Source organism: Neovison vison, chromosome 1 (genome assembly GCF_020171115.1).
Source record: "Neovison vison isolate M4711 chromosome 1, ASM_NN_V1, whole genome shotgun sequence".
Classification (NCBI taxonomy): Eukaryota; Metazoa; Chordata; class Mammalia; order Carnivora; family Mustelidae; genus Neogale; species Neogale vison.
Genome location: NC_058091.1, coordinates 315,048,483 through 315,192,661, shown reverse-complemented (window position 1 = coordinate 315,192,661; position 144,179 = coordinate 315,048,483). Strand labels below are relative to the sequence as shown.

Sequence of the window (144,179 nt, the reverse complement as noted above, 5' to 3'; positions counted from 1 at the left end):
TTGTCACGTCCTCAAATGTCTTTGTTTACAGACGTGAAACTTGATGGGGCCGCCTGGGTGGCTCAGTAGGCTGAGCGTCTGCCTTTGGCTCAGGTCATGATCTCAGGGTCTGGGATCGAGGCCCCGGTCAGGCGCTCTGCTCTCCCTCTCCGCCTGTTTGTGCTCCCTCGGTCGCTGTCTCTCTCTGTCAAATGAACAAACAAAATCTTTCAAAAATTAAATAAATGAAAATTGACAATAGACTGTATTCTCCACGTACGCTAGATTCAAGTCTCAACGCACAGTAAACGTCATGGCGTGACGGTAAAGCCTGTCCTTCCTAACGGCTCTCTGTCCCGTCTTCCACACTCAGCTCCTGAAAAATAAGTGATTTAAACTCCAGGACAATCAGCTGCAAGTTCATGAAGTGTTTTTCATTCACTGATTCTAGGCTAGATTTGCTGCGTCCGGCAGGTGCCTTCCTTTGGGAGTGGGGCAGGGGCATGGCTGGTGGGGAAGGACTTTCCACGCTCTGCCACGGGCCTTTGAGAGTAGCCCGCACTGTCTGGTGCATAAACTGAAAGCAATTTGAAGCACATTTTTGTGTAAAAGAAAGGACAAATATATACATAGATAGAAATTATGAATGACCTAAATTTTCAGTGAAAATAAGACCAAAGGACAATGTAGAGACCAAAGGACAATTAAGACGTTGCTAAAAATTCCCCCAAAATCAAAGTTTCACAGTAATTTCCCCTCTCAACCAAGCTGGGATCCTCAGAATATCTCACAATGTAAAAACATATTTTTAATGTACTTGGGAAACTGAATTCAAGGGAATATTCAAGGATCTCGGTGAAATGGGTCCTTCGTTTCTAGGCGATGGAGATGGGAGTTATGGATTCATTATCTTACAGGTGTGGGGGAGGCTTAGAACCGCGTGGTCGTTGGAACCCCCGCCCCAGCACGGCCCGTGGCCGGTTCGCATGAGAAGCGCTTCTTAAACAAACAAGTGCTACCAGGACGAGAGGGGGATTGTCCACAGCCTCTTTGAAAACTGGAGCATCAAAGTTGAATTTGAAACCTAGCTATTTCCCTCCTAGTCATTAGAACTGTAAAAGTGTGTACAAAGAGAAAATCTGGAAAACAACACGAGAAAAACAATTCGTCACACTCAAGGGAACAGTCATGTGATTCACGGCTGATTTCCCGTCAGAGGCAAAGGAGACCAGAAAGCAGAAGGACTATATGTGCAAAGTGTTTAAAGTCAAACAAATTTTAAAAATATCAAAGAGAAATTAATTATTCAGTAAAAGTATCCATCAAAAATGAAGGCAAATATTCTCAGATTAAGAAAGACTAAATGTTGCTATCAGATTTCTACGACAGAAATGCTAAAGCACATTCTGGACTTACTCTCTTTGTTGAAAGACATAGGTTATATAAAGAAATTATCATAGCACTGTACTATTGGGTTTATGATATAAATTCACATGCATATAGCTATATATAATATGCTGATATATAGAGAGAGATATCTATACGTACTGACACACACCTCGTATGTGGCCGTATAGATTGTATTATTACACTGTCATATGTGCCGTCCTATGTACCACATGACCGTAAGAGCTCAAAGGAAAAGAAAATCAATGAAGCTTTATTAGGGAAAATTTTCTAAATTTTACCATAATTAAATTAGTTTTAGTCTTAAGTAGATGTGATAATATTGTAATCTATACAGCAAACAAAATAATACATTTTTAAAATAGTCTCACTAAATTCTACTCCTGAAACTAATAATACTAATAGTCAGTGTGTGTTGACTAAATTGAATTTAAATAAAAAATAAAAAACAGTAAATCTCTAGAATTAAAATCTAAAACACTTTTCACAAAAAGGAAAGAAAGGACAAAGAAGTCAGGAAAAAAAAAAAAAAACAGGAGGCACATAGAAATGAAATAGCAAAATGACTGGTATAAATCCAATAGTAACCATGAATACACGGAATCCAGATTGCCGCCGTGGGTAAAAACCAGCTGTGGAGAGTGATACGCCTTCTATGAGACATCATTCTTTAGGTTCAAAGACACACATAGGTCTGAAAGTAAAATGACGGAATGAGCACATCATGCAACAGTGACCAAACAGCAATACCAAAAAATATTACCATAATATTTATATATTATATATAATGCCATATTACCAAAGAGAGACATTTCATAATGAAAGGGTCAATTAATCAACACAATCTTGGTAACTGAGAAGTCAATTAAACTGAATAAAAATAAAAAGGGAGTTAGAGGACTTGAACAGCAAGACTAGCCAACCGGGCCCACTGACATTTCTAGAACACTCCAGCAATAGAAGAACACACGTTCTTTTAAGGGACACAGGACACGTTCTCCAGGATGGACCACATGCTGGGCCAATAAACAAATCTCAACACGTTTGAAAGGATTTCAATCATACAAAGTATGTTCCCTGACCACAGCAAGGCCAGAGTTCAGCAATGGAGAGAAACTTGAGAAACTACCAAGTCTATGAAAATTAAGCAATGCTCTTTTAAATACCTGTGAGTTAAAGAAGAAATAAAATAGCAATTAGGAAATATTTTGAAATAAAGACAGAGCACAACATGGAAGCTGTGAAGCACTCCTGAAGAAGCATTTAGAGGGACGTCTGGAGAGCTACGGATTGTACTGCAGGAGGGTCTGAGGGCAGGAACCAAGACTTCTCTGTGGAACTTTAACAGACAGAGAGAACTAAGCCCAAATCAAGTAGAAGGAAGGGGAAAAAAGGATAGTAAAAGGTAATTAAAAAAAACCAAAAAAACAAAACCTCCAAAAAAACAATAGAGAAAATCTATGAATCTAAAAGATGTTTCTTTGAAAAGACTCACAAAATTCCTAATTTTCATGTGAGAGAGAATATACAAATCAAGATTAAAGAAGGGACATCCCTGGTGACTGCCCCGAAGTTAAAGACAGCATAAAGGAATATGATGGTGACTTTATGTCAAGATACTAGACCATGTAGATAATTACACAAATTCCTAGAAATACACAAATACCAAAACTGACTAAAGAAGGAATGGAAAATCTGAGTGGACTGTAATTGCTGAAGAAATTAAATCAGTAATAAAAAATCTTTCCACAAAAAAAATTCTAGGTGCTGATGGCTTCATAGATAATTCTATCAACATATAAAAAAGGAACAATACTAATTTTCACAAATTATCCCAGATAATTCAGAAGAAATTAACATTTGTTAATTCAATTGGTGAGGCCAGTAATAGTGATACCAAAGACACGTAAAGATACAAAAAGAAAAAGAAAAATGCTACAGCTCAATATCACTCATGAACATTGTCCAAAATACTTCACAAAGTCTTAATAAATCAATCTAACAGCTTTTAAAATATCCAGAAGTTTATGCTAGGATTGCTAAACTGGTTTAACACCCCAAAACAACACAATTACCATATTAAAAGGTCAGTGAACAAAAGCCACAAGATGTCTCAATGGGTGAAAAAAAGTTGACAAAATCTAATACCCATTCATAATTTTTTTTTCATCTGACAAAGGACTCTATAAAAATTCCATGTCATATTCAATAGTAGCAAATAAGTAATAAACACATGAAATGACGCTCACCATCATGAGTCATTAGGAAAATCCACATTATAACCAAGATAAGAAACCTCTGCTGCCTCACTGAGATGGACACAGTTGAAGAAACTAACCGTACCAAATAGTGCAAAAGGTGGGGAAACCAGAACCTTCAGGCATTTCTTTTGGAAAAGCAAAATGTACGACTACTTTTTAAAAGCTTGCAAGTTTTTCAAAAGTTCATAGAAACTTAAATTATGGTACAGAATATCAGCTTCTTAATTCAGATGCACAGGCCATTAATTTCTAGTTCTTCTTTTCTCTCTCTTTTTTTAAAGATTTTATTTATTTGACAGAGATCACAAGTAGGCAGAGAGGCAGGCAGAAAGCGGGGAAAGCAGGTTCCCCGCTGAGCAGAGAGCCTGACTCGGGGCTCAATCCTGGACCCTGAGATCATGACCTGAGCCGAAGGCAGAGGTTTTAACACCCTGAGCCCCCCAGGCGCCCCAAGTTCTTCTTTTCTTACATGTGCACTGTGGGCTCTGAATTTCTACATACAGCTTTAGCTACATTCTTCATATTTAAGTTTACTTATTGAATTTTAGTTAAAAATATTTCCAGGTTCCATTTTTTGACTCATGGGTTATTCAGAAATGTGTTATTCAGTTTCCAAATATTTAAAGATTTTATATTTATCTTCTTATATTAATCTATAACTTAATTTCACCATATGTACTCTTAATGATTTCTTAATGATTTCAGTTCTATAAAATGGTGAACATTTTGTATGTATTAGTAAAGAATGTGTATCTAAGGGCACCTGGGTGGCTCAGTCAGTTAAGCAGCTGCCTTTGGCTCAGGTCATAATCTCACGGCCTTGGGATCGAGCCCCATGTCGGGCTCTCTGCTCAGCAGTGAGCTTGTTTCTTCCTTTCCCTCTGTCTGCTCTCTGCCTACTTGTGTTCTGTCTGTGAAATAAATAAATAAAATCTTAAAAAAAAAAAAAAAAGGAATGTGTATCCTATTGTTCTTGGGTTTAGTTGATTTGGTCTACCAATTTTGTAAATCACCTAAACATTCTAAGCATCTAAATCTATACTGATTTCTCATTCTTCTAGTTCTACTAGTATATATCCAATACTATATACCATATACTATATACTATAAACTATATACAGTCTCAGACTTTCTGAATGACAGACTCTACAAAGAAACAACAACAGACAATCACAGTTTGGTGTTTAACATGATGGTCTCTGTATGATTAGAACAGGTTAGGTAATAACTCACTCATACTGTTGCATTAACTAATTTTCATTATGAAATGTCTTAATTTCTGGTTATACTTCTAGTCTTACAACCCATTTTATGTAATGTTAGAATATATATACCAGCTGTCATTGCCTTAATTGTTGCATGGTATATATCTTTCCAATCTTTGTTTTCAGATGTATGTACTTTTATATTTAGGATGTGTCTTTTATAATAGCATAGAGTTAGTTTCTTTTAAATCCAGTCTGATCTTTTTTTTTTTTTTATTGCAATATTGTAGTTTGTGAGGCCCTGAGCAGAGGATTTAGCTAACCTGTTCCTGAAATCCTGAGCACAGAAGCCATGGGATGATAAATGCGCACTATTTTAGATGCAAACTTTGTGGTGATTCACTAGGAAGCAATAGAAAACCAATATACACCACCAATTGCCAATGTCTAAAGGAACAGAGATGCAGGGAATTTAGGACCGACTTCAGTATATTCCTCTTCTTTCCAAGGTATTGGCCTCTGAGGTCCTGGCTTAAGTTGGGTATTTGCCTACACCTTTTTATTTTATTTTATTTTATTTTTCATTTACGCTTTTTTTTTTCAATTTATTTATTTTCAGAAAAACACTATTCATTATTTTTTCATCACACCCAGTGCTCCATGGAAGCCGGCATGCCCTCTATAATACCCACCACCTGGTACCCCAACCTCCCACCCCCCTGCCACTTCAAACCCCTCAGACTGTTTTTCAGAGTCCATAGTCTCTCATGGCTCACCTCCCCTTCCAATTTACCCAAATTCCCTTCTCCTCTCTAACGCCCCTTGTCCTCCATGCTATTGGTTATGCTCCACAAATGAGTGAAACCATATGATAATTGACTCTCTCTGCTTGACTGATTTCACTCAGCATAATCTCCTCCAGTCCCGTCCATGTTGCTACAAAAGTTGGATATTCGTCCTTTCTGATGGAGGCATAATACTCCATCGTGTATATGGACCACATCTTCCTTATCCATTCGTCCGTTGAAGGGCATCTTGGTTCTTTCCATAGTTTGGCGACTGAGGCCATTGCTGCTATAAACATTGGGGTACAGATGGCCCTTCTTTTCACAACATCTGTATCTTTAGGGTAAATACCCAGGAGTGCAATGGCAGGGTCATAGGGAAGCTCTATTTTTAATTTCTTGAGGAATCTCCACACTGTTCTCCAAAGAGGCTGCACCAACTTGCATTCCCACCAACAGTGTAAGAGGGTTCCCCTTTCTCCACATCCTCTCCAACACATGTTGTTTCCTGTTTTGTTAATTTTGGCCATTCTAACTGATGTAAGGTGATATCTCAATGTGGTTTTAATTTGAATCTCCCTGAGGGCTAATGATGATGAGCATTTTTTCATGTGTCTGATAGCCATTTGTATGTTTTGATTGGAGAAGTGTCTCTGCCTACACCTTTAAACGGATTTTCTTTTCTTTAGTTTTCCTTCCTTCCCTCCCTCCTTTCCTTCCTTCCTTTCCTTCCTGTCTTTCATTTGCTTCCTTTTTTCTTTATTTTATTCTTTTATTCCTTTTTTCTTACTTATTTAAGTGTGTATATATACATATATGCATATATATGCATACATATATGCACACACACACACACACACATATATATAAGAATCAGTATAAAGGCAGTCTAACGTAAGTTATTCCTTATTAGACAAATGAATCAGAAAGTTAAGAGAACAACTATCAAGTTAGTTAAACTTGACAATGTTGCCAGATATAAGATTAATATACAAAATTTCATTTTTATTTTATAAATAAATTATATTCATATACATATATTATCAAAAGACTTTTAAAATTATTAAATACATGAGAATAAATCTAACGAAATACATTCCCTGAAACTTAGAGAACATTCATGAAAACCTACATAAACAACAGTGTGCCATGTTTGTGGTTAGAAAATTCACTATTATAAAATTCATATATAAACTCAAAGGGCTTAAAATAAAGACACAAATCTTAAAGAATGACAAGGAGGGAGGAACCGTTTGAGCAGATATGAAAACGCATTCCAAGTGACAATAATTAAGGCCATAGGTATTATCAAGACGTGGATAAGAGAAAGAGAACAGAATGGAGGCTGAGCACTGACTTATGGCACAGGAGAAGCCCAAGAACAATGGTGTCAGAGTAAGACATCGGAATTTAACCCACACATCACAAACTAAACACAATCTATTTCAGATGAGTTGTTGATCTAAAAATAAGAGGCAAAACAATTAAACTTCTACAAGAAACGATAAGAGAATATCTTCAAGACCCCAAGGTAAGAAAAGTGTTCTTCAGTAGGATGCAAAATACACAAAGCAAAAAGGGGGGAAACTGATAAATGTGCTTTATTAAAATTAAGAATTTCTATTTACCAGAATCACTATTAAGGACCTGATACTACAAAGTAGGCTGAAGTATTTCTACCGTATGTGATGGACAAACGCTCCAAAATATAGAAAGAACGGCTAACTTGTAAACGAGGCAGCTCAACAGAAGAGAGAACCCGGGGAGACCTTAAACAGACCATTCACAACAGGGATCTCCAAATGCTCAAAAAATTAAAAAGACAGACAGACAGAAAGAAAGAAGGAAGGAAAGGGAGAAAAAAAGAGAGAAGAAAGGTTACAAAGCCTCTCGGGTCATCAGGAAACACAGAGAATGGTAAATGGAGGGAAGGCGTGAAGCCTACTTTGCCCTTGGGTGTGACGGGGTACTGTCGCTCTGTGCGTTTGTTCCCCGGTGGAGGACGAGCTGTCGCGTGGAGACAGCTGCAGCTCCACGAAACGATCTGCTCTCCCTAACGTAAGCGGACGGAAGAAGCTAGACCTAGCCCATGCCGTCAGACGCAAATCTCAGCACTAGAATGAAGACGGTGTGCGCCTCCGTCGGGGCAGGCGACCTCGGGGTTCGGAGGACAATGAACGGGCTCCTGGGGTCGGGAATAGTCTACTTCAGAACCCGGAAGGTCACGGGGCTGCGTATTTCGGTTTCGTGCCTGTTAGTGTGTGTGTGTTCAACTAGGTCCAAACAAAAAAGGTTTAAAGAAAATTGCTGTTTGTTTTACTAAGCAGAGACCGATTTTATTTATGTATTTTTTGCTGAGGGTTCCTGTGTAATGCTCAAATGTGCAAATTCAGGGAGACAGAAATAAAAACAAGAACAGATAGAAGGAGAGAGTGTCCACAGCCTCAGAAACGGTTTCTTCCTGGACGCCAGTGACCCTCTCTGCGGTGGCCAGGGTCCGCCCACTGCTCGGGGCGTTGCGGCGAATGCAGAGAGTCCTGGCCATAACTTTGTGGAAAGTTTTATTGTGGAACGAGTCAGGGCCTATTTGGAGTGGATCTTCGTTCCAGGCCCAGTGACACTGTCATTTGCTCTCTGCGGGCAGGAACTGCCTGTCCCAGCGTGCCCTGCCGCGTCACGCAGGCCAGCCTCCTGCCCTCTCCTCCGTGGCCGACATGGAGCAAAGCACCTCACGGCATCATTCATCTCATCTGGGCAGAAGCTCTCCTCAGGAAACCCCTGCCAGGACACACGCGTGAGTCACTGTGGTGGTGGCTGCTTCTGCTGCTGTGCTTGGGCTGGTTTTGCCCAATAGGGCCGGCCAAGAGAGGGAGGGTGGGGAGCCGCACCCAGAGCAAATCCCTACCCCACCGTGTCCACTGAAATACACGCGGACCCGCAGCAGAGGCCTCCTGGGAGGCTGAGGAGCCTGGTCTCCTCCCGGGTCTGATAGAGACGCGGCGAGGGGCTCTGGGTCTTTCCTGTTAGAAGCAACCGACTTCACCATCACAGAAGCTTTGTTAAATCAGATAGTCAAGTCATTATTAACACCCGATGTCAAACCTTGCATATAACGGGGTAGTTACCTCTAGGAGCTTCAATGATTAAACAAGAGAGAGTGTAGGCCCAGGGGTTTTCTTTGAAGGAGAGAAGTGACGGGCACAAAGGCCTTCAGCTTTCAGCTCAGCCGCGGAAAAGAGGCGTCCGCGCCGAACACCTCAAGCATTTTTCCAAAGACGAGAAAGGAGCGGAGAGCTCAATGATCTCCACGCGCAGGGCACCACTCCTGACCCTCAGGACACTATCGTCCCCACCCCTGTCTTGACACTGGCAGGTGTGCAAAACGAGAACCGTTCAAAAATTTGAGATTATTTAATGATTTCATCCCCTGCCCTGACTTCTATTTTCTATGTATGTAAAACATTTTAATCTTAAAGGCCAGAGACAGCATGGCCAAGATGACAGATGTCTCAGAGTGGAATGCCGGGGAACGTCCCGGCAAGGTCATTGTCCAAGGTCACCACGAGGCTTACACTCTGTGGGGTCTCACGTGTAGGGGTCTCTGGCCCGGGTGGAGTCCTGGAGCGGGGGCTACGAGCCCGGGACTCCAGAGCGGCTGTGTGGACAAGCCGTGATGAGTCGGGGCGCTGAGAGTTTCCTTCCTTCGTTCCCGTGAAGCTCTGAAGCTGTGTTTGAGGCCATGGGACGTATTTTTAAGGGAACGTCGCTCCTGGAGACTCGGAGTGATGCGTTGCGGCGGCTGGCCCTGACATGTCTGAGGGGCACGCCGCAGCCTCCATCCAAATGACAGTCACCTTTCGTCTTTGGACACGTTTTAATTTCAACGGATCCACAGACCTAGACATTTAAAATATTAATCAATGGAGACCATGCCAAGTAATCTGTTATTTATGAAGAAACTGCCCACTTACCCTGCGCCTGTTAGGCTATTTGACATAAAAATGCATCTTCTTTCCATTTCTGCAAATTATAACTCTGAGGACGAGCAGAGGTACGTGGTCAGCGAGGGAACGTCCCTCCTGGGGACTCGGGGGATGGATTCCAGCAGCTCGCCACGGCAGGTGAGGAGCCGCCGCGGCCGCCCCCGGAAACACTGTCCGCTCCGTCCCCGCCGTCGGCCGCGCGCTCTGGTGCGTGGCTGCAGGACCCGTGTTTCGGTGTCCGGATGAAACGTCACTGAAATGTCAGGTGTTGCAAGAACTTTGCCCAGGACGGCGCTCAGCGCAAGCCCGGCAAGCCGTGTCAAGACCAGGACACGAGACAGTCCATTGAAGCGCTGCCGCGGGATCAAGGAAGCCCTGGTTTCGGACGCCAGAGACGATGCTCAGCGAACAATTCTGATGGCCTCTCTTCTCAAGACCTCGTTTGCACCCAAATGTTTCCTCAGTATTGCCCGTGCGTGTGTATGCTGGACGTTTGTGAAAGGGAATCCAACACCGGGAGGCTAGTGTCATGCGGAAAACTTCGGGAAGTTAGCTGCTTCCTGAGAAGAACGCCCGCATGTGTCTCCTGTTTGGAATAGGTTGGGGGTCGGGGACGGACACCACTCCCTTTCCTTAGCGGCACCCCGCAGGTCCCTAAAGGCGGCAGCGTTGTCCCATCCCTGGCGGTTAGTAAGCGCGCAACACACATTAACACACATTCTGGGTTTCCCGATCTTTTTACGCACACATTATATTATCAATTACTTTTAATATTTCTGCATAAGGTTGCATTCTCTTTAACGATTTAACCTGGATGGCATTTGCTCCCGGATGGCCTAGCTGTACAGCGATCCCTTTGACTACAATGTATCACTTTGTAACCTGTGTTTTTGTTACTTGTTTGTAATTGAAAACGAGGAAACAAACCCATCCTGCATCACACAGGGAGAACGTGTGATGTTATAGCCAAGGACTTGAGACCACTAGACAAAACCAGACTGTGGAGCCCTGCCTTTGAAATATGATTTAAAACAGAATTTATAATGTCGCAGAATTACATAAAACTGTGTGAAATTGTGCAGATAATCATTTAAATCTCCCTACATGAAAAGATAATTGCTCCAGAAATTAACTGTACCTGGGGTTCATTCATTTGGTCATGGCTAGTTTCTTGTGTAGCGATGATTTGATATTAGAGCTAATTAAGATCAGGTCAGAGTTGCTGAAGGTCAGACATTAATGTGTGGGATCATTGAAATGATAATTATAAACAGATTAGGAAGCCACGGTCTTTCATGAGGGGTTATTGGATAATTGCTATGAGGGGAACGGCTTACTGTAATAATGCATTATCGACTACTTACAGCATTTTAAGGGTGAGACTGTATTACTTCCTCAAGGACTAAAGAATAATGTTGTCGAAACTCAGAGCTCAGTAAATTAGGAATGCTGGCGAGGCCCCTCTTCGCCTGGGAGTGCGTGGATTTGGGGGCGTGACCGACGGTGCCGGTATGCCCCGAGGGTGAAGACAGAAGGTCTCGGGAGGGGTAACGCAGGGAAGAGACACGGAGATTCCCCACCATCAGACCAGGCGAGCAGAGGGGCTTGGAAGGCTGCCCTCCCCTCTCTGGCCCGTCGGGTCAGGCTTTCCGGAGTACTGGAAATCCACAGCCGCGTACAGCGGACTGCCCTGTGGGGGCCGTTCCATGGCAGCACAGACAGCGTTTGGCTGAGGAGTGAGCTTCTCTGAACATCTCGACAGTCAAGTGAAGTGACATTTCAGTGAGGCAATGGGCACCGGGCCCTCCATAACCCGGGCTTCCACAAAAAATATCCGAGGTCCCCAAACTCCACCGCCGTGGTTGGCACTCGCCCGCGATGCCCTTGCCTCAGCTCGCTTCACAGAGGGGAACTTTCCAGAGACATGGGCTGTGAAGGAGGGAGAGAGACTCAGGGCTATTTTCACGGTTCTCAGATCGGAGTGCGCTCGAGTCTGAGACCCTCTCCTCTCGGCGCCGTTCCGGTGAAACGGCTGGACTTGCTTTCAGCCCTTCATCCTCTGGGAGCCCACCGCACCACATTCGACAGCCAGTGGTCCTGCCGTGGGTCGGGAAAGCCGGTGCAGACGGTCTGACGCCGCTCCGTTGAAGGAACGAGTCCTGAGACGTCCGCCAAGGCGGGGAAGACCTTGCGTCACCGTGCGTGCCGTGGTGTGGGCCGTGTCCCTGGACCATCAGAAGCAGCTGGCACCCGGTCGGCCGGCGCGTCATGGCGAGGCTCCCGGACGGTCGTCAGCCCGGGCCGTAACTGCTCTCTGGGAGCCTGACCTGTGTGCAGAGCCCAGAGCGCAGGTGTGTTCGGCCCAGACCCGGGGTCCCGGAGCTGCTGGAAAGGGTTTGGGCCTCATTGCCATCTGCAGTCTTAAAGACCAAACATTGGCTTCCGCACCAAACCGACAGAATCCAACATGACGGGAACCCAGGGCTGACTTGTCCCTGGAGTGAGGTCTGCACCTGGGAACAGAAAACGAGAGCGAGGACGGGGGCTGAGAAGGGAGACCGTCCAGGATTCCAGCCCGGACCTCCGGGGTCACCAGTGGGCCAGCGATGGAGGGCTGTTCCCACGACGAGACCCTTAGGGGCACCTCCGAGCCGGCCCACAGCATGTCTGGTCCTGGCGCCTTAATGAGTGGGTCCCGGTGCCTCCTGACCCATCCCTCCTCACCGCAAGCACGGCTCACCTCCCTCCTCGCGGAACCACGTCCACAGATGTTTCTCGGCAGAGTCGGACTCCCAGGTTTCAGCCCCGGGAATGCTCAGACCTTTCAGTAACCCACGGAGAGGGGCCTGCGTGACGCGCGGGCGGGCCATTTAGCTCTTCCTTCTTGAACAACATCTGGGTGGATGAACGGGGCCGTCCCTAGAAGGACAGGAGGTGTCGTCTGCCACTCGTGTCCTCCTGGGGCTCTGCGTCGGGCTCAGCTAGCCTGCCTCTCGAGGACGGATGGCATCTCCAGAGAAGGGGCCACGCAGGTGGCTTGAATGTAGCTCTAGTTGGTGATCTGGAAGCTCTCCCAGCAGAAGACACTCTTCCCTCTAGGAAGCATCATCAGAAACACACGTTGCTTGAAGCTTTGGTGTTACTGGGAGTCCCAAGGAAGGCGACTCAGAGGACTCGAACGCCAGTTCGCATGAGGGCAGGCCCCCACACCGCATGGCTGTCTCTGCTCCCAGAGCGGTCGGCGCTCCCTCGGCCCCGTGCACGCAAGACGAACACGCGAGGTCGGCACGTGGCGCCTGACGTCTGCTCTCCGGAGAGCACAGCAGAACCTCACGCCACGGCGGTCCAGGGCGAGAGCCAGCGCAGCCCTCGGGGGGCTCAGGACTCACTCCTTCCACAGAAGCACCTGAGTCCTGGGGCGTTGACACGGGGGCTCCTGGGTCCGGGGAAGCCGTCGTGGTGTATCCGTTTTGGACAGTCGCCCAGGTCGGAGGGGACCCTGACCCAAGACTGAGAGACGGCAGCATTTAGTGCTGACCTTCCCGCCTGTCAAGAGGGAGGAAGCCAGAGTGCAGAGGTCGGGTCCCTTTGCCTTGCGGGACCGACCCTCGCAGGGCCTCCAGAGAAAGAGAATGTCCCGTCAGAAGTGGCGGACGCAGGCTGAGGAACGGGAGCTGAGCATCTCCTGCGACCCGGACCTCTGCCAGAGCTCCTGGTGCCCCGGCCCCAGGCGCGAAGGTGGCACGCGGTCCCAGCAGGAGAGCAGGGATGCTGCATGCCCCTCGTCGTGGGCTCGGGCCGCCGGGAGACGCGGCAAGGCCTCTCTTCCGACACAACATCTGGAGGAGAGTCACCAGGTCCGCGTGGAAAGTGCGGACACAGCAGGAGAAGGGAGAACAGCAGGAGGCACGAAGCCGGTCGCTGGCTGTCTCGGGCCTGGGTCCAGCTGGGACCCTCAGAGTCTGCGGGGTCTGCTGAAGGGGACAGTGAGGCAGGCCGCAATCCGGCTGTGGCCATGCTCCAGGGAAAACTCCTGCCGTAGGAACTTCAGAACAGCCAGGAAGATTTCTGATTCCTTTTTTAAATGTTTATATTGGAGCTCCTGTCTTTCTTGCTAGAATCTCACTCACCCAAAACTCAGATGGGTTATTTTGTTACAGATGCACAACAGGCCAAGTATACAGAGGTATCGGTTGTCACCTTCAATTCCTGTAATTCTCCTCCTCCTACCGGTGACTTCCAACAGCCATGTTCCAGAGAGACAGGCAAGCCCCTGTGTCAACCAGGCATGTGTTAACTGACTTTGGGATTTCACTGTGTTTGCGGCTGCCCAGCCCGATGTCATGCTCTTCTTAACTCAGGACACACAGGTCCGGTTCCTTTAAACCCAGCATAAACCAAAACCCAGACTTCGATCGAGGCATGAACTCGAGCACTCTTGAGATATTCTGGGACACACAGAATCCATGCCCAAATAAGTCCGGGACGCACGACACACAGTATTTCTGTCTTAGAGACTCTGAGCACAGACCAGTCTGAGGTTGAAAATTCCAGTAGTAAATGAGCATAAGCCCCTTTGTACGGTGCCCATTGGTCAAACTCGAAGCACAGCAACCCTGCCAGTGTGAGACAGTGCGGCCATTCCACGAAACGGTGTGTTTCCAGAAAGCATCTTGGGCAATGCCTTTTATTTTCAGAGCCACTGAACGGGAAGAGCTGGGTTCCTGTCTGTTATTCGTAAGCTGGGCTCCTGTCTGAACGCAGGAATCTTACATGCGACGGTCTCTGTAATTTTGTAATTCTTCACGCAAAGTTTTCACAGTGGGAAATCGATCACCATCTTCTGCCAAGCGACTTTATGAAGCAGTTATTTGCGGTAGTTCTTAGGAATCTACTTCTGATTTTTGTTTAGAGACGTTTAAAGCACATGACTATAAGCTTTATCTTTCTACAAGAATCAACTCTTAAATATGGTGTGAAAGGCTTAACCCAGCCAGGGCTGAATTGGGACAGAGCTTTGAGGCGGACGAGGCAGACAGCTCCAGGGAGACCCGTCCCTTCTGTTGCAAACTGAGCAGCTCGAGTGTCCCGGAGGAGCGTGGCCCGAAGCCCGAGGCTCACACAGACCCAGAAAGACTTCCGGAGGCTGTGTCATCTGACGATCAAGGACGGTTTGGCTTCGGTTCAGAAGTGCTCCACGTTTCCGACTTAGTCTCACCAGACAGAATCCAAATGTTTTATCATGAGTTTAAAAATAAAAGTTTTAGGTGGTGGCGTACCCAGGATGCCTAAAATTCATTCCGCTTACTAAAGAGCTTACAACTGTCCACCCTAAATAGAAATCCAAGAAATACACCAACCAAAGTCCAAAAATTTCGCCATGTTGACTTTTCAGAATAAATAGACCCTGTCAAATCTCTTTCTCTCTCCCTTTTTTTAGAAGTAGCTGCAGCGTCCGTAACGCAGAGCCCCTCCAGAGTCGCACACGCCGCACAGTGTGCGAGACACTGCTTGCTCCGACCTCGTACCATCCAGGCTGACAGGGGACCCTCAGCCCCCAGCCCTACAGAGGTGCCCGGCATCAGGAAGACCGCTCAGCCTCGTCGTCCACGTTTCACCTACCGAAGACAAGGAGCAGGAGACCAGACGTGCCCCTGTCTCTGTCTGCGCGCTAGGTACATTCGTGTAGAAACTCATTTCTGAGCCGCGTTTGCTCATCTCCAATGTCAAGGCAGAGCTGAACTCCTGCCCAGAAGGGGCAAATGCGTGATTTGAGGGAGTCCCCATCTGAGTCAGTGAACTATACCGTGACTGAATACGTTTGATGAAATACATTAGACCAAAAGTGTGAATACTTGATGACCAGCTCTTAAAGTGTGATTTATCCCTCAAAGAAGAACGCACATACTCGAAGGCTTAGCATTTCCAGCGCAGTGCGCCAGCCGACCCCGAGACCCGGAGCAGTGCTCTCTGCTTCGGGTGAGCTCCTCCTTGTCTGGCGTAGTCCACGATAACAGAGAAGGCAGAGAACGTGCATCTCCAGCCACTGGAAATCCTGGCTTTCCATTCATTCTCAGCGCTACGGAGGAAACACTGAGGTTACTTTCCTATCACGGACTTCGGTCCATCATTTCTGACCCTTTATGCTCGACGGATGCATCTGGGGGCAGGATCTTCGGAAAGCCCCATGCCAGCCCTCGCAGCGTCCTTCTTCACTCCCCGCGGCTGCCATCCGCAAACCGCGTCCACTGCTAATGCGAGGTCATCAGAATCAAAGCCGTCCTCAAGGCTTCGCGAGAGCTTATCAGCAAACACTTTCTATGCTGACAGATTTCGGGAAGGGGCTCTTCTTTATTGCTTTAACTTTGATTTAAAAAATAAAGGGTCTTTAGGATCAGTTTGCTTCGTGCCCGAGATGTCCTTGCAGAGCAGCTCAGTCTGCACAGTATCCACGGAGGACCCGAACTTGGCACGTGAACGGGCCTGCAGGTCTTCGGGAGGCCTGGGTCAGGGGTCGGCAGAATCTGACCCATACGCACAGGGCTGCCGCCCTCCCCTGAGTGATCCTCATGTCTAGGAGGATGTGCTGGAATTCAGGAAGGTTCCAAAGTGCGTGAAAATCCCCCACCAGGCAAAATGTGCTGGAGGTAATAGCCAGACTCCACAGACCAGCGTTTTCCGACCTAGCACAGAAGGCTGGGGGGCCCCGTCTGACCACGCAGGTGTCCACGCTACATGTGGTTGCGAAGCGGTTATTTTCCTGTTGATTGGAAGCCCAAGGCCTGTGTGTGCGTGAAAATGTCTTTACTGTGCCCCTGTGTGGGACGTTCCTCATCTACTGAAATGCACTCTGGATTGATTGAAGCTAGACCCTGAGAGGAAGCTTACTAAAATAGATGGGTTCTTTGTCTTATAAAATATGACCTTTGTGCTTGATTGTTTATTGTTTTTGTTTTTATTTTGTTTTAGGAACTTGGTACTTGGAGACCTTTTTAGTCTTTGAATCATTTGACAGTGGTCATGAGCCCAGACTAGTGCAAGGAACAACACTGGTTTCAAAGGCTCACAAAATAATGACGATTCTTGTTTAATGTCCTAAGTTGTGAATGAGTCTATTAAATCTCCATATGGCATCATTCCAGGGTAAACACAGGTCATGAAGGAGACTCACACCTGGGCCAGGAAGAGAACCCGGGTGGCCCACTCCGGCCGCCCGTCCAGCGTCTCCATGACAGGACCGGGTGCCCCCAGCATGTGTTTGGGCTCAGGGATGGAAGGACAGTGCATTATCCAGCTCCCGGCACATAGTAGGTGTTCAATAAATACTTACTTGAATGATTGGGGGAAACTCAGCAGCCATTAGTTATTTTGGTGCATCTGAACCTCTCAGATGTCTTTGCTGAGTCTATTTGACAAAAACACATAAGGAAACCGATTGTGTCCTTCGATGTCCAATGAGGATTTTCTTTGTGCGAAGTGTTTGGTCGGTGATCAGTCTGACTGAAATCTGTTGGCCTATCCCCTCTCTTTGGATGCTCTACTGTGACCCTTCCAGTTGTGCACCCACAGGCCCCCCTTCCTCCTGGCTCCCTGCTTTCTCTCCCTGCCCCCACTCTGCTTTCACATGCATGTCTGAATCCCCACCCAACGCGGCCCAGGCAGTGTCCACGGTCGGCCAGAGGCATGACTGCGAATCAGCGTGGGTGAACAGTAACTCCCTGTCAGACACGGGGACAGCAGGGAGCCATGCCTGCCCCCACCAGTCAGCTGAGACTGTGAAACTGCCTCTGGCCCAGGCCCCACCCAGGGCCGACATGCGCCTGCCCTCGCTGCCGAGAAGCTCTGGGGACTCCCCCACCCGCCTGTGTCCATCAGATGTGCTGATGGGCATGAATGGGGCGGAGGGGGGAGTCCCTTGCCTGCTTGCACCTGTCAGCAGAGCTGATGGGCAAGGAAAGGTGGGGGAGGGCCCCTCCCGTGCTGTCAACCAGCTGACAGACAAGTGTGAGTGGGCAAGGCCCCTGGCCTCTCCTGGTCAGATGGGGAGTTGCTTGATTGGGGAGTGGATGGGGGTTCCGCTTGCCTGGCAGACTGAGGGGCTATAAGCGTTGGAGGCAGAAGGTCTACATAGACCAGGCTGAGAGGCAGGGCTGAGGCGCGCGTGTGTGTGAACTTCTTTTTGATGTGAAAGTGTGGCCCCACATGCACGCCGTGGCGCACTCACCGCGCACAGCCCTTGTCTTACAGTGCCTGGGGCAGGGGTAACCTTTTGTCCCCGGAATACGCTATGGACGGTATTTTCCCGCAAACATGCTCTCAGAAAGGAAGGAGGGAAGCAAGGACCATGTTTGCTGAGTTTGAGCTTCAAATTTGTAAGAAAAATATTTGAATAATATTTTTCATATTTTTAACCCAAACTGGTAAACTTGTCTCTTACCTCTTGGTAGGAAAAGAATGTGGATTCTAAAGCCTTCACCGCGTGGTTTCCATTTTGTTTCTTTCTTAGGTTAGAATCCCTTCACACCAGTGACATTTTAAGGCAAAGATCTGGTTGCAGGTCTCAGGCACGAAAATTTGTTTTTGATGAGAATGTTATGTACCACTCACTTCATTGGCATTTGGTGACCACATTGGTATGTTGAAACTTGCATGTGACTCGAGCTTTAGCCACATTTTCATGGACATTGAGGTCCTCCCGGAAGTGAGTCCCGTGGAGAAGGCTGGCGTTGGAACCCACCCCTTGGAAAGGAAGTTGCGCCGAGCGTTTTGTCACTGGTGCCCGACCGGCCCCACACAACCTGCAAAAACAACGGGAATGTTTTAGTGATTCATGAGGTAAACAGAACACTTTGTTTCATAGAAACTCAAAAAAGTCTGCAATTTGAAGGAAGGAATTTGGGATTTACTCCAATTCCATCTTGTTTCCATGTAATAAACAATGCAATGCCTAGTTTTGCATAGCTGGGGAATTAGGCGTCAGCAAGTCAAGAACAAGCTGTCAACACAGTGTTGCTTAGCGCAGAGCTCTGCGTTATTCTGAAGGTTAATTTGGAGGAAGGGGGCTTTTTAAAAAAAGTTTGATCACTTTCAAAACTTCCTGAGTATGGTCTCTTGAAATGGTTCCGTGAAATGATCCACACTCAACGGGCTCATGTTATCTCAGAGCTTTGTGTGGGTAGATCTTACAGAGAGTCAACGGTCTGAAGCCAACATCGGCCCGTTACTCAAGAGTCTGTACCTTCTCTCACCATGAGTGATGCTGGGAAGAGTGGACGCAAGCAGTTGAACCTGGGGATGGTAAATGCATCCCCTACACCTTGATATACACCCACTATTCCCACATTCCTAAGCCCTGATTTCATCATCTTGACTCATTAATGAATAAGATATTAAACCAGGCTCTCAAAAGATAGAGGATTTGCTGTTTTTCAGCTTCTTCTCACTTACTTTGAGGCATGCAGAGACAGTGTTTTTCTGGACTCATCTGTAGAGATTCTGTTTGTAGGGCAAATGTGCTGTGGTGACACAGAGCGTTGTTTATGGTCCTTTATTATTGACTTGGGCATTAATGGTTGGGTTAAAAAAATGCCTTCACTGGACAAGGAAAGAGAGGCTTTTATTTCTGTTCTATTTCCTTTTAATCCCTAGAAACTCGACCAGGTGAGCCGTACTAATGCGACAGGTACCCAGTGAAAGACAGCTCCTGTCTTTTCATCCGGAGCCATGGATTTATCCGTACACCTTAGTTCGGTCTTTGCTTCAAGCATAGAATCTAGAAAAAGAGAGGCGAGATCACTCTGTGAGTTCCTGGGCTGGTTTCCTTTTATGCTCTACAGTGGCCATTCCGTACCTGGAGTAGCACATCTGGTTTGAGAAGCCACATTTAGAAAAGAAGACTGAAGAAGACAATCATTAGAAGGGGCTCTCGCCATGGCAAAGGTCTTCGATGACACGGTATGAGGAATAGTTGAAAGTACTAGAGAAATTCAAGCCAGGAAGTAGAACGCTGAGCTGGGATCTTGAAGGATTGGAAAATACATGGGAAAGAGACATTACAGGTTGGCTCTGGTCACATTGGACACCTGCGCTAGGATCCCACGAAGAGTCCAGTTATAGTGAACTAGGCAGGGGCGAATTAACGACTCTGCTCAGGAGAGTCTCACGCGCAGTACTCAGTGAGCATCTGGGAGACATATCTCAGGAATGCCGGAGAGCAAAGTCCTTCCTCCGAGTGGGAGTTTGAAGTAAAAGCGTCCGAATGTTTCCTCCAAGTGTACGATTCAGTCACAAACTATTCAGAATACTTCGGCCAGGATGGAGCCAGGATTTCCCTCTTCATTATAGATCATTTGAGCTTTTTCAGACTTAACACCATGAAGGTTTGTTTTTAAACGTAATAGAATCGATTTATCAAGTTTTCTCCTATTAAGTCACACGTTGATTGCATATTCAGTTTGGGTGGCTATATGTCACCTTGGAGACAACCGGCTAATATGAAAGAAAAATGGAATGAGCCTCAAAATGGTAAATGTTGACTGCCTGATAAATAGACCCCAAAGATTCAATAATTCAGCACTTTGAGTTATTTATCTCTCTCAAAAGGTTTCTGAAATCACTCTTTACTGTTTCGCTTGATTAATTCTTTCATCTCCACGACGAAGATCACTTTATCTGTGGCCACTGCCCAGACGGAGTTATTAGACCAACAGCGAAGGGATCAACAAGATGCTGTTAATCAGGTAAAACTGTGAAGAGCCCGGGCAGGCGGGCTGCGGACGGCCACGTCACGACTAATCCCGGCACGGAGAGCCACAGCTGCCTGCGCCTGCGTATTCATAACGCAGAAGTGACTACTTTGCAAGCAAACTGGCCACTGGTCCAGTGCTATCTACGTGGTGAGGAGCAGGTCCCAGTCACTTGTGTGAAGCACCTACTTGAGTTTCTTTAGGGCAAACTGGTTGTCAGTCTTTTTATTGGGAGAGGAAATCTGTAGCGGCAGCTGGAGTTTTACCACTGCCCCTGAGTGAGAATCTGGGAATCACATAGATGCCCCGAGAATCACGGGTTCGGGAAGGTCGTCTTCCACTCCAGAGAAAGAGTGGATGCATACTTGCAAAGACTGAATTAATATCCGTGGTTCATTATTATTATTATTTACACATTATAGGAAACCCCGAGGTGAGCTGTAGCATCACTTTGTCCTCGACACTCCTCAGACATGGAGCCAGGACCCTAGTCATCATCATGGCTGGCTGATGAGAGGTGACAAAGGTGTGCAAGGGGTCAATGCACGCGAGCAAAGTGAGTCATAAACCTCCTTGAAGCTGCCTCTTCTCATAAATGGGTACAATAAGCTGATGACACTTTTCTAGGTAGAAGATGCTTCCTTTGGTGAAAAGATCAGATCCATGGTTAATATTTAAATATCTGAGCAAGGGGTTGACCCATGAAGCTGCTGTCCCTGTGCAGACTGGAGTTACCAGGGGTTGGGGGCCTCCAGGGCTGGGCAGCAGTGGAGGGCTGAGAGTGTCCACATTGGATTACAGGGAGACCTGCGTGTCCCCACTGCCTCCCCCAAAAGATAAAGCAACACAAGTTGGAGAACAAGGATAAGATATCAGATTTCTCATTTTATCTCGCCCAACCTCCCACCTTCCACGGTATCCTGTGTTGGCTCCAAAAGCTGCACATGATGGTTGTAGAAAGGACACTCAGCTTTATTCATCACACCACTTCCCAAATTACTGTAGATCGTTTTTCTGGAAAGAAGGAAAGAGGAGTACAGGGATGTCTTCATTATTAACTGCTACTGGGCAATCTGAACCAAGCCCAGTAGGTTTCCTGGGATTCTCAGGAGGCTTTGGTGTGCCAGCCTTATGCTCTGAGATGGACAGCACATAGGGCTTCCTCAACGTATTTGCCCGTGAAATCCTTTTTCATGGAATACTATTCATATCTCAGAACACAGTATGGAAAAGCCTGGTTTACTCTATTAATTTGCTTACTAAACCCTTTCTCCATGCATAAGGCAGCAGCAAATATGGTCCTTGGTCAAGTCTGAATTTGTAACAAATTCTAAATTGGCAAAGACAAATTGGTGACATTTTACCCTTGTGACATTTCTTTTTTAGGATGTGCACGAAGCAGCAGCTACCATGATACCCAAAGTGTGCTCAGTTTGCCTGTTCTGTGAAATGTCTTGAGAAAAAAGTCTTTAATGATCTAGTTCAAAATCTATTTGCTCTACCTGACGCCAAACTCATGTCATGGAGATTCCCCCAAATAATAATAGTAATAGTAATAATGATAATAATAATAACAAGAAGAAGAAGAAGAAGAAGAAGAGGCTGCATTACAGAAATAAATGAAAAAACAACAAAACCAAACCCAACCAAAATCTGCATACATGTTTTAACCTAGTATTTCACAAACATAAGTGACATCAAATTGTTTTTTGCAAAGTACAGAATCACCTCCCCACAAACTGGTCTTCTGACACGACCTTGCTGGCAAGCAGATGTCAGCTGGAAACATCTTGGAGAAGGCGCAGTGGTCATAGCCTCCTGCCCTCGCGATGCTTAGGAAAGCTTGAAGCGGGAACAAGGGAAGGGTGCTAACCATATCATGCCTGAAACTCTTCATGAAAGTAGAACAAAGCCGGAGATACAATTTAACTACATTGTTTTAAACTGAGCTGCTGTGAAGCCCTTTGTTTTATGACCCTGATAGGATGGGGGTGGGGGGGTCATGGCTGAGACACACCCGGTTCTCATTGAGCTCATTAACACTGTTCAACACTCGCCTTCCTCTGTACGCAAGAAGACACTGGATCTGGGTATGGATATTTCTAGGGTGTAGCTGTTCTATTTTACAACATAAACAAATCTGATCTCCGTCTGTTGTAGCAAACTGACTCGACCAGATACATGCGGCACTGCCATGGCCAAATTCTGAGCTTGTTCACATATTTAGGCTCTTAGACTTATTAGTAAAATAGTAAAAATTACTTGTAGTTTCATAGCATGTGAAGATTTCCTAAAAATAATCTCAAAAATCGTCTAGCTGGACGGCAATGCACAATGACTCCTTGCTTTAGCATGTTGTCCAGAGTTGACAGAGAATGCACAAGTCCTGCTCCAACGTGAGATCTTCCTTTAGATGAGTGCCCTGCAAGCCCACAGCTCTGTTCTTCCCCTCTTAGAGTCCAGCTTTTATCACCTTTTATAAGAGTGATAATCCCAAATACCAATATATCCTCTCCATGGTGTGATTAAATTTAATAGATAATGGCAGTGTGGTATATCTAACTGGCAGGTAGAATTCTTTTATAATATCAAAATTATTGTTAATGTTATCACCATCATCATTATTAATATTAAAACAAGTAGTATTTGCAACAACTCAGTAATTCCAACTGTATTAATGTAGATATTTTTGAAACTAATAACCTAAAATTATTAGGTTTGATTAAAAACTTTAAATAAGAAATAAACAGTTTTTGTCTTATTTTTTTGAAAGCCAACATGATATAAAATAATTGATAATCCTCATACATCTAATTATGCTCCCAGAAAAAAAATATATATATAATTACAAAGAAAATAGATTTACAAAAAAGGACATCGGACTGTGTACCAACCACGTACTGGGGATTTTCCAGCTGTTGTTTCTAACACGTATGAAGACCGAAGGTGTTTCCATACAAGGCACTGAGTCTTAGAGTAGGAACAGCCCATAAGGGTGACGCCAGGACTGCAGACTCTTCGGTAGCACTGGGCTCCTTGGCCGGCAGTCTCCTGGGTGACAAAGTGTTAAATGTACCTGAAAGAACCACGGTCACCAACAGAGCCACACTGGCTAAGGTCTTAGGCTTCAACTTAACCATATCCTTCGGTTGTGTCCGTTACACGAGAAGTACGCAGTCATTCCTACTTACGGTGCGATGAGGTTGCAAGGGGATGTTCTATGTCGTGGCAAGGCTGTCTGCTGCTCTGGTCGAATGCATATCTGATCGCTTTTGCTAAGAAATCATTAGGAAAGATGGCCGAGCACTTAGACCAGTGCTACACTCTCGTGACCTGTATCCTAGCCGCCGTGTACCGTTTGTCAGTGTCCCACAGCCGATCTAGAAACACGATGTCCACACCAGCGGAAGATCAAGAACGCCAACATATGCAGCATTTGGTGGCGTTTACCTGGTGCGTTTCTTCTGCTGTGACTGAAACAGGCTTGGCCTGTTTGTCCCGTTAGGTATCCTTCCTGACGGTTTCTGAAGATGACACATAAGAGGGCCATAACCATTGTCCCCAAACCCCTAGCCCTTCAAACCTGATGGAATTTTATCTCCCCAATGATTGTTCTTGTTAAATCTTATTTATTAATATAAAAAAAACTAAATAATACTTATTAGTACTAGTTTAAAAAAAGTGCAGATCAGTAATTTTTAAAAGTAAATATCTTTCCTCATCTTCTACCCATAGACTTGTTTCGGAGCTTAACCCATTAATAATTGTAGAATCCGTCCTTTCCTTGGTGTGGCCAGGTGGTGAATGAATCCAACAGCACCCATAGAGAGGGCTTTGTTGTCGTTGTCATTTAGCAATCATAGGGAAAAGATCATACTAGACCCATTACTCTATGATTCAGTTTTCTCAATACTGCATTATGGATATTTCTGTCAGTCAATAGCTATACAACCCATTCTTAGTAATCGTTGTATCAAACTTCAACATAGGGGTAGATACACTTTATTTACCCACTAGTGGATAATGATAGATATCCTTATGGATCTTGATTTTTTGATATCCCACAGAGCCATGTTGAGATATCCTTACATATTACTGCTGTTTGTATTTCTGTATTTTATATTCCCAAAAGAAAGACCGCCAGAACAAAGAAGATGCACTTCTTAATTTAATAAATGACTCTCTGATAGACTGTAAGAATTTAAATTCCTGGTAATTTGTGAAAATGAGTGTTTCTAAGTACTCTCATTCATACTGCTTATTACTGTGCTTTAAAACATTCAAGAATTGGTGAGGTTAAATAAAAATCTCCCACTGTTGCCTTAATTCACATTCCTGTAACAATGGGGTTCAGCATCTTTCCTTATGCGTACGGTCATATGGACTGCCTTTTCTGCAAGGCAACCCATCATTAAATCTTGCTTGTCTTTTTCTGGACGGTCTGAGGAATCCTGATGATAGTCAGTCTTTGCCGTGTGCATACACTGCAAGCATATTCCTGGTACATTGTTTGTCTTGGACAATGTCACCTTCCGCCACTTAAAAAAATGTGATCAGATAGGTTTTTCATTTCTGCATCTTTGTTTTTTAATAACACAAATATCTCCCAAAGTGTTCTCACACTTTCTACGTATTTTTTTAAAGATTTTATTTATTTAATTCACAGAGAGGTCACAAGTAGGCAGAGAGGCAGGCAGAGAGAGGGGGGGAAGCAGGCTCCCTGCTGAGCAGAGAGCCCGATGTGGGGCTCGATCCCAGGACCCTGAGATCATGACCTGAGCTGAAGGCAGAGGCTTAACCCCTGAGCCACCCAGGCACCCTTTCTATGTATTTTTTAAAAATTTTTAAAAAGATTTTCCTTAGTACATAGTATAAGTAGCGATTGAGTTTTGTTTCCCTCTAAATGAATAACTAGCTATGTTTAAACCATTTTTAGGTACCCCTTTATCACGATCCTGAATTGAAATGTCCCTTTTATCATACACTACTTCTGCTTGCACTCTCCATACACACCTTCTAATATGTTCTTTCATGCCAGTGTCAGGTTTCCTGTCATGAGAATGACCTTATGTACATTATGTACCTGAGAATGACCTTACGTATTAAAGCAAGTGTCTGCTAAGTATTCTGATATTTAAAATTCTACCTGGGCTCCTCGGTGGCTCAGTGGGTTAAGTGTCTGCGTTCAGCTCAGGTCATGATCCCAGGGTCCTGGAATTGAGCCCTCCTTTGGGCTCCGTGCCCATCAGGGAGCTTGTTTTTCCCTCTTCCTCTGCCAGCTTTCTTTCTCTGTCTGCTTTCTCTATCTTTCTGTCAAATAAATAAAAATGTTTAAAAAAGAAGAAGATAAAATTCTACCATCCATTCTAAAATATTTACTTTCCCCATATTGTTTCAGTCAGATTAGTCTAGACAAATAGGACAGAAATAATCCTGACGTTTTAATGCTTAACTCAAAACACAGGTGTATCTCATTCAAATCTCCGGTGGGGATGAGTTAATGCAACTCTTCTCCACTTGACTACTCCCATGGGATCCAAGCCTTCCAACTTGTGGAACCACCATTTTAAAGTGAAGCTTCTGAATTTGTCTTCACAAAAGAAGAGTTAATAGAAAACAACAACAATACACACTCAGTCGTAAGTACTCCACTGTCCAGACTGGTCATGTGGTCTCAAATCAGAGTAGAGAAGATTGTGATATGCTGATAAGCACATGGAATTTGGGTGAGCAGAACTGTCTCTGCCTCATACCTGGCCTTTTAACCCATTTTGCTCTGCTCAAAATAAACTTTTATTCTAAATAAAATTGCATCACATGTGCATGTTATATGGGAAAATTAAATTTGTTTTATGATTTTAAGATTTCCTACTCAGGAAAGTGACATTTGTAGAGAAATGTCTCCCTGGCCTGTTCTATATTCTTCAATAAAATTATGGTGCACATCTTTCTTCTTTATCACTCATCTTTTCCCTAAGTATTTTATTGTTTTAGTTCATTTATGAAAGATAAAATAATTTGTTTCTGGTTTTATTTCTAATTATTGACAATGTAAAGGAAAACTGTGCTTTTGTGTATTTAGCTTATATCCAGCCACCTTACCAGATTGTGATATAGTCTATAATTTTTATTAGCGTCTTTGTCTTTTTTCTGGAAAAACAATATCATCCTCAGAATCAATGCATTTCCTGCTCTGCACTGTAGTAAGCCAGTTATGTAGCATTTCTTCTTGTATGACCTCGACTCTCAGAAACAGTGTGTCACAGCTGCATTTCTTCTTTCATTGACGGTCCCTGACAGCCACAGTAGAAAACGCTGTACTCTTCCCTCCTTGCGATCTCCTCCGAAGCCCTCCTGTGATCCATCATTGAGTTTTGAGCTCTGTCTCTTCCTCTATATTCTTTCAGCTCAGACCATAGTTCCACCATTTTTACCAGATTATTAGAATAATCTTCTCATTGTCCTCTGGATGAAATCTAGTCTGCCCCTAGCACTGCATTTCCATACCAAAATCTAACAATGATACTCCTTTTGCTAAAATTCCAGTTGCTGACAGTCTTAAGAACAGGATTCTCAGCATTTACTCTCCACTCATGTCCATTCACATCGGGTACTTATCTAATTTGGGGCCATTATGTCTAATTTTTTGGTCAATATGCACTCAGAGTTCTGTCAGTCTATCACTGTGAGCATGCTTTGTCCTCAGCATAGAGGAGAAAATGCAGTTCATTTTAGGCCATATGGGCAAGTCCTTTTTTGTCATTACAATGACTTCTTTCTTGCAGGATTATGATGTTTTAACTGAAGTAACTTTCAAAAACCACTACAAAACCCTCTCCTCAGATTGTTAATGTTCCTCTCCTTTCTTATCATTGACATGATTCAGAATGCATAGGATGGGATCTGACCGACCACCAGATAAAGCTTTTATGAAGCACCAGGCTACTCAGTGCAACAGAGTAAGGTTTCTACATTACTCTACAGAGCTTGAAGTAGCTGCTCAAATCAAAAGGTTCAGAAAATGGCATATTACAAAAGAAAAGATTGTGGACTTTATGAAAAAGTAACTACTGTTACTTTTATAATATTTACAAAATATTATAAAATTTGAAATACAAAATTTACCTTTTCAAATTAGTTGTTGTTGTTCTTTCTAAAGGAGATAGAAGTGAAAACAAAACAAGACAAAAACCCCTCACAAGCTTAACATTATTAAGACCAGATATATAAATACACACAGGCTTCACTTCCATCCAGAAGCAGTGGAAAATATAATCAAGATGCAGTTTCATGAATTCAGATCTTTGTGTCTTTCTTACTCATGTACTGCTAAGCACTTTCTGCTTGCCCCAGAATATGGAGGCAACAATTCTTTTCCTTTTCAGCACTTTCACTCCTGGGAGGAGGAAGAAAAGCCCAGTCTCAAGCCAGTTGGCAAGGTAGCTACCGTCCATTCTGTGCCGTGTAACTCCTCTAACATCCCCCATGCTGTGCTTCTCCCAGTCCCCGGATACTCTGCCCTCTGAAAATTTCGAGTGACTATTTCAATATTGCTGTGATTCTGTTTTACAACAGGGCTATGAAATCTTGGCCACAGATTCATATCATCCAGTTTTTCATATGCGGAGCCTCCATGAGGATTCAAGTCCAGGGATGTCTTTCAGGAATGTACTCAGCAAGGCCCATGAGATTAAAGATACTACAAACATGACCTAACCCTTATTCTCATCTAGAGAAGGAAGCACCAAAAATAGGCCTAGTGGCTCCCTCCAAGAGTAAAGAAAACAGTGGTATAGCTTGTCAGTTGTCATTTAGTCTTTGTTTATAGAACTTCAAGGTCACAAGAGAACCACTGATCCCTGGAGAGCTATGTTCGACTTATTCCTCAGAAACTATGTTTGGATCCTTTAGTAGCAGCTGGCTTAAAACCAGTTTGCAAGACAGTCCCCGCCTGACTTTCCTCCCCGTCTTTTCCTCGTCTTCTTTCTTCCTTGATGTTGTCATGTTCAGTTCCCACAAAAGCACTAAATGATGGGCAGACTTGCAAGCATGACCCACAATGGAGGGTGAAAGGGTGGAGAGAGCAGGGCAGCCAGGCCTGTGTTCGCCAGGGCAGCCCCAGGCTCTGTGTGGATACCGGGCCCAAACCTTCTCCAGCAAGGTGTGAGCACCTGCCTACATTCCAGGAGGTCCATCTCGCCAGAAAACCCACAAGCTTAAATGTGATACTTTGCCACTTTATGGCTTAGGCTTCCGATTCCTTCCATCTTCCTGGAAGGGGAAGTCAGCCCCATGGGAGGGTCTGACTTGGCACATGTTCCATCCCTCTTTCTCAGACTTTGGTCAAAGTAGCTAGTGTTTCTGATCAATTTCCATAACTCCTCACTGTTGGGTCGATGAACAAGTAGAGACACAATATGCCTCTGCTGATCATTTTAATCTAAAATGATGCTTTCTTCATCATGGATTTTTATGTTGCTGTGGTTACTGCTGCTGTTTTCCTTTTGCCCTGTGATGTGATTTATCTTGCTTACCCTCTTCGGTCCCTTATTACATTTTGCGTCCGTGTTTAGTGTCTTACTCACCTTACCTCATGTGGGTCCCAGTCCTCAGATAAAGAGAAAGCCCAAGAAATGCTAAAAATGTCAACTGAATGGCCAGACTGGTTTCAAAATGTTTAAGAACAGTTAATTTTTACTTCTCATTCTTTGTTTTTATCTGCAAAAAAATAAAAATACCTTTATTTTAGGTGAGAGGAAGGAAAAAGGCCGAACAATGATCCCAGGTGGTTCCATACCCAGGCCAACACATCCAGGTAGTTTTTAAAATAAACAATAAGCTTCCCAAACAAGTATTTTGTCAGATGTGTGTTGAAAACAACTATGAAATTGATTTAGATTTTTATGGATCTCATCAAACTTGTGGTCTCTCACTGACGAGAAGGCACGTGGAAACCATCTTCAGTGGCCCCTGCTGTGGAGGTCTGCTTTCTTTCTGGAAAACAAGTTATCAGAAGAGCATATCATGGAATCGTAAAGAAGACAGTACAGATGCATTTCTTCTATGCGGGGACCATTTTCTTGAAAATGTAGAGTGGCTGAAATTGTACTCTATAAATGCTGTGATAAAAAACATTCTAAAGGTTTTTTTTTTTAAATACGGAAAATTGTTTAATTGTCTTTTGTCTACTAAGAAGTATCAAAATACAGATTGTGTGTGTGTTGAACAAGATTTTAGAACGCATGTGGCGCTGACCCATAACTTTACAGATGAGGAAACCAGGCTGAAAAGAAAGGGGCAATTTTTACCGGTTGAAGTTTTACACCTCATTAAGCAATTCCAGTTTATTCATGGAGAAGCTTAAATACCAGTGTTTTATGGCTTAAATAGTGAAGTCTTATTTCAGTTAGTTGATTGCTGGGAGATACTGAATATTTTACTTTTAATAGTAAATTTTCCCCTTAGAAATCTTGGGAGCCAAACCGTGAGAGACTGTGGACCCTGAGGAACAAACAGGGTTTCGGCGCGTTGGGAGAGCCTGGTGGTGGGTATCGAGGAGGGCACGGACTGCATGGAGCACCGGGTGTGGTGCATGAACCATGAATTCTGGGACATTGAAAAAAAATGAAAAAATAATTTTAAAAAAGACAAAGAAAGAAAGAAAGAACAAAAGAAAGAAGACAGGATGCTGGTCCTTCCCCATTACGGTGCCCCCCCCACGGAAGGGAGTGCCCCCCCCACGGAAGGGAGTGCCCCCCCCACGGAAGGGAGTGCCCCCCCCACGGAAGGGAGTGCCCCCCCCACGGAAGGGAGTGCCCCCCCCACGGAATGGAGTGCCCCCCCCACGGAAGGGAGTGCCCCCCCCACGGAAGGGAGTGCCCCCCCCACGGAAGGGAGTGCCCCCCCCACGGAATGGAGTGCTCCCCCCATGGAAGGGGGTGCCCCCCACGGAAGGGGGTGCCCCCAGCTTTATTTCCCTCCCTTGCATTAGACACTTTCTCCCCAAGTAATAAAGGCTTCATGACAGGATGGAAACAGATGAAGGATCCCATTATGCTTGTTTACTTTTTTTAGCTCCGCCAAAGTATTAGATAATGTCGCACAGTAACGCATCCACAGATGACCAACGGAGTGGGGCTAGCGTGTTGTCGGTCATTTCAATCTCTGCTCTAGCCATGCCATCAAAGAGACAGAAATGAGTGGACTCGCACTGGGGAGCGTGTTCCATAGGACCAGCCACCCTGAAGCCCCACGTTTCTTCACTTACTTTCTTCTTTTCTGATATACTTGTGAGTGATCAGCTGATGAGTATCTTTCAACATTCCTATTTTCTACATTTTAGCTCTTTCCCTCCTGAGCGTGGGTTCTTGAGCATATGTGTATGTGTAACATACTTAGTGCATATTTTGAAGAGACATCTATTAATATAAAATATTTTCACTCCGCACTTTCAGAATAAACATTTAGGAAGTATTGCTAAAAATATTCATAGCTATATGGGGTAGGGTTATGGACATTGGGGAGGGTATGTGCTTTTGGGTAAATTGGAAGGGGAGATGAACCATGAGAGACTATGGACTCTGAAAAACAGTCTGAGGGGTTTGAAGTGGCGGGGGGGTGGGAGGTTGGGGTACCAGGTGGTGGGTATTATAGAGGGCACGGCTGGCATGGAGCACTGGGTGTGGTGAAAAAATAATGAATAATGTTTTTCTGAAAATAAGTAAATTGAAAAAAAAAAGAAGTGAAAAAAATATTCATAGCTATAAGCCCCACTGAAGGTAGAATTTATGTCTTTTTCTGAAGACCTTCGAACAGTTGCTGGCACGTGGTAACTACTCCAGAAACCTTTAAGAATAAATGAATGAATATAGGATGAATAAATGAATATCACCGAAACTTCTTATCTCTGTGCTTTCAAGGGAGACCTTCAGTTACTTATAAAGCTAATAATTTCTGTAGATCAACGACATATTGTCACTTTATGTACCGTCTTTCACGGACTTTGAAAGGCAGACAATTTTAATTTGCATTTAGACAGATCAATGTCAGTAAAAATTAATAAAAATATAATTAATGTGAGAATTGTTACTGAAACGATGGATTCAAGCACACATTTTCCATACACTAAGCTTTGTTTTTTCTCTAAGGTTTATCAATGTAGAACTATCTAGATAACACAGATTTGAATAATTCCCTTTTTATCGATTTGTCTTTTAGAGTTCGGGAAGCATATTCTAAGGTTGTTGGACAGAGAGTACAAATGGGAAGGAAATCGATGCAAAGTATTCTTTTAACATTCTTGGTCCAAGCTGCCTCGCCACTGAGGAGGCGTCGGGATTCCAGGCTTGGGGCCGAGCTCTGCAGGAGCCAGGCCAGCCGCCTGACCCGTCCTGAGCCGCGCGGCCTTCCGGCCAAGTCTGCACTTGGTTCAGAATTAAGGAGACGCAAACGCGCTCCGTCATTGAGATCGTTAATATTTCAGCGCAATACTTTTAAAAAAATATTTTAAAATCACAGCTTTAAGTAAAGGCAGGCTCAATGGAAGAGCTGACGTTTCTGACTGTCCGTCCAGCCAGCAGAGAGGATTGTGCAAGCGGACGGCAAACCCTAGCTGAGCTGACCAGAGTCAAGGGTGGACGAGTCGGCCGCCTGCTGCGTTCCGAGCCTCCCCACGCCAGCAGGCCACCCCCCGCCCCCCCACTGAAAAACAATTTCCCACCCAGAAACTCTCATCTGGGGCATACGCTTATTTAAAAATAATGCACGTAGTATTTGTAAGCTTAGTCGAACAAATTTTGAAAATATCCTCTGTGGGGAAGGCTGTGTGAAGTATTTTAATACTTTGGCTTAAAAATGTCTTTAGAATATGAGATAAAAATATTAATTTTGTTCTACAGAATAACTCCGTCCTAACACAACCATTACTATGTGACTTTTGGTGCGCCAGGCATCTCACTGAGCGACTCCAGCAAAAGGGCAGCATCTAATAAAATACACAGCCGGCCCTGCCAGCCCACTGGCCGTTTCTAAGTCCGAACATAAATATTCGAAGAGCTACTAGGGCAGTAGGGTCTGCATTATTTCCAGCAGAAAATGCATCCATGGGACTGTCCCTATGCAGCCCGGGAGACAGTCTACTCTCTGCTCTGGTGAAAAGATGAAGTGCGTTGAATGAGAAACGTGTGCTGTGCGGTAGTGTGGGGGCCAAGGCCACAAACGGTGCCCGAGGAAGGAGCAGTTGTGTCTTGGTTGCTAAGATTCCGTGCACTTATGGGTTTTGGACACTAGGCTTCTTACAGACACGTCAGACAGAATAAAGCTGGTTGAAATGCTCATGTGTTGGTGCAGCCCATTCCCAGCTGCTTCTGGAAACTTCTGCAGTCTCCGCAGCCCTTCGGCAGCCCCCCGGGTGTCCTGCAGGGTGTCCCAGCTCCCTGGTCTAGGGGGCAGGTCCAGGAGGCCTCTGTGTGGCTCAGGGCTGCCGTCTGCACAGGCTGTTCTGGAAGAAGGCTACACTCTGAGGCCACGGTGACCAGCAGGCTTTGCCGGGCCGCCTGGGGACCTTGCTCTTGACGTACAAAGTTGGCAGCCCGGCCTCCTAAGCCGCTCCCTCCAGCAATGTCAGGTCTGTACTAAGAGCGTTAAACAAATTATAGCCCTGGGGGAAGTGCAGAGAGAAAGATGGAGCTCGGCCTTCCCCACGCTTTAGGTTAAAAAGAAAATGAAAACACAAGAAAGACTTGGTCCAACCAGCCACGTCTACAGAAACCTTTTCTTCCCCCAAGTCCACAAGCTTTGTTACTGAACTTGCAGACGAATTTGGTTCTGGGCGTCACACAGCCCCCCAGCCCGTGAAGCAGGCCTCTGGGCACACGGTGCTGCTCGACAGGGGTCCACCCCAACAGGCTTTGGCGGCTGCTTGTGCCCCGCACGCCCCACGGCCGTCGGACCCCTGGGGTCTGGCCTCAGTGACTGGGCGTGGCAGAGCCGTGCTGGGGAGGGTCTCTGCCATCCTTCCTCTGCAGCCGGCCGTAGAGGCCCAGCTGTGGCGGGAAGCCTGCGGCCTGGCCCCACACCCCGGGGTCCCTGCTACCTGCAGCGCAGCAGGCACAGGAGGGCCCCGGCCGGGCTCACCCCTGGCTGGGCTCTGCTGCTCCCCTGCGGCTGAGCGCGCCCAGCTCTGGACTGGGTCCGCCCCAGGGGCCCTGCGCTGCCGCGTCTGCTCTGACGTCCTCGGGCGTCTCCTGGAGTAGCCCGGGTGTCCGATTGCCTCCCCGGTCGTCCCCTGTTCGCTGGGGGCCCCTGAAGGCTTGTGCGATACTGCTTGGTAGCGTGAGCTCGGCGGGGCCCCCCGCAGCTTGCCAACCGCCGAGCCCGCCGCGGGTCCGCCTCGGACGGCCGCCCTGAGCAGGAGCCGGGGGCTGCGTCTGTTCCTTGGAGCCACAGGACCAGAGGACCAGAGCCCGGGGGCCCGACGTCCAACATCCTGTCGTCCCAGAGCCGAGCTCCCGCCGGAGGCTGTGAGGGAGGAGCCTTCCTGCGTCCTCCAGTGACGGTGGGTGCTGGGGTCCCTGACTCGGGGACCCCAGGAGGCATTCTCTGCCTCCGCCTTCACGTGGCCTCTGTCCGTGTCTCTGTGTCGCCATGTCCTCCCAGGGCCTCCTGACAGGGACACTAGACGCTGGATTCAGGCCGCACCGACTCCGGCAGGACTCGGCTGGGCGCGTCTGCGAACACCCTGCTTCCCAACGGGACCCCGCGCGGGTCCGGGGGGCGCTGCATGCCCTCGCGGGTGAGAGCTAAAAGCGCTTTTAAACCAGGCAGTGGCACTCGAGAAAAGGAATTGTGTTTTTACCCTCAGAAAATGTGAGACAATACGATTTAGAATTTGCCACTGTTTGGAGTTTTAAATACTTACCTAGTTGTTTTTTCTCTTTACTGATTAATTAATTATGTTTCCACAATCAGATTAAAGTATTTCGATGTCTAAGTATTTGCTAGGTACGTAGCAGTCTTAAAACTTCTTTAAATAGTGAGCGTTCGCTTGAGGTAAACTGACGAGGGAGGGAGCGGGGTCTCAGGGACTTTCCCAGCCCCGTACCCCTTCCTCCGAGATGCGCTTGTTCTCCTTAGAGCCTGGACAATCCCAATGGAATTCCATTCCTGGGAGAAGTCGGAGCGGGCTTTCTGCGCACATCCCTCCTCCCACTGGGAAGCAAAACCCCAGGAGACCCGGCGGAGAAGGAGTGTGAGTCCCACCGGCCGCAGCGTGCAGACCCCGCCCTCGAGCTCCCTGGGCTTTGGGGGCAGAAGGCTCGCTGACGTGTTTCAGTGCAATGACGTGAATTCCCCAGCCCATTCCTGTGCCTCCTGCCACGCGTCGAGAACCAGAAGGCGTGAGGACACCTGGACTAGAGGCCACGCAAGCAGAGCAGGTGTTCGCCGGCAGGCCTGTGACCGAGGCACACAGGGGCCAGTGGCTGGGGCTCGGGCATAAGTCGACTAATCTGTTTCCCAATCCTTGGCAATTTGGAGACCCCCCCAATAAAAACTAATCCAAACATGTCTTACTTTTGGACGCTTCACGGAGCGTACGAACGTGGTGCACGTTGGGGAGGGGTGAGTCTTAGGATGTCTGGGGAAGGGCTGGCGAAGGGCTCGTTTAATTCCCAGAAAGTGTGTCTGAGCTCTGGCTTTACGTTGTGACCACAGTTTTTCTTCCGCAGACCGTCTTGACTCAGACATACCACTGCGTTGGCCTCCCTCCCAATGCCTAGACGGCCGTCCTGAAGCCTCAAGTCTCCATGGGCGGTGGAACCCAGCAGGCCCTGCTGCTGCCCCACCCAGACAGCCCCCAACCCCAAGGTCTGGGAAAGCAAGACCCAGTTGAGGGTCCTCACAGTGATGCGTGAGGCTTTGCCTTGTCGCCAATCCAAAGTAATAAAAGTTGACAGCTGGGAGGGATCCTCTCCAGAGTGATAAAAAGCCAGAGGACAGTGAGCAGATCTTGAACCAGAATGTGTGGAAGGACAGTTGGAGCCACAGGACAGGAGAACAAGTTGGAAACACCGGGAGGGAGATGATGAGGAGGGCCAACAGGATGGCCCAGGAGTAGGAATGGGGTCCAGCGGTCGGGGGACCAGACCCCAGGGCTGTTGTAGTAGAGGTCGGAGGAGATGAGGAAGGCAGGGCTTGGGCTGTCTTCATTTCTTTCCTGGCCACATCTGGGTAAGGACAATGCAGAGAAGAGCTTTGGAGCCCACAGTGCTCCAGGACACTCCATGCACATCCTCAGGCAGGAGACCCCATCGTCTGGGGAAGCCATGGAAGTGGCATCACGTTGTGCCCAAGATGGGGATCTGCTCAGTGCCTTTGTGTCCCACAGGGCCTCTTCCTCCAGATGTCCTAACTCCCCGTCAGTAGCCTACAGCGCCCCTAAGAATGAGGCCTGGACATCTACCGGATAATTCTTTTGAATTGTTTTACACATTTCTGACCCAAGACTCAAAGGTGTTCCTTTGACCAGGTTAATCCACAAGTTCATGTCCTCCGTGTCCCACCTGCCTCCCCTTCTTCCTCTCTCCTGCCTGCGTTCCTCCCGCCCCCCTCCTTCCCTCCTGCCGGCCTCCCGAAATCCCCTCTCCCTTCTTTCCTTCCGTTTTGCCTCTCCTTCCTCACAGATATGTACTGAGTACCGACTTGGGCCCGGGCTCTGTTCTAGTAACGTGGAACTGCTGCCACATTGGCCACATCCACACCCGTTTGTGTCCTCCATGAAGTGAGCTCTAGGGCCTTGGCCAAACACCGCTAAACCTTAGTGTCCTGTAGGTTGGCAGCTAGACTACACACTCCCCAAGGGGTGTGGCTGTAACATTAAATTTAAATGAACCTGTCATGCACTGTCGTTTCTAACGCCTGGCCCGTAGGCCCCTGTCCTATCTAGTGCATGTGATTATAGGGGCGCAGTGTCCTCAAATCACTGAGCGGGTCCTGGGCTTCCCTTCCCCAGATGCCACCGTCCCTTAGTGCGATGCTCTGTCTTTTTTTTTTTTTTTTTTTTAAAGATTTTATTTATTTATTTATTTGTCAGAGACAGAGGGAGAGAGCGAGTGAGCACAGGCAGACAGAGCGGCAGGCAGAGTCAGAGGGAGAAGCAGGCTCCCTGCCGAGCAAGGAGCCTGATGTGGGACTCGATCCCAGGACCCTGGGATCACGACCCGAGCCGAAGGCAGCTGCTTAACCAACTGAGCCACCCAGGCGTCCTGCGATGCTCTGTCTTATTTCTCGACTTGACCGAGTTGCGGGGTCACGGGTGGCCCAGAGAGCCGGTTAAATGTTATTCTGAGGGTGTTGTAAGGGGTTTCTAGATGGGGTTAGCATTTAAATCAGTAGATGAGCAAGTATGGATGGTCCCCCTCAGGGTAGGAGGGCCTCGTTCCAGCTGTTGGAGACCTGGAAAGAACCACAGGTTGCGTGACGGAGACCGATCTCTCGGCATGACTGTCTTCAAGCTGGGACGTCAGCCTCCTCCTGCCTTCAGACCTGGGCTTGGGCTCGACCCGGGCTCTCCGCCTCTCTGCCCTGCGTGGTTGGATTGCAGAGAGGCCGGTGGCTCTCCTGGGCCTCCACCCTGCCAGGTGAAGACGCTGGACTCCTCCGTGGTTGTGGGAGCCAATGTGATGTGACCGAACCCTTTGTGTAAGGACAGACAGAGTCCGTACGTCGTTGCTTCTCTGGAGAGCAGTGACCCCCTACTCGGGTCACCGTGCTTTATAATCTCGGCACATGCACCCTTCCCTTGTTTCAGTTTTTCATCTTTTAAGTCGTTGTATAAATCATTTACAATGATAAGCAATTTCAATCACAAGAAAAGATTTCTTCACGATGCAGTTTCATAAGTCACCCTCGGATGTCTATAATGTCGTCCTTGGTACGTTCCCAAAACTGTGTCGGCATGGAAAGGGCGCCACACGATCCTGCTGGGTTTTTCTTCTATTAGGTTTTGAAGAGTTATTTTCCCAACACAAAAGAACGTTTTTCTCAATATATATAACAAAAAATGAAAACCTTATGTGTTTTGACTAGTAAATAGACACATTTTATTTTTTTATTTCCACATTTCACAAAAAGTTTACAAATAATGGTTTTTATTTTTATTTTGTTCAGCTTGAAAACATTGCCTTGGTGACCTCGTCTGATGTAATGCTGATGGCTTGTGGGGCTGTTGAAAGTCGGTCCTGAGACCGCGTCTCCCGCTGCCGTCTTGTCGACGTGAGGGAGCGCACAGTTTTGCACGTTTACCGTTATATGCGGCAAATACTGAGCCAAGGGATGGAGTAATCGTGGTTGTGCACAAACAGGAGTGACGGATTACTGGTAGACTGCAGGGTTTGCTGATCTCGCTTCCGTCTCTTGTCGTGTGCGCGTAGGGAAGTCACATGTAAAACTGTAAACTTTGCGACGCAGGGTCTTTACCTAAGAGGGCCAAAGCCCTGATATTGTTCCTGTGCTGTGAAGACAATTGTAGGAGTTCTGTTTTTCTGATATTAAAAGTTCCTTAATGCTTATTTCCATTCAAGAAAAAGAAGAATTTTCACGTAGCAAACTCACTTTTGATTCCATGTTTTCCAAGCTTCAAGGTCTATACGCGTGGAATGAGTAAACCGTCTGAGTGCACTCTCCGCTCCTACAGCGCCTGGTGCGGATCGGGGCTAAGACTTCCCCGCGGACACCGACCTCGGACTGTAAACCGTCCTCCGGCCCGTCCTCGCTTCCCGTCACCCGTTGCTCCGCCTGTTGTCGTTGTGTGGGACACGCCCTTCAAGCGGTTCCCTGGTTGTTTAGAAGTTGTCCGCAGCTCCGTGTTTTCAGAGTAGGAACCCCTCTTCTTTGCTCCCTCATGGCAAGTAATTTTGATTTTCTGTCTTACGGCCACTCATTGATAGGGTAAATCCGATGACTTTTTTCCATTTCCACATCCTCTATTTCCTTCCTGTCGTTTTGTCACTTGCCTACTTTTGCCGACTTGAGAACAGTGTTGAATGAATTTAGGACAAACACCCCGGCACCATCGCAGCAGCTGGGAAGACTCGGTCATGTGTCCGTTTTACAGGACAGGAAGCTGCAGGTCTGGTCCCTGCAGATCGTGGGATGGGGATTCTCCGCTGCCCCGGGGAGAGTCGCACGTCTCCTCCTCGTGCGCAGACACAGGACGTGTGACAGATCCTCAGCTCTAGCAACGCGGGGGCCTCTGCACCGGTTCTGAGGTCTCAGAGCTGGCGTCTGTGGCCCATCTCAAACAGACTGTTTGCAAAATAGACTCCCGTTTCAGTGCTCTTCTGTTTACCGCTTGGGGCAGAATCAGAAAAACTCCCAAGTATCCCGAGTCCTTCTCACGTCCCCGGAACGGTGGTCCAACAGTACGGGGACGCGAAAAGCCCAACGGATGTCGAGGTGAATGACGAGAAGTGGATTTCATCGTTTCTTATCCTTCGGGTGACCCCATCATCCCCGCGTTCTGATTGCATCGGGCGTCCTGAGCAGCGCCGGAGACCGTGAGGACGGACGGAATCGTGCCTGGAACGCTCAGATGGGGCAGGGCGTGCGGACACGGGGAGAGGGGCACTCGATCCCGGCTTTGGTTTCAGACTCGCGGAAGCGGACCCGTGGCCCAGACGGTAACGGGGAGGTAGAGCCGTCCCGCAGGGCCAACAGTGGCAGTAAGTGCTGTGATCACAGACAGTGAAGCTGTTTTTTTTTTTTTTTCCTTCAATTTATTTATTTTCAGAAAAACAGTATTCATTATTTTTTCACCACACCCAGTGCTCCATGCAAGCCGTGCCCTCTGTAATACCCACCACCTGGTACCCCAACCTCCCACCCCCCTGCCACTTCAAACCCCTCAGATTGTTTTTCAGAGTCCATAGTCTCTCATGGTTCACCTCCCCTTCCAATTTACCAAAAGCACATACCCTCCCCAATGCTGTTTTTAAATAAATGCATTTTCCTTTGTTCTGGAGGGACCTGTCACGACCCCCGGCACTCCCGGACAGGGAACTGCCCACGGAAACCCACTAACGGACTGTGGGTGCACGGACGCTGGGGGCCCTGTGGGATCTGAGCTCACGGCCCCCCAGGCCACTGTCCTGAGGGAAGCTGTGCTGGTTCCCATGTGAACTTTAACATGTGGAAAGCTGGGAATTGCTTGAAACGAAAGACGGCGACCACGGCCCAGGGCGTGAGGCGCTCACCAAGGGCGGCCAGAGGGGAAATCACCATCACCACTGAAAACACGGCCCGTGCGGCAGTCCCTCGGTGCTGCGCCCGGACACCAAGTCCTCCGTGACCGGTTTTCCCGCGACCTGAGCCCGGGGCCCCTGGCCTCCAGGCCCGCCTGTCCACCCCTGCAGGCAGGACAGCTACGCCTTGCAGGGAGCTGTGAGCGCAGACCAGAAACTCTAACACTCTGGGATGTATTTGGTCTTAGCTGCCTTGTTATTGAATCGAATGTCAGCTCCCTGATTAGAAGCTAAACTCTGAGACACCCACCATAGCAGCTCAAAGAGCCCTTCATTCAATTTCTAACTCAGGGAAGAAAGAAAGACAAAAGACTTCTTGCTGGTGACACATGTGGCTCCCTGGTCCCGGCGACCCCCAACAAGGATGAGCCAGTGACAGCGCGGGGGCAGACAGGGTTTCGGACGGGGCCAGATGGCATGGCACCGGCCTTTACAGCCCACAGGACCCCGGGCAGCGAGGAGGGGAAAGCAGAGCGGCCGCACGCAGCCTTGTGGGTCCCAGACCTCCGCGCCGCCTGCAGGTGCGCACCCGCTCTGGTATGACAGGGCCACGGCGAGCATGTACACAAGCAGTCTGGGGCGAGAAAATTGAGAATGTGACCCAGTTGTGCCAAAGAAATATTCTGGATGGGTCTCCCATTTGCTCCCATATAGCTCTGAGTTCTGTCTTGTCTGTGGGAGTGATGCCTCGGGGACAGCCACTCCAAGACATCGTGCGTTTAGCCTGAATTGCTTTTATGAAACAAGGAGCAAAAACCAGAGAGAGAGAGCGAGAGAGAGAGAGAGCTAACGTGTTGTTTTTTAAACTGAGTTTAAAGGAGCTTCTTTCAAAGATTCACGTTTACCCACGTAATATGGGGCATTAAGACCACCCTGCCAAATGGACCACCTCTGGAATTAGTATTCCTGGAGCAGAGGGCTTTAGCACCAGTGCGTCAGACTTTCTGGCAATGCAGTGCTACTGAAGGCTAAGTGTCTTTATTCTTTAGGGCAGGAGCAAAGAAAAGTGAGACGGGAGCCATGGGCACCCGTGGCTGGGCTCCAAGGGCACTTGCCGTGGTCGTCCTTGAAGCTGCGCTCCGCGTGCGGGAGACTGTCCCGGCAGCCCGGGTGATATCCACACTGGAATAAACACTGGCTTTATGTGGAATAAAATTGTGCGAACATTTTGGGCAATTAAAAGATAGGGGCGCCTGGGTGACTCAGTGGATTAAGCCGCTGCCTTCGGCTCAGGTCATGATCTCAGTGTCCTGGGATCGAGCCCCGCATCGGGCTCTTTGCTTGGCGGGAGCCTGCTTCTCTCTCTCTCTCTCTCTGCCTGACTCTCCGCCTGCTTGTGATCTTTCTCTCTGTCAAGTAAATAAATAAAATCTTTAAAAAAAAAAAAAAAAGATAAAACATGTGTGGCTTACTGGACTGAAAAGGATGACTTCTTGTTTCTTTTTTTCTTATTGAACATAAAAGCCGGTCCCCTCAAATCCAGGAGAAGCAAACGGGGCTGTTCGCTGGAAGGTCCCTCGCAGGACGTCGGGCTGTTGTTCTGGAGAACAGAGCCGGAGCCCCCGCGACGTCAGCGACCCTTGTCGCCCTCGCACACCCCGGCACCTCGCCCTCAACTGCCAGCTCCCACAGCCGTGAGGGGCTTCGTTCTGGTTCAGTGAACAAAACCTTCCTCTCAAAGTGATAATGCATACATTTGGTTTACGTGTAACTTATCTTTCTGATAAGCACAAACAGTCATATTACTTTAGTATTAAAATAACGATTGTTTTATGTGCCTTCAATTAATTTTTTTATAGCATAAGCCCACACTGAACAGTAGGGATGCTGAACTTCTATCCACACAAAGGGAACAGCCATTTACTTCTCTGGGCTTCTGCTGTTTCCTTCTGTGTGTGTGTGTGTGTGTGAGTCAGACGTTACCAAAAATGGACAAAACAGAACCACATAATTAAGTAACTTATCATCTTGTATAATAAAATAATAAACAGGTTTATTTAGCTGTATTAATCTTTCATTTGTTCTTAAATGTGGTGTTTATATTTAATTTCAACAAAACATATAGCGTGTAATTTCAACAAAACGTGTAACAGTAACATTTTAATTTATAAAATAAACTTTGTTGATTTTGTCTTTCTCCTGCCTGTTCTCTGGGTGCATATCTCTACCCATACCTAGATCGTGTATATGTATGTGCAGGTACATGTGTGTCTGTAGGGGTGTGTGTGTGTGTGTGTGTGTGTGTGTGTTATATGCAGATGGGTAGATAGACAGATGGACAGAAAGACAGACAGACCAACAGGCAGAAAGACAGACAGATAGATAAGCAGACAGACAGGTGAATGGGCAGACAGGTAGATAAGCCCCTACCCTCACCCGTATCGACACGGCCGTTCCTCCGAGAACCCTGTCAAGTGTTGAGCATCTACGCAGAAATTCCTCAGTTACCAGAGTTCCTGTGTTCGGCTCGGAGGCGTCATGAACAACCAAATACACTTTGCGTGCCTTTTCCAGGGTTTCAGAAGACTTGCGCTGGGTTCCTAATGGAAGCCACTGTTTGCTCAGATAAAGCAAATCACTCTGGGGCTTCCCAGTCCCCGCACAGGGCACGGTGCAGACGTTAAAAGATAAAAGAAAACGTGGGAGCTGTTGGCCGAGCATGTCAAGCATGATGCTGTGCAGATAAGGTCCGGTTCTCTATGGGGTCTGAAGCCAGCCTCGTGTGAGGAGCTGTAGCCGCCCCCCCAGCATCCCCCTGAGCCCCATCTCTCCGGAGCCCCGTGCGGTTGCCAGGCGACGTGCCTTGGCTCTCTAGTACTTGCCGGTTTTCCAGGCACCGCCGGGGCACTTTTACTGATCACACACTCGCTCCAAAAGCTCCTCCATTGAACCAACAAGCCCCTGGGGTGCGGCTTCACCTTATGTACACAGGCCGGCCCCGGCAGCTCACCGTGGTCTCCACCCGTCCCCGGTTGAGAGAGTCGGGTTCTGAACTCATGGACCCCAGGAGGGCAGGAGAAGTCAGCGAGCATTAGGTCCGGGTCTGTATCCATAGTGGGTCATGGTCACAGAGTCTACCGTACAAAGCTCCCGTCATAAAGCTGATGAGAACGAGGCTCAGGAGAACGTGGCTGTATCTGCCCACATGTCACTGGGGCCGTCCAGAGAAAAAAAAATTCTGTGTGAGGATAGTACCAGCTCCTGCCTGACCCGCCAGCCTGCAGGCCTGTCTGCCCTGTATGGTGCGAGCTGTCCAGGAAACCCTGGTCACCCAGAGGAGAAACGTGGTGTACCTACGGAAATGAAGTGGTCGCAAGTCAATGTACAACAGAATAATTTACATACAAGGAAACACAAGGAAAGTACCGACATCCCCGCCCCAGAACACATCCGTAGGCTTTCCCTATGGACTTCAGACTTGCTGGCTCCATCACCGTGAGAGCCAACTATTGAAAATGAACTTGTTTTTCTGATGAAATCATATAGACCCATACTGTCAGATCTGTGTGTATCTAGATATATAGAGAATACATAGAAATGTTTGACACATATAGATATAACTAAAGATACAGATACTGCATTGGTCCTATTTCCCTGGAGAACTTGCCTGATGGTCCTCCAAGGCTACGACTCCATCCCTGGTGGGAAAGAGGGTCCCAGAGGAGAAGTGGAGGTTCCTTACTGCTCCCAGACAGGTTCTGACCAGTTACCGTGCGAAGTAGCCTATGGACTTCATAGTGGTCAGTCGGGACTCAACGAGGCACAGGGAGAGCGATAAAGACCAAGATGACCCATCCTTCATGTCACCGCGGCTGTCGACCACGTGTTTTCATCAGACAGAGGCCTGTGAGGACAGAGAAAGTGTGAGCAGAGCACCGAGTGTCCCTTCCATCCTCACAGCCAAAACAGGAGGCCTGCAGTAATGTCCAGGAGCCTCCACACATCCCTCCCTCTTGAGCTGGGATGCCTCAGAGATGCCTTCACATAGGATGAACTTAAGGTTGACCAAAGGATGGTGTCTCTTTCCCCGTGTCCTCGTCAGGCTCAGCACCCCAGGAAAGGGGCGTCTTGCCGTGAGCACCAGGGTTAACCTCCGGACGCGCCTGGTTCACACAAGTCAGACGAGTCTGCCGTCTCAAGCCTGGGCTGGTCTTACCTCACACACCTGAGAGGAACTGCAAAGGTATGGGCGAGTTGTTTACTAAGAGCAAAACAGTCACAGTGACTCCAGTTTCTGTGGCCGCTGTCACAAATTAGCTCAGCCTGCATGTCTTAGAACAACAGAAGTTTTTGCTCCCACAGTTCTGGGGCCCAGCAGTTTGAAATGAAGACGTTGACAGGGCCACGCTCCGTCTGGAAGCTCTAGAGAAGAATTCCTCCTCCTTCCAGCTTCTGACGGCTGCTGCCATCCTTTGCACAGCTTGGCTTGTGGACGTGTCACCCAATTCCTGTCGCGGTCAGCACGTGGCTGTCTTTTCCCTGCATGTCGGTCTTTTCTTCTAAGGACATCACTGGACGAGGGCCACCCAAATGCACTACAACCTCATCGTAATGGGTCATAACAGGAAAGGCTCTGTTTCTAAATGACACCACATCCTCTGTTCCAGGTGGACATGACTTTGGGAGGGGGCGGGGACACTGCTCACGGCAGCCCGGAGAGCCACATGCAGTTTCCATAATCCCTGCAGTGAGCGTGTGAGCCCAGAGGAAACCTGAGCACTGGGGTTCCTGCTCAAGCAGAGCCCTCAGGAAGGGCGGCATGAGGGGCCGGTCGCCCAGTCTACCAGAAGTGAGGACTTCCCAGATCATGGACTTCCAGTGCTAACCTTACAACCTGAAAATCCCGTCACCTGCAGGGCCCTGCTTAAGCACCTGGCCACAGGTGAAGCCGCCATCCAGCCCGGCTCCGCCGTCCTGCTCTTCGGGAGAACGTGTGTCTCTCAGACTTGCTCTCTCCTCTTCTTGGGTCTCAGCTTTTCTCAGCCTTGGCTCTTCTCCGTCCACTGCCCGGAACTCTGCCACACTGTGCTTATTGGTTTTAGCATTTGATTTCTTCCCACAGAATTCGCTGCCACTGCTGGGTTTTCTCTGCCCTTCTATCATCCTACCAGGACGTTCTCTTTCTTCAGGTTTTCTTATTTCCTGAAGGAAACCGGACCCTAGAGTTTACAAACAATAGAGCTGGAACAGAACACAGTCTCTCAAGGTCTATACTTCAGTTTTTGCCTGTTCTTATGGACACTCCAGTCTCCGTCAATAACAAATTCCGTATTTCTCAGACATCTAATGTTTGGTGATTCTAGTATAGACCATGACCAAGACCTCATTTCGTAACTCATGGAGCTGGACCAGAGCACCAAGAACTCAATGAGCTCTTCTCATTTCCTAGAAGACCTTTCGAGAAGTCCTAATTTCTGACAGGTTCAACTTTCTGATGAAAGTGAGTTCCTACTGACCCTACTTACTCTTCTGTCGGGAGTCACGGCTCTGATTTCTTGACGTATCCACCTGACAGGGGTTCTGTAACAAGGCATGGCTATTTGGGGATCTTACCTCAACTCTGATCACTCTGATAACCCGAATGTGCCTTTGACTGAACAGGACTGCAGCGTTTACACACTCAGGTAACAAATTCAGAGCAACTTCGTGGAATCTCTGTAATGTACACAGCTAGGTTAGCAGAAGTCCTCATTGCTCCTTTGATATCACTGGGGTTTCACCAGAGGATAAAACAGTAACCTTGTGGCTCCGTATCAACATCCTAAGCAGACCCCACACACTCCAGTCACAGTGAAATCTAGATTCCTATTATAGGAAGGAAATAGCAAGGTGGGAGCCTACTTAGAAGGTGGCTTGTTCGGAGGAGTCTTTTCAGCTCTAGGAAAATTAAGTATACAGTAATCTACATGATGCAAATCAAGGGGCACGGACAACGGTTGACAGCAGCTTTGCTTGGTCCTTCAGTCGGTGGCTCCCTAACCAGCAAAATGCCTGGTCAACACGGTGTTTCCTGCCAGTAAAATCCTAAACCCTACCCTCGTGCCCAGAAGAAATGTTCCATCTCCTCTAGAGAACGAAGCACCTCTGTCCCGTGAGGCACTGGAAGGAGGAGAAAGTCAGATCACTCCTCCTGGGTAAGAGCCGCCTCACTTTCATAAGGAAGTCAGGCCTATCAGAAATGCGGTGTCTTCAAAGTGACTTCTAAGCTCCTTGGCAAGGGCTGCCAGAACCCACAAGAACGCAGTGCTGCTGTCCAAGGGTCTTTGGAACATTAGTCCTGCCACATCTTGCCTCTACAGCATCTTGAACACTTATAATTGTTGTCTTTGTGTTTTTCGTATTCCTACTAACACCAAGATTTTCAGGAGAACTGAGAGTTTGCAAACCTACAGGTATCGTGTCCCTGGTTCTCCTGATGCTTCCGTCCTCAGGGCCTACGTTAAGCACGAGGTAGACACAGCTGACATGTGAGACAGCTGGAAAGACAGACGGTAAGAAAGCCACTGCCTTGGTGGGAGAACGGCAGCCGGGCCAGAGGAGCTCGCTGGCGACCACTGTGCAGAAGTGGGGGCTCGGGGCACCCACGCTCCCAGGGGTGGACCCAGACTACATCCCAGCCAGAGAAGCCCGGGCACCGGCAGGTCAGGACAGAGGCCAGCTGTAAGCCCGGCTCACCTTGTCAAACCTTCCATGGTGGTGATTGGGGCATGGACAGTCCGAGCATGGAAAACAATAGTGTAGGGCCACAACGGGACTCTTGAACCGAGAAAGCTCAGGAAACCCACATCAGGAGGCCAGTGTCTTATCCATTAGGCCACTGGGGCCTCTGGAAACTGGCGTCAGAGCCAGGTTAACTGATGTCCTCATGGCCAGACTGCTGGGTCCCTTACTCTGCAGATCAGTGGTAGTAGTCTAGTTCCCCGAGAGGAGGCCGGGCTGCAATATGCTTTCCAAATGCCTTGGCCATGAAAGCTCTGCTGCACAGAATGTCCCCAAAGTGTGGGAAGCCTGCTACGGGAGAGATTTTCATCCCTGGGTCACAGGAACGTCTGGAAGAATGCTACAGCATTAGTATCTTTCTTGAGGGGACACACAGAGGCTGGTGGACACAGGGGACCAGGCTCCGGGCCTCCTTAGAGAAGCCATGTCCACCCCCAGACCCTAAGTTACCACATTTGAAAGGATGACATCGTCCATCTTTCTACACCAACCATTGTTGAGTGTGATTCATCCTTTTCTGTCTAAACGTGTGTGAGTCTGAGTGTGCGTGCCCAAACTCGTGTGTGCATAGAGACCAAAAGCTGAGCCTTTACACAAGACTGACCCTTGAACCTCAAAACAATAGTGATGAGAAAGTAGAAAGGACCGGACATGGTGAGTTCACCCCCACGGTTCACCCAGTACACTTACACACAGGGGGTTGGTGGGTATTTTGCACTTGACCCCTTGGTCTAAAGGTCAGAAGTCAGGCCTGCCCAGGCTCAGGAACAGACTCCCTCCCCCAGCCCTGATCTCCTACAGTCCTCCTGCTGTCAAAAGACTTGGCCAAATATATGCATTTTGTGCCTACTTTTCTGCATATAACTGCATTTTCTAAATTTAGACCAGCCTTCTGAGATTTAAAGACAGCTTTGACATTTTTATCTTACTTTTGTCTCATTTCTACTAAGTTGTGTAAAATATTACGGTGAAACACTGAGTGTCGCCGTTGAAGGGCTGGGTTGAATTGGCAGTTCTAGAAATGAGTTTGTCCTTTTGGGGAAAGTCTAATTATTGAGGATTAAATGCTCTGCTACTTTCTAAAAATACTAAGCAAGGATTCAGAAGGCAGATTCCCAGAGTAATATGACAACAGCTGACAGCGGAATCGGGCTCTCCCTGTGTTCTTCAAGGCGTGTTCTCATGACAGCGGGGCCTCGCGGCGGAGCGGGGCACAGACGCCCGGCACCGTGGTAGATGCGACTCAGCAGATCCTCACGAAAACAGAATATTCTATGGAGTTAAAAATCAATAGATTTTAGCCAGTCTTATGCTAATGAACTACTCAGTTTTCTTTATCAGTCTCTCGGGGGTTTGAGAAAATTATAACAGCAAACCTCCCCCGAAGTCGGGGTCAGCACTTTTGCCGGTGGGTTCTTTCTAATGCCCCCTTTCGAACATGTGCCGCGGCGGATAAAGCCTGGATGCTGTTATGCCGTATTGATTTAAAGACATATTTGTTCTCGTCTGTTCAGAAAGAATACCGAATCCAAATGCAGGATTCTTGTAATTGGATTCAGCATGTTTTGTATTAACTAATTAGGAGTTTTGCCTTTTTGAGCTTGCTCCTTTTTGTCCGCTCAGCTCTTTTAATCCTCTTTACTCTGTGAAGCTAGAACGTAAGATTCATTATTTTCTTTTTCAATATTTGACGATGCACTTTCAGCCAGATCGGGGTGACTGGGGATACATTAAAAGAAAAACTGATCTAATTCCTCCTTCCCTTTTGAATGTTCTTTTTGTAAACTTTCCTATAATGTTGCTGTCCCCTCCCCTGCCTCCGACACACGCACACGCACATGCAGCTCCTCCTGACCTCGGAGCTCACATGTGTGTGTCTAAAGGCTCCGATCAGATCTCTAACAGATAATCTTGTGTTCCATTAATACAATGCCCTGGATTGCAAGAGAGAAGGTGGCTGGCCCTTGGTGCAACTTGCTGGCTACACCAGCCTCAAATTAAACCCAGTTACTGAATGGCTGTATTTAACTTAGCATTCCAGAGGCATTTGATCTGAGTGAAGCAAATTTTCTGGAACCAAGAAATCCTGAGTCTGACTCTGCATCGCCTTTGTCCTGGCTGAGTTCCCCGAGCCCGGAGCGTCTATTGAAATCCATGGGAGCCCTGAGCCCGGGCCAGCTCTGCAGAGAAGGGCAGGGAGGGGCAAGGCTGGCCGTTGTGGGGGCCGTGGAAGAGGTGAAGGACCCCTGCGACCAGGTCACGCAAGCCAGGGCAGGGGAGCTGAGGTGGGGGAGCCGTGTGGGGGCAGATGGGGTCGAGCGGACTCAGCGCGCTTTGCCCGCCTGCTGGACTTTACCAACACGGAGGAAAGTAAGTCTTAAACCGCAGAAATTACGAAAGCGTTCCTCCCTGTAGGTTACATCCCGAAGTCCTTTCTGACAATTCTGACATGATGTGTTCATTTTAACTGAAATCTGATACGTGGTTCAATTTGGGGCGCCCTGTCAGCAACGAGCCAAGACGTGGCTTCCTGGCGCCCCGCGGCCCGTCTCTCTCCAGCAGCAGGACGCGGCTTCTCTCCGGGTGGGCTGAGTGGGCTGCAAGCACGGCTGTGTTTTCATTTTGGAAGTTCAAAATAATGCGCTTTTTAAATCAGACAGCGTCCATCACCACACCTCCGTGGATAATCGAGAACACGGGCCTGGGGCCGCGTCTGGGGTCCCTGGAGGTGGGAAGCAGGTTAAAGGTAGGCTCCTTGGGCCGGGTCTCCCCGCGCGGGAGGAGGACACAGCGGGCTGCCTTCAAAGGAGGGGCCCGGGGCCGTGCAGGCCTCGCTGTGCCCGCGGTGTCCCGTCCGCCAGGCTTCTCAGCTCACCCGAAGCTCGTACTCAAAGCACTTGGGACCAGACCCGCTCGGACGGCTGTGAGACACCGTGGTGTCCTCTGTCACCTGAGAAAGTGTCCTGGAGGACCAGCATGCCGGGGAGCCTGCTCAGCGCCTGTGCTGCCTCGTCTTCCGGAGCTTTCGAGGAACAGAAGCACCAGACACGTTTCTCTCACTTCCAAAAACCCACGCTGAGCGGCGTTTCGTTTGTCAGATACAAGTAAAGTCTCCCCTCATGGGAAGCCATCCCGTCTGCGGACGGCGCTCTTTGCCGGGCTTAGCTGCCAGCCGCCGGGCTCCAGGATTTCTCCTCTCGGCACAAGGTAGGTCGGAAACGGATTCGCTCCGTCCGGTTTGTCCGCTCGGTCTCCCTCCTGGGAGGCGCCGCTTGGATCTCGCAGGAGCGTCTGCGGCTCCGACCCCGAAGGCAGGGCCCTTCCCAGCCTCCCGGGAGGTCACCCTCGCTCTCTGGACCCCACTCATCTGGGACCCGCTGGGGTCGCCCTGTCCTGAGTGCACCTGTTCTGCTTCACTTTGAGCAAAACGACGCACGACCTCGCGGGGTCCCTCGAGCCCCGGGTCGCGTGAGATCCCAGGTCTGAGGAACCGTGTCGGCCGGCTGCTGGGCCGGAGCGAGGGAGGCATGGAGGCCGGGCCGGCCGTGTCCGTGTGCCGCGAGGACATCCGCGTGCCCCCCGCCCCGGGCGCCGCGCCAGGCTCTGCGCAGGGGTGTGAGAGTGGGTTGTGGCGACGAGCGTGCCTCCGCGCGGTCCACCGTGACGTCCTGCCGACGGACAGCTGAGAATCCTGCGGGCCGCTCTCCTTCTCCCGGGACCCTCCGTCCAGGGCGGAGCGCAGAGAGGCAACGATGCCGACTTGAGGACTCAGCTGCGCAGGCCCCAGGGAGAGAGCTAGCTCGGGCCAAAGACCTCCAACTCCTTGCTCCTCCTGGTCCCAAGTCCCTCCGCGGGGATCATAATGACATCCTTTGACCAGAGCTGCTGTGAAGGGCAAACGTGACAACGCGGCTAGATTTGCCCCGCGTGGTATCTCGCACAGAGCACACAGGCAGGAGATTTTGGCTATTACTGTCATTGCGCTAGAAGCTGACCTGCTTACCTCTGTTGTACTGGGAATCTTCTGGAATGGGAAGCGGGAGAGGCGCCCTCTTGGTGTTTTTAATGATGTTTCTTTCTGTCACCTGATTCTTCCCTATGTGGTCCTTCTCTTGTCCTGAGAACACAACATAAAGCATGTATAAAATGCTCATCCTCGTTATTCAGCCTGAGAGAAAAATAAAGAAAGGAAGGAAGGAAATCCTGTCCTTGGCAACAGCATGGATGGACATGGGGGACATTGTGCTGAGCAAAATAAGGCGGACAGACCAAGACCAGCACTGTGTGATCTTACGCACGCAGGGAGCTTACGAAGTTGAACTCAGAAGCACGGGGCAGAGCGGGGCAGTGGGGAGGGCTCGGACGAGGGTACAGTCTTCCGGGTGAGAGACGAGTCCTGCTCGGGATGAGTGTGCAGCGTGGCCGACGTAGTTAGCAAAGCTGCTGTCCGCCTGGAGCCGGCTGAGAGCACGGATCTAAGTGTTCTCCTCACACACGCACACGCACACACGCACGCCCTCGCGCACACTGGCGCACACACGCACACACTCATGCGCATGCACACACGCCGCGACCGAGCGAGCCGAAGGCTGTGTTGACCCCTGCGACTCTGGTGACTACCCCTCCTGTGTGCGCATGTGACGGTCATCACATCGCCCACCTCGAATATATGTGATTTTATTAAAACATAAGGGAAACTGATCACATTCCTTCTCAAACCCCGATGTCTAGGCCTATTTAACAAAATCCCAGGCAGGAGGTAAGAGAGGAGGAGGGAAGCAGAAGGTCCAGGTGGTGATGCGTGGCCTCCGGCAGCTGCCACAGCCTTTTGCCTTCTCGGGGCCCTGTGCTGGGGCGCACCCGGCTTGGCCTGTGGGCGGGTTCCCAGGCGGGGGGCCTGGAAAGGTGGCCTGCCTCCTGCTGTTCAGCTTCCGCTTTGGGAGGTAAACGCCACAAGGCAGAACCAGCGACTTTGTGTGCTTCACCTGGGACTGAAATCACGGAAGAATCAGATGAAAACAAAGTGCAGGGACAGGGCCGGCTGCCTCTGTAGTTCGTCTGTCTGCCAAGGAGGACGGCCTTTGCAGACCTCCGAAGGTCATGCTGCTGCCCCTCAGGGGCCTTCCTGTCCCCATCCTTGGAGGCCCTAAGTCCCCTCCCTGCATCTGGTGGCCCCGCTGGGGTCAGATGGGAAGAGCTCGCTGCCTTTGCGTCCCTCTGCTGCCTTCCTTCTCCCTCCCCACGTACATCCGCAGGCCAGCCCTGTGCACATGGCCACTTCTGTCCCCGCCTATGAGGCCCCCCATCTAGTGAAGGACACACACAGGGAAGTGTGTCCTCACGATGGCAACAGGATGCAGGTGACAATCCAGACGCAGGACCCAGGAGCGGAGGACGGATTCCCCCGCGGCGTTACAGTGAAGGTGCTTCCGACCCGACTGTAAGGAAGGAACAGTAGTTTGACCGTTAGGGGCAGGAGTAGGTGTGTGAAATGCCAGGGGATGAACCAGCACGACAGATGCAGGGGTACATGTGACCAAGTGTGTGCCTCGGGTGTGGCAGAGAACACAGAGCGAAATACAATACATGTCCACTTACCTACCAGCTGAAGTTACCATTCTGTGACAGTTCTCCAGGGAGAAGAAGGCCGATGAGATGTGTGGGCTGGGGTGTGCATAAATGAAAATCCCACGCTTCTCTGCTGAGAGTGTCCATGCATGAAGACCACTGAAGACAACCTGGCTGAGGCTCATGGAGTCAAGGGGTTCACCCAGCAACGTCCCTCTGGCACGTCCATCTCAGTGATCCTGGCGCAAATGCCCAGAAGCTCATGAAATAAGATGATAGGACTGGGTGAGGCTGGCCCAGGTGAGTGAAGGGAGCATCGTGCCAGGCAGGTGGAGGAGGTCGTAGGACTTGCCTAGCTCCTTGTCTGGGAGAGCTGGCAGTTTTCAGGAGGTGCATGGCTTGGTCACATTCTGTTTTTAGAAGATGTACCAGTCAGGCTGTGCCAAGGTCAGGTGTGGTGACAAACATCCCCAAAAGCTCAGAGTAGGACAGGATGGTGGGGAGGCTTGGAACATGCTGGATCTTCCAATGGAGTGTCCAAACTCTCTTTAATCACTCCTAAGTTCTGTGCAGATTTTCCATCTTCTTTGTTGTCTTTCCCGCACTCCCCTCCCTAGACATCCCGTAGTGCCCGAGGCAGAGCCGTCCCCTGGGAATTGACAGACCCTTGGGATCTGAGTTGTGAGAGGTGTAGGAAGGAGCGGGATAAGAAGGTTGGGCTCAGGGGTTACTAAACCTTCCTGATCCTCACACGCGAGATCCAGATTCTACTCAAGGTCTAGATATATATACCCATTCACTTTCGAAATGCACCTGAAGGAGTGATCTCACTGTGCTTTAAACCCAGCAAACAGGTAATAATGATGTCCTCTAGAAGTGAGTGTGACTCCAGGGAGAACCTTCCACATTTCATACTGATGTGTTTACAACGCAGACGACGCTCACAGGAGAGCCTCGCGCAGGTGTTGGAGCCGTGTGCTCCTGTGCCAGGAAGCGGCCATAATGTACCTATCTGGGAGACAGGGCAATTTTAAAGTTGATCCGAGGAGATCTTACTTTTGTGCAAAAAAAATGAATTAATGTCAGCATACACTGAATTAACATCAGACAGGGAAGCAGAGGTATTAATGCAAAACCAAACTGACTTCTCAAAGGCTCAAGAAAGCACATATATTTTTTTTAAAAAAAGGTTTTATTTAATTATTTTAGAGAGAGAGAGAGAGGGAGAGATTGAGAGAACCAGCGGGAGGAGGGGCACAGGGGGAAGCAGGCTCCCCGCTGAGCAGGAAGCCCGATGTGGGACTCCAACCCAGGACCCTGGGATCATGACCTGAGCCGAAGGCGGGTCCATTCTTCACCCCCATGAGTGCCATCACCTTCACCCAGTGTGTTTACCCACAGGTTTGCACTCCCACACGGAAGGGAGGAGCACGCCGGACGGCCTCAGGTGTCCTGGGGAGCACCACGCTCGGCAGGAGAGGGAGCTAATCACGCTGATTGACTCAGGTAAGGTCTTGAACAGGTGTGTCTACTGAAGTAGAGCCAAGATATTTATGCAAATTCTTAAAAGGTGTGAGATGCTTATCACTTCTAATCCACCAGATGAATCATTTAAATAAACTTTTCAGCACATCGAAGAAGAAACAGCTCAAATGACAGCCAAGATTCAATGTACTCAACAGATTTCCACCAAGTCAATCAACCAAGAGGAGAAAAATGTATTTACTCTGACAGAATGTCAGGAACGGATTTATGACGCGGCTGCTTCCTGCTCCGCACCCTTTCCACGACATTTGCATAGAGGGTTTGATGGTCGAGGAAATCATTTCACAGATTTCATCAAAAGTGATTATCTAATAACATCCAATACAACTAATGACTTTAAAGGGGGCCACATGTAAATGTATTAGCTAATACATTAGCTAATGTATTAGTTAATGTATTAGCTTAAATTAGTGAATTTAAGTTGAAATTTACTTAATATTATGTGCATATGTAAACATGAAGCCTCACTATTTTTTCATAATAAAGCTAAGACAACATGCATTGTCATGAAATCTGAATTAGAGAATACTTGGTGATAATTTTTTGTTTATTTTATACAAGAATGTGCTTCTTAGGGGCTTTGCTTTAATAAATATATAAGAATGATTAAGAATGTACGAATTAAGGTGAATGAACTAATATTTCTAAATTAAGGGACTCTAAGTTATTTATTTTATTAAGTGCTTCATAAACTCTCTCTGATCTTATGTGCATTAATAATTTGTTGAGTAAATTCCTCCTTTTGTTGTTGTTGAAGATGGAAAACCCACCCTCTGGCCAAACCACTCTTTGGTGGGCTCTCAGGAAGACGGGGGCTCGGGCGCCAGACTGCCCAGTGGGCGCATCCCTGGTGAGCTCCATGATGGCCAACCCTACTCTGGTGGCCAGCTTCTGGTGGTACAAGGACACTTCCTGGTCCCAGGACTGCAAGCCTTGGTCACTGTGGGAATTGCCCTTTTTCTATCACAAAATCAGATCACTTTCCACCTCAAGGTTCCACTTCACTTCAACTGAGGGAAGACGGCTTCAACTCCTTTATGGGTGTCCTACCTGTCCTCTTTGTCTGGGTGAAGGATCACAGCCCCAAGGCCTCCAAGCATCACAACATGAGCAAAGCACCTGGTGACCACCAGTTCTGAACTCTGGCTCCCTTTCAAGGCATGCCCCTGTGTCCCCCAAGCCTGCTTTCTGCTTCAGGGAGAGGGACAACTCTGAAAATCTCACCTCCATCTGGCCACCACTCAGTGCCCAGTGTCCCACCGAATGCTTCATCCTCCCCCTCTACCCACTCAACAGGGGGCAGTTCAGGGACCTCCACACCCTTGCTGGCAAGATCTTCCAGTCCTGGGAGGACCGAAATGGCTCATCATCATTTCCCCTGGGTCTGCTGGCTGGGGCAGGAGGGTGACCCCAACCCAACCCAATTATTGAGGATTTAGGCTGAAATCCAACAATGCAGAGAGCTTTATCTCTCACAGCTCTTATCACTGGCGCGAATCTCAGAAGCTTACTTCGGAACTCCTAAAGCCCCGCTTCATTATCCCTGAAGTGTAAGCCTGGAACGCCTCACCATCCGTGGTTACTTCTAATGGGGAAAAGGGCCAAGGGGTAAAATAAATTAGAGGGTATGAAACACCTTAATTCACACACTTATCTCTCACTTAATTTAACAACTTTGGCTTATTTCTGAAATTTTTGCCCTTAAGAGAAGAAACAACAGATTAAAAAGAAAAAGTTTTCATTAATTTCAGTGAGATTAATGATGATGTGTCCAAGCTTAACCCAAAAGACTCAAAACAATGTTCACAAAGAGGAAAAAAAAAGCACAGTTGAAGCACAGAAACAAGCTTATGTACATAGTAAACAACGATGCCGATGTAGATGCATCCAGTTTGCACATAAAATACGGTAGATAAATGTACACATTTTTCTTCTTTCTGCCCCACATTCTTTACCAATTTAAAAATCTTTTAAAACTCATGGTTATATTACATTCAACATGTGGTAAAAGCAAAGTGAGTGCAAAAAACCACGCGTAGGGGTCATAAACTGTCAACACAAGAGCAGCCTCACACCAGTGGACACAGGCAAGTGGGCCATGAACCCAGCAGCCTTCCAAGAGGGTCATCTTGGCCTCCCGCACCCGTAAGCGGAGCAGTGGTCCCGGACATGAGAAGGAAGGTGTCTCCGGCACATCTGTGTTAGGCGGCCCGAGCTGGAGAGCATGGTGCTCCCCAGAACACTTGTTTCTTCTCTGGAAACTCAAAGTCTTCGTGTCATCTTCCACGCGAGAACCCATGCAGCACCTGTTCCCCAGCCTTTCCTGTCCTGGGCAAAAGCATCCGTGCCTACCCCACGAAGACAAGCATTTGCTTCCTGAACAAGGCAGCCTTTGGTGGTCTGGATGAGGCTCTCTCATTGCAGTTAGTCCATAAAACACAGTGCGCTTACGCAACCAGAGCGACCTTCCTTCAGGAGAGCTCTCCGCTGTTGTGGAAGGCATTCTGATTTCTCTTGGAATGTCAAGTAAACTGATAAGGATTTCTATCTGAGAACATACCATGAGATGTTACTTCTCATAGCACACCTATTTTCTGTGTTTTCTGTTGAAGGTGTCACTACATAAGGGTCGTTATCCAGAGACCCTGTTGGGAAATGGTGCTACCCAAACCCTCCTTGTACCAGAGAAGTGTATATCCAGATGCTCGGGGTTGCACTGGCAAAGTGGTCTTTCTCTATAGCCCAGTTCTTCCTGCTCTAAAACATACCCTTACCATTCTGCTTAAGTAAAGCAAAGACCTAGTCTGACCATCTTACCCACTTATACCATCGTATTCTGGTATAAAAATTGTGTTGAGATACAAGTGAGGATAATTCAAATAAATTAATTGAAGTCGTTGCTGTTGCCTGAGTATAGAAACCAGTATTTCATGAAGTCGGTCTTCAGACCACACCTTCACGGTCAGGAGATGTCTTTGCAAGGACCACGGCTGGAGACGGCCGCTCCGTGTGGAGGGTGTGGCACCGCTGGCCGCACCACATGCTCACAGGAAGGTTCTCGTACTACATATGTGGTCTTCTTGTCCAGGCAGCATCGGACAGCTTGGAGGACACACTGTGCTTTATGCTGACATGAACATATCACCTAGCCACTTCATCCTAAACTAGTCCTACATATCTGAGCAAATGAAGTATCCATAGGTGTGGGACAAACACAGTTTGGAAATGCTAACTAGAAAAGCCTAAGACCCTGGCTGCATTTCGACCATTCATAACCGTTTTCCCAGGAACGGTCCTTCAGGCTTTCCAGTGACGCCAACAGGCAGCTCAGCCCCAGATGAAGAGCTTTGGGTATGTGGCTCTAGCTCAGTGAGAAGGAAACTGCCCCCACAGGAGGGCTAGGAAGCAGAAGGGTGAGCAGTGGAAGCCAGTCAGCATCAGCAGTGAGCACCTTCCCAAACTCCCTTCTCCAGGCTAAGCAGCCAAGTGCAGCCTCGGTTATGATGTGGGTGGGATTCTGCACCAGAGCCCTGGTCCAAGCCCTCCAAAGAGGGTCTGGATTGCTGGGCCCTCTCTTGAAGCACCTGCCCAATGCCTGGGGCTTAACCACAGCTCGGCTGCCTTCGGCATCCTTGTCATTAGCCTCCTTGTGTCATTAAAATTTCCAGTTTGATGAGTCAGCAGAAAACTATTTCATCTTTTCTTCTGTTTGCTTAAGTCTCCTATTCATAGAACAGATCCCAACACCCCAGCTTATTCCAAGCCTCCAAAACTTTCCAACAACAGCACTTATGATCCTGTCCTCTGTTTTCTGATCTCATTACAGGTCAGAAGGTGCAGAAGGTCTTTCTCATTCCTGAACACAAACCTCCCAGAAACAGAGGCAACAAGCCACGCTGTGGGAAGCTTCATGCTAGGAACTCCTTTGCTAACATCCTGTGAGCCATGTTCTCCTCTATTCACATGTAAAGAGGCTAACACAGTGGACAGCAAGTGACTTACCGTGGAGAGAGGGTCTCAGAACAAGGCTGGAACATTGCAGCCCCTCTTGACGGTGTTCCACCTACATGGCAGCAATTAGGGGGATAAATCCACTTGTGGTGGACTAGCTAATCGAGGAATAAAAACCTGCCAACATAATGAAGAACTTGGGCATTTCCAAGAAATTAGATTAACTCGTCATAATACAGAGCTTGGCACTTATGCAGTGACTGTTCCAAAATTTTGAAAACAAGCCACAGAGACACACGTGGTGTCACTCAGCACAGAGCATCCTGGGGGGTGGGGAGGAGGAGGTTGCTATTGTCACCGCTTTGTATGTATGGGGTGGCACTGAGGCAGCTTCACTAGGAACCGACACACTGACTCAGTCAAAACTGGATCCTGTGAGCAAAATACACGCTCTTTAACGTGAAATATCTCATCATATCATTGCAAATAAACTATTTCTTTAAGATTTATTTGTTTATTTGAAAGGGAGAGAGAGCACGCAGGGAGAGGGGCAAAGAGAGAGAGGAAGAGAGAGAGAGGTGGACTCCCCACTGAGTGGGGATCCTGACATGTGGCTGGATCCCGGGACCTTGAAGTCCGGACCCGAAGCGAATGAAAGAGCTGGATGGTTAAACAACTGAGCCACCCAGGTGCCCCACAAACAACTTTAAATCATTTAATGCATTTTAAAAAGCCCAATGTCATTTTATACTGGAAATGTGGTTGGTAATGGTGGTCAGCGGAGTTTCCAGAGATGTACCTTGTTGAGGATGGAATGCAACTAGGTCCTGTATGATGGTAAGTCTTGAGCATCCTAATTCCAGTGACCTGTAATGAGATCAGAAAACAGAGGACAGGATCATAAGTGCTATTGTTGGAAAGTTCTGGAGGCTTGGAATAAGCTGGGGTGTTGGGATCTGTTCTAGGAATAGGAGACTTAAGCAAACAGAAGAAAAGATGAAATAGTTTTCTGCTGACTCATCAAACTGGAAATTTTAATGACACAAGGAGGTTATCATGGATTATTCAGAGGGGCCCAGTCTAGGCCCTAAAGGTGTCATAACAAAGCACAACCTCCTGGGTGACTTTAACAACAGGAATGCTTTCTCTCGTAGCCCTGGAGACCGTGAGTCTGAGATCAAGGGGTTCACAGGCTGGATCCTCTGAGGCTTGGAAGGACCTTTTGCAGGCTTCTCGCTAGCCATCCTTGGCATTCTGGTGGCTGCTGGCCATCCTTGGTATTCTTTGGTTTGTAAAGGCCCTCTCCCCCAATCTCTGAGTTCATGTTCACATGGCATTCTGCTTGTGCGTTTGTGTCTATGTCCAAATGCCCTTTTCTTGTAAGGACTCTCATCGTATTGAATCATAGCCTGCCCTATGACCTCCATCTTAACTCAATCATCGGCAGAAGTCCAATTTTCGCATAAGGTCTCATCCACAGGCAATGGGGTTCAACAATTTTTGTGGAAGACGGGACACACTTCAACCCATTACAAGCACCTAAAGCAGAGGACTTTCTCTGGCTGGCATCACAGAGCTGTGGTAGAGGGGAGGTGAGAAGGCCAAAGTCCAATGCGGGCCTGATACACGTTAGTCCTAAAGACAGAGGACGCGGACAAGAAATGCTAGTGAGGGGAAGTGCTGAGGGTGACTACCTCCCTCGTGGTAACTTGCCACAAAGCAAGTTAGTGTCAACCCTCCTTAGTGCAAGAAATTAAAAGGTCCACGAGAGGCTGAAGGCTTGGGGAGTGTCGAGGAGCCTGCTAGAACCCGAACTTGAACTTCTGCTCAGTCCCTGTCCTCCCTTGTACTTCCTCCTCGGCCAGAGTCCTGGCAACACGCCCGACCCAGAGTTCCCAGTGGAGTGGCTGTGTTTTGATGGATGAACTCTAGGAAGAAAGTGTTGTTGAAGGTTACCATCCTGGGAGATTCTGGAGTTGGTAAGACATCACTCAAGAACCAGTATGTAAAAAAGAAATTCAGTAATCAGTACAAAGCTACCACAGGAGCAGACTTTCTGACAAGGAGGTGATGGTGGGTGACAGACCAGTTACGAGGCAGATCTGGGACACAGCAGGCCTGGAGCGGCTCTCGCCCCTCAGTGTGGCCTACAGAGGTGCAGACTGCTGCGTTCTGGAGTGTGACGTTACTGGCCCCCGCACCTTCAAAACGCTCCACAACTAGAGAGATGAATTCTGATCCCAACCAGTCCCCGGGATCCTGGAAACTTCCCCTTCATTGTGCTGGGAAACAAGACTGACCTTGAAAACAGACAAGTGGCCACAAAGTGGACACAGGCCTGGTGCTCCAGCAAAAACAACATTCCCTGCTTCAAGACCAGAGCCAAGGAGGCCATCAGTGTGGAGCTGGCACTCAGACAATTGCACGGAATCCACTGCACAGGAAACAGAGGTAGAGCTGTACAGTGAATTCCCCGAGCCCATCAGACTGGACAAGAACAGCCAGGCCAAGGCCTCCGTGGAGAGCGGCAGGTGCTGAAGGGGCCGTGAGAGCAGGGCAGAGTCCTTCGGCAACAGAGAACACACTCGGGCCTTCCAACACAAGCCCCTCTCTTCTTCCAAACAAAACATAAAGTCGTCTCTCGAATCCGGCTGCCTAAAGAAGCCCCATGAAGCACACCCCTACACACACACACAGCCCTGACACAAGCAGAAAGACCCAGCCCAGGCCTGTGATGCGTCCATCGGGGTCTGACCACCCACCGCATCAGCCCTCGTACGGCAGCGGGACAGGCAAGCCGTTGAAATCGTTCTGGTGTGCAGTCGGCATCGGAAGCTTATTCTTTTCGTCCACTGGGGAGAGGGAACTGTTTACAGTTAATCTGTGTCGAATCAGTTATCCGATTTTTTAAATGGTCCTGTGGTCCCTTTACCCCCTCTCCCCACCCCCGCCCCGTGACGGCTACCACCCGGGAAGGCTGGTGCCCCACGCTTCATTGCGGGCTCACACCCCGCCTGGCCAGACGGAGTTTTGTCTGTGTCTGTTGACGCTTGTGACTTTTAACTGATCAGGTTTTCCATAGTACCCATTTATTATGTAATCCTTCTTAGAAAAGAATCTTATACTACATTGATATATGTAACCAATTAAAAATGTATAAATTATTTCACTCAGCATCATCTCCTCCAGTCCCATCCATGTTGCTACAAAAGTTGGGTATTCGTCCTTTCTGATGGAGGCATAATACTCCATAGTGTATATGGACCACATCTTCCTTATCCATTCGTCCGTTGAAGGGCATCCTGGTTCTTTCCATAGTTTGGCAACCGTGGCCATTGCTGCTATAAACATTGGGGTACAGATGGCCCTTCTTTTCACTACATCTGTATCTTTGGAGTAAATACCCGGTAGGGCAATGGCAGGGTCATAGGGAAGCTCTATTTTTAATTTCTTGAGGAATCTCCACACTGTTCTCCAAAGTGGCTGCACCAACTTGCATTCCCACCAACAGTGGAAGACGGTTCGCCTTATTTGTGGAGCATAACCAATAGCATGGAGGACAAGGGGAGTTAGAGAGGAGAAGGGAGTTGGGGGAAATTGGAAGGGGAGGTGAACCATGAGAGACTGTGGACTCTGAAAAACAATCTGAGGGGTTTGAAGTGGCAGGGGGTGGGAGGTTGGGGTACCAGGTGGTGGGTATTAGAGAGGGCACGGCTTGCATGGAGCACTGGGTGTGGTGAAAAAATAATGAATACTGTTATGCTGAAAATAAATAAATTAATTTTAAAAAATGTATAAATTAGTGTAAAAAAAAAGGTCCACTAGACTTAAGGCCACAGTGTGCCACACCAACTCAGCCTTGTTGTTAATTATGTGGACAGCTACATTTATTGAGCACCTACTGTGTACCAGGAATTAAGCTCAGAGTTTGTTTCACATTATTTGATTTAATACTTTGAGAACATGGTCCTCCCTCTAAGAGCTACACCACTTCCTCTTTCTGTGCAAATACTGGAACCAGACATAAGTCACTCAGCTGTTCATGCTAAGAAATACCTGCCTCAGGAAGATATGACCATTAAAGCAGCTTACTTATCAAGGCCGATCAAGACTTTTGCTTTTCAAGACCTCCCATTGCTGAATGGATCAACCCCAGACTATCAGTTGCTGCCTTCCAGCTCTTCAGTCTCAAAAGAGGGTGATGGCAGGTAACTCCCTCACTGACAGGTGACGCCGTGGCCCCATTTCACAGAGCTGGAAACTGAGGCAAAGAGAAGAACGTTGCTCACAAAGGCAGAGCCTCCCTTCTCCCCGAACTTATACATTGGTTTCTGTAACTGGGTCCTTGTTATTCTGAGTCCCTCTCCGATGTGTGGGTCTCCGTATGGATTCTCATGCCTGGCTCTCTGCAGCAGACCTCAACAGCTGTCCCCAGGACTTGAGTCTACCTCTGAAGCCGGGTGAGACGAGCCAAGGACCACATCCTCTGGGCCTGCAGCCTGCCTGCAAAGCGAGTCCCCTGACTCCTCACCACACTTGCTGGAACTGATCTCTTCAGCTTGTCCCTGTTCTGGGGTCTGTCTGCACCCAGCGGATAGCCTTTCCCAGCCTGACCCGTCCTGCCCCAGACCAAACCTTGGTCTTGATGCTCTTCACCTCAAGTGAATCCGTATCTAAAACACTTGAAAATATTCGCTCTCTGGGTCTCTGAATCAGATTACCCCGTGCCATCAATGACAAGAAAGTTCAAATTGTTTATATATCCTTAAGTTTAGTATTTCGGGATGATTTCTGTCCTGTGCTTATTTTGACCAGTGGTTCACTTTTGCGTTGGTGCTAATCAAATCACCACAAAGTCAGCAGCTTTAAATAACATGGTTATTATCCCTCTGTTTCTGGGGATCAGGAGTCAGGACACGACTTAGGGGGTCCTCTGCTCAGGGGCCCCCCAGCGCATCACCCAGGATGGGCTCCCATGAGAGGCTAGACTGGGGAAGGTCTCCTTCCAAAATCCCCAGCCTGTGGGTAAAATTCCTTTCCTTGAAGCTATAGGATTGTCCTGACTGTGTACCGGGCTCTCCCAGGGCTGATTCCCGGACATAGTAACTTGCCCAGGAGCACACCTTTCATTTGCAAACCAACCCATCCCAGGCCGGTAGCCCCAGCTGCCTCCCTACCTGAGGGTCACACAAGAAGCTAGAGTCTCCCCATCCTCACTCAACCAGGGACAGGTACCCGGCAAAGGAAGACACTAGGTGACAGCACCAAGGCACACCGAAACTGCTCACGCTAGCCTAAGCTGTTCATTTCTCGGTTGGGAGACCCCGAGAGAGGCTCTGGCCTGAGCCTGCCTCCTTCCCGCTTCCATCCCTGAGCTCTGTGCGGCCGGCGGGGTACGACAGGGCCTGCCCTCTCCCCTCAGAGAATCTACATAATGGGAGATGTCTTCCAAGGGCCTCAGCCTCTCCACCTCATCAGCGGGTCATACCTCCATAAATTCAATCTCAGGTAGAGTTTAGAAAAAGGACTTGCAGCCGCTTGCTTCTTCCAAGACAGCACCAGGGAGACAAAGGCTCCAGAGTGAGCACGTTGGAGTCCTATGCAGAGCGGTGCTGCCCCGAGCGACCCCCCTCCCCGGCTTTTACTGCTTAGATGTCCTGCTCACAGGTCCTGCCCCCACTCGTGGGGAGGGTGCACTCGGCTCGAGGGACCACCTTAATGGTTGCCTGCCCTCACTCAAGTGTTCCTAGAAAGGCCACGGGAACTGAGGTAAAGGGAAGGCGGAGTGATGTATACATTTACCAGCCAGCACTCTTCCCTCTTAATGACCGTGGCTCGGTAAATATGAGCTCTGCTATACTGTGCAATCCTCGTTTGCTGCAAATCCACGGGAGCCGCGGGAGCGTGCAGGGTGGCGTGCTGAACCGGCCGGCACGCCCCGCTCCGTGGGTCTTCACTGTGATTGAGCAGATTAAGTGTCTGATTCAGCAGAAAATTCGTGTTGTGTCAACAGGTCATGATGTATATGGCTCAACTGGTGATCGATTTCTTTTTAGTTGGTGTTTGTTTTTCCTATGAATGATTTATCTGTGCTAGAATGAACTGTGTCAACTACTGCACGTGGCAGATTAATTTCCGTGTGTTCTGCAAACATTTCCTTGGTAATATACCTTATTCCATCTTTATTTGCTCTCACTGGCAACATCATATCCTTTCTTTATTTGAATTAAATAGCTTTTTCAAAGTAGGCTATTCTCCTTGGGGATGGGGAACGCATAACACATGAAAAGCTAGTTTTTGTTTAAAAAAAAACTTTTTTTTATTAACTTCTGCATGAGAGTGCTTAACACATTAAACATTTTCTCCAAATAGTCCAAGATAGGCTGTCATTTAATTCCATAAAGCTGGAATGTATCTTTTTCTGTAGTTACAATAAAGATACCATATTGGAACACTAACAGAGTTTTATAAAGTATTTAAAAATAACTTCCTAACACAGCAAGTGGCTTAATGAAGTCGGGGGTGGGTCAGTATGACTATTCACATTGCAGAGAGGCAAATGGGGTTTCCCAGATGAGGGAACAGCCATGGAGAGAGATGCCAGGTGGGCCTGTCCGAGCACTGGTTCTCTTCCATTGGAGAGAAACTCTCTGGCTTGCTTCCCAATGCTAGCACGTGTTTTCCAGATCCTTACTCCAAAATCCACAATCATACTGGGGCTCAATCCAGAACCATCAGTGCATACCAGGGTAGTCCCTGGTCTGGAACCATCACTGTGCACCAGGATAGCATCTGGTCTACAACAATCACTATAGTGGTTGTTGTGTCTGTGATCTCTCAGAGCAGGCTAGTGTCTATCTGGTCTTGACCCATCATTGTACACCAGGTTAGCGTCTGGTCTTGAGCCATCACAGTATACCAAGCTAGTGTCTGAGCTGGTTGCATTTATGAAACATTAAAGGGGTTTTAAACTGTTTAAAAATAGTCTTGAGTGTAGTCACCTCACTTTACCACTGATAGGCTGACAAATGTAATGTAATGTAATGTAATGTAACGTAACATAAGTAACAATTGAATAGTGTTGGACCAGACCATGACTCTTCACAAGACAGTACGTGGTCCAGACCATCACTGTATACAGGGTAATGCCTGGTGTGGAACTCTAGCTATACGAGGCTAGTGCATATGTGTCTGTGTATGTAATTTTGTAGTATAATATGCGTACATGAAATGTTCAACTTTAGATGTATCATTTAATCAGTTTTTGTAAATTTATTTCAAGACACAGACCATATCTGTCCCTCCACAAAGTCCTTCCCTGCCCCCTCCTGGTCAATGCCCTTTTCCGAAACAATCACTACCCAGCATTAACCACCATATGCTAATTTTGCTTAGTCTAGAGAATTTCATGTGGGGGGAGTCGTGGAGCACTGACCTTTTTATGTCCAGTTTCCTTCTGGGAAACTGGGCTTCCGGGTCCGATGCCCATCTGTGCTGTTGCACGCATCAATATTGTGCTCCTTTGGACTCTGAACCATCTTCTGTTGTGTGAATACAGCACAGGTGATGTACTCACCCTCCAGGAAATGTTCTTTCTGGCTTCGATTGTCGTGGTTACCATAGCATGGATTCTTGTACAAGACTTTTTGTAGAAGTAATTTCATTTATCTTAGACTAGTCCTTAGAAGTAGAACGGCTGCAGGGATGGCTTGGTGGCTCATCAGTTAAGCATCTGACTCCTGGTTTTGGCTCCGGTCATGATTTCACGGCCGTGAGTCCGAGCCCCACAGTGGGCTCCCAGCTTAGGAGGAGTCTGCATCAGATGCTGTCTCTCCATCTCCCTCTGTGCTTGTCCTCCACCCCATGCTCCAATGTGCTTTCTCTCTAAAATAAATAAATAAACCTTAAAGAAAATAAGTAGAACGGTATATCATGGGACAGATCCATGCTTAAAATTTTAAGAAACTACCACAAAGTTTTCTAAAAGATGTTTTAACATTTTATAGTCCTAACACCAATAACTAGGACTTCTGGTTCTTCCCTACATTCTCCAATATTTTGCATTGCTAAACTTCTTAAATTTTAGCCTTTCTAGTATATGTATAGTTGTATCTCATGACGGTTTCAATTTGCATTTCCCTGAGAATGACATTAAACACTTATTCATTCGCTATTTTTATATGTTCTTTTCTGAAACTCCTGTTCCAGGCGTCTGTGCACCTGTACTGGGTTGTTGGTCTTGTCTTTCTGTTGAGCTCCGGGGCTTTCTCATACAACTAGACATGGGTCTTTTCTGATCCTATTATTTCAGTATTCTCCTCCAGTTTATGATGATATTCATGGTAGTATTTTCTGGTGAGAAGACATTTTTAACACTGATGAATTTTCATTTATCAATATTTTACTTTATAATCCAAGCTTTATTTATTTTTTTTTTTTGTTTTGATTTTTAGGGAATCTTTACTTGCGCCAAGATGTAGAAGCAATTTTTCCAGAAGATCTTTCATTTGCACTTTTTGTTTAGGTGTGATCTGTCTTCAGTTGATCTGGGGCAACATGTAGGCCAGGAAACAAGGATACTCTTTTACTGTGTGGCTATTCAGTCATTCCAGCACCATTTGTTGAAGAAATTTTCCTTTTCCACTGAGTTTCTTTGGCACCTTTGTCAAAATCATTTGATATTATAAGTGAGGACCAATTTCTGGATTTCTTATATTGTTCCAAGGGTTTAGTTTTAATCATTACTTTAATACCACACTATTTTAAGGAGGTATAGTATATATAGTATATATGTATATATAGTATATATAAGGTATAGTAATACCTCCACAGCAAATCTTGAATTCAAATAGATTATATCTTTCATTTATGTCTATATGTGTACTATTTTTCTTCCTTCTTTTTGAGTTAATTTCAAGTCATCTTCTTAATTTCTAGAAAAAAATCTGTTGAAATTTTAATTAGAATTGCTTTGGTATAGATCAATTGAGAGAAAATTAATATCTTAATAATACTGAGCCTTCCAAAAAACAAATGAACAAAATTGGATCTTCCAACATATGAACATGGTACATATCTCCTTAACTTACATATCCTTCAATTTCTCTCTTTAGCATTTTATAATTTCCATTGTAAAACCTTACACTTCTTTTGTTGCTACTACAGTTGATATTTTTTTGTGTTCTTATACATGATATAGGCTTTGCAATTTCATTTTCTAGTTATCCATTTCAGGTACATAGAGATATAATTTCTTTCTTTCTTTTTTTCTTTCTTTCTTTCTTTTTTTTTTTTTTTTAAGATTTTTGTTTATTTATTTGAGACCCAGAGATCACAAGAAGGCAGAACAGCAGGCAAAGGAGGGGGGAAGCAGGCTCCCCGCAGAGCAGAGAGCCCAACTCGGGGCTCGATCCCAGGACCCTGAGATCATGACCTGAGCTGAAGGCAGAGGCTTTAACCAACTGAGCCACCAAGGCGCCCAGAGAGATATAATTTCTTAAAATTGAAATCTGCAATATTGTTTTATTTGCCTGCTCTAATGATCTTCTTAGAGGTTCCTTGGGCTTTTCTATCTACACAATCATGAATAAACACAGTTTTACATCTTTCCTATCTGGATTCCTTTCTTTACTGTATTAAATAGAGTCTCTGTTTTCACTGTTGAATAGTAGTGAGGACAGAAGATCTTCTGGTCTTGTTCCCCATCTCAGGTGGAGAGCACATCAATATTTCACGATAAGTATGGCACGAGCTATAGATCTTCCCATGTGTGCTTTTACCATTACGTATCCCCTCATGGTCATTTCACCTGTACAATCTCTCATGACTTCACCTCTCTCATTTCCGTTATTAGTAATTTGTGTTTTCTCTCTTTTTTCTTTTACCAATCTTGCTAGAGGTTTGTCCGTTTTATTTATATTTTCAAAGAAATAACTTCTGGCCCTGTTGAGTTTCTCCACTGTGTCACACTATTGGTTCATTTGTGTTTCTTTAATTTTATTTCACTGACTTCCACTTTTATTTGTAAAATTGCCTGTCTTCTTATTTAAGGTTTAAGTTACTCTTTTTCCTTTTCCTTGCCAATTTAAGATGGAATTAGAAGACATTAATGTCACAGATTCTTTCATTTGAATACAGGCATCTAAAGCTATCAATATTCCTCTCATGACTGATTTAGCTGCATCCCCCAAATTTTAATGTCTTATAATTTCATTATTACTTAATCAAAATATTTTCAGCTCCTCTTGTAATTTCTTTGATTTGAGGGTTGTTTAAGGTTTTTTTATTTAATTTTCAAATACTTGGAAATTTTCTAGAAATCTTACTGGTACTGATTTCTTTGTTAGTACTAATCTTGTCAGAGAACATACTTTGTATCATCTCCACCTCGAATAGACTCTATCCATCCAAATGCCTCGTGTGGTTTGAGAACAGAGTGTACTCTCAACAAGCAGAAGAATGGGTGCCATGTTCCATAAACGATAGATCAAACTGGTTGATAACTTACCTGTTTAAGCTTATGGGAAGCTTAGTGACACAAGCACTGTCATATGCTTTTGTTGAGCGTTACACAAAAAACTACAGACAAGTTTCATAAAAGAGAAGACATCCTAGTGTGGTGAAGACATCACTTATGAATGGAAATGTGAGGTGAAGAATGAATCCTGGTGGGAGAAACTGAGTCATGGAGTGACATCCTGCCCTTGGGAGAGAGAGAGCCCACTCTGCGGAAAACGGGTGACCTCATCTTCCTCCTCAGCCTAATCTAGGGTTTGGTGATCTTTTCTCTTAAAAGGTCAAGTAGTAAATGTTTTAGGTTTTGTGGACCAAGAGGAAAGATCAAGGCTATTCTGCAGGTGCTAATATAACATATAAAAATGTAAAAGCTATTCTTACGTTGCAGGCTGTGACAAATCAGGCTACTGGCTGGCATCGTGTCCTGAGTGCACTCCGCTGAACACCGTGGAGAGTGGCTAGAGCAGATGGCACTGGAATGAGGTCCCCGGTCAAACTGGGGGGTCTCTGGATGAAACACACTTGGGCAAACCGTGTTACTGCTGAAATTCATAGATGCTTCTGCATACAACGTGCACTGAGAACTCCCATATGAGTCCTGTGAAAGGAGATTCTTCCTGGAAAGGTCTCGCCATAGAACAAGTTCATTTTGCTACGTCTCCTGAGGGTCTGGAGTGCCTTCAAACACTCTTCAGTGAACACCGGTCCAACCTATTTTTCAAAAGCCAGCTCTCCTTTTCACTCCTTGTATTTTTAAGGTGGAAATTTCTCTGATCCACTGTGTTTCACAAGTATTAGAAATTCTTCCCTTTCATTTCTAATAATCAAGGAAAGAGATGAAGTTGCCAGAGGGAAAGCTGAATTCACATCATCATTTTATCTGGACAGATTCAGAACATTGGGCAGAGCTAACTCTTTTGTGTTGTGTCTGTCACCTCACACTAGAATGTAAACTTCTGGAGGGAAACGTTTTTTTATTTTTCTGTTTCCATCACTGTGATGCCCTTAAAACCCTGAAAAGTTTCTAACAGGCAGAGAGTGTGCAATGAATATGCACTCGGTGAACAAATGAGGCCTCCTGACCTTCAAGAAGCTCTAGTAGGATTTGGCATCAGGTTTTTCTGGGAGCAGTATATTAACAACAACCTCAATGGACTAGGTACCCTTGGTATTCGCAACAAACCAGGGGGCTTCAGAACAACATAAATGAATTATCTTTCAATTCTGGAGTTTGCACGTCGGGAATCCAGGTGTCTGAGGGTGTGTCCCTTGGGAGAATGTGGGAGGACCCATTCCCGCTTCTTTCCGACTCTGCTAGCTGCAGGCGTCCCTGGGCTTGTGGCCGTGTCCTTCTCAGCTCCATCCTCTCACGGGTTTCCTCCTGGTTGTGTCTGTCTCATCTGCCTCTCTCTTACAGAAACACCTGTGACCCCACTGATGACCCAGCCAGATATTCCAGGACAAGCTCCTCATCACAAAATCCTTACCTGAACCACACCTTTAGCCATAGAAGGTGATACTCACAGGTTTGGGGATTCGGACGTGGGGTCTCTGGGATTCCCATCATTCAGCCACTACATCAGGTGCTGTGGAAAGTCTGGAACCTAGATTTCCATCTTGGTTTCCATTAGGAACTAATTTTGATGCAGAGACAGGCAACTCCAAGAAAATCTCACTTCACGCTGCCTGTGACAAAACTATGTGCAACAAAGAAGTCTGGCTCTTCAAAATTACCAACCGGTGATGAAAGACCAGCATGCTGTCACATTATCAGCTCCAAATTTGTTTTACATCCTTTTAGATGGAGCGTCTTACGCAGCAAAAGGTAAGTTATTACTGAATACATTAGTAAAGAAATAAATAAAGCTGGTTCTGAATTGTTTAAGTTGGTGATGTAAAACATAAAGAAAATGATAAATCCTTGCAAAGCGGGTTATATAAATATAATGCCAGAGGTCTTGAATGTTTCTATCAGTTCTCACTGTCTGTATATCACTTGGGGTTTTACATTTTGGAGCAGGTTTTAATGTAAACAGAGACTGAATTCCAAACGGCTTCTGTACTCATGATGACCCTGACTTTATTAGTAATGAGATCTAATGACATCATCTTTTGACAGTCATGATCTTTAACCTGGTTTGATCTAAACCAGACTCCTCAGGAATGATATCATTAAGGTAAATCCCTGAAAAGAGACCCAGCCACTTCAGTATAAACCGTTGAGAGGGATTGAGTTACTGAGAATGACTTCACCCACCCCTCCATTCTTCCTTGGGCGATACAGAGCATATCGAAACTGCAGAGGAGGGCAGCGGATTAGTGATGTTGTTTTTAGTAATAACACTCAAAATCATACCAGAATTCTAATTATGCATATGGGCAGGCTTATTTAAATACGGTTTAAATCCTTTTTCGTTAGACAGATTTTAACTCTGAGAGTCCATACTTCTCTCCGTGTTTGAAAAGAATGGCTGGCATTTATGCAACGGTAATTTTAAATAAGCCTCGTGTCTGGAGTGCAGGATAAGGCAGAGGTTTCTGCGTGAATGTGCCACCTAGCTGTAGGAACAAGTTGTGAAAATAATCTACAAATAACATTTGCATGAGCCAAGAGCTGTGCATGCAAATGAAGCCTGTCTGTGGGTCCACATCTCTCCGTCTCCAGCAGCACTGCCCCAAATCCTGGCTGTGACACCTGTCTCCTGCCCTGGGATGGCCTCCCTGCTGGTCTCCTGGCTTCTACTGGCCCCCTTCTGAAAGCATTTCTCTGCGGAACCACAAAGCGCTGACCTGGATGTGTCTAGGCAGAAACAGCACCATAGGCGCAGACGACCACGCCCGCCCGCCTAACGACCCTCATCCACGATTACACACGAATGCTTACACAACCACAACACGTACCATCGGAGTCAATAACCAACTTGACAAACTATTTCCAGAAAGAACTAACACGACTTTCTTGATCTGACTTCGTTCATACATGTGATTCTCCAAAGTTATCAGTGAACTCTTCAGAGGCAAAACACAAAAGATCTCAAGTCACTAGAAAAAATTCTTAATACTCAGGATAAACGCAGGCTTAGTCCCGATAAAGATACGTTTGAACCCACAGTAGATTTTCATGTCTGTCTTTGCAAAGCTACTGAGAGAATTAACATGCCAACCAGACAAAACCCTGAACCATTTGGCTTAGGCAGAAACGAGCTGATGAGCTCACGGGAGACCTGGCTTCCAGAGCACGTGGCTCTGCTCCCAGGGGTGTCCTTCAGACTCGGGGCTCGACTTTCCCGCCACAGTGTGCTCTGCGTCTCCCCACCTCAGCTCCGGGGTTTTGGAAGATGGTACGGAATCTCCAACCCCTGGTTCGAATTCTGGGCAGCAGCAGGAACCCCCACCCCAGGAACCTGGGTGAATTTCCCCTCCCCCCCCCATGTTCTGATTGGGTCCTGGCCCATTTCTGAGCCATCAGTCTGTCGGTGCGGCTGGAGCTACCCCGTGGTTGTTCTCTACAAGAAACTGGCTGGGGAGTGGACCATCCCCAGGGAGCCGGATCCAAGCAGGCTGCATCCCAAGGGCATGGGGGGCGCCGTCCACTGCCCTGAGCAGCTGTATCAGACGTGCCACGGAGGAAAGCCTCGCCTGTCCCTGAACTGGAGGGGGGCAACAAGCAGTCGCTCATTGGTTCCAGGCAGAAGACTGGGGTCCGTGGCCGTGTTTACCAGTTCCTGGGGGGGTGAAGGGGTGGCAAGGCACCCGGCTTCTCTTGGCTCAGTTTCCTCCTCTGTGAAATGGGAATCATGACAAGGATCCTTCCTCCAGGAGACATCGTGCCGCTTGGAAATGGGCACATCCCTGACTGCCGCTTGTACCCGCAAATTCAGAGCCTTCCCTTTGATGCCCCAAGCAGAGCCGGCAGATAGAGGGGGTGTGCGGAGAAGGGGGTGAGGTTTGGTGTGGCTCCTGAGCCCCAAGCTTGCCCGTGTCACCATGAGCACCCCCCCCCATTAAAGCAGGAGTTCCCAGCACTTTGAAACACTGTACCCGGCGGTAACTTAATAACATGTGATTTATGGAGCCTCAGAAGGAGTATCAACATCTCCATCCTGGAAACAAATCAAAGTTCAGACATGGGCGCAAACACTAATTACTTTTAACAAGTGCAAGCGAAAGGTGAAGGAGGGCAGGGCGGCGTTTGGCCCCTCCGGACAGCGAGCTGGGTAAGCAGGGAGCACAACCGCAGGGAGGGGAGCGCCGGGCCGTCCGCTGCAGCTGCCCTTTGAAGTCTCCTGTGCGCGAGGTGACCGACATCCATCTTTAAAGCGCGCTGAGTCCCGAGGGCTGCTTTGGGTTAGTGCAGGAATGTGCACTTATTTGAAACCTGACCCCAGGGCCCCTAAAAAGTTGGGCTTAGGCGGGGCCAGGGGTGACCTTGTGAATTTAGACAGCTGCTAGGCCACCGCTAGGAGCAAATTACCAGGGGCCGCGGGGATTTTCCACACTCAGAAAGCAAAGGGCGCCTCTTCAAGCTCCGCAGGGTCAGCTCCCGCCTCCGAGGCCTGTGTGAGAGCTGGAGCCAGAGGGCCTGGCCGATCGGGGTCGAGGCTGAGGGCCGCGGCGGGGCGGGCGCGGGGAGCGCAAGCGGGTTCCCCTGCGCCCCTGCCCGTGCGCCCCTGCCCGTGCGCGGCCGCCCCGTCGGAGCGCGGACTCCCTGAGCCGGCGCCACGCGCAGGTGCAACACGCGCACCGAGTGGGTAGTTCTGGTGACTCTGCGGGGACCCGAGGGTCGTTCGCTTCCCAGAACAAGGCCCGGCCTATCCGCACCCTCAGAGAAGCCCGGCCGCTGTGTGCTGGTGACTCAGGCCGTCCTCCCTGTCGAGCCAGGCGCGGCCTCCAATGGCTTGTGAATAGAAAGTTTCCCTTTATTCAGGCTTACAGAATGAGGAACAAGGGAGATTTTACGAAGATACTGAAAGATTAAACAGTGTAGAAATGGATGTCAGGTTTCCCCAGGGATTCCCCCAGTGAAGAAAATGCAGGGGAATTCGGATTTATTCCGGAGGTGTTGAAAAAGCTGCGGCCGTGGAGCCGGGTCGAGTTCCTGGGCCGCAGCCTGTGCCCAGGGAGCCAGGGTACCCCCAGGGGCCCTCCCCACCCTGCACCCGGCGGCGGCAGACGGTGCCCCCAGGCTGAGGCACGCACGCCCGCGGATCCGGGGTAGGTTACGCTGGCACCAGCGGTGTCTGCTCTCCGCATTCTTCGGTTTGGGTCCTGCGACAGTGAGAAGCCCTAAATACTGTGAAAAGTAGGGGCTGTAGCAAATGGCTGTGGAAACAGGTCCTGCCCACCTGTGCACGGTGGCTCCCTAGAGGCTTCCGGCCCCGGGTGAGCAGCTGGGACGACACCCATTCCAGGGCTGAGCCGATCTTTCCTGGAACATTCCGTTCACTGTTTCCACCCTCAGATGGCTTGTGGGGTAGACAGGGATGGGGCTGGGGGCCGGCAACGGGTCGTGTAGAGGGTCGAGCCCACGTCTCCGTGTGGGACCCCAGCACCACCCAGGATACGCCTGTGGGCGGACAGAGGGAAGGGGTCTTGTTCCGCCCGCGCCTCTCTCCACCCCAGAGGCACACACGACCTGACTTCGTCACTGGGGCTCACCAGCACCTGCTCCAAGCTCCGAGCTGGGGGCCGATGGGGCGTCCCCTCCGTGTCCGGCCGGCTCCGCGGCAGAGCATCGCTCTCGTTCTTCCGAATCGGGGTTTGCAGTGTGGGTGGTCGGTCCGCCTGTCCCTTCTCCTGGGGACGGTCCCTCAAACCAGTTCTTCTCCCAGAGGGTTCGTGCTGGTGTCTGCTGTCAGGCCCGCCCTCTGTCGTTCCGGGCACATGCACTGTGTGGTGTGGAGACGCCTGGCAACATGGGGAAATGCAAGTGGCAGGCTTGGTCCGCAGGCGAGTCAAAGAGAATGACCCAAACGCCCCACGTTGTGTCACAGGAGGATGTCGGGGCCTGTGGCCTGTGTCGCCCACTCTCTGCTGAGACGCGAGCCGAACCCCCAGCCCCTGGTGCGGGGTGACGGGCGTCGGGACCCTGGGTGCCGACGGGAACACGGAGCGCCGGGAGCTCTGGGCGCATTCCCGCCTACATCGCCGTCTGTGTCTCCCGTCAGCCAGTTCCCGTTTTCAGGTCTTCCACGAAAAACAGAAGTTGGAGGTCAAGCTCGCTTCCTTGAATTACGCTCCAGGGCTTCCCCATGAGTGTGGGCACGGTGGGCACCGTGGGGTTTCTGGGTCGTCTGAGGGAGAGCTCCCCTCTCAGAGCACCCGGTGTCTGGGGGACCGCTTCGGGGGACGAACTTTGGGAGGTGCGGACCGATGCGTCTCCCGGGGTCACTGCCGAGGGACCCGCTTTGGCTGTTCGTGAGAAGAGCCATTTCCTCAACCACAAGGTAGTTTGAATCTCGAAAGCTGGTCTTCACTGATTCGGTCTCCTAGTTGGTTATGCAAGAAATGCATTTCACCTTCCTGAGGAAAACTCTCCAAGGGCCAGGTTTGTTCTGGAGAACCTGACAGAGACACGCGATACCTCCGACTGTGGGGCGCTGGAAGACGGGCTGAGTGTGTCTGGGTCCCCACCCCAAGCCACTCAGAACCCCCTTGCGGCTCAGTGCTGCTGCCAAGGGGGACGCAGGACGGGGCGGCAGGATCGCCATCGCGAGGACGTCAAGTGACGGCGTCTGAAGGCTGTTGGACGGAGCCGTCAAATCCAGCCCGAGCGGTCCCTCGGCTGTCCTAGAGGTCTGGAAAAGCCGCTTCCAAGCGTCTGCAGACGGGGGTCTCCGTCCCTTCCACTGTGCTGGACCCGCGGGGAGAAGCAACACCGGCCTGTCATGCAGGACCGTGCGTGCGCGCAACGGGCACGCGAGCGGGGTGGTGTCCGTCCACCCCCGGGATCCTTAGCGGGGTCCTGCTCCTCACCCCGCCCCGACATGCCTGCCCCCACTGGAAGACATTTCCACTCCAGACCTGGGAGGCGATGCCGAGCGATGGGCCCCCTCATCTCCGACCCCGCCTGGCCCCTGCCACGGGGCCTCTTCTCCGAAGGGGGAGGCAGGGCTCCCGTCGGGGTGCTCCAAGCGGAGAGAACCACCAGCCCTGAAGAAAGTCCCTGAAGCGGCAGAGCAAACCGCTGACATCAGACAGGAGTCCTTATCCTGCAGGGCCGGTGTCAGGCGGGGAATCGGGAAACGGATTTTCCCAAATGTCAGCCACACGTGTCTCCTCCCGCCCCACATCCTGCACAGAGCGAGCCCCGTGCCTGCTGGAGGTGACAGGGCCCCCTGGGTCCGTCTTGGCGCCATCCAGTGGGTGTCCTGGGAATGACACAGGCCTTTCGGTCGGGGACAACTCCCCATGTGATGTTTGGGGGGAAAAGGAAAGGGTTTTGTATTTCTCCGGCACGCACAGGCCCACATTTTTTTCTCCAGAAAAAGGAAAACGCAGGGACACAGAACCTTGGCCCACGAACTGCAGAGCAAACAACACAGCAGAACTGGGGCAGCCAGTGCCTTTCTCTGTGGCCTCCACGCTGCGCCCATGGGCAGCCGGACACAGCCTTTTGGGTCCTGTTGGCTGCTGGTGGGTGCGGGTGCCTTCCCTTCACTGCGGTAAGACTCTTGGCCCCTCGGGGAACCCCTTCTGCCGGGTCCTAGTGCATGGCTGGGGGAGGGGATGGGCCGGACACCCCGAATCAGAGCCTGGGGTGTGTGTCATGTCCCTGGGGAGAGCTTTAACCCTAGATGAGGCACAGGTTCGCTGTGCTTCCAGATGGAGCCCAGGCCAATGGCCCGAGTCCACTTTCTGGCCCTGCCCCTCACCAGAACACACTCTGTGGGCCTTTCTGTGCCTCAGCATCCATACTTGCCGAACGGGGCTGAGACGGTGCCGCCAAGGCCAGTGGCTGCAGCGATGGCTAGTGGCGACCCTCGTTGGAGCCCGATGCAAAGCGAGTCGGGCAGGCGAGGAGGAAGAGAGAGGGACCCTGGGGGAGGTGACCGCAGGATGGGACAGACGTGGGGGACAGACACCTGGGGGACTGGAGGTCTTTCTGGGTAGGGGACATTCATGCCCTGTGGTCAGTACGGCTCAGGAAAAGACGTTGGGGCTCTGGATTCTGGTCCACACTCTGAGTTTCATTTTCGGGTGGGAGTTTATGGACGTTTTCTTCTCCCATTTTCTCAGTTCCTGTGACAAATAAGAGTGGCCAGACTGAGATCAGGATCTGCTGAACTGGATGAGAAATCAAAAGGAGAATTCCAAAACAGCACAGAGGCTTCTGCTGCGAATGCCATAGACCTATAACCATAAATCAGAACTCTAAACAAACACATAGTCATTGTGGGGCTAGGCCCAGACCCTCCCGGCAGGGGCAGGGGTCTTCTTTCTTCTGGGGAAGTCCCGTCTCCCAGGCACGAGAAGGGGCACCGGAGGGGGCACTGGCTTGGTCACGACCTCCAGCTTCTGTGCCCCTGACGGCTCCTCATGGGGAGATGACCTGTTAGGCAGTGGCCCGGTCCCCAGAGCTGTGAGGGTATGGGACCACGGTGGGGACAGAGATTCCCTTGCCTCCTGACGACCTCCCTGGCCAGTGGTTGGCCCCCTCCCAGCCTTAGTCCCTGCGGGGGCAGGCAGACATTTCTCTGGAGACGATGGGGCTCAGGGCAGCTGAGGGGACAGGAGCAAAGGCGGTGGCTATTACTGGGGTTGGGGGAACAGGGCTCTCACTGTACAGACTGTGGGTGAGGGTCTCGGCCCCAAAGCCCGGGAGCCCAGGGGCAAACCGTGTGCAGCAGCCATGAGGAACCCTAGGCTGGCTGGGGCTGGGGAGGGAGCCGTACCGTCTCTTCTTGCGGAGGGTCAGAGCCATAGAGGAGACGCTGGGAGAAATCCCAATCCAGGACTCTGAGGAAGGATGCCGCCACGTCCCTGAGACGTTGTCTTCTGAGACGGGACTGGCCGCTGGAGGGAACACAGCCCTGCTCGCTCTGGTTGACAGTGGGTGGTTCCAGGCAAAGCTGAACACACTCCGCCACACCAGCCGGACGTTGTACACCTTGGTGTTAGTTGGTGGGGGCGATGGGGGCGATGGGTAAATATACTGCGGCCCACCCCGACAGTGGGGTACTTTTCAGCACTAAAAAGAAACGAGGTTTCCAGCCACAGAAAGATGCGGGGTAAACTAAATGCACATTAAAGGTGAAAGAAGCCAGTCTGAAGTCTGTGTCCCCTGGGGCCCAGCTTTGATGACTCGTGTCAGCTTGGCTGAAACACCAGACACCGGACATATGGCCGAGCATTCTACTGGATGTGTGCACAAGGGTGTTTCTGGGATGAGTTTAACATTTGAATCAGGAAATTAAAGAAAGCAAATTGGCCACCCCAATGCAGGTGGGCCCCATCTAATCAGTTGAAGGCCTGAATGGAGCAGAAGCACCCAGTAAGAGGGAATTCCTCCTGCCTGACCACTGTGGCCTGGGGCATTGGTGTTTTCAGGTCCCTGGACTCAAACAGAAACATCTCCTGCACCCGGGCTTGGGCCTGCTGTCATCTGGACACAGCTATTCCATTGACACTCTGGGGTTTCCCACAACTGATGGCAAAGCTTCAGACTTATCAGTCCCCATAATGGCACGAACCAGTTCCCTATAATGAACCTTTCGCTATGTGTACACGTTCCATTGACCCTCCTTCTCTGGAGACCCCTGATTCCTGCAGCCAGTGTATGGCATTCTGGAAGAGGCAGAGGGCCGGAGAGTGTGGGAGCCTGGGGGTCGCAGGAGCTAGGGGGAGGGGAGGGTGCATGGGGACATAGCAGTGGACCCGTGGGGCAGCCATCACATGCACAGCCCCAAGAGTGACCTGAAGAAAGCTGCGGGTTCTGGGTGACAGTGATAAATCTCTGTAGCGTCACTGCTTTTAATAAAGACTTTTCAGTGGACAGGGGTGTTGACAAGGGGGAGAATGTGCATTTGTGGGGTTGGGTGTGGAAATCCGTACTTTCCACTCAGTTTTACCGTGAACGTAAAACTGCTGTAAATATCATTTTGATTGTTTTGAAGTTTTTATGTTTTGTTTAGTTTTGATTTGATTTGTATTTTATGCTGCTACTTCCAGCCCTGGATCACGGGCATCCTGTGCAGTTGGTCCCACGGCACCTGGGAGGAAGAGGACAGGCCCTCCCTGGTCTTCAGGCTCACAGCTCTGACAGTTTTCACATCAAGGTGGAGACAATCAAATGACTTAACGTTGCTTAAGAGATGCTGGAGTGCCTCAGACCTCCCGCTAGAGCTTTGAAATCCGGAGAAAGTCTGGAATTCATTTGTCCATTAATCTAGACCCAGGGATCCCCTTCGTCACCCCACGCTCCTCCTGTCTGTGAGCAGTCATGGAGAGTCCGGCTGAAATTTCAGAAACGTGTCCCAATAATTTCATTAAGATGCATTTGGCTTATTCTCTTCCTAGAAGTTGAGACCTCAAGTTTTGCACTTAAGTTTGCCTTGGCCTCCAGAATTCCCAGATGGTCCGTCGTCCCTGTCAGCTTGCCGGAGCACCCTTGTGCCGGGGGGCATGACGGGGGAGCCTCGCGTTCCTCGCTGGGCGTGGGCGAGGCCGGACGCCGTGAGCAGGTGGCACTGACACAGGACTTTCGCTCTAACGTACGTGCACACAGGGGCGCTCAGACCAGACCCAACCACGTGTGTTTCCTGCCCCGCCCCCCGCTTTCTCTATCAGAGTGCAAACAGTGCCAGGACAAGCACTGATTGTCAGCTTTTCATAGGCCGGGCTCAACAACCTCTCTTAGTGAGAGGTTCTGGTGCACCGTGCTGAGAACCCCAGGAGACCCCTGGATGCCGAGGCGGGACAGAGGCAAGGGGAGCGTCCGCGGTCCCCAGCACACACTCACCTGCCCGGTGCCGTGGAGCTCTTCCGTCGTTCACAGCTCTGGGTCGGTCCGTACACTGTGTATGGAAGTACACGTGCTCGCTGCTGCCTTCAGATTCGTTTGCACAGGGAATGCTAACAGCGGACCGTGCAGTGTCCCCTCCACCCCAGTGAGGCTGCGGTGGCCGGGCGCCTGGGTGGGAGCAGGGTCCACGGTGTCGCTGTACCAGCAGTGGATACCTGTGGCTCCTCACCCCATGCCCAGGCCCCAGTGCTGACCCCGGGGGGCACCTTTCAGCTTCCCGGGGGCTGGCCCTGAATTCATTCAACTGCAGAGCTGGGTGCTGATGGCATTTCTTCACGGGCTGACATGTTTCTTGCATCCTAGTAAACACCTCCGTGGCTTGACTGGTGGGTCAGGCAGGACCCTCCTCCCCGGCTTGCAAGCAGTTCGCAGGTTGGCAGAAGGAGCCCACATCCTGGTTCTACCATTCCCCGGGCCCTGAGGCCGCTCCCCTTGTCTCACCTAAAGAGGAAGGGGGTCTTCAGAGCTTAAGCAGACACCAGGGAGCCTCCTCCCAAGGCCACACCCCTGCCCTCTGACCTTTAAGCCAGGAGGACATCTGTAACGATGTCCTTGTGGTCCCCTGTCACAAGCCAGTGCACATTTGCTAAAAGGATCAAAATAACGTTTGAGAAATGTGGCTGCGAGTTCAGCCTGGAGAGTGAGAGAGACCGTGGGGCGCGGTCCGCAGCGGCACGCAGGGCTGGCAGGGACCAGCAGGGCTGGCACACGGGTGCGGCATGAGCTGCTGCCACCTTGGACCCCGGGGGACAAGGTTCTGCGGAGTGCAGCTGGGCCAGGCTCACAGCTCATGGAGAGCCGCTGGACGGGGAACCCACACCCGGGCCACTGTGGGGACGCTGGGGGGGTCGGGAGGGGCTGACATCAACGAAACAGCAAACACGGTCTTCCTTGAGGTCGGGGACCCACGTCCCACTTCTTGGGCTCAGTGACCCGTGGAACTTGACAAACTGAGAATCTGTCTTGTGTGCAGGTCATGCAGTGGAGAGAGCCCTTGCCAGTGTGAAATCCACACCCTGTTCTGGAGTCAACCTGTCCGGTCGCATCCCGCAGCCCAGGATGCTTCCTGCAGCCGGAAACGCTGGATGCCGCGCTCAGCCTTGTCCTGTCTTCACAAGAGTCGTGGGTCATTTCAGCCTTTCACGTTCGGCATCGGATCTTTTCACAATAACTGTTGAAAGTGCTTATGATATTCGTCCGGATTCCCCACAGATCCCGTGGGAGTGGGAAGCCCTCCCTGGGCCTGGGTTTTCTCCCCACCTGCGGCCCCGGGCAGCATGCACACCCTCGTGCGCTTCCCTGCCCTCACGCCACACTGCGCTGACCCCGCACGTGTGTCTCAGTACTTGCCTGTCCAGCCCAGCCAGCCTCCGGCAGAGGGAGAGCCTCCACCACCCTGCACCCCTCCCGCAGAGGCACCCTGGGTCTGTGGCCGCATGCTCTGGCCAAGGACGGGAGGTCCCGCTGGCACGGGACAGGGTCTCTGCTTTGACGACTTCTGTTTGAGCAGCGTGTGCTGGAGGCGAGTGGAGTGCAGTGCGTGGCCCTCCTGGGCGTCCGAGCGGCTCTGTGTCCTGCGAAGACGTTTGCGGCAGCTTTGCTGTTGTGCTACCGAAGGGTCCTGCACTAGAACCAGGCTTTAGGAAAGAAGGCAAGCTTGAGTAGAGTTCCAACAGATTATAACTAAGCTCAGGCTGTTCGTAGGGCAGCCGCGGAGAAGCTTGCCGGGAGGCTTTGACAGCCTTTCCTGCCGTGGGGAGCTCAGTCCCTAGGATGCGGGCCGCGGACGAACACGGGGCCGGCGTGTGCCGCACGCGCGTGGCTGCTGGACGGCTGGTCCGGGACGGCCTCTCGGCCGCCCTGTGCTTCCGCAGCTCTGAATTTCTGGTGCCGTGCGGCCGAGCGCCCCTCGTCCGTGAGGAACCGTGGGATTTCAACACAGGAACCGGGAACCACTCGGCCGGACACAGGTGCCAGCTCGGGCGCCTACACCGCCGGGTGCGAGAGCGAGGAGCTTTCAAACAGGAGGATTTCAATACGAAGGACAGAAATACGTACCGGGAAGACTTGCCTGCGGAGAGCTGCGCAGGGGCTCGCCGGCTCCCGTGGCCGCTGCTGGGGGTCCTCCCACACCGGGAACCGCCAGGAGGCCGGAAGCGCCGCGTCCTGCATTCCGACTTGGTCATCTGAAAACCAGCATCCTGTGTGGAGCCGACAGTCTGGGGGGCACCAGCAAACCCTCGGGAACCTAACGGCGGCGGTGGCGGCCCCGGCTTCTGTTCCTTGTGCTGGAGCAGGGGACACAGCTGTCCCTTGCCCTCCAGCAGTTTGTTCGCTTGGATGTCCCCAAGGGGACTCTGATGTGAGGACGTCGCGTTGGAGTGGCTCTTCGAAGCTAGAACAGGCACGTCCCAAGAGATCGGCCGGTTCCTGGGCTGCTGAGTCACCTCTCCCGGCCTCGGGGGACGCACCCTTCCCGTGCCGCAGGGGAGGCAGCATCGGGGAGAGGGGAGCTGGGTCAGCGTTCAGTCGCGCTGTCCCGGTGATATTCTGGCAACGCCACTGTCCACCGGCCTCCCACGGAACGATGACCACACGTTCGCCGTTTTCCTCAAGAACACAGGATGGGGCAGGGAAGAAAGGGGGGCACTCAGTGCGAGGGTGCCCAGCGCTGTGGGCAGGAAGGAAGGGCCATGTCGCTGTGCTCAGACAAGCCTAGTGATATCGGAGGCCGCAGCTGGAGGAGGTGGAGACCGATGGGGAACATTCTAGGCCGACAGAAGGCAGCAGGTTCCCCAAAGGTGGGTGATGCACAGAAAACTGTGTGAGTAACGTCGCCAATTATATTTCTGTCCAGAAAAAGTCAGCTGCGGAGCTGATCCGTGGTTCTTGATCTGGGGAGTAGGGCTAGAAGATGCCCTCCGGAGAGACGGCCACCTCGAGCATTGGGGGTCGCTGTGGACTGAAGGCACTGGCGAGGGGCTGGTTGCTCCAAGTTCAGAGAATGAGCAAAGAGAGCAGAAGACTGTGTTCTGAGGAGCATCGGGACGGACAAGGTGGAGCCAAGACCGGCAGCTCGGTCAGACGCGGAGGAGAGGGTCCTCGGGTAGTCGGGACCCCCGAGCCACCCAGAGGTTAGCTCCACAGGAAAACAAGTCCAACCAATAAAGACAGCAAAATAATGGTGAAATGGCTCAGCGTTCTGCTTCCTGGTGTGTTTATTAGTATTCTTTCACGTTAGTTTAGGGCTTTCAAGTTCATAAAACGCTTTTGTGTAAATTCTCTCATTTAAATATTGAAATATTTCAATCACCCTAGGAGATACACTGAGAAAGCGTTTTCCCCAAGTTTTAACAACCAGCAAACCGAGACGTGGAGAGTTGAATGGAAGGTGCTTCCCGTGGACGGTCTGGCTACGGGAGCAGCTGTGGTCCTGTTTCTGAGCTCTGAGCGGGGCGTGCAGGACGGGGCGGAGAGGGGCCCAGCCCGCGCACACTGGCTGGGGGCACCCAGGGCCAGGAGAGCCAACACACTCACAGGCTGCAGGTCACAGAGAGTCCGTGCCAGGAGCCGTGAGCAGAGGCAGCAAGTCCGACCGCCTGCCAGCGAGAGGGAGAGACCTTACCAGGGCCCGAGTGTCAGCGGAGACCCAACAGAGGAGGCCGCGTGCGCCCTGCCGGGGAGAGCCAGTGGGGGAGGGGTCCCAGCGCAGCGAAGCTGGGCAGACGCGCATGTGGGATGGGCACGTCCTCGGGAAGGGGCAGACAGGTGCCCACAGTCACACGGTTGCAAAAATCCGCGGTGGCTTAGACCGATGACTCCCCACTGCCTGCCTCGGGGTGCTGGTTGTACCTCCCCTCTGGCCCCCTGTCCGTCTGTCTGTCCATCGGCCCGTCCACCCATCCCTCCCTCCCTCTCTCTCTATATTCATGTGCTCACCTCCACCCCTTTTCTGTCTGCCACGTATCTCTCTACTTCAGTTTTTGAAACGTAAACTTCCAACGTCAAATGCTGCTGCTCTGTGTGGAGCAACAGGATCCATGACGTCATCGAGAGTGTAAAATGGTTCAACCATTTGGGAAACCTCTTTTTTTTTTAAATTAAACTGTATCTATTAATGACCCCAGAATTCCACTCCAGGGCGTTGAACACGGAAACATGAGAACAGCCGTGTGCGCCGTGTCGGGCCTGGGGGTGCTGGTGGAGTCCGGCCGTCCTGCCGCGTGAGCAGTAACTCCCCAGAGCTCGCCGAGGGGGAGGCTGGACACTGCAGGTTCGTGCGTACGAGCCACACTGCTTGGCGGCAGCCACAGAGGTGGAGACGCTCGGAGCCTCCCCTGGAGGACCAGGAGCCGGTGTCCTGCAGTGTGGACATGCGCTCGCCCTGGCGGAGAGCCGGCGGTCCTGGCGGGGGCGTCCCTGGGCCGCAGGGGCGGGGCAGCAGCCCTGTCCACACGGCTCCAGAGGGAGCCTGCGACCGCGTGCTCACGAGCCGTACATTGCCCCTCCGCGCACGGGAAGCTGGCGTGAGGACGGCTCCGGTCGTTCTGTCCCCAGAGAACACCCCCAGCGTGGGTCCAGGGGTGAGCGCCCCGGAAAGCGCCGGCCCCGGACAGGTGGGGGCGGGGGACAGATCAGCCCGGTGAGGCTTTCAGCAGCCCGTGATTATGCGGTCTGCATTTTCAGCAAAAGTCCAGCTTCTCCTCTTTTGTGCCTTCTCCGTGTCCCAGAAGTTGCCCAAAACATCATCTGCAGCAATGAGCCGAGTGTTTGGCGCGACCTCGAAGTCAGCATCACGGTTTTCCTGCAGACGCGGATTCTGTTTTTCCTAACTGGCAGAGGTCACTGTGCGTTTGCTGCTGACGAGGTAGGAGTTCCGGGTCACTCGCTGGGCAGGATGTGTGAGGGCAGAGCAAGGGGAGTGGGTGTCCTGGGAAGCAGAGCCCTGCTCTTCCCGCGGCCACAGCTGCGCGAGTCCGGGAAGGGGTCCGTCAGCGCAGTGGGGGTGGGGAAGGCGCGGAGCTGCTGGTGTTCGGTGACCTTACCCCCAGATAGGTGCCATGTATTAAGGGAAATGGAAATAGATGCCTTAAAAGGTTTTTTGGTTTTTTTTGTTGTTGTTGTTGTTGTTTGAGACTTGGGGAGCCAGTTTTGTCTCAAGACTTGCTAAGTTTAAGAGAGATGGTATTTCCACCTTACACAGAAAAAGGTCAGAAACTTCCTCCCAGGGAAGCTGTGGCGTCTCCCTGGGGCCTGTTCTCCAGGAAGCAGCTCCGCACGTGTGCCGGTTTGTGGCAGGCACCAATCAAGGGGACTGTGTGTGTAAAGGTGCCAGGAAGAGGGTGGGCCTTCTAGTGTTTCATTTGGACAAAGCAACAAGCGTCCCCACAGACGGACCCCAGGAGGATCGCAGACACAGAAATGCTGGCGGGAAACTCTGGGTTGCAACATTTCGTGACTGTCCCTCCTGTGCCACAAGCTGGGCTAGCAAAAGCTAGCAGACCCGGATGGAAACGGGCCAGCACGTCCCAGGGGGTCAGCTGCCCGTGCTCAGACCAGCTCACCGTATGCTGTGCCCAGGACAGCCAGGGGACCTCTGATTAAGGACCACGTGGCCTCACAGAAGGACTCCTTCTTCGGAGAGGGCCAGCCCATCCCACACAGTGCCTGTACTAGGATCATTCCCGAGGATTTCTGTTCATGGTTGGACAAACATCAGGTTGTCGTTAAAGTGGACACATTCCAGTGATTTCTGTGTCAGGGACTGAAGGTTTGTGTCTCTTCCACACAGACTCATGTGCTGAAGCCCCACGTCCCAGGGGATGGTGTTTGCAGGTGGGGTCTGTGCAAGGGAAAGGCGTTGAGCAGGGTCACAAGGGTGGGGGCCGGGATGGGATTTGTGCCCTTCCAATAACGATCTTTCTCTCAACCCTGTGAAGGCCCCTGCAAGAAGGCGGCCATCTGCGAGCAGGAGCAGACCCTCTCCAGACCCGGATCTCCAGGCAGGTCCATCTTGAATGTCCCAGCCTCCAGAACCAGGAGCCATGTCTATGACCCCAGCCCACCGTCTGTGGGACTTTGTACTGCAGCCCAAGCTGATTCATACGGTGGGCTTACGTGATGGTGCGGCTGGGCGATCAGAGTCGGGAGGCTCACTGAGCATTTGGAGCCAGGATTCTGGGGATCCAAATAGCCCTGGGGTGTGTGTGTGTGTGTGTGCATGTACGTGCATGTGCACCTGTGTGCCGTGCGTGGGAGCCCTGTGCACACCTCCCTGTGTCTACACCACCACCCAGCTGCCCTTCCCGATAAAGGACTCAGTACATCACTATCCCTTTTATCTCCTTCCCTTACGTACACAGCCAGTGCTGTCCGTTTTGAATCATGAGCCAAACCTTTGACCACGTTTCCGTCCATCAGGGCCCTCGCTGCCACCCCTCGAAGGGCCCTGCCTGGGAGCAGCCCCGCAGCTCCCTCCACCTCCTCCGCCTCCACCTCCTCCCTACTTGGGTACGGCCCGACTCAGAAGGGCTGCCCGGATGTCCTGAGCAAGGCTGGGGGCAGTGGAGGGACGGTGTGTCTCTTGGGCGCAGGTAGTCTCACACTTGGAGAGTTTCTGGCCTCTTAGAGACGGGGATAAGAAATCAGAGCGAGCCCGTCACACCCCAAAGGGCCTGAGGTAACACAGTGAGGAAGAGTGTGGAAGATACAGTCGTCCCTGCCCACCTGGACATCTGCGAAGCCCAGATCTGCACACGGCACGTGGAGACGTGCGTGTTACCCGCGGTGCCATGTTTCACTGACAGGGGAGATGATGGAAAGAGAGTTTAAAGAGACACCTTGGGTTCAGCCGTCCGTGTGTCCTCCGTCAGCCGCCGACTCATGAGCCTCCGTGATCAGGCTGATGGGTTCACAGAGAGCCCGTCTTACAAGTGGGACAGAACAGTATGGAACGCGTGCAAGGTCAGGGGCTGGTTGGAGGCCATGTTCACTGAAAATAAGTGGGGCAGAGCCACACCGGGACGGGGCAGCAAAGGACACAGCGGCCCCGCAGGTGGAAGGGCAGGCGAGGCGTCCAGACCAAAGAGTGTGTGCGTCCTGGGGACAGCGGTGGGGGCCGGGACTCAGCGGCTCGCACAGGGCTCTGCGGGACAGTTGGCAAGGATGGCGGCGGGGGCTCTGGAGCAACAGAGAGGCAGTGGACGTTGGGCCCATCTGGCCGGTGACCACTTGTTGGGGCATAATGAAAGCCCGGTATGTGGCGTGTTCCGTGGGTTGAGCCATGTCGTGAGCACAGAAGGGAGAGGGACGGGGAGCTTCTGGGCATGGTGGACATGCTGGGCCGGGTCCACACAGACGCTCAAGCAATGGAGACTCTTCCCAGACTCCTCCCTCCTCAGGGCCCTCCTTGGGAGGAGAGCAGGTCAGGATGATGTCTGCAGCCGGCAGCTGCGTCTATGGGAGAGAGTCAGAGGCGGGTGGAGACAAAAACTGCCATGTGGACCCAGAACAAATAGGAAACGGGATTTTCCGCTGGGTGAGGGATTTGGGATCAGGTTCCTTTTACCTTTTCCTTTGTCCCTCTCTCTTTTTTCTCATTTGTGTTGTCTGAACTTTCTGCAGCCACCAGTACTGTTTTTCTAATAAACACGCTAACTTCTTACAATTTGGGAAGGGGTATTTATTGTACTCTGATGAGCTCTTTATAATTAAAGAATAAGGAACAGACTAAAACTTGGAGAGATTTTGAATGTTTTATTCTCAGGCACCGGACGGACGGGGAGGGACGGCCTCTTGGAAACAGTGATGGACCCGGCAGTTCTCCACACAGGCCACTCGTGGTCTCGCTCCCACACCTGGATGCAACCCTAACCCCCGTGTCCATGGGCAGCAGCATCTAAAGGCCTCCGTACTGTGGGGAGCTTAGGGTGACCAAGAACTAGGCATGTCATAGAGCAGATTTGAGGCAACAGAATCAGAAACGGGCTTTGTCTGTGTCTGACCAAAATCCGGTCGGGGAACAGAAGGAAGGAGAGACAGGAGGGCAGTGGATCGTGCTCATCCTAAGGAGAGTTCAGGCTTCTCCGGGAGACCGCGGCAGGCATATCTGTCCCGGGTAGCGTGATACTGCCTGACAGATCTGTCTTAGCGTCTTGTGAAGGGCTGAGGCATCAGGAAACACCCAATCGCGTCTGTAGGAATTCCACACACTGGAAATGACTGAGATGCGTCCGGTCGTTTTAATTAAAGACAGAGCCCCTTGGAAGAAGTCACTCACTGAACCAAAAGTAAGTGTTCCCCCACGAGGTAATTTCCCTGTAACGCTCTTTATTTCGTATTTGCTGATAGGAAGGGACTCCTGATGAACATTTATGGGCACTTCAGGCTTGAGCAGGGTTAATCTCTTTAGTTCAGGTGAGTTCATTTTAGCCGTGATTCACTTCATTGGCTATCTGTAATGATTATTAACAAGCTTAAAGACCTCTGGGAGATTGTGGATAAAAATGCAGCACCAGGGAAGTAGGCTATCATTATGCTAATAGGGTTGGAATAATAATTACCAGGCACGCACAGTTTCCAGCGGAATCCTTGGGACCGGGATGGGTCACCGGGTTAGGCAATCTCTCCCCGCGGTGGGTACGCCCCTCCCCGTGCACAGGCGCGCATCTCCTCTTCCGGAGACGGCTGTGAAATATATATTTATGTGCATTGCCTTGTCGTTGGCTTTAAATGAATTCAGAGCGAGATGAAGGATGGTGTAAAGAAATAACATTTGTGTTTTTCATGCATCAGTGACACGTTTTAATAGTCTTAAGTGTGGATTCTGTTAAAATATTTTAAACCTTTTTTTTTTTTTTCCAGATCTGTCACTTGTGCTCCAGTTGCGGGTTTGCTGGAAGGGCTTTGATGCGTTCTTAGAGGGGAAGTGGGGAGTACACCGCGGCCTCGGTTTGCCCCCAGGAGAAGCCTCCCGCGTGCTGAGTTTCCTCTCCTGCGTCTTTCTTCCACACACGCAGACATCTCCACGCCTTCCTCCGTCACAGTGCTGTGTCCCTGACTGCCCGTTTGGTTCTGGGGTCTTGAGGACAAGCATTGCTCCCAGTCATCATTGTGCCTTCCTGTCCTCCTGCAATGTGTTAAGCAAATGCTTGATATGAAAGTGAATGTTTACATGCGTGGGTATGTGGTGGTGGACATTCATGAGTTAATGCCCACGTTTCCCACACCGGATCCATGACCCGTCTCGGGGCATGCCAGCCCCTGCACCATCCTCGGAGGCCAGCAGCTGGGGCCCCCTGTGGGGAGGACCCCGGGCTGCTTGCACATGTCGCCTCGTTAACCTGACGCAGTCCTCAGCGTGGTGAGGCCTCCCCTGTCCTGCCGGGAGGCAGAGGCGGTCACCCAACGCCAGGCTCTATGACAGCCGCAGGAATATGACAGGTGCTAGGAACGCCAGAAACAATCTCCTGCCTCACGGACCCAGCTGCAGGTCCTTGCTCCAGGAAGGAAGCAGGAAGAGGCGTCTCCAGCCGGGGGTCCTGGCATGGACAAGCCATGTGCTCCAATGAACCGGTGATGGCAAGAGCCGTCCTCACTGGGAAGAGGGTTGCTACACCAGTGCTGGGGCGGTGGCAGCCCTGGAAGCAGCCTCCCTCAGAACGGGTTGCTCCAACAACATGCTCTGGCCGTATAGACACTCTGGTCTCAAAGCCCACGTATTTTAGATTATAGCTGAAAAACAAGCAACGAGCACCCTCTTGTTTGGTGACACCGTCTCTGATGTTTGCTCACCTAGGTTGTCGGCAAGTCCGAGATGGGCAGCTGGGGGGCCCCTGCACCTCTGGACTCTGGATTCTGTACTGGGGTGCTGTGCATGGAAGCCACGGCTCTGCGCCTGGGGCCAGAGGAAACAGCCTTGGGCCAGCCCTGCTCCAACCTGAGGCTGTGGGCACCTCAAGAAGGTGACCAGACATGCGACGCCCTGGCCTCTGGAGCCCTCCCTTTACCTCCTGTGCACCCATCCAGCTCTTAGGCACAGTCAGCAAAGGATGTGGGAGGTGTTCCTGATCAACTGCTCCCTGCAGAGGGAAGGCGGGAGGCCCAAGTGGGGGGCCATGGCTCAGGGGCTTGGGTGCTCTCTGCTGGAGCACTTCACCTGCATGAGGTCTGGGGCAAGGGCAGGGACTTGGGGGGAGAAGGTCTGCAGCCCTGGGACACACCATCCCCAAGAGCACAACACTGCTACAGGCCAAGGCAGTTCCCCCGACCCCCAGCAGCGGCGGTGGATGCGTGTAAGGAGACAGAGGCAGAGGGTCTGGGATGCAGCCGCCGGGCGGGCCCTGGCACGTGTGCAGCAGTGAAGCCGGCAGAGCCTCTGAAGACATCGGGCTGGACGCGGCCCCAGCCTGGCAGAGCCAGCTCGGGGAGCTACGGCCGTGGCTTTCTGCAGTATCATCAGCAGAGGGTTTGATTCTGATCCTACAATCTAGGAAGAGTTGAGAAGAAAAGGGACTGCCTTCCAAGGCCCAGTTTTTATATTTGATTTGGTAACACTTTGATATCTCAGATTTGATGATATTAGCGATCGGTCTCATGGATGCCCCCCAAAATGCCCAGGAAATGTAACAAATCCAGATTATTGGGCAGCTGGTTTTTTCCACCTCTAATGCAATATTTTATTTTATTTTAAGATTTTATTTATTTATTTGAGAGAGTGAGTGAGAGAGAAAACATAGCAGGAGAGCGGCAGAGGGAGAAGAGGCAGATCCCTGCTGAGTAGGGAGTCGGACACGGGGCTTGATCTCAGGGTCCTGGGATCATGACCTGAGCTGAAGGCAGACGCTTAACCAACTAAACCACTCAGGTGCCCCAGTGCAATATTTTAATACCTAACTAGCTCCCTTAATCAATAAGTCATGTACATCAACCTGCGAAGGGTTATTGGTGCCGATATTTTACCTGGGATCTTGACATGGGCTGCTACGTACCAAGGGAACTTGTTCCATATTCCCAAATCCAAGTTTTTGTTTTTGTTTTGTTTTTTAAAGCACCTGGCAGGACAGCAAAATGGAATTAACTTCTTGCCTCATCTTGATTTAAATACTTTAAATCAGCATTTTCCATGAGTTCTTCTTACTTCTCTTACGATGCCAAACTGGGAGAATTACTGATTTCTGACTCAGAAGTGGAGAGGCACTGATGAATGGACAGGAGGGAGGAGGCGGCTGCTGGGCGGAGGTCAATGGGGCGTCCCTGGAAATGGCCGGCCTGAGTATGTGCCCAGCCCCTGTATGTCTACACCAGTGGATCCGGCTCTGTTTTCAGCACATTCTAAAATGCAGCGTTTTCACAAAATCCACAGCTCGAGCATAGATCCTAACGGGAGCACTTTGTAGAACAGGGGACTGTGCGCGTCAGCAGCACAAGTTATGCTAAAAAAAAAAAAAAAAAAAAAGAACGAAACAAAAGGCACAAGGCTGGCAAATTGCTGGTGCTTCCCTGGGGAGACGGGGAAGTGTAAACACGAACTTGTCCTTACAGCAGGCTCATCAGAGTCCGCTGCTGGGGACCCGCAGTTTGTCCCCCCAAAATGAATCTTAAACTTACTGTTAATGTTGTGATAAAGTCTTTGCAAGGGCCATGTCTATACAAACTTGGAACTTTTACCTAAAAGCTTTCATTGAAAATTTAATTCACAGGATTAAACGGTCACAAAGTTTCTCTGCGAGTAAGGTTACTTGTTGCCAGTTAGGGCGCAGGGAAATATAGACTGTTTCAATTTGTCTACATTGTGCGAATGCATCCATACAGACCTTCCTCTTTATCTCTAGACATAAGTAATCCCAGGGTGGGGTGGAAAGTTTAAAAACTTTTTTTTCAAATGTATTTTCCTTACTGTCAGGCCCATCTTGGAGACTCAGGTGGATCCGGCTGGAAGAGGGAGAGAAGCCAGGTTTGTCTATGGGGCCGGGATGGCCACATGGAAAAAATGTGGGAAGAAGATTTTCCAAAGCCCATTTCTCTCCCTTCTCCGTATCTGCGTAATAAACAGATCAATCGGCGAATATTTTCCATAAATTTGTTCCTTATGTGTTTTATGACTCCGCAGTATAACAGAGTCCTTTTGACGGAGTGACAAGGGTCTTAAATTGCGCGCCCGCCTGCTGCGTCTCCGAAGGCATACCCCTTCTTTAAAAGCTTCCCCCCCACATCACAGCTATGATAAATTTCTCCTCTAATATAGAGTTGCAGGGGAAAGCTGAACAAGATGAAGACGATTTTAAGTGGATGTTCGTTATATCTGAACGGCCCTGTTTCCCCATCTGGCAACCATCTTTCGTGAAGATCAAAAGGCTTTCGACACAGGCCTGTTCATCCTCGCGGTTCGAGCCTGTGGGATGCGCCTGCTCGTGGGCCGGGCCGGGCCGCCACGATGTCGTCTCAGCATAGCCCCACCTGCCTGTGAGAAATCCGACAGTGGGTCCCACCGACCGGGGCGGCCCTGCCCGGGGAGTCACCCGACAGAGTTTCCTGCGTCGGAAGACGGCTTGCTCCTGGCCACCAGCGTCCTGAGGGTTTCCCTGGTTACTCGTCCAAGGCTGGGCAAGGACGCTAGAAAATCAGTCCACGAACACCTACAGTTGCATCCGTGTTCCAGAGACGCGTGGCGGGGTGGCCCCACCTCGGCAGCCTCCCGCCCCAGCCCAGGTCCGCAGGCACTGGCCCCTGTCGACTGCCCATCCCTGGGGTCTGAAGTGCAAGAACCACAGCTCCGTGATCAGAGCCAAGCCACTGGAGCTTGGCTCCGCACTAAACCTGTTGGTGATGTATGAGAAAACCGTGTGTTAATGGTGCCAGTTATCACGAACGGTCTCCACTTTTAGAAAGAGCTGTACTGGTTTTTAGGTGCTTCCCCATGGCTATCTGTCTTATCTGAGGACTATGTCCGTGGGATGTGAAGCATGAACACACACACGCACATGCACGCAGGCTGGCTTTGAGGGCTTGGGGGGGCTCAAGTCGTGTCTTCCTTGCCCGTTCCTGGGATTGGGAGGAGGGGGTGGAAGGGGGAGACTCCGGGACAGCAGGTCTTGTCCAGGGGCCTCGGGGCTCCAGGAGCAGAGAGGCAGAGGCGCCCGCCCGCCTCACCGCAGCCCTGCAGAACACAGGACGGAGCACGTCGGCATCACAGCGGGAGCGCCCAGGACCGCTGTGACCGGAGCGGCGGGGACCGCACGCATCCCCCACTGAGGAGACCAGCGGGCCCTCCTCTTGTGACACCTGCGAAAGGGGCCTCCTGGGAGCCGGGACAGGCACACACGCAGGGAGGGGTCTGTGCGGTCAGAGCCCTCCCCGAGGGTGACACGTCCGCGCCGTGTTCGTCCCCCTCCGTTTGCAAACCGCCCACGGGCGAACGTGCTGCGCCCGCCGAGTGGCCATTCTCCTCGATCGACCCGCAGGCACTCGCTGTTCGTGTTTTGAAAAGAGAAAGATCCCCCGTCAATCCACTGGGTTTCAAAACCTTAAACATAAAACTAAGTTCTCTCCTGCGTCGGGTCATGCGCAAGAGCGAGCGCTTCTCGCCGCGGGTCGTGGGAACTCCTCACGCCTGGGCCCGGCCGAGCCCCCGGCTGCGCGGAACCGGCTCGCAGGTGTGGGCCCGGCTGGCCGCCCGCGTGATGCACGGCCGACCGGCTTCGTCACCCGCAGTGTGGGGGGTGCAGCTGGGAAGCTCGGGGTCCGGGGTGCCAGGATAAAAGCCCCGAATTATAGTATCACGCTCGATTATGAGAGCTCTCTTCTCACCAGATGGTGTTCATGTGTCAGACGCAGAAAACCCGCTTTGTTTCTGCTGCGCCAGTGGGTTCTGGGTTTGCAGGCGAGTGGGGGAGGCCTCGGCCATGCGGGGGGCCCTGGGCTGAGCCGCGGCCCGGCCTCTAGGTGACCCGGGGCCCTCCGCTCCAGGCGGGGCTCCAGCTGGGTGCTGGGGTCTCGGAGGCGCCCGCCGCTGTCCCCGGGACCGCGATGCGAGCGGGACGGCACCTTCCGTCCTGGGCCCCTGTCAGGCACCCGCCCGGCTCTCGCTCGGTCTTCAGATGTGCCCCTGAGTGCGCCCCCGGAGGAAGCTACCTGAGCACAGCAATCCTGCAGACCGGCCGCCCCGTTTATGAAGGTCAAAGCCTTCCTCCCGGGGCCACCAGCAGCCGGGACCGCGCTGGGTGCAGACGCCGTGGCCGCTCTGACACAGGACGGAAGGACGCACGGGCAGGACAAGGACGGGGCCGGCCTGAGGCAGCTCCGGATCACAAATAGGGCTTCAGGACAGCGACGTGCGGACGTGGGGTCCCTTAGGCCGAAGTGGGGGCACGACACTCAGGCTCCTCGTCCTCGTCGGTCAGGTGGCACCAGCAGGGTGCACGGGGCGCCCCGAGTCCTGCAGACAGCGCTCTCGGGGCTCCCGCTGCCCCCGGACGTGAGAACACGCTGCCGCAGCTCTTATCTCTACTCTGACCTCCTTGCCCAGCAGCCAGACCGTTGTGATGTTATTAATAACAGCAACAATTAAATAAAGGCTGCTCTTGATTTAAAAAAAAAAAAAAGAAAAAACAAGGAAGGGGAGAAATGCTGGGAATGAGGAGAAAACAGTTTTCCACGTCCGTTATGCACGAGTTGAGGGAAGCTGACGGCTCTGGGTGAGCAGAAAATCACGGAGGCAAACGAGCCGCGAACCACATTTCTGACAGTTTCTACAACACAAGGGCCGCTCGTTGTGGGACTGGAACGGGAAGCCAGAAGGCCGCGGGCATGACTGGAAGTGGGGTTTCAGACGCCGTCCGTGGTGGGGGTGTCCGCGGAGCTCCGGGCGCGGTTCGTACTGTCCGCACGGCGGGGTCTCCACCACATGCCGGGACAGAGCAGGCCAGCCTGGCCCAGCGGCCTCGAGCCTCAGGGGCACGGACTTAGGGATGCCCCGTGTCGCTCCCAGAGCCCCCTCCCCAGAGCGCGGAAAAGGGGCGGCCCGTGGGCCCCAGGGAGATGGCGAGGCTCGCCCACCAGCTGTGGTGCCTGCAGGGACAGCCTCCAGATGTTCCTCCACACCCAGCCCCCAAAACCACCCCTCACCGCTGGGTACCCCCACATCTTTATGTCAACATTTAAAACTCTCCATCCTCTTTAAGCAGTTGTGGAATATGTCCTTTTTGGTGAACTAGAAATGTTAATGTCATAAAATAAAATGGTCATACCACTCTTTTCATTGATTGGATCCGCATTAACATTGATTTCAAGACCCCCGAGCAATCTTGAAATTTCAGAGTGAGGCTGCACGAAGCACTTTCATCTCTGCCATGCACGTGACCTCAAACGTCAGCTGTGTCCCTGCCCGGACACCCAGCTCCTCCATTACACATGCAGAGAGGGTCCTCATGAGCACTTAGGAGAGGTCCCTCCCTTCCCTTTCTTTAACTCCTGCTTTCATTATATTTGCAACCCTAATCTTATCTACTACTCTATTACCATTAAGTCTTTTCTTCTTTGCAATGACATTTTATATACAATTGAGATTGGATTTTCTTATAGAAGTTTTGGGGTTATCTTCCCTTTTAAATTATCATTAGAAATATTCATTAAAAACTAAGGAAAACAGTAAAAATATAATTAATTGTACATTTAGAAGTTGTTAGTCATTAAATAATCATCAGAATTGAGTCTTTAAAGAGTGTGGATGTACTACTTATTGCTACAGTTAAATATAGTTCAGGTTTATTCATTTTGTTGTGGTCGTTGAAGACACATGCAGATAACTGGGGATAGAAGAAGCTGCTCTAAAAGTAGCTCTCAGTCATGTGAAACCCCAGCTACAGATAAAAAATCCCACAGCGATCTATCATCAGAAATTATTCTTGGGGCGCCTGGGTGGCTCAGTGGGTTAAAGCCTCTGCCTTCGGCTCAGGTCATGATCTCGGGGTCCTGGGATCGAGCCCCGAGTCGGGCTCTCTGCTCAGCGGGGAGCCTGCTTCCTCCTCTTTCTCTGCCTGCCTCTCTGTCTACTTGTGATCTCTATGTCAAATAAATAAATAAAATCTTTTAAAAAATTATTCTTGATGATCACGTGAAAACGTGGTATATTCCCCCTTTAGATTCGATGACTACAAAGCTGTGGCTGGCGCCAGGCTTCTGGGAGGTTTTGTGCCCATTTTTCAGTCCCAACCTTGACCTCCTGTGGGATCTGAAGAAGGAAACAACGGTGGGCTCCGGGTGGCAGGAGGGCGTCTTCCTTCTGAGAAGCCGGGAATGCGGGAGGAAGGGAGAAAAAGCACACGGCAGGCCAGTCGTAGCCAGGTGGGTTCTAAGACACGTGCAGGAGAAGGTGAGTCAGAGAACCCCGTCTTCTCGCTCATCGGAGCGGCGTTGCCCTGCACTCTGCTGTCCTCAAGCAGGGTAAGACTTTCCCTCCAGGTGACCAGCAAGGACTTCAAGGCATTTAGCCTTTCCATATTAATTTTGGCAGGAGGGAAAGTCAGCTCCGAAAGAAGGTTCAGCCACGACAGCATGGTGCGACAGAAGCTCTCGACACACACGTGCTGCCGGACAGCTGCGGGGGGGTCCAGGGACAACACACACCCAGCCACCGGCCACCGACCCGTGACCTCCGCGGTGCTTCGTGGGAAGCCACCGCACCTGTGTGCCAGGGCGCTCCCACCGAGGACCCCGGGCTCCGCTCCCGCGGGCGCGAAGAAAATCCCGGTGAAAACAAGTTGTTTACACGCACGTTTCCAGCCAGTTCATAAACACGTGCGCCATGGCCGTTTGGGCCATAAGGACAGGTTTGCCTGAAAATCTTCCGTCCCTGCTTACACACGCTATAGACACAGCAGGGATGTTAATTTAAAGAAAACATTGTCATCTCTGATGTAGCTTTTCTACACGGAAGATAGACTCAGGGAGGTTTTCCACTGTCCATTTCCTTCAGACTTTCAGAAGCCGGCCCACGTTTCCATAAATGATTGTTAATAGCTGATGACACGGAATCCGGAATATTCTCCAAAACATTTCAGTGAGCTGAAATGTCCCGTTTCCATCAGGGAGGCGGCCTTCCATCCAGGGCATGGGGGTCATTCCATCGGCAGGAGCAGCAGGAGGAGAGGAGGGAAGCTGCACCGGCCACTTCAGGGATGCTGCCTGAGCCCCGGACAGAGGCTTTGTAGCTGGCTCTTTAAACTTACTCATTTGGGGGTAAATTCGGGTTTACAGAAAAGTTGCAAAGATAGCTCAGGGAGTTCCCATATACCTTTCGCAGCTTCCCCTGCTGGTAACATCTTCAATCACTGGGCTACATTCGCAGAAAGTCAGAAATCACCCTCTCCCCTTGGACACCTGTGCTTGGCGGAGCACAGACGTCGTGTGGACTTCAGAGGTTTTCCCCACGGTCCATTCTCTGACCTAGAGCACCCATTGCCTCCAGCCCTGTGCCCCTTAAGCTCCACTCACCCAGGACAGGGTCTTAGACTTGGTTTTTCATAACCTCGGCAGTCTGAGGAATATCGGTCAGATATTCTGTAGAATGTCCCTGAATTTGACTTTGAGGTTTGCTGTGATCCTCCTGCTGCTGCAGGTTCGAGGGGAGACACCCGTCTCCGGTGCTATCTCTGGGCCACTCCACCGTCGAGAAGGCTGCCTGGACCCGCTGTCTGAGGAGAGTCTCTACGTCCTGCACACTTTCAAGGCGCAGCGCTGTGGGAGGGACAGTATTGACGTACGCTCTTGGGGATTCCTCTACGATGATTGTCCCCCCCTTTTCTCTAAGAATGGAATATTTTCTAGCTAAGAAAGTCTGTATACTGCTTGGTGCATTAAGTCAGTGAAACCTCCTCTAACTGTGTATGTAGAAAAAGTTAGAAAAGCTCAGCTCTGCGATGTGGCCGAACATGCTCCTTTCGCAGGGCGGGCTCCCGTGGGCACGCGCCCTCGCGCACGTTCTCCACTGCGCCGGAGGACACGGACACGACGTTCAGATGCCGTCTTTGGGACAGAAAAGACACATTGGCATCTCTTGGAGAGAACGTCTCTGATCACAGTATTTTCAGTGGATTTCTCTCTTTCTCTGTCTGTCTGTCTGTCTCTCTCTCTCTTTTAAGCACAGGAAAGTCCTTTTTCCATCCAGTAATGCTTGTTTTAATTTGCGATCCTGGCCCTGAACCGCAGCAAGCTTCTCCCGTTTCTGGTTCCCTCCTGGCCCGTCGAGTTCTGCTGCTGGAATGTCAGCCCGAGATGAAAGTAAGGTTATTGGGATTTTACTTCACAGCTCAAGGGTTTTCCTAAACGTTCACATTTTGCTGGGAGGTTGACACAGCCGCACAGCCTCCCGGCCAAGTGGGGCTTCGCGCACAGCGTTCTCCGGGAGGTGTAAATGAAGCAGGAGTGTTAAAAACGCGGACGCTGGTACGGGTGATATTTTAAACAATTGCAGATGGTGTGGGCCGGCTATAACTGACAGCAGGATCACCCTGCAAAGGCCCTTGACAGGCTTCCCCGTGCAATGATTAATTACCGCGAGCTGTCTCTGGGCATTCCGATTTCCTCCCGTGCAGCTCGCCGCTCAAGTCCGACCTGCAGCTCTTATTACACGGCACAGCACAGGAAATGTCTCCTCACTGCCCTACCCAAGGACCACTCACGGCCCGGGGAGTTGCTCAGGCAGGTCTCCCTCTGACAGGTTGGATCTGGGGAGCATTGGTACGGGGACCCCGGAGGGGCTGCGGGCGACGGGGCGCCCTCTTCTCTGTACTTCTCCGCGGAGAGTGACTTAGCGGCTCAGACGCCAGTGGCCGTCACCAAGACGGGCCCTACCCTGAGCACCCTGAGCAAAGGAGCTGCCCACACAGGGCCGGCTTCGAGAACACAGGGCCATCTGTCCATCTAGCGGTTTCCGCCTGGCCCCGCGTCCCTGGCGTGGAGCAGGGACCACTCAGTGGCCGCGGGCTCATGGCGGGAGCCTGGAGAGATGTTGCTTTCCCTCCGACACCAACTGGCGTTTTCTCCCCTTTGCCACGCGGCCCCAGCACCTCTCCAGCCCGTTCCCGCATGCAGCGCCAGGTCAGGGCTCCCAGCGGGGTCCCCGCGAGTCGCGGCTGGACGTCAACTGCCACGGGCGAATGGGGGGCCAGCCGGCATCTCTGTCTGGTGGAAGTGACCGTGACGCCCTTTAGAGCTCCGTGAACAGAGCGCCCGGACAAGTGCAGCTTCCCAGGCAAGTCGCTTTGCTTGCATTAGCGTTCACAGTCTTACGAACACTTACAGAGTATCCGGATCCCCCGCGCCTGGACCCTGGGAAGTCGTGGTCGCAAGGGGACTGTGACGCTGTCAGCCAGCAGGCCAGGCCAGAGGCCACCTGAGGCGTGGGGAAGCACGCTGAGGACGACGCCGGGCTGGCGGGAGCTCTGGAAACACAGCCTTGGAAGGACATGGCTGCTTGCAGAACGTGTGCACTGGGAACAGCCAACAAACCACCTTTGCTGTCTGCGCTGTCTGCGCTGTCTGTGCTCACCGCCAGGCCAGTGGAAGCAAAGTGGGAAAGAGGCAGAGCTTGTGTCTGCCCCTGGGTCAGGGCTGTGGCTCTCACGTGTTGGAGTCTCTCTCCTACCTCCTCCCTTGCACTGGCTCCCACACTGTCCCCTCGCCTCCCCCTGACGTGCCCGTGTGGTGTTCCCTGCTTTGTTCTGCAGCCCTGTGCTGGCTTCCTTCGTGGCGCGGAGCGCGAGCGAAATGCCCGACTCTGGCAGGCCAGGCGCCCGGGGACGCCCACTCTGGTGCACTGTCCGGGCTCAGTGGGATGGAGCTTTAGTTCTGTGTTGGGGTCCAGAGCCAAGTTGCCCACGGTCTACTCTAACCACCACATTTGTGGGACAGAGTGCCTCGAGCAGGTGCCCGCAGGGTGGGACCTGGCGGGCTGCCAGCCTGGAGATCGGCGCTGAGCTCTCTCACCCCGGGACAAGCCACGGAGACGAGCACGGAGGCCGAGCAAGGGCAGCCCAAGCCGGCCTGTCCCAGCACCACCAGCCTCTGCAGCGCTGACACCCAGGCCGAGGGAAAACTCCGTCCCAGGACCGCGACCCCAGGGCCGTCCGTGGAGGGTGGTCAGTAGGACAGCGGACCCATATCCAGGACAGGAGACTGAGGAAGGCCCCGAGTGATGGGGAGGGCGCCCAATCCTATCAGATCGGTGCCCCCACAGATTAATAAAGATGATCAGCCAGAGAGACGTGGGCACCCGAATAGCCAAAAACATGAGAACAAAGACATTCCATTGCACTTATCAGGGAAATACAAATTACAGTAATTTCCAAATATGCAAATCTGCTGAGCCGCGTGGGTGGCAGGGAACCGTAGAAGTATGGGGCGGGGGGAGTCGGGTCCGGACGTCCTCGTGGTCGGCTCCCCCAGGGAAGGTGCGAGGGGCTGAGGGCACAGAGGCCCTGCCGGAGCCCGCCCGGGACAGCCGGGGACCCCGCGCCCGCTCTGTCTCTGAGCGAGGACTTGGGCTCATCCACGGGGTTTGAGCGATGATGCAAGGTGACAGCGACACACAGTCCACAGTGGCGGCCAGCGGACACAGCCTCCCTCCGTCTAGACTGCTGCAGACACTGGGGAGTCTACACTTTTATTATTTTGAGGAAACGCACTCCATCGTGAAGAAAGTCTTTTTTGATCAAATTCTAACGTCAAACTCTCCACGGCTCTTTGGTTTCGAACAGCGAGAGTCCTGTTTCCTTTCCCTGACAATTAGCACGCAGACGTTCACGCCAGGTCCCCAGCGTCCCCGGGCAGCGGCCGGACGCGACTGCGGGCAGGAAACGTAAGGCTCTGGGCCTGCCCGAGCCCGGGGCCCAGCCCTGCCCGGGCGGCGCGGCCACGGCTCCTCCGGGCCACCTCCCGTCTCAGAGACCCACCTCTGTCCCCGACCCCTCTCTGGGACGAAGGTCATGTCCGGCCCGCGGGGCCGCCCCATCAGGAAGCTGACAGGAATGCCCGCCCCCTGGGCCTCTGGCAAGAAGCATTCCACAGCCCTGGAAAGAAAACAGGCATTTTCTTGGCCCGTCTCCTGTACTTTGCCATGCAGGATGACCGGATTTGACCGAATCTTGTGATTTTCATCTGGTTTTTGCAGCTTCGTTTTATTGTCCTTAAGTGAGGTGGGGAAAGGAAACTCACGCTAATGCGTTGCAGACTGCAGTCCCCTGTCCCCTTCCTCGCCCCCGCATGTGGGAGGACACAGCTCCGGCCGCTGGCACGTGCGCGTGAGGGAAGCCGGGTTGCACACTCACACTTGCATGAGCCGGAAAGGCCTGGCGGACGCAGGGCACTCAGCAGAGCTGGGGAGAAGGAACGAGTCAGGCACACGGCACCCCCAGGGCAAGCGCCCTCGCTGCACAGCAGACGTTCTGACAGGAGAGTAAGCAAAGCTCCTGTGCAGACAGTCCACCAGGAGGAGGTCAGCTTCAGCGGGACACGTGAGGGACGGGCTGCCCACTAGCAACCAAAGTTCATTTTCTGTCCGTTGGAAAGGAGATAGCATTTTCCACCTCGTGGTTCTGCGAAGATTCAAGCGACCATCTTACCTGTTCTGCTGAAGCGTTTGCTCACCTCGGGGAGCGCGAGAGCTGGTGGAAGCTCTCGGACAGAATTTGGCAACATTTCTCCAAAGCCTTAAAATGTGCCTCCCCACCAATGACTCCATTAGCCCCGTAATTCCCCCCGAAATCACGGGACAGGTGTGCAAAGGTCCTTACTTTAAGAGAGGCATCTCAGCGATGTTTGTAATAGTAACAAGTCAGAAGCAACGCGGCCTCCAGAAATACGTTCTGGGTAAATAAGGTGTGCGTGGATTCTAACGGAATTCCATGCCTTCAAATACAAAAGATCTTTACTTTTGGACATGGAGATGTGTTCTTAGTTTATTGCTACATCAAAAGCTGCAAAGTAGTACTATCTCATTTTAATAAAATTTGTGATTATAGGGAGAAGCAAAACAAAAATTCTGAAGGAAATGTGGTGTGATTCAGGGCTTTACATACATTTTCTGTGGGATATTTCTTTTTTATATATGTTTCTGCGTTTGCTGACATTTTTCATGTGTAATGGGTATTAATTACTTTCATAAAAAGGAAGAACCATTACTTCAGTCTTACAAAACACGGGCTGCCTATCCGTAGCTGATGAGGCCTTGGCAATGACCAGCAACTCTAACCCCTGCTCAACACAGCCCCTTCCTGCTTTCCCAGAGAGCCCTTCACAGTGAGGCCCCGGCGTCTCCTTTCCTTCTGAAGCATCCGGGCTGTTTGCGTTCCCATTGCGTCACGCGACACCTACCGTTGAGCGGTGAGTTACGGACACAAATGGTTCTTTCTCTGGTTTTCCTCATTGTTTATTTTGTTCTGCAAGGTGGATGTGGAATGTATTTTATCTTTCTTTTAACGGGTGATGATACATTCCACTTTATGGTAATAGATCCTTTTTGAGTGGTCCATTCTCAAAAAGCCACAAAATGTTTCTATAAATATCCGAAATTCTTCATTTCCCTTTCAAAAGTTTTCTTTATAAATGTTTTCAATCATGAGTCTTTTTAAGCTTTGTAAGGCCGGCCTGCGTAAAATGTTACCTGACTAATATACTAGCCTCGTTTATCCTTGTGAATTATGTTTTTCTAAGAAACACACAGGGGGACAATGTCCAAGTGTTACTGACTTTAACAAATCAAAGTTTGTCTTTCGTCAATGTTTGAAATGTCCTCCCTGTGTTTCAAGACCCAGGCTGGGATCCCGTGCCGCATTCAGTGTTCACACCTGCTGTGGGTTGAACTGTGTCCCTTCCCATCTGACGTGTTGAAATCCTAATTCCCAGCCCGTCCAAATGCGACCGTGTTTGGAAACGGAGTCTTTATGAAGGTCATCATGTTGCAGTGAGGCCGTCGGGAGATACCTGGGCCGGCAGGATGTGGTGTGTCGGAATAGGAACCGAGAACAGAGGAAGGGACCCCAGACGTGTGTGCAGGGAGGGAGGGAGGACCCCACGGGCCCCCAGCGGGAAGGCGGCCATCTGTGCGCCCCAGAGACAGGCCTGGAGAAACCCAGCCTGCCCACCTGCATCCTGGGCTTCTGGCCTCTAGGACTGGGAGAAAATAAATGTCTGTTGTCGAAGCCCCTGGCTTGAGGTACTTTGTTCTGGCAGCCGGAGCAGAAAATGGGCTTACCTTTCACGTTCTGGACGTGTCCAAAGTGTCCCAGTTAATTATTTGTGGAATAAATTGGGTTTGTTCTCCTATGTTCTCAGGCTTAGAATGATGTTGGGAACTTCCGGCAAGAGTCCCCTCGAAAAGAGCCTGTGTCCTCCCCAGGGTGTCACGGTGACGACCTCGTGGTCCTAGCTCCTCACCACCGATGTGTCTGTCAGGCCCCCTGGCTTCTGCGGGTGGCAGGGCTCCTCGAACCCTCAGCTGTGACACCTGCGTGACGGCTCTGTCAGGTGCTCGTGGTGGCAGAAGCCCGTGCCAGGTGAGCAGGGCTCTCAGAACTGTCCGTGTGACTTTTCTGTAAGTCTAATATGGGACAAAACAAGTAAAAAACAAAACAACAGTAGAACTCTATTTATCAGAGAGCTCATGGACATTTCCTGAAAAAAAATGGATGACTCTCTCAAAGTGCTTGTCAACACAGACATCTCCAAATCCAAGCAGTAAGACGGAGGGAGGGACAGCGTGGGCGGGGGGGGGGGGTGCATTCTAGAACAGGGGACGGGCCGGCAAGCAAGCCCTTGAAGAGAGCGACACCGACAGGGGGGCCCGAAGCAGTTTGGAAGATTGGTCTTCCCTCCTCTGGGTCTGGGGACCTGAGACCGAGCAGCCTCAAGCTGGACGAGGACCCTGTCGGGTTGAGGACGTGGGGACGGTCTGTCCAAGTGCTGGGTTGCTGTCGGGTTGAGGACGTGGGGACGGTCTGTCCAAGTGCTGGGTTGGGGGCCGGTGTGTGAGGCCTCCGAGGAAGTCCAGCCCCTGCGGTGGGACCCAGGCCCTCCGGCTCTTCAAGCACCACAAACAGAAGGCAGAACTAAGGCCAAGGTGGCAGTGGCAGCCGGACTCCTGAGCCACTGGGCTCCAGGCCTCATGCCCACTCGTGGGGGCCGGGGCACCTCCTGGCTGGTGGGGTGGCTCTCCAGGAGTCGTGGGTCCTGGCGGTCCCTTGAGCATTGCCTTCCGAAGTGGGGCAGGGGGGTCAGAGACACTGACCGCACGAGGGTGCCGGGACCTGGTCTTGTAAATCAGCAAAGCGGTCAGCACACCTTCTCTCGAGGAACAGAGCAATAGGGCAGGAGAGACCCGGACGAACGGGGCGCCCTTCTGAGAGCAGCGAGGACGGTGGGGTTTAGAGCCGAGGAGCAAGGTCGGGGCAGTGGATGGAACATCTCCCCAGGAGACATCGAGGACAGGCGTGTCTCGCTAAGCGGACTGGGCAGGGGTCCCGCTACCTGAACTCTGCGGGAGAGGAGCCTGCTGGAAGCTGGCCGCGGGAGAGGTCTCCGACAGGGCTGAGAACTAGAGAGGGAACAGAAAGGGTTATCACCTCCCCTAATCTCACCTCCCTCCATCGAGGGGCTCTGGCTGCTACAGCTTTGGAGAAGGCCGGGGGGTGCGGCTGGCGTTCGCAGAAGGACCCGAGACTGTCAGAACGACCAGAGGAGTGGAGCTGGCCTTGCAGGGGACAGGTTCCAACCCTGACAAAGATGACCCTCTGGTCTCCATCCCACTCACCACCTGGATTTAGCATTTGACTAAATCCTAGATTGCCTTTGAGAGTCAGAGGCCCCGAGGCTCCAAGAAGAGGTCCGGTCCTGTCTGCATCGGTGCCTGGAGACTGGGCTTCCTCACAACAGCGAACGCACTGTCCCTGCAGCGGCGATCCGTCAATTTGGAGTTTTGTTTAACTACTTTGTTATTCAATTATTTTCTTTGCTTTTCTAATGAAGGAGGAAAGACGTTCCTATCTCCCCAGTGATCTTGGCCATAGAAAGGCATGAAATATAGATGGGGAGCTGGGGTCAGAGGAAGAGGACAAAGACAGCAGTGGTCCGCGGCCAACCGGAGCAGGGCGCGCTGTTGACTCCGCGGAGGGGGAGGCCGCAGGCCCTCTGCTCTCCGAGCCCTCCGCGCTGTCATCTTTTACTTAGAGAATTCTCTATTTAATCATTTATGATACTACCCGTGACTACCCACGGCCAAAGTTGTCCTCACAATCCAGGGACTACGCATAAGGCTGATGTCACAGACCCCATCCATGTGGGGGCAGAGGCTTCATTCAGCTCCGGCCAGAACGCCTTTGACATTCCCCCTTTGGGTACCCCGCTTCTCCCGATCCCCAGATACCCCAGGTCTCGACTGCACAACAGGCCCACTTTGGCTAGAGTTAAGAACAGAACTGGTCCTATCTTTCTCATTTATAAGAACCAGAAAGATAAAAAAAAAAATTATCAAAACCAAATAAAAAATGTGTCATAGAATCAGTTTGGGAAGGGACAGAAAGTACAACATATGCAGGTTATAAAAGGTATTATTTGATTTGAAGTTTTCCTCACAAACCTCAACCCACAGAATTTCAGGCTATTCGTTGCCCCCCCATCCCGGGAAATTTGATTTCCTGGAGATTAGGCAGAAAGTGAGACCAGGTTCTAAATATGTACTCAAACAATGACCTCATATGTTGTCTTAAATGTTCAGCCCTCTTTCAAATCACATTTTCAAATATTGCAACGTAATATTTATTTAATTTTCACAAATTCCAAGCCTGGGGTGGTAGACATACACACAATGTGGTGGATCTTCAGAACCATTGGCGGCTTATCGAGACCAATGGAACAGAAGCAGAGTGAGGCGGGGGCCGCTTGTTCCCCACAATGACATCGCGGCAGCTGACATTTTTCAGCACTTCCTCCCTATTAGGCGCGTTGCTAGATGACTTTTATATACAAGGGCGTCACCTTAAATCTTTACAGTGACACTGAACCTTATCATCTCAGCCTGCAGACTCCTCCTTTTAGAGACAGCTGAACTGGGGCTTCAGCTCCCCCAGGTGTTTCCCCCAGGGTGTGAACCTCCTGTCCCTTCTCCCCACCCCGACTCCCCACCCTGGAGGGCGGAGTAACCAGCAGGTGGGTCTGGGACGGGCCGACTGTGCCCGGCCCTGCTCTCCTTCCCCTCCTTCCTGAACTGCAGAGCGACCGGACGTTTCGTCTCTTTGCATCTGTTCTGGAATCTGCACCACGCGCGAGGCACATGGCGAATTTGTCTATTTTTAGGACGAGGCTTTGGTAAACCCCTTTGGTTGCTGATCCGATGCCCCTTGTCTCATCTCCTTCATCAGAAATAGAAGCAATATTTTGCTTGCATTCCCTTTCTTATATCTTCAATGGTTTTGAGAATGGGAGGGGAAAAGTGGGTGCCCATGCATTGACCTATTAGAATTCCAACAGACGGCTGTCCCACGAGAGAGGGGAGTATGGGGGCGGCAGCAGCCCACACAGGACAGTACACTCACCTCCCAGAAAGGCCAGAGTACTGAGGGTGCAGAGCTGATGTCATCTGTCCCTGGTTCCCTGATTACATCCCTCAAGAAGGCTCCAGGAATCTGATTCAATTACCCTGACCATCTTTGTTCCTGAATATCTTGTTCTTTTTCATAAATTCCAAAGTCTGGGTGAGTTTAGAGTAACCTATTAGATTGTCTTCCTTCAGTTGGACCAGCAACTGATCTGGTCCCAGATCAGACCAGCAGATACATTTGTGGAGACCTCAGACAATGCGTGCCCTAGCTTTCCCCATAATCTCTCCCAGGGCCTCCCCCTGAGTCCACAGAATAGGAAAACCACTGGGCCTTGCAATTTCCCCGGCTGGTGTCCATGTATCTGTCTCCAGACCCCATCCTGCAACCTTCTGGTTGTCACAGCTCTGCCATAAGCATGAAGAAACCCAATGCTGTGTCTTGGTCACCAACCAATTCAATACCCAACCAAGTTGGCCATTCCAAGGAAAAACCTGTATTCGGGGCCTGTCACGTCCCATCCAGCCCCCATCAGACTAGCCTCTCCCGTGTCCCATTCTGATCACGATGCTTATGGGCTCTTGTCAGTTGTTAGACTTTACCTGTGGGTGGGAAGTGGTGGTGAGCACGCTATTTGCCCCAGTCCTCAGTGAGCACACGCATCTGAAGTGAGGGCACGTCCACCCATCCCGGTCTTGGTAGGTCCTCGGCAATCTTGGCATTGTCTCATCAACAAAGCCTACAGGATTCCGTTATCCTGAGAAAGCAGTTGTGCCCCCCCACCGAGTGAGCAGCTTCAATGCTACCTCCATGCCGTAGTGCTGCGAGTGAGTGCACGTGACCCTCGTTTCCAGAGTGGGCTTCTCGTCAGCCTGCAGGCCCCAGAACAGCGCTCGGTCTGAGCTGCGGAAGGAGGCCTTGAACCCCTGCTCATACCTCCGTCTCTGATCCCCAAAGAGTTCTACTCCCTGCCCCCTGCAACTTGCATTTCTGGGTTCTGTTTGGTTTGTGGGTTTGTGTGGGGCACAATCACGACATGAAGACACAATGGTTAAGCCTGGGCCAGTGGGGAGCTATTTTGTATTTTAAATCCTTTGCTTGGCTGGTATCACCATAAGCTCTAGTCTGCCTTCTACAGCGATCCTGTCAAGCCACATCGTGTTCTTTCTCAGCTTTAACACCCCGTTAGAGATTCAACTACCTTCCAGTTTCCAATCTGTGTTCAGCTCGCTTGCCAAGGAGAGGCATCTGGTCGACCATGCATCTCCAGGGCTTGTAACGGAACACCATCACGGTTGCTGATCATCTGATTCTCATCATACGTAAAATGTACATAAAACACTTTCCTGTGAAAACTTGGTCTTTCTCAGCACCTCCTACTTAGGAAAGGATTTTCAAAATTATCTGTAATGAAAATCTTCCAAGGAGTGCGTGTCTTTTCTTATTTCCTGTCATCAATGGAACAAATATCTTTCCCTTCGCATGGAATTCCCCAGGGTGGGTAGTGTTCAGGGACCCAAAGTCCCTCCCACAAAGGGAGCCAACAGGATGTCTTTCTTCCCCCTGCCTCCTGGAAGTCAGAGTTATGGCATGTGACCCGCCCACCCAAGAGCTTGCATTTTTAAGGAAGACCTCAACATCTGCTTGGCACTTTGGGGCTTCTCCACTGGGACCGAGGGAGGGCCAGCGTCTTCATTTCCTGTCCATAGCTCCTGCTCCTTGTTCTCTCTGCCCTGCTCATGTTTCTCTCTGGTCTGCCACTGACCCTGGGCCACCTGTCTCCTCCTTCTGCATTCCTTCCTTGCCTAAGCTGGGAAGACTGACCACAAACCCTGGGGGAAAGACACAGACACACTGCAGTAACTGGAATACCAATCTGGGTCTCTATCTCCCTATTATCCCTAACCTCACCACACGGCATGGGGTTACCTGGAGTGGGAAAGCCCATTAGTCAAAACAGACCATACCTCTGCAAATCTAATCGCAAATATTATATAAAACCAACATGATAGACTTTATAGAACTGACCACGTCACATTTCTCATGTTTATTGTTGCCTATGAAAGCCTATGTTAACAAACGAAAAGTTCTATTGGAAATTTTTACATTATTTTCCATAAATGTCTACTTGGAAGCTGTTTCTTTTATTTTAAAGTGGGACGGAAATGTTCATCTTGAACAACATTATCATCATATTCCAGAGACATCCCATGCCTTCTCCTTTGGTAGCTTCGTATCACCAAATTCGATATATAACATTCTCGGATGTTTCTACTTAGAACCTTCCAAAAATTTTCCCTACATATTGTATGAATGTCATCTGACTTTTGTCTTAAAATTGTTTTAAAGTCTTCTCAATTTGCAATGATCCTGGACACGAGTTAGTATTATTGGGAAGCTGTTCACCACCTGCTGTTTATCTCATCCAACGAGATGCTGATTCCTGATGCCTCCTGCCTGAGCCTTACAACGTCTTTCCTCTTTTCAGGTCGGGACCAGTAGCCCCTTGTCTGCAGGAGACAGGGCATTTCAGGTCCCGGGCTCCAAGCCCCCTGTCAGAGACGGGATGACTGCTGCCTTCCAGAGTCCGACCCCAGGCCTGCTGCGGAACGTTCAGACGCCGTGACAGGAGCTCAGTTTCAAGCGATCTGCCCACAGGAACTTGGAGTAGGTTTCCTGGTCGCGTCTTTCTTCACGGAGGCCCCTGCGGGAGCCTGCTACAAACAATCCCATCAAACTCATAGGTGCTGGGCGTTCCAGACTGAAGACTCCCTGGTTGTAAGGAAAATACACATGATTAATCTCAAGCTCTCGTGCTGCTAGTAAATGTTCAGAGAGGCTAAGAGGTAGCCTGATGATGGCAAAAAGCAGCCAAGGATCGGGGAAATACAAACCAAACCCACATGAGATGCCACCTCACACTGATCAGAACGGCTCAAATGAACAAGTCAGGAAATGACAGATGCTGGGGAGGGTGCGGAGAAAGGGGAGCCTCCTGCACTGGTGGTGGGAATGCAAGCTGGTGCAGCTACTCTGGAAAATAGCGTGGAGTTTCCTCAAAAAGTTGAAACTAGAGCTACCCTACCACCCAGCAACTAGATTACTAGGAATTACTAGGAATTTTCCCATGTGGTGAAAAGAAGGGACACATGTACCCTGGGGTTCATAGCAGCAAAGTCCACAATAGCCACACTATGGAAAGAGCCCAGATGTCCATCAACAGATGATGGATAAAGAAGACATGGCCCATATCTACAATGGAATATTACTCGGCCATCAAAAAGAATGAAATCTTGCCATTTGCAACAAGGTAGATGGAAACTAGAGGGTATCACACTGAGCAAAATAAGTCAATCAGAGAATAATAGATACCATACAATTTCACTCACCTGTGAAATTTAAGAAACAAAACATGAACATAAGAGCAGGGAAGGAAAAATAAGATAAGGTAAAAACAGAGAGGGAGACAAACCATAAGAGGCTTTTAACTCTAGGAAACAAACTGATGGCTGCTGAAGGAGAAGTGGGTGGGGGATGGTGTTACCGGGTGACGGGCATTAGGGAGGGCACTTGATGTCATGAGGACCCGGTGTTGTATGCAACTGATGAATCACGCAAGTCTATCCCTACAACTAGTGATACATTATATGTTAGCTAAATTAAATTCAAATTAAAAAAAAAAAAAGGAAGAAAGCAGCCAAGTGTCCTTCCAGTCCGCGGATGTCATTTCCTGATCACATGGTACATTCCAGGGCTGTGTCTGATTTTTAAGTCTCAGAGAAATGAACATGCTGAGATGGCCTATGCTTTTAATGTTCTATGTATTTATGCGAAAAAATAATTGCTAAATTTACCTGGAAACCAAATATTTGGCAAGTGGGTGAATGTGGGCAACACGTTCCTAGAACGTCTATCCTTGAGTCCCAGGTGGGAGGTTATCACCGGTTCTCACCGCTGTCCCCATACGATGTCGCCCCCACAGCAGTCCACCGGAGCGTCCAAGAAAGGACACCGTCCTGTAGGGTTTCCCGTAGAGGCTGACAGCAGCCCCAAACTCACCCTCTCATTGGGAATCACTGAACTATAATCGCTCCCCCTTCTGTGAATCGGGGCATCACATCAAACCATGGAATGTCTGTCTGAGGTCCCAAAGGCACCCATGATGGAATAGTTCTAAAAGGCAAATGGAGCATGAAATGTGAACAGTGGTTCATCGTGGACGACCAGTGACGACCAGTGGCGACCAGTGACCCTCCTTCTGAAAGAACAGTTGTCATAGAACCGACGCATTGCTAGCCAGACAGTACGGATGGACGCGCTCAGGGTTCCAGTCAGTCTGCCACCCTCTGCGCAGCCTGGACCACGACCGAAAGACCCGCCCCTAGCGGGCAGGTCGGGCAACTGCAAATCTCTGTCTCCTCAAATTGCAACCGCAAATCCCCCGGCGCATCTCAGAGGGGTTGCATCCAAGGTGTGCTCTTAATCTCTGCCGTTAACTACGTGCACCTTCACGACTCCACCTCCACTGAATTCCCTACCTGCTGGGCTCTGGCTCCCCACTCACCCCCAGTCCTGGGAGGCACCCGGAGCTCTCCCCTCCCATCGTCATTGACAGGAAAACGAGCAGGGGTGAGGTCTGGTGGTAGGGTCTGCTGTGCGGTGGGTGCCCTCCCTTAGAGGTGCTGTAAGGGTTGGATGAGAAAAGACATCTAGTGTGCTTAGCCTGGACCCCACCTCAGCAGAAAGACAAAGAAACGGAGGTCCAACAGCCACGGGATGCTGAGCCACAGAGATTGTAACGGTGGAGCGAGGCAGGGAAGGAAGCCAGATTCTGTGGGTTACTGTGGCCGTGGCTTCTCAGAGCTGGAGGGCTTGGAAACCTTCTGGCCCAAACTGCTTTTTAGCCCAGTTGATGAACCAGCCATCTACAAGATGAGGGAATTCTCCACAACTGCCTGAGACCTGCAGAAAGTTGGCTTGGAGCTGGGGCTGCGACTCCGCTCTCTTGACGGCTCCCGTCTCGAGTGGGCTGCTGGAGCTGCTGTGGCACTGAGCTCCGCGGCGACCCGGGTCATGTGCCGTCGGGGGCGAGGGGAGAGCACAGTCTCGACGCAGCGCACTGGGTCCCAGGACGCATGGTGAACCCTGAGTGCGACCTCTGCTGACCACGTGCAGCCCGCAGTGTTCGGTCCCGCCGCCTCCCCGGGCGCAGCAGCCCTTCCCATCACCGCACCCTCGGAGTCACGGAAAGAAAACACACTCACGCGCTTGCCGACTCACTGAGGGTTTTGTGTGGTTGTGCCTGGAGAGGAGCCGAGCTCGGTGTCTCTGGGGCTCTGAGCTCCGGCCAGCAACAAGGGCCTCTTTCCCTGCATTCTCACAGCCTCTCCCTGACCTTCCCCAGGTGGGCGGTGACAGATGAGATCCTCTAGATTTAGTACAGATGGAGTCAGGGGCGGTGACGGTTGTGACCAGGGAGCTGTCCCAGCTTAACTGCGTCCTGCCATCGGAAGACAGAAGGTTGCCTCCATTTCTCTGAATCACCTGGAAAAACCCCGGGGACATCACCCAAAGGACATTCACCAAGACTCCTGAATTCTGGTGAGTTTAATTCTGAATTCTGGGCTTCAGAACTTGCTTCCCCAAAATATGGTGCCTTAGCATATCGAACACTCTGAGCAGAGAGATTCCGAGAGCACGGACACACAGGAAGGACTGTCCACCCTTTCCTTGCCCTTCTGCCCTGAAGTAGGGGGCATGGCCCTCGTGGGACCTGCCCTTGAAGGTCCTTCCCTCCAGAACGGAGGGACCCAAGAGAGGAATCTGGTCACACAGACCTTGCTAAGTTTCCCCATTTGTTTCTCTTCGCTCAGATCCTCCTTGTCCCGTCACGTTTTTCCATGGTTGTTCTTCCTCATCAAACCCAGCCTGAAAAAGCTCAGGTCTGATTATTTCTCGGGTCTTCCTGTTCTTAGGAAGGCTCTCATCCATTTGAAATAATTTATGTTAGATAAATCTATGTGCTTCTCTTCCGTTCATCTGCCTTTGTTGGTTGCATTTGCAGACCCAGCCAGGAACCCTAAGAAGGTCAAAAGAAACTTCTTCCTGTCCCGCAGTCTCAGTAACAGCAATTTGCCTTGACTGGGGGCAACCACGATCACTGCCTGCTGGAATTTCTTAAATATAAAGAAATAGGGGGCTCCTGGGTGACTCAGTTGGTTAAGCATTTGCCTTCGGCTCAGGTCATGATCCCGGGGTCCTGGATGGAGCCCCACATGGAGCGCCCTGCTCAGCGGGGAGCCTGCTTCCCCCTCTGCCTCTGCCTGCCTCTCTGCCTACTTACGCTCTCTCCCTCTGTCAAATAAATATAATCTTAATCTTTTTTAAATAAAGAAATATATATTCAAAAAAAGTCTTGTCAATCAACATTTTATCACCAACAATCTAATAAGTAAGAAAAAAGTCAGATTTACAGAAATCTGCCCCCGGAAGCCTGTGTTCCAAACTGCTACCTGGTCAGGCTGTCCCTTGGCTGGCCTCCCTCTGTTGGAGGGCCTGGTGGGAGCCCTGGCAGTGGGTGCAGGAGAACGGGCTTGTGGGGGCCAAGGGAGACATAAGGGGGCAGCAGGGACTGTGCCGAAGTGCAAAGAAGCAGCCTACAGCAGCCACACAGTGCACACCTCCTGCGGGGCCTGCTTCTCAGAGAGGGACCCCGTGGTGACTCTGACTCTCACCAAGCAAGCCGGGAATCCATATTTCAGTTTTAAAACTTCACATTTTAAAAAAAGCATATATCATAGCCACTCAATTTTTGAAACACGATGTGACTTCCAGCTGCCAGTCTGAGACTCATGATTTGAGCCTGAAATAGCCTAACGTGGACCTGACATGATTCAGGATCATTATTCATGAGCCTGAAATAGCCGTCCCCGTCAAAAATCTCTCTAAACTTAAAAAATGCTCAAAGGGAATTCTTCCCTGGGTTTGGAAGGCACTGCAAGGTCCTCCTTGTTTTGTGATGAATGAACAGACCCCCCCTCGGTCACCATCTGACGACCATCCATGATGGGGCTCCATGGCTGGGACCCACAGTCCTCTGGCTGCTTTCACCGAAGCTGGAATGACACCTGAGCCTGCAGACCAGTCCTGCCGCCAGGGCTGGAGGGAAAGTCTGCGTTTCAGGACAAGGGGAGTGAAAGGGACTTCAGCAATAAAGGTTAAGGACAAACAAAGTTCTGCCTGTTTATGAGTCCGCCAAGGGTTTTGGGTAGTGACGTGTTCAGAGGCCTGTTCTCCAAGGCCTCCTTCCTTGAGGAAGATCTGTCCTGCGGTTTCCGGGTCCTGCGTCTTGGAGGTCACCCTGCCCCTGGGGGCCTGCCTCCTTCCCCATCCTCCTTAAGGCGCCTCGAACAGCAGGAAGACTGTCCGCAAGCAAAAGCTGCCGCGGAGATATCCAGCACGGTGGGGTGGGCCCTTGCGTCCACAAACACATCACACAGCTTCAGTGACTCACCACTGCAGCCTCCTGCTTGAAACAGCTGCAGAGAGGCTGGGAACACTCCGGAGCAGGAGGTGGGAAAGAGCACAGGAAGTCGCATGGCTGGCATGTGTCAGCTTCGGGGACAGGCAGCAGAGGAGAGCCACGCCGGAACACTGGTTCCGGGAGGCCATGGAGAGGAGCAGCCGGGTGGGAGGAGGCGGGGGGCAGCGTGCTGGCGCAGCTGCTGTGGTCTTCACCAGGGAGGACACAGGGATGGCCCCTTCCTGCAGAAACATGAGCCAACCAGGGGACTGGGGATGCACAGAGAGGACCTGAGCCAGGATTGAGGTGGTGGTCTGGACACGTGTTCATGCAACCTTCCGTAGCCAGGGTCGGGGATGCCTTTCTGGCCACAGTCACTGTAGGTTTGAGGACACAGCCATGGCAGTATGTGGCTGCCACAGGAAAGGATGGTAAATGCATAATTAATTTCAACTTTCTCCTAAAATGTGTTAGAACTCTTGCAATAGGCCTCCAAGGATAACGGGTACCGGGTCATTTGTGTTTCCATGACCGTGGTTTTCTTAGCCCAGACTCCCCAGAATATAAGTCTAGCACTAAAGGCTCAATCTTGGGCAAGCAGCTCGGGGAGTGTGGGCACAGGGCTGTGTCCAGAAAGGGGAGCAGGTGGGGAGGTCGGGAGGGAGGGAAGATCTCCGAGATGGCCCCCGCCTCACAAGGGAGAGCCCACTACCCCATCCTGAGGAGCGTCTCCCGGCAGGTGGGTAACACCACCAGGCAGAGCGCGGTCAGTGCCGGGGCTAAGGGAGAGGAATCCCCCTGTTGGGGTCCCTGGCTCCGGCTCTCACTGGTCGGCACTGCCTGGCCTTCCTCCCTCGGGGTGGTGGGTCCAGGACCGCTGGGCCAGAGAGAGGCAGGTCCTAGATCTGTGGCTCTGCGGAGGAGTGGAGGATCTGCCCACACCTGTTCCCTACGCACGCGCATAGCCCGTCCACTCACTCTCTGCCTCTTCTGCGCTCCCAGCATCCGCACGCCTCTGCGTCTACCTACTATCCACGTGCTCTTGTTTTACAGATCAGAAGCTGGCTGCGTGGCCAGCGAGACCCCGCTCCGGGGACGGACGGAGCCCGCCTGGCAGCTGCTGTGTGCATCTGCTCCACGGGCTGCAGCCGCAGGGATCGGCCTGGCCCTAAACTCGTCGTGCAATAGAGAATTAAAGTGAAACAGATCGACCCTGTCTGCCATGTGGGCCTCGGTGTTTCTCCTCCGGCTCCAGGACGGGCACACTTGGGCAAACGGTCACTTCCAGCCCTTGGCAGGCCCTGTAAAGAGCAAGGACTCCCTTCCCTGTCGGGGGCCCAACGGGGGCTGACTTTATTACATGTCACTAACGTATGGCTGTGCGCCCCCGGGCCCTGTCATGAATCACCCCTTCACACGTCTCCAGCACCTGGAAGGATGGTTTACGGCACAGAACGCGATAATAATTCAGCCGCGTATTGACAACCCAAGCGATATATACTGACTCGCGTGAAGGGATATGAATATGGCTCAGCAGTATTTAAATAATGGGTCTCTCCACAGACGTACAAATCTAAGTGGACTAACCCATGTCTGTGTGACTGACAAGCATGTCATCCAGGCGCGGTGGCCTCAATTGGCCATAGAACCACTGACTCGGTGTTTTCGAACGGCGCGGGTCAGTGACAGCCGTCGACGGAGTCAGCCAGCAGGGCCCGGACCGGCCACTGGCCCCCGCAGCTCGGCTGCAGACAACCACAGTGACCGCTGCGTCTGGGTCTTCGAGTCCTTCTAGACAAGTGTACCGTAAGTCCTACAGCCCTGTCCACCCTGCGAGCTGAGTGGTGATGCAAAAGTCAGCAATGAATCCAGCGGATCTGAAATTCTGGGCAATTTAGGAAAAGCCTGGTGTGTAACGAGAGTTTGGAAATAGGCTACGGCCTTGCCACCCCATCTCGCTGGTCTCGGAAGCTAAGCAGGGCCTGGTCAGTCCTTGGATGGGAGAGTTTGGAAATGGATGTATCAGTACGCGTGCGGTGGTGATTTCTGCAGCAAACGTCCTCCGCGCTCGCAGACCTCCCAGGGAAGCCCCAGCAGGACAGGTGCGCGGGATCCCGTGGAGGGAGGGGCTGTGAGCTGGACCTGCTCTGTCGCACTTCTGGTGACACCCACAGTGAAGACTCCGTTTTCAAACTCAGCATATGACGGAGGAGACAGCATGCCACAGCCTGGAGAAAAGGAGGGGTCACACTATTTTTTTAAAAAGGTTTCATGTATACACCTATGACTTTGTAAAAAAAAAAAAATCGATATGATAATTTGTGTACTTGTTTCCTTTTCTTCTGTGTTTGTCCCCATTACCCACTCACGTCCATCTTTACTTCCCTCCCAAATCAGCCGAGGTTCATGCTCCCGGGCCGGCGCCGTGTCCCATGATGATCAGCCTCCCTGCGTGGGCAGCCGCACACGCACACACGTGCCCTCAGGACCCTGAGTTCACATATCACACACACTTGTCTCCTCTGTGTTCCGTATTTCAGCGTGTCTGGTGGACGTCGTCACCTGCCATCATTCAAGCTCAGTTTCTAATAGCAGCCCCCAGCCCCCAGCGCACCGCGGCATGGACGCCCCATTTCAGCCGAGCCTTCCTCCTTACGTGCAGACATTCGCTTTGTCTCCGAAGCTGACCATCCAAGCAACTCCGTGGTAACCACGTTGTTCCTGAAATCACACACTCACTTTCTTCATTTCTACTGAGACTGCAGGGCTGGGGACTGGATTGGAGCCTGTGTTTCTCAAGTTAATGGTGAGGCCAGAGAGCTTTCCAAAGGTCATGGAAATCAAGCCCCTGACCTCCTGTCCTGCCTGCACTGGGCGTTTCCTGGTTTATCTGCTGGGTCTGGCCAGGCAAGTAGCTGTACAGTGATGCTTAATCCCGGCTTCAGTGCAGGGAGTATGAGTAACCCTTCATGGCTGTGCCGCCTGCGCTGGTTGCTTCCCCGTGAACCACGTTTTATTTTCTTTGCCAGTTTTTCTATTGGTCATTGCCTTTTTATTTCTAAGAGGGTGTTTTTCATCTTTTCAAAACTGTGGGTAACACTCTTTCTGTTTTCTCCTTTGGGGGTACTTTCTCCCAGTCTGTAGACGAACCTTTGTAGCCATTGTTTGGCTGTTCTGCGTTCTGGCTTTTCCCTCCGGGAGCTTGCTCAGACAGATAGCACCTCCCTCCCTCTTGAAGCTGGTCAGGTCGCCGTGACTTGCTTTGGCCAACGAAATGTGATAGGACGTGAGAAGTTTTACCTTTAGCCTGAAGGGTTGAAGAATGTGGACGTTATTTGTCAAATTCTCTCCTCTTCACAGGTAAATCACCAACATTCTAGACGGTGATGCACATGGCAGCCCCAGGCTGGGAGTGGTGGGCACACAGAGGAGAGGGCCACCTACCCCACTACCAGTAACCGTGACACAGACACGAAACCTGAGCTACTTATACATTTGTTGTTTTCAAGCACAAAGATTTGGGTGCTGTCAACTCAGTGTGTTATCCTTGTTTATCCTGTTGGTTAACTCAAGAGAGAAGGAGAAAAAAGGAAGGCAAGAAGGAAAGAAGGAAGGAAGAGAAAGAAAGGATACAGATATAGATATGTATATACAGGATATATATATAGAAAGGATACATGTACAGAAAGAGACATCTTATTGACTTTGAGACAGATTAGCACTTAATGACTATGCAGTGATCAATTCCTGGAAAAGATGATCATGTTTTGGAAAACTGTTGCCTATGAAAATGTATAGAATGATAATTGTGTAGCTCCAGGAGAACAAGACAAAAAAAGGACATATTTTCTTGTATACTTGTGCTATTCTCTGTATTCAGAAATTATTAAAATAAAGAAATGATCTCTGAGAATGGGCCCATTTGCAGGCAGGAGTAAAAGGAAATTGAGTTAATAAAGATTAGAGTATGGATTAAGAAATAGAGGAGGGAAAAACAATAGATGAAGTCATCAAAATTAAGAATCAGTTCTTTGAAAGGTCAACAAAGTTGGCCAACCTTTGCTAGGCTGACTAAGAAAAAAAGAAGATTCAAATAACTAGAAACAGAAATTAAAGAGGGGGCTTACAACTGAGTTTACAGAAACAAAAAGAATTTTAAGGGTTTATTATGAATAAGTGTACCCAAACCAATTAGATAGCCTAGATGAAATGAAACAATTTCTAGAAATGCCCAACCTACAAAAAATGAATCATAAGGAGAGAGAAAATTTGAACAACTTATAATTAACAAGGAGATGGAATTAATGCAGAACATCGCAACAAGGAAAGACCAGGACCAGCTGGCTTCACTGGTTAATTCAGCATTTACAGACCAATTCTCTACAAATTTTCCAAAAAACCTGAAGAAGAGGGAACACTTCCAAGTGCATTCTATGAGGTCAATGTTACACTAATAGCAGAACCAGACACAGATATATCAAGGAAAGAAAACTACAGACCAGTACCTCAGATGCACGCTGATGCAAAAATCCCCAATAAAATACTAGAAAATTGGATTTAACAGCGTATTAAAGAGGTTACATACCATAGAGATAAAACGAAGACAGTGCTAGAGACATCGAGGTCAAGTGGAGCTTAGCTTTGAAGCAAAAGCATGACCAAGAATCTGGTCAGTATGCACCTTCTGGAAAGTTCTGAACGGACTAATGGACTTCAGAGTCACAGAATGACTGAGGGGGTGGCGGCCAGTAAATTTAGTTGGAAGAAGGTAACAGGAGAAGTAACAAGAGCCGAGATTAAAGATGTGCCTCTTCCGCCAAGCCCGGTGGTATTAGGCACCCCGAATGTCCTGAGGGATGAGGCCTTGAGAAGAGAAAGCGCTGTGTCCAGACAGGAGCACCGAGTGTGGCTCTTGGCACCAGAACTGACTGGAATCTGAACCAGCTGGATGGGGAATCCACCAAGTCTGTCAGACACTTCATTTGTCAACAGAACCGCCTGTCTGCCCTGAGATTTACAGCAGCTACTGACTGTGGCCAACGAGAGGGATGAGAAGACGCTGCACTTCCGAGAAAGTGAAGTCCCTGATACAGTCCAGGACGAGAGTGGAGAAGAAAACCTCTCCCGAAGAATGGAGCCAGCGACCCCAGGGGGGAAAACGTACAAGAAACGACTACCAGGGAGCAGATCCGGAGCTTATCAAGGAAATTCCTGCACTTTCAGGGTAGAAAGCTCTCGGAATACCTATCTTCACAATTCCTGGCGTCTGTTATTGATTACACGTCTGCCATTCTTCCCCTTTCATCCTGGAGGTGCTTCTTGTCATTGCCCCCCCCCACGGTACTCTGCAGTACTGTGCGTGGGGACTGACGAGGAGTGTGGTGAGTCACCGTCACCTCCTCCTTGAAGCCAACGACCCACAGAAATCCTCCATGTTTGGCGTGATGTCATGACTGGATTTAAGGATGAGGCTATGTTGTGTAGGAGGGAAAATAAATTAAGTATTTGGTGATCACAGGAGCCAAGTATGTGGTCTGGATTGCTACTTCTTTCTCCTGTTGAGCTCATGGTAGGTTGTACATTCCTATCCTTTCTGAGCCACGATAGGCATATAGTTGGTTTGGTCATGAAAATGTGAGCAGAAGTCATCTCCATCACTTGGACATAGTCTCTAAAAGCCTTCAAGGGCCAGTAAATGGTCTGCCATGTTTGCTTGCTTCCCTTGCGTAATGACCCGTGCTGTCCTTCGGAGAGAATACCTCCAGCAATGCCACATGAACTTCTACTGAAAGTGAGAAACAATCCTTTGCTGCTTAAAACCACTGAGGGTTTTTTTTTTAAGATTGTATTTATTTATTTGACAGAGAGAGGGGAAGCAGCAGGCATAGGAAGAAGCAGGCTCCCCGCTGAGCCAGGAGCCTGATGCAGGGCTCGATCCCGGGACTCTGAGATCATGACCAGAGCTGAAGGCAGACGCTTAACCCACTCCTCCAGGAGCCCCTAAAATCACTGAGACTCAGGTGCTGTTTGCCACTGCAGCACGGTCTCGCTCGTCCTGACTGAAACGAATTTGTTTACGGTGAGTTTTACTACACAAAAGCTTTTTATTATTTTCTCATTGTTAATTATGCACATCTTTTCATTTATAATTTCTGGGCCTCTAATCTTGTCTGGAAAGATCTCACCCATGCCAAATTAGACATTTTTATAACCCTCATCCTCAGATCTAACCCAAGTTTAATTAATTAATCTGGTGCTGTACTTGGACCTCTCCATGCCTCCCTCTGACTGTTCCCCTGCTATCCTGTTCAGAAAATCAATAGGATTGGCCTTTTTAGTGGAAAACACAGTTGATTGGATGTAATAAGCTTTTCACTTAGTAAAAGGGTCTAAAGGAATCTGTCTAAGAAAAAGAGAGTCGCCAGTGTCTCCTGTGACAGCCTAGCTCACGTCTGGTCCGCGTCCTCAGGGGGCTAGATGGCCATAAATTGTATTTTCTTATCTTCACCTCTTAAAATTCACCATTTATTATTGGTTTCTCGGAAAGGGCTTTCTAGTCACATACCTTAACTAAAAAAGATCATTCTTAGCAGGAAAGAACCACTTCGGGATATGTCTGTTGTACTACCTTGCTGTCAGGGCTGTGGATAGGACCTTAGGTCTCTTATCGTTTCTGTGCCTCCCTCCCTCCCCAGGTCTGTCAAAAAGGACCAAGTGTACATTTAAAAATATATATTGCAATTATATAGCAGAAGCTATGAAGTAATCATGGTCTAGAGGTTAGCGTTTCCACTCACCTCGTTATAACCGGCGGCAAGAGCCTGATCTCAGAGTTACTGGAGGAGGGCAGACCCGATGTATGCCGGAAGAGTGGGAAGCAGTCGTCCCTTCTGTGTTCCTACGTAAAAAACAACATTCCGTTCATAGAACTTGTGAGGATAGAAAAGTGCTGAAGTGTGTTCTGATGGGACCAGAGTGGCTCATAGTGTGGGACCTGTCACTGTCCTTATTTACACCCCACTTCATAAAGGAGACTCTTGAACAGGATAAGAAACTTGGGCTTGTCTGGATTCTGTTTGGCAAGAAGGAAGCTAAGTGAAGGGGGTTCCTTAGTGGATTTTCGAAGCAGCATTTGATAATAAAGGGGATTTTGCACTTAATTCTAACAAATATGCCTTCTGTCATTCATCCTCTCTCACCAGGAGCAAGGGAGTACAGTGGCATTTTCACTGAAAAGGTGACTTTTTGGGGTGAAGTCAAATTATTGAGTTTATGGAGCTGTTGGCAAACGTTGTGAAAATCTGTCCCCTTTGCTCTACAGATGAGAAGCAGAGCCACCAGCTTCAGGCGTCCGGCATCTGCAGACATTTTTGAGGAAGGAAGGACCTTCCAAAAGACAGGAAGAGTCAAGATTTGCTGTGTGCCTTTGGTCTCCAATGAGTTGTCTATGGCCTTGCAGGTCGATAAGGTTTTGAAGCAAAGTTTCAGACCCAGAGCCTTTGGGAAAAGCCAAGTGGGGTCAAGCCCTCCACCCCATCCAAGCTCCTCTTCCCACGAGCAGGGCGGAGGTGGCTGCAGACTTCCCAAATCAAACAACACAAACCAGCATTTCAAGGCTGGTTTTGTGGAAATCTAACCTCAAAGTCCTCTGGTTTTTTTCCTCCAAGCGCTGGATTGTCCCGTGGACATCTTGAGCTGAGTGGTGTTTCTGGAGCAAGTGGGGTCAGCTATCCCAATCGTCTTTGACAGGTTGGGTGGCAAGACAGATTACCCACTTTGGCATTGGATTTTGCCCGAAGTGAAGCTATGGTTGAGGGCTCAGGAGTCTGTTCTATTTTAGGAAGGCTCATGGCTTCCTCTGGTTATCAGTGCTCACAACATCACACTCAGGTTATCTAGGAGAAGCCAGCTGGGGGCAGAGTGTGAAGTGAGGAAGTGCTGTCCCCAGATGTAGACAGCCCCGTGGGGCAGCAGCTCATCACTTGCTGGGGCGGGCTTCCTGTCAGAGCAGGAAGAGGTAATTGTGATAGCCTCGAGTGGGCAGGGACACAGTTTCCATCTGGCGGGAGCTGCCCGGGACATGCGAATCCTTTGAAAGGCTATGAATTTCGCAACACCTTCAAGGACGCGCTTGCCATTGGGACAACCAACGTTGAGCGCTGACATATTTGGGAGACTTTGGATTCTTAAAAAATTGGATAAGTCTGTTGAAATAAAATATACTGTTTCCAAAAATACTGTAGAAGAAAACTTTTGCCCCAATTTGTAAAATTATAGTTTATTGCTAAAACAGCCTGAGGGCGCAAGAACAAATGAAATGACATTAATTAAAATACAGAAAAACAGCAGAAAGGATCGTTTTATAATGTAGGTTCAAAAGAACAGGGAAAATAAATGGAAATATGTGTATTTCCAGCACTGGGGAGAACAAGTTTGGAAAGGTTGGGGCGCTGTGCCCCCAGGCTCATTAGAACGAAGCCTGCACAACACACGCCCCCGGGCCTCCCGCGACAGCCGTCCTGCCTTCCTCTGCCATTTAGGAGGTGAAAGCAAGTTTGGCTCACTGATCTCAAATGTCATAAGGAAGCAGTGGGAACTGGTTCCCCCTTGGCTTTGTAGCACCCACATCGGTGGCTCCCATCCGGTCGGTCAGCTCTGGAAGCCACATTAGACGACGATGCTGGCCATGTGGACGCCATCCTGGTCTCTCCCCACCCCAGGTGTGCATGACGACAAGGAGTCCCCAGGACTGCGATCTGTCCCGTGGCCTCTGCTTCTGCATCAGGGGGAATTTCCAGGTGATCCCCTGACTGAGGGGAGCATGGGGTTGAGTCCTGGGCAGTGACAATGTCTTGGAGAGGAGCACCCCAAAGGTTCTTGCATGGGGGACCTCACGGGGAGTGTGGCAGAGGGGAAGAAGAAGGCTAAGCTAACCCTTTCCATGGAGAAGATCTCCTGCGGCAGAGCTACGGGAGGGGGGAGCAGGCCATGGGAGGAGACACAGGAGCGCGGGCTCACAGGATGCTGGCCCCTGGGGTGGCCGAAAGCTGACCTGTGGGAGGACAACCCCTGCCCAGAGGGAAGCTTCCTCCAAAGCTGAGCCTGGGCTCCTCCCCGGAGGCCCCTCCCCAGCGAGGCACGGTGGCTGGTCCTCAGTGTCGGGTCCGAGCTCCTCCGTCACTCACTCACTCACTTGAACGCCACGGGACCCACCTGCGAACTCGCGCGGAGTCAGACGGGGACGCTTCAGGAGCGCCGCACAGCATCCCAGGGCCAGCTCTCCCCGTCAGCTCCACGATTGCTGGGGACTGGTCTCCCCCATGCTCCTCCCCATCCCCGTCCCAGTCCTATTGACCACTTAGGACCGCATCGGTGTCTGTGTCTGTCCCCGCCATAGAGCCCGCAGCCCCGCCCCTGTGCCGCACGGGAACCTATCTCGGCAGCCGTCCCTGGAACCTGGGGAAAAGGGGAACGAAGTGAAAGCAGACCTTCTCCTCTCACATCCCGGGTAGCACGGCCTGCTTCCGTCGCGGGAATAATATTGCATTTATACTTCTAAGCCTTCTTTTGTTTTGACTTTTTCATTTGAGTTTATGCCATAGAAGCATTTTGCAGCATCACGAAAGATCCTGCCCGCACGGTGCTTGGTCCCGTAACTCCTCCAAGTACAGGAAAGGACCCGCCGAGGGGACACATCGCAGACTCTGCAGCGACCTGGAGCACGTGACGGACACCTTCGTGCCGGAAGCTTCTCTCCACTTAGAGCCCGGGGCTCCGGACAGGCACCTGAGGTATGAAGTCAGATGTCCTAAGCCTCCTTAGGACAAGTTGCTTCCGGGAAGGGTCTCCTGTGGGCGTGCCGGTGGCCCCGCTGTCCGCGCGCGTGAGGGCAGACGAGGGAGCGCAGGAGCCTCCGCGGGATCTCAGCCCCCCTCCCGAGCGCCACTCCAGTAAGGGCTGCGGAAGGCAGGACGCTGTCCCCTCGCTGGACATGCTCCATTATTTAGGTCGAATTTGCTGTCCCTGGGAAATTCACTCAAGTCATAAAAATTTCCACAGGATCTGTTGACTTCAGGTGTGTCAAACAGCCCGTGAACAACAGAAAACCCAGTAGCAAAGTCTCCCAGTGCAGGTTTTTCTTGAGGCTCAACTGGGAACGATCAGAATCCTTCCAAGTGATTGATACTTGAATAACGATGTTGCTGTCGTATTAAATTAGCCTTGGATTATCCCGCTCAAAATGCCTCATTCTGCGTTTCCAGCTGTTTTTCTTCTGTTCAATCCGTAGGAGAACTCCCTCAGATTTTGAGAGCTGTCAACTGCATAAAATTGGCAAAGCCCAGGTGCGAAGGGCTTCGGGTTAAAGACACAGTATTCAACCGGTCCCCACAGACGGGCCACACTGAGGGCCGCGTCGGAGGTAGGACAGCTCCCAACTGAGCCCACCCAGCTGCAGGCTGGCAGGCTGGCCTCCAAGGCTGAGCCCTGGGCAGGAGGGACGTGGGCCTCCGTCACAGGAAGTCTACAGAGAATCCAGCAGAACCTCCCAGAGACAGGAAAACTGTGCCAAGGCTCCTGCCCAGGGAACTGGGTGCCAGATCTTGTGACAGTTCCTTGTGGAGGATCCCAGTACAGAGGAAGGCATCGGATGGGCATGAAGACAGGATTCCTTCTTTCGTCTTTCTGGGCCTAACTAACGCAGGAGCCTGGGGCGGCCAGAGGCCGAGAGCTGAGAGTCCGGCCCTCACTCAGAGGAGCGCCCGCGGCCAGCAAGCCCAGAGCGCCCCGGTGCGCGGTGGGATGGCCTCCTGGCCGCCGGGACCGGCAGGGCACCATCCCCAGGGCTGGCTCCCTGCTGGGCCCTCTGTCCTTCCCCAGACGAGGTTGCTTCCCCGCGGTTACGTAGGTCCCCTTCCTGCTATCACTGCATCCTGGGCAAGCAGGGACCCAGGGCCTCTGAAGCGCTGGAGACACGCTCAGAGGCCGGGTCCCATGGGACTGGCGCTGCCCCGAGAGCCAAAAGCTGGTCCTGGGGCTTCCGGTTCCCGCGCACGCGGGTGCATCATGCCTGACCTTTGGCCTCGACTGAGACTACTTCCTCTCTGCTTGACCGCACGTGGGGCGACAGCCAACGACAGGGGAACATTGGGGGCTGATAAAATGCGATGGAATGAACAAAACGAGAGATAAGGTCGATGCAGGCCACGTGGTCGGTGGCCGAGGACAAGGCCCTGGACTCTGGAGCCCAGAGCCCCACCGGCCTGTGCCTCACGGCTGTCACTCCCCAGCGAGATGTGATTCCTGCCTGGAGGAGGTGAGTGTCTGTGCCCGCACCGGCACAGAGCAATGGGAGAGAGCGACCTCACACGGGGCACGGTGCCTCTGGGGGGCCCCTCCTCGGACCTCCCCATGCAGAAGGTCAGTCCCGCTGGGCCCTGCTTCTTTTTCCGTGGCGAAGCGCTGAGACGGGCAGGCCGCCCTGGGGTGAGGGGATGGGGGACCTGCCCAAGGACTCGGCGCCTCTGGCCCTCGGCTCCCACCTGCCCTCTCCGCACCACACGGGGCCGCTGAGCTCATTCCTCATCACTGGGAAGTCCACATGGCTCTGTTGTGACCCAGCTCCAATAAGGTTTGCTTTGCATAATTGTATCTTTTTTTTTTTTTAATTTTGGACAAATACTCAAGTATTTGAGGGGAAGGCAACAAAACCAGGCATTGTGTTTTTGAAGCCTTGGAAGACAAGGGCACACTCGGCCGCCGACACAAGGAAGCATTTGTCAGAAACCTGAGAGTCGTGCTTGGTTACGGGACCTGCGTAGACGGGACTCGCGAGGCGTCCTCCAGTAACAGAAACTGTACAAACGGGGCTCACGGCTCAGCGGATTTTAGTTGTTTTGTAGGTGAGTGGAAAGCAAGTTGGCCGCTGGATGCCCTGGCTCCCTTTCCTCCCAGCTCCCGGAGGCCAGCAGGGACCCCGCTCCCGGCTGCTGCCTGGGCCTGCTCTGCGGCGCTGCTCCCCTGGCCTCCTGGATTCCACTTCAGCCCCGGCTCCCCTCTCCCTGAGCCGAGGCCGAGCCCCCTCCTGGAACAGGTTGGGCCTCACCTTCCCGCAAGAAAGCATGATAAACCATGAAGGAATGGGTAACGTGCGCTTGTCAAATGAGAACTTTATCACTGACCATCTTACTTTCTCTGGAATTACGCAGTTTAATACTTGCGATATTTATGTGCATATCCTCCAAATATATTCACCTATCCTGATGCGACTTGCCTGGAATCTCGCTCAGATTAATGTAAGTATTTGTGAAGCAGAGAGACCCATATATTACACGCTGTCAAGGCCTTTACTCCCGCGGTGCCTCGCAGGTGATGGGCTCCAGGGCTGTTTCCCTTGTAGACCAAACCCAGTCAGATTTGCTGGACAAGGCGCCCATTGCGTCGGCCTTGTGGAGAAGCTATGTTCTGTTCTGACGAGTCAGTGGCCACATCGCACGTCTTACTTGCAGCAACAGGAGGGAGGGGGCGCAGGGGCCAACTCTGAGAGTCTGCGGGCCTGGAGCGTCACCGTCCACACTGGGGCCAGGGCCAGGAGCTGCTCAGGTCCCAACCCCGACCCCACATCCTGGCACAACCCAGGAGCCCCGCGCCTGCACTGGGATGGGAGGGGCCCCAGGACGGACCAGCACCCCCAGACACTGCTCAGCCAACACTTAAGTCAGAAAGGAAAAAGAAAAAAAAAACAGAGAGAGAGAGACCAGTGGAGAGCAGGGGCCCACGGGCCGCTCGTTGCTACTGGATGGTTTCTGAAGCCGGCAGTGAGAGGTCCTGTGGCGGAGGGTCTCTGCCTGGGCCAGGCAGCCCGGTGCGGCGGTGGCCCAGCTGCCGCTTTTCATGTGTGCACGTGTGTCGCGGCGCATGTGTGTGCCTCTGGACTGGGGCCAAGGCCAGACGACGGGAGCGATGGACGCAGAACTGGGGCAGGCAGTGCGTGGTGCCCCGCCTGCATGGGCCTGCTGGAAGAGCCGTGGGCCCACCTGGCCCCGGACACAGTGATCGGTGCCGGGGTTTGGCCTTCAAACCGAGGGGCGCAGGAGCCCCGCCGTCCCACAGCGGCCGCGCCACGGTCGGCTGTGCAGTAAGCAGACAGGAATCCCGGCGACAGCCAGCCGCGCTCCCCGATGCAAACCCTCTCCCTCCGCTTCTGCAAAGGTAATGAGGAAGTAATGAGCCTTGACCAGAATGTTCTCAGCCCTGATCCCCCTCCCCACAGGTTCCCAGAGGATGTGCAGTGGGATGCTGGGCTTCTCTAAGAGCAGGCTGGGGCCGGCTGGAGGAGGTGAGCTGCTGGGCCGCTGGGCCGGACTTCAAGGGGGCCGGAGTGAGAAGTTCAGATAAACCCACTCCCCACCCCCCACCCTGCCCCCAGCCGGGCTGTCGGCCAGAATAAGACAATCTGAAGATGTGCAGGCCCCGTGGAGCTGCTGACTGTTTGTTTTGTCACTTGACGGATGTGGAGCCCTGACCTTTCCAGGCTACCTCGTCTCCACCGGCCCCTTCACACACACCCCCTCCTTTGCAGGTTTGCCACATTCTACTGTGCAAATAGTCAAAACCAAAAAAGGTAGGAAGAGGGCTGTTTGAGATCATTAGCTTAATTTGAGCTGAAAGGTCTTTGTTGTAAGTTGGAGAAGGGAGGGACCTAGGGGCCTTCGCAGAGTGTTTTGCTGGCAAGCTTGTTGAGATATGATTGCCTTTGTTGTGATAATCTGAAATTAATTTGCACTTGAACCCATCTTTCTTCTGGGCTCCCTTTAAACACAGTTGTAATTAAGCGCCCTGCGTGGAACTGAGCTGGCCCCGTGATGACAAAGCGGGGCCGAATTCCCCAGGTGCTGTGCTTCCTTCACTCCGCTCACAAGGTAATAAGACACAAGGCTGCCTCGCTCGTGCTGCAGAGCCAGGTACTTGCCGGAGGGGAACAGCGATAACCCGTGTACGCCGCACAGCTCACGGGCTGCTTTCTCAGGGGTCAGTCTCTCCCTTTTAAAGTCGTGTTAGACTTCTGCTGCTATTAGTTGATTTGTACCTGGAACGCTAGAAAAAAGTGAAGATGGCATGTTTTGTTCTGTCTCAGCCGCGCCACACCTGAGCAGCCATTTTCTCCGATTCTCTGGGACACGCTGAAGGCCCCCCCCCTCCGCACGGTCCAGCTCAGCCCAGCACCTTCCTGGTTCCCAGCGTGAGAGGGATATCCTTATCAGCATTCTCTTAGTTTTAACCCAGATTAGTGTTTTTGGTGAGGAATCTCATTAACTCCCGCCCGCCCAACTCCGGCTGTGATTGCCTTTGGAATTGTAATGGACGCAGGCCAGCGGGGCCTTTCCCCCGGGCACACATTCCTCAAACCAGCCTTGAGCTTAGCATCACGACACAGCCCTCCTGGGAAGGGTCCTTCTGGGGGCTCCAGCTCCCGCCACAACTCAGGCTGCACCGGGCCTGGAACCGGAGGGGAGGGTCTGCCTGCCCCGGTCCTCCCTGGTCCCTCAACTCTTCCCCTCCTCCCTCCTGCCCTCTTCCCCGCCCCCGCTCTTCCCTCTGCCCCTACCCCGTCCCCTGTTTGCCCCACTGCCATCCCACAGCTGCTTCTTGGGGACTCCTCTGAAAAACAGCTTTTCAATTATCTTATCCTAGTGCTCCGGAAGAAAGCCCCGTTTCATTGTCCCTGGAAGCAGAGGCCGAGAAGGTGAGACAGGCAGGCCTCCGTGGACAAAGTCCTTAGACCCAAACCATCCTTTAGGTGTTTCGTGAATGACTCACACAGGAGAGCTGGCTTATTTCAGAACTAAAACCCTCAAGGGTCAAAACTCATGGTTCTTGGAAAAACAAGATGTCATCCAAACGCCAGTGTATTCCTGCAGCACGTGGGGGAACATGTCGACCCCAAATCGCTATGCCTGCTCTCGGGTGGTAGCAATTTTATTTTGAAAAAATACAAGTGAATAATTGGAAACAGTGTCATTTTTTTAAAGGTTTTATTTATTTGACAGACAGAGATCACAAGCAGGCAGAGAGGCAGGCAGAGAGAGAGGAGGAAGCAGGCTCCCCGCTGAGCAGAGAGCCCGATGCGGGGCCGATGCGGGCCCGATCCCAGGACCCTGAGATCATGACCTGAGCTGAAGGCAGAGGCTTTAACCCACTGAGCCACCCAGGCGCCCCAACAGTATCATTGTTAACAAACAGATCGATACGTATTTGTAGAGCGGCTGGTCCTCTGCCCTTCATCACTTTGTGTGATCTCCGGGGCTGCGGCCGGGGACGGAGGCGTTTGGAGACTGGGTGTGGAGCTACCGGGGCTCGTGCCCGGGCTGGTTCCTGTCCCGGTTCCCGCAGCCTGTCGGAAACAGATGCATGGTGGCGGGGGGCGGGGGTCAACCTGTTCCTCGGTCACGCTTCCAGCCACGTGATGTTAGGAAAAGCTCCGAGGTAAGGCTTCAGTCCGTCTACTCGCCTCTTCACAAGGCCGTGCGGCACGTCATGCTCCAGGTTTGCCGAGAGGAGGCGTGAGGCTCCCACTGCCACCCATGGGCGGTTGTGTGCCCCTCCAGGAGCGCCTGTGGTCGCACCAGAGAGAAGGGTTCCCCCAACAGCCCCCAGAGGAGGTCACTGAGCACGCTGGGTGTCATGGAGAGAGCACCTCTGTGCCCCTGCCCACCGAGGTGGGGGTACAACAGCTGCATGGAGAAGAGGGGGAGATGCTTGGCAAACACGAGAGATGTGGCTGTGCCTGGCCTTCCCCAGCGGAGGAGCAGATGCCTCGCACCAGCCCCAAGAGCGGGATTCACTTCTCACTGGGTAGAAGTACGGGTGCCTGGGGTTGCCTCCCCAGAACCGTCTAGAACACGCAAGGGGTGCATATTACCTTACAGGAGGTGTGCGTGCCTGCTGTCCCACAGAGCGTGTGTGGATGTCCCTGTCATAAGCTGGGGGACGTGTGCGTGCAGCTGTTGCCGCACAGAAGAGGCACAGGTGCTTCTGGGCCCACCTCCTCAGAAGGCCTGAGGGCATTTGCCTGGGCGGCCCCGCGGCTCTCCGTCCCCCGCCCCTGCACCCAGCCCTGCCATGGTGTCCGAACCTGCCCATGGAGCAGCCCAGGAGGGACACCCAAGACTGGCGCTGTCTCAGAGCTGCGTCCCCGGTGGCATGGCCAGCATGTGTGCGCATGTGTGTGTGCGCGTGTGCATGTATGTGCCTGTGTGTGCACGTGAGCCTGTGCTTGCGCACACGTGTGTGCATCTGCGTGTGCTGGCGCATGTCTGCATGCATGTGCACATGTGAGTGCGTGTGAGTGCCTTGTGTGTGCAGGTGCACGCGTGCACACGTGTGTAAATGTGCGCATGTGCTTGTGTGATGTGTCAGTGCACGTGTGTGCATGTGAGCGTGTGCATGTGTGTCTGTGCATGCTTGTGTGCACACGTGCATGTGTGCGCCGGGGCACTTGTGCGTGCATGTGCATGTGTGCGTGTGAGTGCGCGTATGCACGTGTGCCTGTGAGTGTGCGTGAGTGCACGTGTGTGTGCCTGAGTGTGTGCACGTGTGTGCCTGCTTCCCACCCGCTCCCCCCGGCCTTGTCTCCGCGCTCAGTCATGCTGTTCTCCTCACAGCCCCGCACGGACAGCCCCCCTCACCCCCACCCCCGTGAAACAGGCTTCCTCAAACAAAGCCGGCAGCCCTGTTTCTCTAACGATAACATCTCCTGATCTCATTATTGATTATCTGCTTTCCTGGGTCTTGTTTCCTGAAAGTTTGATACGGGGCAACAGAGGTGACAGCAGATCGGCACCGGGCTCCGGGAATTAAGTGGCCGGTCACCGGATCAGCATCCACGGCAGAAGGCTGGAGTGTTTGGCAAAAGCATGAGATGCTGTCTTGACTTAATCTCCACCTCCCTTATCTTGAATCTATCCTGAACCCTCCCAGGCAATTTACCACCTTGTCATTGATTTCTATCACCTAAACGTGCCCCCGTGAAGAACTACGTTTTGGTGAGGAATGAGCAGCTCACTCAAACAATCGCACGCATCCCCTTCCTGTGAAAACAGCTGTCTGAACACCAGCAGAAATGCCGTGAAGCCCTAACCATTTGCATCCATCTTTGGCCAGCACTGTTGTGGTCCTGAAGGTTCGGCGCCAGTTCTTAGCGTGGGCGTCTGTCAGAGCCAGGCACGGCCCCCCACCAAGCTCACTGCACAAAACACCTGTGCCCGACGCACAGCCGTGCTCCTGGCAGCTGCCCTCAAAGCTGTCTCGTCCACAGCCTCGCCTGTCCCAGGAGGCTGTGATGCTTGCACCCAGGGGCATGTCGGACTAGCACAGACTTGGTATTGTATTTAAGGCCCTTATCTTCAGGATGGAGTTCTTGAGACTGAGGTCCCCAGGCCAGGAAACTCTGACAACAAGCATAATGTTCAAACTATCGTTTCTTTTCTCCACCTACCTCCGCCTGTCCTGCCTACTCCCCATCTCTGAACCAATATTGGCTCCCTTCCATGAAATCAGCAGGGGCTCAGGGGGGTTAACAACCCGGGCAGGATGCCATCAGCATCCCTGGGCTCCCTGTGCCACAGAGATCTTCAGCAACCAGCTCTGAAAGTTCCTAGATTAACCAGGATTGCTTTTGGGGGTGGGGGGCCTCGGACATCACAGACGCACCCGTGGGTTATCTGCACAGCGGTGGGACACTGAATCTAGCAGCACCTGGGCCCTCTTCAGGGTTCCTGCCACCTGGACCGTCTTGTTACTGCAGTTACACTGGAGACTGAAACTCCCATGAGTCAGAGGAATCTGGTAGTCTGGGTGGGACTTTGACATTGGATTGAGTTTCTCACAGATGCTAATGGTGATGTTCTTGGAGGTTTGTCTTGCTGGATGAGGCCCTGGCCATTTGCTTTCTAGTCTGTGCTACTGTGGAATTCTAGGGACATGGCTTTCTTTGAAATCAGGTACAACTAACGTACAAGAATATACTGGGCTTTGGGGCGCCTGGGTGGCTCAGTGGATTAAAGCCTTTGCCTTCGGCTCGGGTCATGATCTCCGGGTCCTGGGATCGAGTCCCACATTGGGCTCTCTGATCAGCAGGGAGCCTGCTTCCCCCCCTTCTCTCTGCCTGCCTCTCTTCCTACTGTGATCTCTGTCTGTCAAATAAATAAATAAAATCTTAAAAAAAAAAAAAAAAAAAAAAAGAATATACTGGGCTTTGATCCACAGGTGCAAAGGAATGGCTCCTTTCCCTAGTCACCCTTCTGTTGTTGACAGAGGTGCTCCCAAATGTCACTGCCTGCCTTCCCAGCTGCACCATTCTGGGAACACCAAGGGGATGGCAGGAAGCTGATTTTGAAGTCCTGTTGTTTATTTTTGCTCTATACAAACTGCCTACCTCACTCTGGCCTCCAGGCAGATGCTCATTTCTTCTCCTTCCAATAGAAATAGAGAAGGTGTCTGTCCCTCGGAAACTAGCCTTGATCCCCTGGGTCAATTATCCTTTTGATTAATGTATAGAATCTGTTCCCCATGGAGTCCCTGGCAGAAGTATCCCACTGCATCCCAAAGAGTCCATTGAGGCCCCAAACTTGGGAATCAGCCTCAGCTCCCCACCTGCCCGGCTAGGCTCACACCAACCCCTCTGCTCCAGGGAGTGCCGTTGGACCCACTTCAAAAGGTCTCTGGAACCCAAGGGCACTCTGACGGTGCCTTTCTTTCCATTCCGTCTGCAGCTCCCCGTGGCTGCTCCCACCCCATAACGGATCCACACCACAGCAGACTCAGGATCCTCTGACAACAATGACCACATCTCTCCCCTGCTCCTGGAAGTTCTCTGCGGCTCCTCAAGAGCATCCAGCATCCTCCTGCGGCCGGCAGGGGCTGTCCTGATCTCCCCCACATCTCCTCCTGCCCCAGGCACACTGGCCTATCCACTGATCTCTACAAGTCTGCACTCCCCTCATTCCTGCCCCAAGACCTTTGCACTGGCCGCAAAGCTCTTCTCCCAGACTCAGGCATCTGCCCCGTCGCTTGGCTGCAGAAGGACTCCTTCCCTGCCCTTCCCCAGCCACACACTGGCCAGGTGACTTGAATGGAGAGAATCCTCTTATTTTATATCTGTTCAGGTTTTTGTTTGTTTGTTTTGTTTTGTTTTTTTGGTAGACTGCATTTCTGTACCTCAACAATCTACACTCTGAATGAATGAACAGATGTCAGAAATTTAGAAGAGTCAAGCCAAACATTATCTGAGCCTGGGCTGCTTTCCTGCTTCTGTGATGACCCTTGGTGTTATCTCTTCAGCATTTTCCATAGTTGGAAGAATTCCCAATGCATTGCACATAGAAGCTCTAAGGACCACTGGAACCCTCTTGCCCGACCCTATTAGTTTAAGAAATGGATCACAGACCACAAGAGCCAAGTATTTTTTTCAAGATCAGTTGGCAGAGAAATGTAGCCCTCCCCTGGGACCAGCACACTGTTGGCCCCACATACTGGTCCAGACAAATGTCTTCCTACAAGCACCCATGCCGGTCCCCAGTGACAGCATGCACGGACGGCCCACCTCACTGTGCTCTTGCAGAACTTTCTCAGTAGTTTTCTAAGCACTCCAATGCATTCTATCAGACAAGGTACCTCCAGCTTTGGGGGGGGGGGGCGGAAAAACCACAAAACCCCCACATCGGGCCTCCTTTCCTATGTGCTGATATGCATATGCATGTCTCTCAGTGTTGTATTTTCTCTCCACAAGCCAAAATGTGTCAGATGCTCCATGGTAAGGCCTCCCTAACCATCAAGTTAATGGAAATCATGAAGGACATAGTCCAGCCAATCTCTACTCTAAGTGTGAACATTAAATGATGGAATGCATATAAAATGTAGAGCACACTGCCTAACACACAGCAGGCATTCAATAGATGGAGGCGCCCACTGGTATTTGTGTGGTTAACATTATTGTTACAACTCTTGTTATTAGATAACGTTACTGTTACAACTCTTGTTATTAGTTAACATTACTGTTGCAACTCTTGTTATTAGTTAATGTTATTGTTACAACTCTTGTTATTAACCCTTGACTCCCTGTGGCTTAGCTGCATTTCTTCATCTGAACTGAGGCTGTCCATCCCTGTTATTTCGCACACAGCATCCAAGACAACGTTCTCTCTCTCCCTCTGCCCTCACCAACTCCTCAAACACACACACACACACACACACACATACACACACACACACACACACCCCGTGACTCCTCTTCCTGGACGAATAGCATCTTGAGAGATGGCAGTCCTAGAAGACACAGTGTCTACAATAAGCACACAAAGCTTTGGCTACTGCCATTTTTAGATTAAAACTATAAAGGAATGTACCTCGGCAGTGATAATCTGTTGAAGAAGGTAATAAATATGTTCTGCACCAGACTGAGTTAAGGATCAAAATAAAGAGCTAACTATGAAAAGAGAAGCTCAGAATTAATGTTCATGTTGCTTGTAAAAAGAATTCTGGGCTAGTCCTAGAGGCTGAGACCCAGGGATTGAAAACTATGGCCTGTGGGCCAAATGACACCCCCCAACCTGTTTCTGTAAATAAAGTTTTATTGGAACGCAGCCATGAACACCAGTTTATATATCGCTCACAGATGTTCTCCAACCACAGTGGCAGATCCGAGTCTTGGCTCCAAGGACCATGTGTGGTCCCCAAAGTGGAGAAGATTCGCTATCTGGGCCTTCCCACAGAAGTCTGCCAACCTGCTCTAGGCTCATGGCAGACATCCTAAAACCATCCCAGACTCTCTGGACACAGCTCAAAGGAGAGGACACACTCAGTGCTGAGTGACTCTGCAAGAACCCCAGCCCAAGGGTCCTTGTATTCACCACACAATGATTTGCCTAAAACAACTGTACAAGACAGGCCTCCCTTTGGGGCCAATTTTTTTCACCTACAAAATGTGGGGTCTGCGCCTGACTTCTCAGGCCCGTCACCTGCTCCTCAAGGCTGGAGCGTCAACGCCTCTTGAATAAAAGTATGAGAAGCCCAATGTTGCGATAAAGATGGGGATTGTGCTAAAACATGAAACATTGATACCATGTCCAATTTTTGTTCCAAACCAATGAGTCTCACTCAGTTACAATTCCATATGTCTATGGTCAAAGTTTTGCCTTTTACAGTAAATTTTATTCCTGGTTTGGGAAGCATCTTGTGTGGAACACGTAACTGAATATAGACACATTTTAAAGTTAATCCTGATTTTCAACATACGGACAATGTTTGTCAAACTCAATAAGAAAATTTCTCCTCTTATGGGTCCCAACTTTGACCTCTTTGAGCATTTTTGCTCTGACTTTTTGTCCTAAGACTCAGCCAGCAGTGCCCATGTCACCCAACACAGTTACGATTTACACATTGTATGTTCGTGTGCCCCTCGGAGAGTGAGCTCAGCTGACAGTTTGTGGGGAAGGAGTGGACAGGAAGGGGCCACAAAGAGAGAAGCCCAAGCCGCTGGGTTGTTCAGGGAAGCGTCTGCTGTAGGGCGTGCGTGTGGCACAGCTGCACTGAAGCTCAGGAGTGCGTTAGAACAAAAAGCCACGTCGATCTGGAAGACGATGCTGGGACTTCTGGGGTGTGCTGACATTCTGTCACTGAAAGCCAGTTCTCAGAGTCCCACTGGACAGCCAAGTGACACGGAAAGCCGACTCAAGCCCAGAACAGTTTTTATTTTCATTTGGCCCTGGTTTTTCCATTTCTGAGACAACTTCCTTGTAAGGAAGACTTCAGTCCTCCTGCCATCTTCCCATGTTTGAATTGAGTACTAGCATCTTGCGAAATAAAACTGTGCCTCGACCACCTCCAATGCATCTGGCATCTGATGCTTCCCAGAGACACATCGCTGAGCCTGAACTAGCTCTTGGTATTCCTAACCGGTCCCTGGCAGTTGATTAGTATTTAAATATATGCTAATTTCATCAAGGTGTGAAAAGATCTTTTTCTTGCATATACATGAAATGACCATATCACTATTCAACTAGATTTTTTTCCTCTCTTTTTAACCCAAGAAAAGCTTGTTGTGATTTAACAAAAGGGAAGGAGGAAATTAAGAAAAAAAAATCTAGAAAAAGTTAAAAGGGAAACTTGTTTGCTTCCTATTGAGAATATTATATGCTAAACACAGTGACCAGAGAAACACCGCACTTGTGTCTGTCATTGGGGATCACAATTGGGCACTCACAGTCTTACAAGTTTAAAATAACATCCCAAAATGTCATTTGCACACACGCTGTCACATCTGCCACTTCGATGATCTAGGTTTTCTAGATGACGTGATAAAATGCTACGTGACAGCTGGAAGAGAGCATCTCCCAGCCCTGGTAGCTAACCATTATCTGGTACGGATTAAAAGTTAAAAGAAAGAGAGCAAGCAAGCCTACAAAATCGGCCAACACTTACTTAGGTCACAGCAGCATTGACACGCATGCACTCAATCCGTAGGCAGACCGAGTGCCCCGCAGACTTCCGGAGAGGAGTCATCCGGGAAGTCCGGTGCTCCCTGCAAAATCCGACCGCTCTCCTGGGTAGGCACCCCCACCCCCAGAACTGCACTGACCAGGTGGGAGAAGGCGTCAGCTGCCCTATCTTGCCCGGCTTTTGCAAGCAGCCACTGTCTTGCCAAAGACCTTCTAAGTGGCTCAACAAGGCACATAATAAAGGCCTTGTCTTACGCTCCCATCATGACCCAGTTTAATGGTGCTACAAGGCGGCCTGGTTTGCGCTGGTCACGATTGGAGATTGTGGGTCCTATAGATTGGCTGTCATTGTGCAAGCAGCTCAGACACCACACAGCTGGGACGCGGGCCCGCAGGGGTTAAGTGTCCCTGCCTCCAGGCGGTGTCCCGAAGGTGGAGGTGCCGCTGGCCCCTCACGGTGCTGATGACAAGATGGACTGCCGGTGTCACTCAGTACATCAGCGTCACTCTGCCGCCGATAAGAGGGTCGCTCTCCTCCAGGCGGAGAAGGCAGCTATTTTTCTCCCTGATTTTAGGGGAAGAGCTCTTCCAGGTGTCTTCTCCAGGGGCCTCGAGAAGATGTCTTACTGGGACGGAGTCAAAGGATCCCTCTAGACAGACGAATTCCACTCCCTCGGTTTGGAAATATGCCATCTGCCCATTTTTATGGGAAATGCCCACCTTTCTCAAAGTGCCGTTCACATTCTGCAGCACAAGGAGACACTAAGAGTGGAGCCTTTTTTGAGATTTGCACACAATCCTAAATACGCTTCCACACACCCATCCGGGACAGGCTCCGCCAGCCGCTCCTAGGGTCTGTGTCCCAAGTACCCCGTCTTCACGTGGACTGGGCCGGGGAAATAACATTTCAAGTGTCTCAGCAGGACCTAATCTCACTTTTGTCTTGCAGAAGCTCTCAAGCAAACCATTTGTCTCAGGTACCGAACTTTCTGCTCAAGGAAGAAATGGGGTCATTTTTCCTCCGAAGGGGAAGGGCAACGAGGACTTCCTGTCCTCCTCGTGAGGAGGTGGAGAGCGAAGCCGGCTCCTGACCCCTTCTCTGGTGGCTTGCGTGGCAGGGGCCCCTGTGGGCAGACCGCCCCTGGGGGCGAGTGGTGGCCGCCCCACAGGAGAGCCTTCGAGGCCTCCTCCGCCCCGGAGCAGAAACCCCTCCCACCCCGTGCTTCGTTGATGCTGGTGAGCACTGTGGGGTGTGTTTGCCGCGTGGACCGCTCTGTGCTTCCACAAGACAGTCTTCTCTGCATGCGATTATGCTTTCTTTAAAATTGTGCACAATTTTGAGACTGAGCTGGGAGTGAGGTCCTGGCTGTCAAGCTGTCTCGGAGAGAGAGGGGCCCACTCAGGTTGCCCCTTGGGCTGGATGAGAACAACAAAAAATCATCCTGCCTAAATGGAAAGTTATCGAGGAGGACGGTGTGGTCTGCATTTTAATCCCTGCAGCCTCCCCTCCCCCACGCTCAGTCTCCGCCTTTATTGCAGGCGGTGTGGCCTTGGATGGCACCGCGTTCCTAACATGCATAATGAGCTCAATGTCAAACTGTTGGGACTTTTGTCTTTAACAATAAGCATTTAGCTCAACTAAATGAATAGAAATTGCTTTAGTGAATTACAAAAGCCAAGGTCTTTTCAATGCAGGAACGCCCGACATTCATTATTTTCAACACTGTGTTATTTTTTGCAAATGTCGTAACTTTAAAATTTTGACTTAAAATGCAATAAATTCATTTAGGGTTTAAAGTAAAATAAATCATCAGTAAATCAAAGTATCTGCTGATGGGTCATGAAAATTCTCTTCAGGTTTAAAAAAAAAAAACAAAAACGCAAACTAAGTGCATTCCTGGATTCCTTTGATTTGGAGCCTGAAATACCCCCAGCGCAATCTTCCCCTCCCCCGGCCGCCGGGCTGAGTTTTAAGGCGCACCCTGCGCCGCCCGGTTCCCTGCGGCGGGACGGTTTCTCCGGCCTCCACAAACCAGGGCGATCTGCCTTCCGTGGAAACTGGGAGCGGCCTCCCCAGACGTACAGTGAGTGGCCATCCCTTTCCCCCCTCCCCACTCCCCAAATCCCTCCACCCTTGTCCTGCAGTTGCCGCGAGAGATCTGAATGCTTTTCCTAAATCTCTGTAATCCAATAAGCTTTTGTGTTTAGCAGCTTGTTTTGAAACTGGTAGAGCACCCAGCCCGAGTCTCCTACGGTCGCTTGCAGGCAGGTGAGCGCCCGAGGGCCCCATCATTATTCAAGGCAAGAGGCCTGCTCAGCCCCAACCAGAATGTAATTTGTAATTAACTGTCATTTACTTCTGTCTGCATTGACTTGTTGTTCAAAAGACAATGTAACTGGGCTGGTCACTCGTTTTCCTTTGTTGTGGGTATAATGTCTCTCAGATCTGGTTGTTTTCATAATATTTAGAAACCCAGGGCTTACTCTCTTGAAACCAGAAGGAGAAGGGGAATTCACTGAAATAAATCCAACACAGATAATTTGTTATGCCAAGGCACATCAAACATTCTATTTGATGAAATGGGATAAACCGTCTTACAGAAGAAGCACATCCCGTTTAAGCCCGATAATTTAAATGACCCAGTGAGTGCTCTCCGGAAGCACATCTTTTAAAATGCAGTCTTCAAAAGGCGATCTGCTCTGTAGCTGTGGACTCTAATTTATGCTCACTTTTTCAGTTTAATTATTTGCTTGTCACACTTTTCATTAGGAGAAAAACAAACAGAATGTGTGGAAGGGCCTTGGATGGGGACTGTGTTTCCAAGATTGGCAAGTAATTCCAAGTTTGACGACTTGTAAATTAACAAAGCTTACAGGCCATTTGAACAGAAAAGACTATGAAAGTATTAAGAGGTTTTAAAAGGAAAACATCAGACGTCTTTGCAATTAGAGCCCTAACAAGTATGCGGCTCCTTCCTGCATGTCTGGGGGAGAGGGGCGGGGGCTGGTTTACAAAGGTCTTGAGGGAGAGTCAATAGATCATCTTAAATGTTTAACATTTTCCCTCAGAAATCTCAAGTCCCCCTGCAAACGGAATGTCTGAATTCTGAAATGCTGCGTGATACTTTTATTTTCCGCCTAAAGGTGCCATGCAGTGGTGTCCAGCATCAGGCCAGTAATGATGGAGAGTGTCATTGTGTGTTTGTGAATGGAACCTACCCCCTGGGTCCTCTCCCCCTGAAAGCCAGGCTCTCGAGCAAAGCTCTCATCGCAAGGCTGAGCTGCAGAGGCCCCGGACGGCCGGCTTATCTTGGAAAGCGTGGAGCCATTTCCCTTCAGCGGTATGGGTCCCGTAACATTATTCTCAAATACAGCAAGCAAATGAGGTCTGTGCACAGAAAGCAGCCCGACTGTGCTGATGGGCAGAGCCTGCCATCCGTTTCAGCCCCAAACCCAGAAAGGTGAGCCGGTCCCCACTCCGTGTATTGTTTCCCCGTCACTTAGAACCCTTGAGAGCCCAAGCCCTGCTCGGTTACCTGGAGACACAAAATATCCCCACGTGAACAGAGACCTCTGTGGAGTGTGGACCTTGTGTCTGGGTGGGGAGACAGCCTGTGGAGAGGAGGGGGAGGCGGAGGTTTTGTTTAGACCAAAGCAATGAAGCCTCAGCCCCAGGGGGCTCCTGGGGAGGGTCCCAGCAGGTCAGGCTGACAGGGGTGAGTACTGCACACCACCCCATGGGTCCCCAGCCTCTGGGAAACGCAGCAGGGGCAGCAGCAGGGCAGCTCAAAGCCGGCCACTCGGCAGTATTAGAATGCATTTCACGCTCTCAAAACTGCAGAGCTCAAATTTACACCTTATTTGATGCGTTTCTCCCTGCTGTTAATTGGTAAAGGGAGCACTGACCCTTTTGATCTGGGCTACAAGCCTCTAAGTGCTCAGGTCTGCTAAACTGTTTAGCAGGACGGCCCAGCAGTGGCCCTGGACAACCATGCTTCTCTTCTTCTCTAGTCTTTTTTTTTTTTTTTTTTTCCCTTTCTTGGCTTCCTTGCCTTTGGTTTACATCCAAGTTGCACAGAAATAAGAGATGACAGTTGTTGTAGATATGGTGGTTTAATTACTTGTCAGCTTATGGCGGGTATCTCGGCCAGCCGACGAAGGAGCTTAACTTTGTTCCAGTAGCTTAAAACCTGACCAACTGCTACAGCTTTCATATTTAGCCCCACAACTCTGGATATATTTAAGATAACAAATAAAATAGATGAGTAGTCTCTCTGACTCGCTGCCAAAGCCATTGGCCTCTGGCGGCCCTAAATCCCCCCCAGATGTCCAGTGAGGGCACATCTGACCACACTGGCATTTTGGGGAGCAGGAGCGGGGTCCCAGTTCACCTGACCGCTGCCCCGAGACTATGCTCACACTCACACTCCCCCCTCCCCGCACAGTGCGGATGATACAGCACTTGAGAAGCTGGGGATGAGAGTCCAGAGAACACGGGACAGAAGGGGCTCAGCCCTGCCCTCGGGTCGCCCAAGTCCAACATCAGGATGCACTTGCACTTAGACACTCTTGTCCACCAGGAGACTCAGCCGATTCCTTGCGTTCAATTCCACTTCCCCTATTTAATGTCAGATTAATTACTGAGCATCTGTGCTTTAAACCCGCTCCACAGGCCTGCATCCCTGGCTCCTGGCTTCTGTGCCTAAGGCCCCTCCCCAGAGAAATGTTGGGGCAAAAAGGGGGCCTGGTTGCTCAGCCCCCTTTGGAGTTCAGGCTAGGCCTCACTAGCCCCTCCCCGTGGTCTCCCCCACCCCCGCTACCCCCCCAAAGGTTTTCCAGCGGTCCTAGGGATTTTTTTTTTTTTTTAGCCCTGTCTTTGTTATCCACCAAGATACATAGTTTCCATTGACCTGAAGCCAGATTATCCGTTACTATAGTTCCCTATCGCTCAATTCAGTGCTGTGAAAGCCGGCGCAGTGGGCTGCAAAGTCCAGTCAGCACATGGACACCAAGGGACCCTCCACCTGGCCTTTGCTCTTTGATATGTTCTCCGGCTCTCAAGGTGCACAGTGCAGGCCTGGGCCATTGTTCCCACCTAAACCCTGGGTCCCCAGTTGACCTGAGCTATTAGGGGAAAGACTCTCCATCACGCTTCCCAAGCTGCTTTCGTTGAGGTCAGAAGCTGCCCTTTGAGGACCTGGAGCTCCAAGCCTGGGGTAAATGCTGTCCTTTGCTCGCCTGGGCCCCGAGACTTGTGTTTTCATGCTCCTGTTCCTGATGAAAGTGATCTGCTCAGAACTCTGAAGTTAAGATATGCGAACTGCGGACTCTGAAAAACAACCTGAGGGTTTTGAAGGGGCGGGGTGGGGGGGTGGGAGGTCGGGATACCAGGTGGTGGGTATTAGAGAGGGCACGGATTGCACGGAGCACTAGTTGTGGTGCAAAAATAATGATACTGTTATGCTGAAAATAAATAAAAAATAAATTAAAAAAAAAAAAGATATTGGAACTGTGCCTTAAGGAACCTGGAAAAGTCAACTTGCAAAAGAGCAGAGCTGAAGTATTCTGGGAGGTGGACCCACCAAAGGGCAGAGGCCCAGGTACTGCCCTGAGGATTAGTGGGGGGAGGGGGGCTCTCAGGCCTCTGGAAGGGATGTTCGCATTCGAGGAAGGATGACTAGGAAGAAAGTTAATTTGATCTGATAGCCGCAAAGGTCACATGCTTTGTTCAGTTCTTTGCAGGGCTTCCCAAGAAGAGCTGCCCCTTCCATACCCTGTGTAGCTCTGTCCTGAGGAGCTATATCTTCTCTGCAGGGTGAGGGCCGCAGGGAGCAGAGCCAAGCCCTGGGCTGCATCCTGGGTGCTCCCCATGCAGCGCCCCATGACACTGTTGGTCATGTGGGTGCCTTTGCTAGCTCATCTTTGGCTTGGAAGGTTCCCCCTGGAATCTCATGTTTACAAACAAAACAACACAAGGGGAAAGGCAAACAAACAAACAAATAAAACACACACACACACACACATACACACAAATGAAACCCAAAAAACCCAAAACAGAAAACAGAAAACAAGAAAACAAAACCCTCAACCACCAAACTGAAGCAAGAGAAACCCCAGGAAAGGTTAAATGTTACCAGTCGCTAGTAAAAGTACAACCTTGCTCTCAACTGGTATTTGACATTGCTGAAGGTTCCATCTTGATTACTTTCAATAAAATTCAAAGTAAGGATGACTGTCTTGGCTCACTAAGCAACAAGGTTTTATCACTAATTACAATCCTTTATTACCAGTAGTTTAATAGTCTTATGATAGGTCATAAAACAATTCGGCATGGGAGTACATAAAAGGAATGGCTTATACAGCTGTGACATCTTAATATCTATTCATTGTAATCATTTTATGATCTTTAATGGTAGTATTTTTTATTAAAATATGTACATATGCCTTTACATGGGCTGTGTTGCCACCAAAACTGGGAGGCGGAGCAAAAGCCACATAAATATGCACTAAAATACTTAATGAGGCATTCTGCAAACTTCCATTGTCAGAAGCATGTCCAGTACATCACATGTGTGGAGTCTCATTATGGGTAATTATAATAAAATTATAAGTGCTATAATAATTCTAACCTTGAAGGCACAATAAAGGATGGCTATATTTGCCTTCCTAGCCCACACATCTGAGGCATTTTCTTCATTAATTATATTTCGCATAAGAATAATTATGTTGTGTAAGACCGGAATTCCAAGGCATGTGCTGCATCCTCTGAACTCCAGCGTTCCCCCCGTGAGCTCATTATATTACCGCCTCGACTTACCTCGGGAGAGAAGCAACATGTAATTTACATGGCTTGAAAGAAGGTATTTGCTGTTGATCTTAATTTTATTTTGTAACCCAATTAGTAAAGTAAATAAATTGAGAAAAGACAAGCTTATCAGTTGACTTTGCACCAAGGCTGCGTCTCCACAGCAGGGCTAGGCCGTCTGAGCGCTGCCCTCCTCCCTGGCCCGGCTCCCCATCCCAGGGAAAAGCTGGTTTGCCGGCAGGGCGGTGGGAGAGTCAGCCCAGCCTGCATTCCTTTTGTTCCGTCTCTCCTCGGAGAATCTGTTCGCTGGTGCGGTTATGACCTAATATCTGATTCCATTTTTCTGGCACAGGGGCCATCATCGTCCTGGACCTCGGAATGGTAAATGATTTGAGAATTTGAAGCAAGCACCAGGAGGACGAGTTTGTTACTTGTTTATTGGGCCTCCTCCATTCAGAGATGGGGGTCACTCTTTACTGAGCACTTTCTTAGGACCAGCAGCCTCTGTCTCTGACACACACACACACACACACACACACCTCTACAAGCAAAATATTCTCAGAGAATCTACTTCCAGTCCTAGAATGATGACTGGAGTCCTGGAGTCCGACACCCTTCCCCACGCCACCCCCCAGCTTGCTCGGCGAGTCTTGCTACTCCTGTTAAGAATTCTGCATTAAAAAAAAAAAAAAAAAAGAATTCTGCGTTAGAGGACCGACCTTCCAAGCATTTTAGAGTCACATTGGAATACAAAAGAAAAAGTAAAAGTGACAATAACTGCAGTGAAATTTTACTGATTTAAACTAATTAGACAAAGTCCATTAAATTATACAGCATGTAGGGGTACAAGCATTTTGAAAATTTCAAGTGTAATAGTAACTTAACCAAGGGCAAAACAGAAACAAAACAAAATAGAGAAAGAAAGAGAAAGAAAAGGCCTCAGCTGAAGTTCTCAAGGGACTCACTTTACTGGGAAGACCAGAATGATTTGTGATTAGCATATAAATTGTATGCATGTAAATGATGCTTCTAAAAGGTATTTGGAAAGTTTATTTTCTTAAGTATTTCAAATCAGACCCCCTGCACCCTTGTTTACAGTGCTGATTTACACTTCCCGTGAAAGAGATTTGCAGCGTAAAGAGGAACTTGGGTCTGGGTTCTCCCTCCCCCCAAACACGTTTTATCACAAATTACAAATTAGTGGCATACAAATTAATGAGGTTTTTACAGTATTCAGTCAAATCATGCAATAAAAAGCTTTAATTCAAACACTGGAGCTTGATTATTATAATTTATTTAAATGCAATGCACTGTTTGCTAAATTTCATAGGACTGGAATCAACATGTAATTTAAAGTTAATTTTAACCTTCGAGGAGCAGAAGCGCCTGGTCCACGGGTTGGCTGGCAGTCGGCTCCACCTTCTCTAGAAAACAGCAGTTAGATACCTTACAGAAACACAACACTGCCACGGTGGGGGAACAGCCAGCTCCGAGGACGGGCAGCATGGTGGTAGGGTCAGATTAGCAGGACCCAGGGTGTGGACTAACCAGTCAGGACTCTGACCCTCAAGGCATTTGGTTAGGTAAACACCACAAAATGGAGGTTCAGCTGCCAGACCATTTCTTCTGCACCTGCAGAGAAGAGAAGTGATAACCCTTTCCTGTACTAACTTCTTGCCTCCTGCCAATGGGTAACACAAAACTCTGGGCCAATCTTTCTTCAAGTCTGTGGGCCCACGTGCATTTGGACATTTGCTGGGAGTAGTCAAGAAATGGGTATCCTTTCTGC

At 50.5% G+C, this 144,179-nt stretch overlaps 1 pseudogene; it reads left to right on the top strand.

Moving 5' to 3' along the window:
- The first annotated feature begins 59,368 nt into the window (after positions 1-59,368).
- On the top strand, positions 59,369-59,985 carry LOC122902409 (annotated as a pseudogene).
- Positions 59,986-144,179: the final 84,194 nt, after the last annotated feature.